We start from the raw sequence: 144179 nt of genomic DNA, 5'->3' as shown, positions 1-144179 counted from the left end.
ATCTTCAGAGTTGGTTTTTGGACACATATCTCCAGGCTGCCGGCCTCCTAAATAAAATAAACTTTTTGTTCCTACCAGAAAGAAACATGCATATTAGTTTGCAAAGTGGAGGGAAATTGATGAGAATTTAGTCACTAACTATCTTGAATTCCTGTATGAAAATGAAATTGACCTAATAGGCCCTAAAAAAAGTGCCATTTGAGAATTCAAGGAGGATCTGAATAAAGGAAGAGTATGCGTCTGTTTCCTACAGAAGCACACTTACTACTAAAATTACTATCTCATCACACACTCGCCATGTGCTCAGCACCATGCTGTGGGAACTCCTCAGTCAATTTCCCCTTTAAAGGGTATATTAAAGTTCTCCAGAGAAGCACCATCAATAGAATCTATACCTACAGATATATCTGAGGGGATTTGTTATAGGAACTGACTCATGAGTGTGGAGGCTAAATCCCATAGTCTTCCATCTGCAAGCTGGAGGCCCAGGAAAGCCAGTGGTATAATTCAGTCCACGTGTAAAGGCCTGAGAACTAGGGGAGCCAATGGTGTATCTACCAGTCTGAGCATAAGGCCTGAGAACCTGAATGGTAAGTGCACTGGAGTAAGCCCAGGAGTTCAAAGACCCAAGAATCAGGAGCTCTGATGTCTGATGATAGGAGAAAATGGGTATCCCAGCTGCAAGAGCAGGAGGGGAGGTTGAGAGAGATGTTTACTAGCTTTCTGGGCATCCCTGAGCCCAGTGATGTTAAAATAGAAAATTAACCATCTACCTCCTGGTAGCTACGATGGTAAAGAATCTGCCTGGGTTCGATCCCTGGGTCAGGAAGATCCCCAGGAGAAAGGAATTGCTACCTACTCCAATATTCTTGCCTGGAGAATTCCATGGACAGAGGAAGCTGGTGGGCTACGATCCATGCGGTCGCAAAGAATCAGACGTGACTGAGCGACTAACACATTCAGTGACACTTAGTGTATAATTCTTTTTTTCTCTTTTCATGAGAAATAGGATTAACAAACTATGCTAGTTGTTTATTCTTCTTAAACGAGTCACTGTAAAATATATTCTATATATTACACAAGTAGAGAAAACATGTGAATCGTGTAAACATTTCTGAGATTAAAATTGTCCAAAATTTTGCATGTTGTCTAATGATTCTATAACAGATTAGATAGAGACTTGCCTGTTTATGTCTCAAAACGTAAAGTAAAAGAGTTGTGATTCAATAGCACAGTTGAGATGCAGGTGGTATTAGAAGGATGTAACACTGCCTCACTTTTTGTAGCGGTCAATTGGTCAAGGCCATGAGGTTTGGCTGTGGGTTGTACACATGCCTTAAGAATCCTGGATCGCTCAAGTTGAGGAGACATACACCAGGCTCGGAGCAGGGGCAGAGCTGGTGTTTTCTGGGTAAACAGATAGAAAGGGATGGTAGAACCTGCCTGGCTGGTCTAATTGTCCTAAGTTTCCATCTCACTGTAATTAAAACAATGCCAAATCAAGTCCTACCTGGAATGGGGAGACGTCTCTAGTCTTGTAAAGCTCCCAGTGTCTTTGGCAAAAATTTGCCAGGTACTGAAACAGTGCTGGAGGGACACACTCGGCAAATGCCTTGTTTCTGCGACAGCCCAGTGTCCGCCTTTCTGTTGAGCTGCTATAATACCATGAAGGCAGAAACCATGTTTTACTCACCTGCGAAGCCTCAGTTACTGACACGTCAGAAAATACACAACTAAGAGATAAATGGGTGCAAGTTAGGGTTCTGTGGGGAAAGAATCTAGAAGGTTAGAGTGATGATGGGCAGCTCATGAAGGATCTTGAATGAAACCTAGCGACTGTGTGGTTGATTTTAAAAATTAAAAAAATATTTTTTAGTTGAATATTTGAATCTGAAGCTATAATACTTTGAAATCCAGGTGGTGGTTTAGTTGCCAAGTCATGTCCGACTCTTGAGACCCCATGGACTGTATAGCCTGCCAGGCTTCTCTGTCCATGAGATTCTCCAGGCAAGAATACTGGGGTGGGTTGCCATTTTCTTCTCCATGAAATCCAGGAGAGGCACGTAATTGGAGAACTATGGTCGTGCGGCCTCTGATGAGATTTAGGAGCTCATCTAACTGAGACACAATAGTGTCTCAAACAGTGAAGAGTTAAGAATGGATTTTTTACCAAGTCTAATGTCAGGTGTTCATGGGAGCTTTCAGCTGGAGTCGGATCATCGAGAATTACTGTCTGCATTCTTGGAGTGCCCAAAGTGCCAACTGTCTGTGGTTTTGATTAAAGATAGATCTATATGCCTCACATGCCAGACTTGCAGGCTGTGGAGTTGACTTTCTGCCATGAAATGTTAGCAGCCCGGCTTTTGTGCTGATGCACAAGGGTCATCCCACAGCTGGGAGGAGGCTTTGGGGCTGCCTGAAAGCAGGGGAAATATGTTTGTTCAAATAGCCGAGGCCTTCAGGCCACTACTTGTCGAGGGAGGCGTTCATATCCCTGTGTGAAAAGCATCCTAAGAGACCTATTAAAACCTTGTTAGGGATGGCCACCAGTCTGGCTACTTCCGGCTTATTAGAGTTTGAGAAGACTGGAAAAATTATATACCAGGAAAGGCCTTTTGTGCCCTGGCTTCCGGGGAAAGAGAGGTAGACAACTGAATCAAGTTCATTAATGAAGCTGTCAATAAAAGAGAATGTCTGATAGATGTTTAGGTGTCTTATCAGGCCTCCATGTAAAAGAGTGTCACAGTAGCTTTAGAACTTCTTCAGATCAATTAACCATGTTGCTTAAAAGTCTTCAATGGTTCTTTATTGATTCTAAAGTAACGTTCAAACTCTTCAATGTGATGTTCAAAGCTCTTCAAAATTTGTTTTCAAAGTTCCTTTTCATTGTCTTCATGTGACTCCTCCCATCTGATCCCCAACCTGCAGACACTCGACAGAATTTCACACCTGTCTAGCTACTTCTACTATGTTCTCTAAAATAATCTGCATTGTTTTAATTGTGGTAAAGTATATATAACAGAAAGCTTACTGTTTTAACCAACTTACAGTGTAAAATTCAGTGCATTAGGTATGTTCATAATATTGTGCAACTGTCATCACAATCTAGTTCTAGAACTTTCTTTATCACTGCAAAAAGAGACCATACCAGTTAAGTAGTCACTCTTCGTGTGCTTGCACCTTTCCCCTCCTAGCCCTTGGCATCCATTGACCTGCTTTCTATCTTTGTGGATTTACCTGTTATGGACGGATATTCTATACAAATGGAATCATAGAGTAAGTGGTCTTAGGGTGTCTAGCCTCTTTCACTTCACTTAAGTTTTTCAGGATTTATCCAAGTAGCAAGTGTTGGTAGTTCATTTCTTTGTAAAGCTAAATAATACTCCATGGTATGGATTTATCTCACTTTGTTTATCCATTCATCCGTTGTGGACATTTGGGTTATTTCCACCTTTTGGTACAGTGAGTAGATCTGCTATGAAAATTTACATACAAATTTTCTTTTGTGTATATATACACACACACATACACACACACCTAGGAGCGAAATTGCTGAGTCTTGTAATAGTTCTATGTTGAGCTTATTGAGGAGCTGCCAAACTGTTTCCCACGGTGGCTCTACCATTTTACATTTCCACTAGCAGTGCGTGAAGGTTCCAGTTTCTCTACATCCCCACCAACAGTTATTGTCTATTTTTATTATGGCCATCCTAGTGGGTATAAAGTGGTATCTTGTTTTGATTTGCATTTTCTTAGTGACTAGTGATGTTGAGCATCTTTTCGTATGGTTGGTGGCTATTTCTATGTCTTCTTTGGAGGAATGTCTATTCAAGTCCTTTGACCATTTATAATCGTCTTTTCGTTGTTTTTGTAAGAATTCTTTCTATATTCTAGATATTAGACCTTATCAGATATATGGTTTGTAAATATTTTCCCTCATTCTCTGCATTGACTTTTTCACTTCCTTAATGTGTCCTTTGATGTATAAGTTTTCAATTTTGTTGAAGTCCAATTTATGTATTTTTCCTTTTGTTGCTTATGCTTTGGGTATTTTATTTCAGCAATCATTGACAAATCCAATATCACGAAGATTTTCCCTTATGCTCTCCTCTAATAGTTTTCTTATTTGGATCTTTGGTCCATTTTGAGTTGATTTTGTATATGTTATACGGTAAGGGTCCAACTTATTCTTTTTAATGTGGATAATCAATTTTCTTAGCACCATTCATTGAGGAGCCAACCCTGCAGTTATGACATCTGCTTGGAATGCTTTCAGTTTTCTTTTTTTTTTTTAAAGTGAAACATATTTTTCCCTGACGATACTGCCTTTCTGCCCATACTCTCAAATAGAGGACCTTCCCCCTACTTTCCCTTCTCATTGATCCTGGGAAAGTTATTATATGTTAAGCTTCCATTTTATCTGCTTCTTTCTCAGTGCTCCCCATACACCCTTCTTAATGTCTTTCTTTGGACTCCCAATGTTATTCGCTTAATACCACTTTCTCACCATCTTCATTACTATTATCTACATATTCCATCTTATTCAAGGACTTCAACACTTGGGTATAGACAAAGACTTCTCTGCATCACTCTTTGCATCTTTGTAAGACTTCAAACATTGTATTGATGACTGGCCTCTTCATTCTTCAACTGTCACAATGCCAGGAACTTGATCTTCTGTTTCACAGCCATAATTAGTGAGGCCATGATTTAGACAGCATAGCTCTTTTATGGAAACAGCTTCTTTTATGTGGTAAAATTCTGAACTCCTTCTCAGCATAGCCTCACTTCTGTCTTGTGTTTTGTTATTGTTGCTATTGTTGAACTTGATCTCAGCTTCTGCATCATTTATGACCTTTCTGCTACTCCTAATTCTTCTAAAACAACAGATATAAATGTTACTTTTAATTTTTATACAACTTCAGTCTTTCAGAAAAATTGTGAAAATAATACACTCTGTACTTCATATTCAGATTTGCCACTTATTCACATGCCAGCTCTTTTGCTTTCTCATTCCTTTTCTCTTTGTGAATCATTTAAAAAATAAATATTTATCCTAAATATTTCAGAGTGCATTTCCTAGAACAAGGACATTCCCTTGCATAAGTACAGTAAAATGATCCAAATCAGTTTATTTACTATTGAGTATTATTTCTCATTTGATTCATATTCTATATTCAAAGTTAATTTTCTAATAATGTCTTCTTTTTCCCTTCCATCCCAGTATTATGCATTGCTTTCAGTTTCTCTGTTATCTTCAGTGTCTTTTAGCCTGAAAGTGAAAGGAGCTCAGTCATGTCCGACTCTTTGGGACCCCCTGGACTACAGTCCACGGCATTCTCCAGGCCAGAATACTGGAGTGCGTAGCCTTTTCCTTCTCCAGGGGATCTTCCCAACCCAGCGATCGAACCCAGGTCTCTCTCATTGCAGGTGGATTCTTTACCAGCTGAGCCACAAGGGAAGCCCAAGAAAACTGGTTTGGGTAGCCTGTCCCTTCTCCAGCAGATCTTCCCAACCCAGGAATCAAACTGGGGTCTCCTGCATTGCAGGCAGATTCTTTACCAACTGATCTATCAGGGAAGCCTCTAACCTGAAACAGGTTCTCAATCACTTTTGTCTTTCTAGACCTTGATATTTTTTAAGAAGGTGTGTGTGTGCTAAGTCACTTCAATTGTGTCCCACTCTGCGACGCCATGGACTGTAGCCCTTGAGGCTCCTCTGTCCATGGGATTCTCCAGGCAAGAATACTGGAGTGGGTTGCCATTCCCTTTTCCAGGGGATCTTCCCCACTAGGGAATCAAAACTGCATTTTTTTTTAATGTCTCCTGCATTGGCAGGCAGTTTCTTTACCACTAGCGCCACCTGGGAAGCCCCGTTAATAATTGTTTTGATGTCCAGACTTCCCAAGATGCAGTCAGTGAGGTTTCTTCATGCCCGTTCTCGCGTCCTCTGGGCATAACTCCATTGTTCTTTGAACAGTTCCTTACTTTCTGGCACAGGAAGAGGCTGTAGATTTACCTTCTACTTTTCTTATTCTGTGGTTTCCTAGAAACCCTGATTCCTTCTTTGCGAGAAATGCTACTTTAAAATCAAGATCTATATGTGTTCATTGTGCCTCGGGTGCCAGTGCTTCTGTGTTTACTCAGCAGAATGAGCTGTGTGTGTATGCTTGTGTGTGTTTCTGTATTTATTTACTCTGTCGTTTATTGATCTGTGTCAAATACCCCAAGTTTATACTAATACTGTTAACTCCAATTTAACAATTCTTCATTTCCATATTTGTAATTTATTCTCCAACCAGCCAGTGAGAAACCTGGCTTCTGTTATTCTCAATATATTGTCCTATTTGCTCAGTCCTGCAATATGTACAAAATAATTTGAGATTTGCTAACACATATCACTGAAAAATAAACTATGAACTTCAGTTCAATATTTGTTTGCTTTTTTGACTTAAGAGTAAGGGAGGATTTTAAGTTCTATTATGAACAATTAAATTTGAAGTGCTTATTCCCTATCTGAGTAGAGTGTAGAGAAGGCTTTCTGGATTTCAGAGTAAACGGCAGTACAAAAGATACAGATTGAGGAATTATCAGCTTCAAAATGATATTAAGATAATATTAATTCATATGCAATTGTGCAGTGGTTTGAGCATTCTTTGGCATTACCTTTCTTTGGGATTGGAATGAAAACTGACCTTTTCCAGTCCTGTGGCTACTGCTGAGTTTTCCAAATTTTCTGGCATATTGAGTGCAGCACTTTCACAGCATCATCTTTTTTGCTGTACATGGGAGCAAAGTAAAGAGTTGGGAGCTGGAGGGAGTTGTTATCTTTTTAAAGATATCAGATATTACAGCACATAAGTATGTTGATAAGAATGGGTCAGGGAGACAGTAGAAGAATGATGTAGGAGAGGGATGTAATTATGCAGGGGAAAAATCTTCGAAGAGCTGAGATTAGTGGTAGATTTAGGAGCAGGAAGTCCATCCAGGACAATAAATAAAGGGAACTAAGGGTTCAGAGCTGCACCTGGCTGACTGCTGAGTCACCCTGGGGTAAAACAGTATAGTCACTGCGCTAGTCAATACCGCTTTAGGTGATCTTTCAGAACCAGTTTCCAGTTATTCCCTCCCTTCCCTGGCACCTTATCCTCAAATCACTAGTCCGTGTATCTGAATAACATTCCTGCCTCCTCCTGAACATGCTTTAAAAACTAACAGTCCTAAAGAGAGCATTTTCATTGTTTATCTCTACTTCCTTCTTCCAGCCACAAGACATGTTCCCATCGGCTTTCAGCCTTGGGCTGTGGACTGCTTGTAACAAGAGACGGGACTCTCCTTATAATAAAGGAGATTTTGGCCTCCATTCCTGAGGTCATGTTTGCTTTGTGAATCACCTCATCACCTACCCTAGACAGCAAGGGGAAAATGACAGAGAAAGACCAATTTAAAAAGAGAGGACCTCAAAATTTTTATGTTTAAAACTCAGGGTCCTCCCTATCCCAGCACCAAGCTCAGGGTGGCTGAGCTTAGAGGCTGCAGAGGAAACATCATGTATCTCAGCATCAGAGGGACAGTCACTGCCCTGTCCCCCATCTCCCATCTGAGTTTCTCAGCACTCTAGACAATCCTAAGTGTCCTTGAGTTCCGTGGGTCCCTGAGTGAGTGAAGAATTGGAATTTTTCCCAGTCTGCCACCTGGTGACCGAGGCTAGAAGCAGGATGAAGTGTAATACAGGAAGCTTGGTCAGAATCTCAGTAGACCCCAAAAGCCAGGGAGAGGGAAATACATAGTCAGTTACACCGGATGCTAAGGTCATCATTGTTTATGCAGGGAACCCACAATCCCTCAAGCTCCAGGGAGAAATGGGGTAAAGACCCAACAGCTGGTTCTGGAGCCTCCCTGCTATTAGGAATGTAGAGGCAACTCAGGAACTGGGTAAAGGAGGAAACCCTAAAACATGAAGGAATTTGGAACTCTAACAAAATTGTACTTGTAAGCCTGAACTTAAGTGCTTGGGCTGGACTGGGAACTGATCTAGAATTGACCATCAGCAGAAATGAGGGTATATAGTTAGTTATAGAGAAGGGGCCTATATATTTTCATTCTCAAACATGTACTTAAAATTCCAATACAGTTATTAATAACTTACATATTTAATTTAAAGTGAAGTGAAGTCGCTCAGTCGTGTCTGACTGTTTGCGACCCCATGGACTGTAGCCTACCAGGCTCCTCTATCCATGGGATTTTCCAGGCAATAGTACTGGAGTGGATTGCCATTTCCTTCTCCAGCGGATCTTCCCGACCCAGGGATGGAACCCAGGTCTCCTGCATTGTAGACAGACACTTTACCATCTGAGCCACCAGGGAAGTCCACTTAATTTAATTTAAAACTAGTGTGTAAGTATCTAAAAAGATCTGATCTTCATCTATCCACTGTTGGATTTTGTAAAACACAAAAATGCTCTAGGAAAATACACTAAATCTGGTATAAATTAATAATTTGTACATAAAATCTAACAGAATATTTAACTGTCCAATAAATATTTGAGTAGTAGAGTATTTAAACGATCGAATAATCTTTGCTCATTTGGTTCAGTGTTATTTTTTGGTAAATTTCTGAGTGTAGATTAATTTGTGTTTTGGTGAAGTTTTTTTTATTTTGTCTTAGTGGTAGCAAACTATAGAAAATTGGGCATATTATCTATTTTTGAAAATAACATTTAATTGCAGTAAAACCACTCCCATTTTGTTTATAAATTGCCTACCATTGCTATGGCAACAGAACATTTGGCTTGCAAAGCCTAAGATATTTATTATCTTACTCTTTGTAGAAAAAGTTTGCCAAACTCTAGACTAAGATTTAATCAAAGCAAAGTGTATTTGTAATCTTGCTTTCACATTGTTAAGTAGAGACTGTTTTATCTCCCTTCGAGCATATTTAGGTCTTATTTCATTAAGGCATGATGCTTTCCAAACACAGTGCTTGGAACGTTGCAAAGAATGAATGTCCTCTAAGAAATGGAGCATCAAGGAGAATATTAATTCTAGAACTCAAGCTGACGTTTATAGCTATACAGCAATTTTCTTTAGCTTGTTATGAAAACTAAAATACTTGCTACAGTAGCTAGAAAAGAACATCTGCTGTGTGGTTGAGAAAAGTTCAGCGAAGTATTTCTTGTGTCACTGTGACTTTCATATGCTAACACCATCCCATGGCAGTACGGATTTCTGGTCTTCAGAGTTAGTTTGCGCAGAGTGTTGAATGGACATTATGATGCAGACAGGAAGGTGTGACGATGCCTTCCTATGAAATGACTCGATACCTTACGAGGATCAGGTCCATATGGAAAACCCTACATGTCAGGCCTGACATCCGACTGATTTCCCTTTATCTATCTAATCTTAAAATGTATTCTTAACAAGCATCTTCTATTCCAGCTGGGTTCATTTCTTCTTGTCTGCTCTATATGCTGCTCCCATTTTTTTATTTCAACATATAGGCTCTCCCTTACGGCCATGAAAATACTCTTGTAAGGAATTATTTGGGTGAGGACCAAAAGTCCATCTTTGGATAGAGGCTCTGTAAGTAATAGCGTCTCAGACTGGACAGGATTGAAATCTATATTCATTTTAGAAAAAAAGACAATGTTTGAAATAATAGAAAAGGAAAAAAAATGAAACATTCATACTGCCTCCCTACTTTCCCACTGTACTAATTTTACACCTTTTGCATAAATACCTTTTTATAAATTTTCTATGAACACGTTTTTTCAATTTCAATATAATTTTACTAGATTTTCTTTCATACTCTGTCTTCCTTGATTAGTCTCTTCATCAGGTAAGCCCATATAATTAAATTTGTTTTCTCTGTGCTTATAGAATCATCTGTTGACCTGTATACATGTGTATATATGTATGTGTATATATATATATATACATGCAGGTATATATGTATGTATGTATGTGTGTGTGTATATATATATACAGTTCAGTTCAGTCACTCAGTCATGTCCAACTGTTTGTGACCCCATGGACTGCAGCGCACTAGGCTTGTCTGTCCATTACCAACTCCTGGAGCTTACTCAAACTCATGTCCATTGAGTTGGTGATGCCATCCAACCATCTCATCCTTTGTTGTCCCCTTCTCCTCCCTTCAATCTTTGCCAGCATCGGGGTCTTTCCCAGTGAATTAGCCCTTTGCATCAGGTGGCCATAGTATTGGAGTTTCAGCTTTAGCATCAGTCTTTCTAATGAATATTCATGACTGATTTCCTTTAGGATTGACTGGTTGGATCTCCTTGTAGTCCAAGGGACTCTCAAGAATCTTCAACACCACAGTTCAGAAGCATCAATTCTTTGATGCTCAGCTTTCTTCATAGTCCAACTCTCATATCCATACATGACTACTGGAAAAACCATAGCTCTGACTAGATGGACCTTTGTTGGTAAAGTAATGTCTCTATTTTTTAATATGCTGTCTAGTTTGGTCATAACTTTTTTTCCAAGGAGCAAGTGTCTTTTAATTTCATCGCTGCAGTCACCATCTTCGGTGATTTTGGGACCCCCCCAAAATAAAGTCTGTCACTGTTTCTACTGTTTGCCCATCTATTTCCCATGAAGTGATGGGACCAGATTGCCATGGTCTTCATTTTCTGAATGTTGAGCTTTAAGCCAACTTTTTCACTCTCCTCTTTCACTTTCATCAAGAGGCTCTTTAGTTCTTCTTCGCTTTCTGCCATAAGGGTGGTGTCATCTGCGTATCTGAGGTTATTGATATTTCTCCTGGTGATACACATATGTACATACATATGAATGTATACATTCAACAAACTCCAGGAGATAGTGAAGGACAGGGAAGTCTGGCATGCTGCAGTCCATGGGGTCACAAAGAGTTGGGCATGAATGAGCAACTGAACAACAACAATATACGTTCATAGTAACTATTTACAGAACTGAGACCACATTACGCTCATTTTCTGCATCCTGCTTTTTTCCACTCTGGTTCTTGCAGTGAGCCTACCAACTCATTTGTTACACCTGTGCCTGTTAGGGGTGCTCACTTTATTTATACTAAAATACGTTGTGACTTTGGTTTCAACCCTGTAGTTCAGTGTGAGCTCTTCCCAGCCCTGGTGGCCACACCCAGGCCCTCCTACCTGGGGATGGGAAAGGGATGACATGAGAATGTCGCAGTGCCTTGCTCCAGGTTTGGCCCAAAGCTGGCCTACCTGAGGGTCCCCCATCCCTTCCTCTCCAGGTGGTGGAGCCCCATCTGTTTCAGGGGGCAAGAGTGGTTTTGGTTGTGAAAGGGAGACAAGGTGTCTGTCCCCACAGTGGCTGTGGGGACAGAGTCCAGTGGGGCAGGACTCCTCTGGGCCGTCAATGGCCAATGGTGGGCTTGTTTCATGAACACACAGTTTTTATTTTTTAAACATAAAATTTAGGTGGGTCCATTTGTATTGTAATCCAGTCATGAGTATATTTCCATATTGATAAACAACAACTAGTAACCTTTGACGTGTATTATATACCTGCCACAAAATTTGTGTAAAGCATCACTCTATCCTTTGATCTTTTGGTTGACTCCAGGTTTTATTACTATTCATGATGCTGTCAAAAATATATGTATCTAAGTACTTGATCAAATACTTCTATAAGATCAAAAGATGTGAACAATTCTGATGCTTTTGGTACCTATTACCAAATTGCCTTCTGAAATGGTTATATAATTTCACTTTCTCTGAAGCATAGGAATGTGCCTGTTTTCAATACCATCACCATGACCAAGTTATCTAATTTAGTGACTTTTAAATTTTTTCTTGACTATGACCCAAGAGTAGGAAAAAAACACTTTATATTGTGACTTAGGATGCATACATTCATATACACATAATAAATGCATATACATAAACACATATTTAATGAAAACAACATTCTCACAAAATAATTCTAACCGCAACTGTATAAAATGCATTTTATTCTTTTTATTCTATTTAATTTAAACAAATGCAGACTGAGATCGACCAAGTAGATATCATAAGTGATATTAAACTGGAAGAAATGGTGAAATTTTAGGGTAAAAGAAATATGACCTAAAAAGTATTCTATCAGCCAGAGGAAAGGTGTGTAACAAGATGAAATTTAACGCAGTTATTGTGAAGCTCCTCAATCCAGATAAACCCCACCATCAATACCACCAGCACCCGTGTCTAGGCTTTCCAGCCACATGACACTCATCCTGCCCTCACGTGCTAAAAATCTTTTGAACTTTCGAATGTTCTTAATGGTTTCAACTCCTGATTTATCATAAAGTTTGCCTTATTCTCCTCAACATGCTCCCTGAGTCTTAAAAAAAAATCCGTATTGGTGATGACCCTTCCAGCATCTAGCACCATTCCACAGCCTTCTCACTTTTAGGCGCCTTCAAATTTAATTCAGGTACCCCTCTCTGTCCTTAGAATTATCTTTTATCTCATTATTACTTTTGTCAAACTGTCACTTTGCCCCTGAGCATCCATCCTTTCACCTTCTCCCTTCTTTCCATGTGCTAATAACCTTCAAACAATCTTCTCTGCTTGACTGTTTCCTTAGAATGAGGTTTAAGATGCTCCTCAAACCCTAAGTCCAAGGGGCTTGTGTTTGGCCCACAAATGTGCTTGGGAATTTCCGAATTTTAGGAAAAGACATGGGTGTTCCCTTCTCCCATCCCTCCCATTCTCATGAAGACCTTCAGGGAAGTGGACTTTACTGGGTAACTTTGGCAGAGTCATCAAAACCTGGCTTTGTTCTTGATCCTCAGAGAATATCATGTATTGCCTGCAGAGCTCAGGGTTACTGCCCACTTGTTTCCCACTTGGTAATAGCCAGTGGCTTACAAACTGTAATCTGGAGGCCCAGGAGTTTCATAAAGACCTTTATGTGCCTGAGCAGGAGGGAGATATACTAGTCGGCGGGGGGGGGGGGGGAGGCTCCAGAACTCCAAGTCCCTTCAATGAAGCTGCCACACTTTTAAAAGTTTTCATATGCTGGGCTTCCTTCTGAAATATACTTTAACTCTCCACCAGTAACTTCCACAGCATTTCCAATTCTGAATGATAAGAAAATTTAAAAATTACCCCCAAATAATTAAATATGTTAACAATTATAATTCAGCAAGCAGTATGAAAAAGACATCAAGTCCCATTGGGACATTTGTGTTGTTCTATTAACTCTCACATAGGTGAGCAAGTGAATGGCTGGAGCAGTCTTTAAAGGATTAAGAGAGCTGACCCCGGTGGGACTTAGCCTAATAATAGTATTGAATTTCATGTGGGCAGAGAGCAAACCAGATGTTTCTTTTTAGGTACCTGTCATTTCCTACTACAGCATAAAATAAACTGAGTGGAATTGGCTTTAAACTTGTACGTGGTCCTGTATCCAATGCTATTTCTCTGCCAAGTAAACGGAAATCCACTGCATTTTCCCCAAACAGCCCATTCCAGGTTTGCACAGCATCTCCCACCAGAGTTGGGGCCCTGAAGGTTGTTCTTAGCTTTGTTATCTGTGAAAGTCTTACAGAGCCAGTACCAAGCCCCTGATTACAAACTGTTCTCCATGGTGGCCCCCCAAATCTGGATTACCGCTTAGTTACGAGTGCAGCTCTGAACGTAGAATAATGTGTGGAATGTGTTAGTTGCTAGGTTGTGTCTGACTCTTTGCGACCCCATGGACTGTATAGCCCACCAGGCTCCTCTGTCCATGGAATTCTCCAGGCAAGAATACTGGAGTGGGTTGCCATTTTCCTCCCCAGGAGATCTTCCTGACGCAGGGATAGAACCCGGGTCTTCTGCATTGCAGGCAGATTCTTTACCATCTGAATCATCAAGGAAGCCCTTGAATGCAGAATGTCTGGATTCAAATACCAGTCCTGCAGCTTCCTAGATGTGGGTCCTTGGGCGAATTAGATCTCTCTGTGCTTCACTTCGCTCATCAAGAAGAGTTTTGATAAGCATAGTACTTGGCACAGTAGTATTTGGGAAATAGGGGTATCATGGGAATTATATATGCATAGGGCACTTAGAAAAATGTGTGGTGCATAGTAACTTATATTTATTTATCCATCTATCCATTTATTTATTTGGCTGCACTGGGTCTTAGTTGCAGCATGCTGCTCAAGGATTGAATCCAGGCCCCCTGCATTGGGAGCGTGAGTCCAGGGAAGTCCCCTGGTGGTAACTTCTTAAGAAAAGTTTATTATTTCCATGTAACTCTAATTTGCTCTGATCAAAGTAAGATTGAGATTTTACTGTAAGAGAAGGCTATAGATTTTATATTGCTGTATCAAAGTAGAAAAAGTGTGAAGATAATAACTATTCACACATTATGTGGGAAAATATTTTTATTCATTTCTTGATACACATGAATGTATGATGAGAATAAACTGAGTCAGTTTGGCATGTTGTCTAGCTTTGTAAATGACAATATCTACTCTGCAGAGATGTTTTAGAGTCTGACATGTTCTAGACATATCAAACATTTTAACAAGAAAAATCCTTCTTTTGATGAGATAAATGGCTTTTTATACTTGCTGATTTCCTCTTCCTTGTCACCACTTTTCTTCTTCCTTCACTGTCTTTGCTAATAGGTTTTTAACAGAGTTTGCCACAAAGTGCTTTCACATTTAGGAATATGAAAAGCTCAGAAGCACACTGAAATGCAAGAAGTTGAGATCACTGAGTCCAAGTGGCCACATTTGCTGGTTCCTCTGCCTGCCCTGGAAATGAGAGATGTCAGCACAAACTAATACTGTTCTTAAGGACCCAGGATATTGGTGACATCCTGTGACAGAGACCTGAAAATGCTGGTCCTGATTCAAACTTGGCAGGTGTTCAGTCATGCTGTTGAGTAGATTTCGTTGTTCAGTCACACAGTTGTGTCAGACTCTTTGAGACCCCATGAACTGCAGCTTGCCACGCTTCTCTGTCCTTCACAATCTCCTGGAGTTTGCTCAAACTCATGTCCATTAAGTCAATGATGCCATCCAAACATCTCATCCTCTGTCGCCCTATTCTCCTCCTGCTTTCAGTCTTTCCCAGCATCAGGGTCTTTTCCAATGAGTCTTGTCTTCACATCAGGTAGCTAAAATATTGGAGCTTCAGCATCTGTTCTTCCAGTGAAGAGTCAGGGTTGATTTCCTTTAGGATGGACTGGTTGGGTCTCCTTGCTGTCCAAGGGACTCTCAAGAGTCTTCTCCAACACCACAGTTCAAAAGCATCAATTCTTTGGTGCTCAGGCTTCTTTATGGTCCATCTCTCACATCAATACATGACTACTGAAAAAACCATAGCTTTGACTGTATGAACCTTTGTTGTCAAATTGATGTCTCTGCTTTTTAATATGCTGTCTAGGTTTGTCATAGCTTTTCTTCCAAGGAGCAAGCATCTTTTAATTTCATGGCTGCAGTTACCATCTGCAGTGATTTTGGAGCCCAGGAAAATAGTCTGTCACTGTTTCCATTTTTTCCCCCATATATTTGCCATGAAGTGATGAGACTGGATGCATGATCTTAGTTTTTTTGAGTGTTGACTTTTAAGCCAGCTTTTTCACTTTTTCACTCTCCTCTTTCACCTTCATTAAGAGGCTCTTTAGTTCCTCTTTGCTTTCTGCCATTAGGGTGGTGTCATCTGCTTTCTGCCATTAGGGTGGTGTCATCTGCATATCTAAGGTTATTGATATTTCTCCCAACAATCTTGATTCCAGATTGAGCTTCATCCTGCTCAACATTTCTCATGATGTACTCTGCATATAAGTTAAATAAGCAGGGTGACAATATACAGCCTTGACATACTCCTTTCCCAATTTGGAACCAGTCTGTTGTTTCATGTTTGATTCTAACTGTTGCTTCTTGACCTACATATAGGTTTCTAAGGAGGCAGGTCAGGTGGTCTGGTATTCCCATCTCTTTCAGAATTTTCCACAGCTTGTTGTGATCCACACAGTGAAAGGCTTTAGTGTAGTCAATGAAGCAGAAGTAGATGTTTTTCTGGAATTCCCTTGCTTTTTCTATAATCCAATGAGTGTTGGCAATTTGATCTCTGGTTCCTCTGCCTTTTCTAAATCCAGCTTGTACAACTAGAAGTTCTCAGTTCATGTACTGTTGGAGTTTAGCTTGAAGGATTTTGAGCACTATATTGCTAGCATGTGGAATGAGTGCAATTGTGCAGTAGTTTGAACATTCTTTGGCATTGCCCTTTTTTTGAGATTGGAATGAAAACTGACTTTTCCAGTCTGGTGGTCCTTGCTGATTTTTTCAAATTTGCTGTAATATTGAGTGCAGCATTTTAACAGCATCATCTTTCAGGGTTTGAAATAGCTCAACTGGAATTCCATCACCTCCACTAGCTTTGTTTGTAGTGATGCTTTCTAAGGCCCACTTGACTTCACATTCCAGGGTGTTTGGCTCTAGCTGAGTGATCACACCATCGTGGCTACCTGGATCATTAAAGATCTTTTTTGTATAGTTCTTCTGTGCATTCTTGCCACCTCTTCTTAATGTCTTCTTCTTCTGTTAGGTCCATGCCATTTCTGTCCTTTATTTGTCCCCATCCTTGCATGAAATATTCCCTTGGTATCTCTAATTTTCTTGAAGAGTTCTCTGCTGCTGCTGCTGCTGCTGCTAAGTCGCTTCAGTCGTGTCCGACTCTGTGCGACCCCATAGATGGCAGCCCACCAGGCTCCACCATCCCTGGGATTCTCCAGGCAAGAACATTGGAGTGGGTTGCCATTTCCTTCTTCACTGCATGAAAGTGGAAAGTGAAAGTGAAGTCGCTCAGTTGTGTCCGACCCTCAGCGACCCCATGGACTGCAGCCCACCAGGCTCCCCTGTCCATGGGACTCTCCAGGCAAGAGTACTGGAGTGGGGTGCCATTGCCTTCTCCGTGAAGAGTTCTCTAGTCTTTCCCATTCTGTTGTTTTCCTCTATATCTTTGCATTGATCGCTGAGGAAGGCTTTCTTATCTCTCCTTGCTATTCTTTGGAACTCTGCATCCAAATGGGCATATCTTTCCTTTTCTCTTTTGCCTTTAGCTTCTCTTCTTTTCTCAGCTATTTTAAGGCCTCCTCAGACAACCATTTTGCCTTGTTTTTTTTTTTTTAAATATAAATTTACTTATTTTAATTGGAGGTTAATTACTTTACAATATTGTATTGGTTTTGCCATACATCAACATGAATCCACCACAGGTATACACGTGTTCCCCATCCTGAACCCCCCTCCCTCCTCCCTCGCCATTTTGCCTCGTTGCATTTCTTTTTCTTTGGGATGGTTTTGGTTACTGCCTCCTGCACAATGTTATAAACCTCCATCCATAGTTCTTCAGTCACTGTGTCTATCAGATCTAATTCCTTGAATCTATTTGTCACCCTTACTGTATTATCATAAAGGGTTTGATTTAGGTCATACCTGAATGATCTAGTGTTTTTCCCTACTTTCTTCCATTTGTCTGAATTTTGCAATAAGGAGCTCATGATTCATGACTTGGGTCACAGTCAGCTCTTGTTTTTGCTGACTGTCTAGAGCTTCTCCATCTTTGGCTGCAAAGATGATAATCAGTCCGATTTCAATATTGACCTTCTGGCAATGTCCATGTGTAGAGTAGTCCCTTGTGTTGTTGGATGAGGGTGTTTGCTATGACCAGTGTGTTCTTTTGGCAGAACTCTGTTATCCTTTACCCTGCTTCATTTTGTACTCCAAGGCCAAACTTAGGTACCAATAAGACCATGTCCTCCAAGGCCAAACTTAGGTACCAATAAGACCACTTCTGTATCATCAGCAGATCACAGGCTGTTCCATGTCCTCAAGCAATCATGCCACTCTCTTACTTTCTAGAGTCAGAGGTGACCTACTAACTTCTATATTTACCTTTATTGTTTTCAACAACTCTCTTTATATGACTGGATATCTCCCTTCCTATTTATCATGATAAAGTGTGTACAGATATCGAATCCTGAGATCTGACTCTTTTAAATGCATGCTCGGCATGTTGCCACCTCTCTGGATAGCTCTGTACCATTGGAAGAGGTCTTAGAGATCGCCACTGTGTTGGGTCGACCAAAACATTCATTTGGGTTTTTCCTTTCCCTCTTATGGAAAACCCCAAATGCATGCTTTGGCCAGCCCAATTTTGGCAAGCAAAGTAAACCTTTTAGGTGGAGTGCTAGTTCAGACTTGGACTCTAAAAATCATTATTTTTGTTATTTTTTGTTTGCATCATCAGATAACACTATCCCCTTTGCTCCTGCTTGAAATCCGACTAGCTGTAGCTGTAATGAAAGCTCTCCCCTTACTGATCAGCAGGGTGATGATGGTTTTTCATTGTTTCTCTGATATATATATTGGTTCCACACAAAAACTGAAGCTATAAGGGAAAAGACCAGAGAGGGAGCAAAAAGAGAATAGTTTATAGTGTTTGTGTTAAGTGGGTTTATTTTGGTTGAAAAGAACAGAAACCATCTAAAATGAGTTTCAGGTAGAGGTTTCTTCATAAGGGCATTTGGTGAAGCATCCCAAGGACAGGAATACTTATGTGCTTCAGGAAAGGCAGGATTCAGGAATCCGATTTTTCTTTTTGTTCCTCACTCTGTACAGATTTATTGTTAGCTCTTCCTTACAGGATGGAATACGGTCACACACTAATAGCTCCCAGGCTTTGTAGACATACAAGGAAAGGCTGTCTCTTAGTCTCTTAATTCAGGTCTAAATTTCTAAGAAAGGAAACTCACTAGCTAGTGGGCAGGCGACCTGTTGTAACTCGACAGCTCCTGCAACAACCACCCAGCTCATGAAGGAATCAGTTCCTAGGAAAGGAATGCTGGACACACTCTCACAGAGGTGATGATTTTGGATATTTTACCCCAACTTTTTTATTTTCTCAAGCCAGTTTTGAATTAATCTCTACAAATTTCCATTGCTGTCCCCTCCCAAGTAACCCATCTGAAAGAAGCAATACTCCCCCATGTCCTAACTCCAGCTCACTGGGATGTGAAGATGTTAGCATCAGGGAATTAGGGGAATGAGTCTGCTGTTCCATGTTGATGTCTCTTGTGTTCCTTTTTCTGTTCCCGTTCCAGCCTCACCCTTACAGACCTATGTGTTCCAGAACTTCTAGCTTCCTCCTCTCATTGTTGCGGTTGCTTTCTGCACACGTTTTCCACTTCTTGGACCTTGAGTTTTTGACATGAGAAATGATTTCCAGCAAAATGGTTGTGTTATTTATTAATGAAGTTCGACATGGCTTGTCAGCTTAAATGTTAAGATTGTAAATTTCATCTGTATCGTATCCCATATCCTCTGGGGCTAAATACCGCACATGACCTTCTGCCTGAAATTCACTGATAGACCGTGGTATATTAAGAAACTGCTTGTTTTGTTCAGGTTTTGAAAAATGTTCGGAGGAAGCCAGGTTACTCTTGACTAGTAAAAAAAAAAGATGAAAATGTAAGTTTCTTGAAATTTGAGAGTCCACCTTCTCAGAAAGCTATTAAATCCTCTCTGTGAGAAGTTCATCCCGTGGGCGATCTATTGGTTATTAATAGTGACAGAGGAAGCGTGGAGAGGGTGGGTTCAGCTTGTATAGGGTTCTAACTTGGTTGCCTGGGAAGTGAGGGATGAGGCAGGAGGATTTTGCTTTTTCTGTTTTTCTACCTTATATTTTTCTTCTATTTTCTCCATCCCTTCCACAACTTTTTTTTTTTTGCTTCTGTTTCTTCCCCCCACCTGTCCACTATCTATAAAGCATGCTGTTAGGAGGGTGAGGCTCAGATGGTGAAGAATCCAGCTGCCAATACATGAGATCCAGCTTTGATCCCTGGATAAGGAAGATCCCCTGGAGAAGGAAGTGGCTACCCACTCTGGTATTCTTGTCTAGAGAATCTCATGGGCAAAGGAGCCTGGTGGGTTACAGTCCCTAGGGTCACAAAGAGTCAGACATGACTGAGCAACTAACACTTCCACTTTCTTAGGAGGATGGGGTAAAACATGCCTCACACAAGGCAAAATCAGTTCAGTTCAGTAGTTCAGTCGTGTCTGACTCCTTGCAACCCCATGGACGGCAGCGTGCCAGGCCTCCCTGTCCATCACCAGCTCCCGGAGTTCCCACCCTCCTGTCCCACCCTTCTAGGTCATCACGGAGCACTGAGCTGAGGCCCCTGTGCCATACAGCAGTTTCCCCCCACCTGTTTAGCTGTTACTGTCCCAGACTATAGTTAACGGTATTATATACTTGAAATTTCTTTGGGGGTGGATCTAAGTGTTCCCACCACAAAAGAAAGGTAGCTATGTGAGATGATCATTGCTAGCTATTTTGAAAATGCAAATTTTAATCAGGAACCAGTCTGAAAGGAGACAATGCTGGAGAAGGTTTCCACCACCACACCTGTGTACTTCATCCACCCAAGTGTTCCTTGCTTCTGCCAGTATCCTTCTGGGTTCTCTATTTGACGTGAGGGCATGGTGACCCACTCCAGTATACTTGCCTGGAGAATCCCCATGGACAGAGGCACCTGGCGGGCTACAGTTCATGGGGTTGCAAAGAGTCGGACACGAGTGAGCAGCTAAGCACAGCACCATTTCTCTTTCTTCTTTCACCCATGTTAATTTCTTGTGATTTTTAATCCTTCCAAGTAAAAGCAAGAATGTACGTGCTGGTAAACTACATTGGTAAGATATTTTGTGGTTATAATTTAACGTGAGTACTAATGTCGCTTCTAGACTGTGAACAGCTCAGACAGGGTTTATGTAACCAGCCTCCCGATTATCACCTGGTCTACGGTGGGTGACCAGTAGTGCTGGTTACCTAGACTATTTTTTTTTTTCACTTTTTTGAGGGGCATGATTTTAGATTTATAGAAAAGGTGCAAATATGGAGCATTTCTGTGTTCATCACCCAGCTCCTCTGCTTATATAACAAGCTTGGTTCATTTGTCAAAACCAAGAAATTAACATTGATACTATGCTACTAAATAAACTACAGACTTTATTCAATATCACCAGTATTTTCCATTAGCACCCTTTTATTCTGTTCCAGGACTAAATCTATGAAACCATCTGGGATTTTGTCTTCATGTAATTTTCATATCCTCTAATATTGAATACTAATTTTTAAATTTACCTTTTACAATTTTACTTTTAATAATTGATTTATGATAAGTGGTATGGAACATAAGGGGAAAATAAACTGTGTGTCATTTCCCAGTGATTCTAATTTTGTTTAAATTAAGATTGCCTAGTATCAGTATGGTACAAAGAAAATTTAACAGATTTAAATTTCAAGATCTGGAAAGGGACCATTTTTGCTTGACTACTGAAATTCCCTTTATTTTAAAATATAGGTCTATTTATTGGACTTTCATAATACAGTGAAAGTTTCTTTTTAGCATTGATAATTCAAACTCTACTCGGTTGGCAAGGTTAATACTGATCTCTGGAGAAAAATATTTTACAATTTTATTTTTGTAAGGAAATTAAATTCCAAAAGAAATACCTTTAGAAACAAAAAGGGTTGGAATTTTGGAGTCAATCTTCAGATTTTTTTGTGGTAATCCCAATAGGATTTTTAAAAATTGCCAGACAGACCTAGTCTTCTACGTTGATTATTGTTTTATGTATTACTTTTCTTGCATACTTTTTAGTTGCAGCTTCCTGTGCACCATACAATTATATTAATATACTGTCCAAAAGTTCTTGCCTTTTCTCCAGGAAACAAAATACCCAGTGTTTTTCCTAAATCGTATGGTAAATAAAAGTAATCTTTTAAAACTGAGTGATATTACTGCCTCAAATCTAGTAGCATTCTTGGCATATAATATGCATGCAAAAAAGAGGTATTGAGAAGTTGATCTCATAGAAGCAGAGAGTGGAATGGTGGTTGCCAACTGGAGGAGGGGGAAATTGGGATGTTGTCGACAGAACAGAGACTTCCAGTTATAAAATGAATAAATCCTGCGGCAGCACCCAGACTATAGTTAACAATAGCATATACTTGAAATTTCTAAGGCAGTGGATCTAAGTGCTCTCACCATTAAAAAAAAAAAAAAGTTTAAGCGTGAGGTGATGAGTGTGTTAATTACCTTGATGGTGGTAACTGTTTCACTTTACGTACATGTATCAAATCATCATGCTGTAAACCTAAAATATGTGTGACTTTTAATGTTTCAACTATACCTCAATAAATTTGGGGGAAAAAATAAAAAAAAGTTTTGTTGGACTGAATAATAGGAGATCTGAGTCAGAAAAAACCTATGAAGTCCTGTACTAGAACTCTTAAACTCCGTCTAAATCTCCGCCTGCCATCTAGTGGACACAGTGAGAACTGCAACAGATTCTGTCTAAACCTTGCCTACTAGTAAGCAAGGCTGTTTATTGAATCGAGGCGGAGAGACTGCAGTTTTTCAAAAGGATGTGAATTGAGACAATTATTCAGATGAATAAGATGGAAAGGAGTTTTCACCAGAAATATTCCAATTATGGAAGCAATTTACAACAAAATTACTGGGAAAACTAGTTGTCCTTTAGTTGATCTGGTTAGATTGAACAAACAAAAAAAAAACCTATATTTTCTTAAATTCTTCAGTATCTGTGGGTCAAATCCTATTGCATTTAAATTGCTTAGTTTTCTTAAAGTCTATAATGTTTAGGTTGGAAACAAAAACAAGACGACTATTGATAATAAAGGAACAGAGAGGGAAGAAGTTCAGGAGAAAAAACAAAATGCTGCTTTGCATAGCCTCAATGGATGCATTGTAAAATCACAAAACGTGAGCACAATGGAGCCGTGGAGTGGGAGGCCGGCTAAATCTAGGCATAGTCCTTTTTCTCCCTTCTTTCTTTGTCCTTCTGCCTCATCACAAATCTGTACCACTCTCTTATTTTTATTCCCCTTTTTATATGTACAGGGCACAGTCCCTTTCTCTACATTCACCCTTGATTATATCTGGTGGCCCTTTGAACCCCCAGTGTCTGGCGCACAAAAGGTGCTCTTTGTGTGAGCAGGAAGGCAGGGCCCACGCCCTGTCCTTCAGTGTCCTTTGTGGGGTGACAGCTTCCTTAGCATTTTTAGTTTTCTCTTTCTTGTGTGTGTTTTTTTTTTTTTTTTTTGGAAACATCATGGGTATTGTTTGTAAAACTCATTGCACTGCAAGTCTGTCCTGTTGTTCAGCCCACGGCCCTTCACCTCTCGATCTCCTGTCTCACCCACCTCTTGAGTGCACGGCTGGATCCTTCCAGATGTCTCATTCCAAAAGCACAGCTGTCTGTCCCCTTCTTCACTGTGGTGCATTGCCAGCCAAGCGAGGAGAATACTTACATCATTATGGGCACGTTTTCCACATGACGATTTTTAATGGGCATGGATATACATCCTGGGATTGACAAAATTGTTAGAACATGGTATTGGGGGAGCACACCCAAAGAGGAAGCGGTTCTGGGCAGTCATTTTCCCCAGTACAGTGAAAGGTCAGCGGGTACAGATTTTCTGCCCACTGTGGGCTGTCTTTATACTTCTCTTGCTCTGGTTGCTTCAGGTCCTATTTGATACTGCACAGATCTGTGTAAATGCAGAGCCTGAAAAGTGCTCCATGAGCCCTTTGAAAGTTAATGTTTCTGAGAAACAGCACCTTGCTATATGATAGGAACTCATGCCAGGCACTGTTTGAAGTGCATTACACAGAATAACTCATTTTATCCTTCCAACAACCCTATGAGGGAAAAACTTATCTCTGTTTCAGAGATGAGGAAATAGAAGCTGATGAAATACTTCTCCTACCAGAGCCTCAGGGGGTGTTCTCCACAGCAGGTACTTAGTAATGAAATTCCTAAGTTGTAGAGCCAGGATTTGGACATAAGCAGCTGGGCTCCAGAATCTGTACTCAGATTATCTAGATGCCTGTTGCTGGTGAATACTTGCTGGGGCGAGTGTGAGAGGGGTATTTTATGGGCTTCGTTGGATTTCAAATGATCTGAATCCAGCAGCCTATAGTTAATTGAACATGTTAACTCTGAAAGGATGAGCATCAGACATTAGGAATTTGATTAGAGTCTGTGTGCATCCACCAGAGCCCCAAGTCTAGGCTCTCAAGGAGAATGCTCTTGTGCTGCTTTTGTGGGAAACCCTTCACCTCAATAGAGCTCTTCTCACTGAATGATAAGGGATCAGGTGAAAAGAAACACTGGGCTTAGGAAAGATTCTATGATCGAAAGAATGACACCATTTTTCTCAAGTTGTAGAGAAATGTCAGACTTCTAAAAAGTAAAACACATAAATTTAAACTATATAAACCATATAAACCATTTGCTTTGGGGCTTCCTTGGTGCCTCAGATGGTAAAGACTCTGTCTGCAACACAGGGGACCAGGGTTTGATCCCTGGGTTGGGAAGATCCCCTGAGAAGGAAATGGAAATCCACTCCAATATTCTTGCCTGGAAAATCCCAAGGACAGAGGAGCCTGGAGGGCTACAGTCCTTGAGGTCTCAAAGAGTCTGGTTTGCTACAATATAGGAAAATTGTTTTATAAAATTATGTAACCAACACATACATGTGTGTTTATATATGTTTATATATATACACACACACTAGCATAGTCATATACATTTGACAAGAAATATGAAAAAGGAGTAACTCTTATGCAGATAAAAATAGGAAAAACCTGTACAAAACCTAAAAGTGATGAAGCTTGATTTGTAGCTTGAATAGAAGCAGTGAAGAGCATAATCAATATTCAAGAGATTCTATTAGAGAAAAAATGGTCCTGGTCAGAAAAAATGAAAAGTAATAAGGATCAAATACAGAAGCGCGTAAAGCTTTACTGACATAAGAAAGACCGGTTGTAAATAAAGTAAGCGCACCAATTATCAGGCAGAATTGATGAAAAGACAGATTCTGATGAATTATTTTAAAATTTTAGAGCTAGAGAACAATCTATTTAAGTATCCAGTTGGAAAAATAAAAACAAAAAAACAGACCAGGGTAATTACAAATAAATTGAAATGAATTTTTTTTTTTTTTCCTGACAGTTCTTTACATCAGTTATAGACTCTAAAGGCACAACATTTATACTCACTTCTGGAAAGGAATTGTGATCCAATTTTTCTCTCTTTTTTTTCTCTTTTAAAATTTAAAATATTTTAATTGAAATTTATTTGACATATAACATTGTTTAAATTAAAGGTATGAAAAATGAAAGTTTCTCAGTCATGTCTGACCCTTTGCAACCTCATAAACTGTGTACTGTATGCCAACTGAATACTTTTACAGGTTGTATAATATGATTGGCACTGTAGCAATAATTAACATCGCTATCATGTTATATAGTTATTTCTTTTTAATGATTGGAATAATTCTTATCTCTTGGGAAATTTGATTTTAATACAGCATTGCCTATATCCATCGCATTGTGCTTCAGATCTCTAGAATTTATTTACCACTTGTTTCAAGTTCGTCCCCTGAAACATCTCTCTTATCCCTCTCATGCCCATCCCCTGCTTACCACCTTTCTGCTCTCTGTTTTTATGAGTTTGGCTTGTGTAGATTCCACATATAAGTAATATCAAATGGTATCTGTCTTTCTCTGACTTTGCACGCTTAGTATATTGTGCTCAAGGTCCATCCTGTTGCCAATGACATGATGTCCTTCTTTATCATAGCTGGATAATATTCTGTTGTATAAATACATCACAGCTTCTTTATCCATTTGTCTGTTTGGGGAGCTTAGGTTGTTGCCATACCTTGGCTATAGTAAACAATGGTGCAGGAAGCGTGGGAGTGCATATATCTCTTTCATATCCTGTTTTCATTTCCTTTGGGTGTATACCCAGGAGTGGAATTGCTGGACCATACACTATCTATTTTTAATTTTTTGAGGAATCTCCACCTTGTTTTTCATAGAGGCTGAAGAACCAATTTACATTCCCATCATCAGTACACAAGATTTCTGTTTTCTCAACATCCCTACCAACACCTGTTGTCTTTTTCTCTTCTTGATGATATCCCTTCAGACATGTATGAGGTGATATTTCATTGTGATTTTGACTTACATTTTCCTGATGTTGAACATCTTTTCATGTACCTGCTGGTCCTTGGCCCATTTTTATAAAACATATTTTTGGTCATGTTCTATGAATTGTTTGTATATTTGAACGCTAACCTCTTATCCAGTATATGGGCTGCAAAATTTTTCCCCCATTCTGTAGGCTATATTTATTTTCTTAATTGCTTCTTTTGCTGTGCAGAAGCTTTTAAGTTTGATATAGTCCCTTTTGTTGTTTGTGCTTTTGGTGTTATATTCAAAATCGCTGCTGAGACCAGTATTGAGGAAATCCTTCTGTCTGCTTCCTTCTAGAACTTTCATGGTATCCTATCTTGTGTTTGAGTCTTTGATCCATTCCTGGGTAATTTTTGTGAGTGATATAAGATAGGGGTCCAATTTCACTGTATATGTTTATCTAATTTTCCTAAGACCGTTTATCAAAGAGACTGTCCTTTCCCCGCAGGTATTGTGGCTCCCTTGTTGAACATTATGTGACTGGGTGCTTCTGGGCTTCCTGTTCTATTTTTTTGATTGATATAGCTGTTCTTATACCAGTGTTACACTGTGATTATTACTGTAGCTCTGTTGTATAGTTTATTTATTTGTTTTTTAATTTTTATTTTTACTTTATTTTACTTTACAATACTGTATTGGTTTTGCCATACATTGACATGAATCCACCACGGTGTTGTATAGTTTAAAATCAGGAAGGGTGATGCCTCTGGCTTTGTTTTTCTTTCTCAGGATTGCTTGGGCAGTTTGAGGATTTCACGTTTTCCTTTTCTATATCTTTAAAGAGTGCTACTATTATTCTGATGAAGGTTGCATTGAATCCATAGATGCCTTTGGGTAGTATGGATGTTTTAATAATACTTGTCCTTCTAATCCATGAACATGAGATGTTTTTCCATTTGCCTGTGCCTTCTTCAGTTTCTTTCAACAAATTCTTATGGTTTTTACTGTACAGTAAATCTGTACTGTACCTCCCTTGGTTACATTTTTTGCTAAGTATTTTATTGTTTTTGATGCTGTTGTTAATGGGATTGTTTTATTTCTTGTTTATCTTTTATAATTGGTGTATAGAAATGCAGCTGATTTCTGCATATTGATTTTATATCTTTAAAATTTACTGAATTTTAAAAAATAGTTCCAACAATTTTTGGTTGAGTCTTTGGGATTTTCTATATACAAAATCATATCATCTGCAAATAATGACAAGTTTACTTCTTCCTTTCCAGTTTGAATGCCTGTTATTTCTTTGTCTTGCTTGATTTCTCTAGGTCGGACTTCTAGTACTTCTTGCTAGTGGTGGGAGTGAGCTTTGGAACCCTTGTTTTGTTCTTGGAAAAGCTTTCAGTTTTTCACTGTTGAGTATATTGTTGGCCACGTTTTTGCTGTATATGGCCTTTATTATTTTGAGGTATGTTCCTTCTTTACATGAAGATCTTTTCATTTCAGCTTTTGGGCATTCTTGCAGGGCAGGTACACTGGTGGTGAACTCCCTCAGCTTTTGTTTGCCTGGGAAAGCCTTTATTTCTCATTCATATCTTAAGGATAACTTTGCTAGATAAGTACAGCTGGCAACTTTTACCTTTCAGCACTTTGAATATGTCATATCACCCTCTCCTGACCTGTAAGTGCTTCTGCTGAGAAATCTGCTGATAGTCTAATTGGGAATTGGGGATGTCTCTGTACTTACTTCCTTTCCTCCTCTTGATGCTTTTAAGATTCTTTCTTTGTCCCTGATTTTTAACAATTTCATTATAATGTGTCTTGGTGAAGGTCTTTTTGCATTGAGACAACAAAGGGGATTGATACATTGAAGTTCTTCCTCAGGTTTGAGATATTATCAGCTATTATTTCTTTAAATAAACTCTCTGCCCCCTTCCACTCTGCTTTTTCTAGTACTCTAATTATTCTGATATTTGCCTTTCTAATCAGATCCAATAGCTTTCGTAGGGTTTCTTCAATTAGAAAAAGATCTTAGTTCTCTCTTCTCATTAAATTATTTCTATTTTCCAATCCTCTGGACCATTTATTCTCTCTCCCAACTCTTCTTCCCTGTTATTGCTGGTTTCTATTGCATTTGGAAGAGGGAATGGCAACCCACTCCAGTATTCTTGCCTGGGAAATGCTATGGACAGAGGAGCCTAGTGGGCTACAGTCCATATGGGGTCACAAAGAGTCGGACATAAGGGAAGTGACTGAGGGTGAGCACTGCGTTCTTTATTTCATTTACTGAATTCTTCAGCTTCAGAATTTGGTTCTTTTTAAAAAATAATTTCAGTTTTTGGGTAAAGAACTCCTTCTCTTCAAATATCTTATTCCTGAGTTCTTTGAATTGTCTTTTCACGTTTTCTTGGAGCTCACTGAATTTCTTCGTAACAGTTCTTTTCAATTCTTTATAATTTAGACGGCACTATTCCATGCCTCTGAGGTTGGTTGCTGGAGAATTATCAGTTTTTTCTTAGGGAACCACATTTCCTTTGTGTTTCACGCTGTTTGAAGGTATGCATGTCTGCTTTTGTATTTGAAGTAGCAGATCCACCCTTAATTGAACTTTGATTTTGTAGTTCTTAAAATTCAACAAGCTATTAGAAACCTTTCTTTTATACTCCAGAAGGTGGCGCTACAGCTCAAGCCTGTGGTTTCTCCTACAGGAGCTGGCTGATGCACTTGGGAATGTGGAGCTGACGGCAGAATAGGGGTGGTGGGAGCGTAGCCCCTGCAGCTTTGGGGATTCCCATGAGCCCAGGTGCGGACCCCTCAAGTGGGTCACTCCCAGAGGTCCAGAGGCCGACCGCCTGCTGAAGTTGTGAAGCAGACAGCAGGAAACACATTCCTTCAAAGCCCTTTTATGTTATTTGCCTCCTTCTTTTTCCCTTCCACAGTCACAGAGTTCCCTCCTCAGAAACCTGGATGTTGCTGGGGAGAAAGGTTTCTCCAGCTGCAACCCACACAGTGGCACAGCCCGGAAGCCACTCACCACTTTGGCTTTTTAACCTCCTCGGGAGAGTTTAACTTTTTACCTCCTCTGTGGGAGAGGTCACCGCTTTCCACCACCTCTGCCAGAGAGGTCGTCACTGAAAGTGAAAAGTGAAAGTGTTAGTGACTCAGTTGTATCCAACTCTCTGTGACCCCATGAACTGTAGCCCAGCGGGCTCCTCCGTCCATGCGATTCCCCAGGCAAGAATACTGGAGTGGGTTGCCATTTCTTTCTCCAGGGGATTTTCCCAACCCAAGAATAGAACCTGGGTCTCCTGTCTTATAGGCAAATTCTTTACTGTTTGAGCCACCAGGGAAGACCTCTGCTGCCAAAAGCCCAGCCGTTTGCAGTGTTGCCCTGGGGAGAGGGTCCCATCTTTGCACATTCCTTCCTCTCTTATCATCCAAACTCATCTATCTCCATCTTGCTTCCGTGGTGTGCCAGACTCTCCCCTCAGAAAGGCTGGACTCCCACGAAGTCTTCCGCACAGGTGGCCATGGGTATCCACCCAGTTTTGTACTTTCCACATTTCTCTTCTGTGATCAGGTTGAGTAAAGTTGGGGCAGGCTTGTCAAGTCAGCCTCGTAGCCACTACCGAGTTCCTATCTGCCCATTTTCAGAAGCATGCATGAGTTTACCTTCTGCGAATTCTGGTGTAATGTGCACAGGTCCCGTTGTTCCATTGTGTGGTGGTGTGTGCGTGCTGTGCTAAGTCACTTCAGTCGTGTCTGGCTCCTCGTGCGCCCGCGGACTGCAGCCCTCCAGGCTCCTCTGCCCATGGGATTCTCCAGGCAACAGTACTGGGCTGTCTCGCCACGTCCTCCTCCAGGGCATCTTCCTGACCCAGGGATTGAACCTGCGTCTCTTGCGTTGCAGATTCTTTGCCAAGCCATGTGCAGATGTCTGATTAGGTGTTAATCAAAGAAGAGAGAAAAGAGGAATGACTCTGCCATGGTGCTGATGTCACTCTCAGCTTTCCTTTCTTTTCTCGAGGTATATAGGAAATGTGAAGATAGGTGTATATATATGATGGCATATGAAATAAAGGACAGAAATTCTCATAAAAAAATAAACAATTATATCACTCATCCATTAGAAAATTAAAGATATAGTACATTGGAATAAGACATAAATTAATAACAAACTCAGAAGAAGGACAGATTAAGCCATAGAAGGCTGACTTTTAAACTCTGATACCAGTGACACACAAGTTTAAATTCTTACTGTAAATATAAATAAAAATAGTACAAATATAAATAAATGCCTAAAGAGAATATACAAGATAACAATAATTCATGCCTAAAGAAGTCATATTTAGGAAAAACCTGAGTAGGTGAGAGAGAATTAAGAAAAGCCAAAGCATGTTAATTTTCTTGTTTGCAGGGGGAAGTCAAGAGATCTTCTTGAGTTCTTAATCAATAGAAAAATAAGGCCAAGCACATTTTGAATTTTGAAAACACAGAGTGTCTTTGAGTTGATGAAAGTAGAGAAATGGAGCACTAGTTCATAAAGCAAAACACGAAGAAACAAGTTACAGGTCATACTGAGAACAAGGGCGTGGGTCGCATGTACACCCGTGGTGGAGTCACGTCAGTGTATGGCAGAACCAATACAGTATGGTAAAGTAAAATAAAGTAAAAATAAAGATTAAAAAAATAAACATATACAAGTAAATAACCGATTTTTCTGTAATTTAAAATTGATCATAGCTTTATATTTTTAAAAAAGAGAGAAAAAAGCAAAATAAATATGTTTCCAAGGGACAACACCAAAGCAACAAAAATTTTTAAGAGTGAGAGGATTGGCCAGGCTAGGTCAGACACACAGAAATTCAAAACAGTTGTGGCACAGTGTGAACTCCTATGGTGTGGGCTCTCCTGTGGTTCCAGATTAGTCTCCCCTAGTTAAAAATAAAGTGGTTTATTTGCTTGATTAAAAAAAAAAACACACAGTTGTGGCAGCATCAACATTCTGCAGAGAAGGGCCACTTTCTCTGACTATGAAACTAAGTAACATGCACACTCCAAAACCAATAAACACAACACAAAATCCCACCCAGTCACACATATACACCCTGGAAATTAATATTTGGAGAGCAGTACCTGTTTACTGACTTCTTCACTTTGTGCACTTTGAAAGCAAAATGGTCTCTTAAATGGCTCCACTCTTGCCATCCAGCTTGCGTGCTTCATAGTCTTTTCTTGGCTCCTCTCATTACTTATGTCTGTGCTGTGTTTACTCCTTGATTAGTCCCCACTTCCCTTCTAAACTCTGTTAAGTTTTTATGCTATAATCCTAGGTTTTATTTTCCTACTTTGACCAACTGCCCCCCAGAATCTTTCATAAATATGTGTTCTCCTTAAGACTTAGCAGATTTTCCACCTTTCAGCATCCCACCCCAATTCCCATGTATCAGGTGTCATGTCTATTTAGAGAAGTCACTTTAGACCTGCCATCCTGATTTCCTTTCTAAACTGCAAGATGAAAATTTCAACTCTGATATGCCTACTTGGAAAGATTTCCCGAGCATCTCCTATGTGACTGGTACTGTTTTAAGTGTGTTCCTAGGTTTGCTCACTCAATCTTTGGAAAATCCTGTAAGGTAGATAGTATCACCACATTTACAGGCATGAGGGTTTTAGCTCCCCGACCAGGATCCAGCCTGTAACCCTTGCATTAGAAGGAGAAGTCTTAACTGCTGGATCGCCAGAGAACTCCTTCAGTTTCTTTATTTTTAAAATGAGGAAGTTAAATATCTGATGACCAAAGCTCTCTTTGGTTCTGTCATTATAAAATTCAACAGCTCTGAAGAGTAGAGTTGATCTCTGAGAAAATTGCATACTGTAGTAACCAGAGCTGCAATTCCATATTTTGCCTCAAAATTCATCCTCTGCATTCTCATTTGATCCAACCTGCTTCTCCTCCTGTGATCTCCACCTCAGTCAATGGCACCATCCTTCACTGAGCTGACAGACATCCGTGTGTGTGCCACCGCTTTAATTTAGACAGTTACCTACTTCTATGTCCATTATCACTTTCAAAACTGGCCACTTCTCCCCACCCTCACTGGCGCAACTTTAGTCTCAGCTACCCTTAACTGGGCTTCCCAGGTGGCTCAGTGGTTAAAAAAAAAATCCACCTCCCAATGCAGGAGATGCAAGAGACACTGGTTCGATCCCTGGGTCAGGAAGACCCCCTGGAGAAGGAAATGGCACCCCGCTCCAGTGTTCTTGCCTGGGAAATCCCAAAGGAGCCTGATGGTCTACAGTCTATGGTCAGAAAGAGTTGGACACCGGTGAGCACGGTTGCACCCTTCCCTCCAGCCTGTAACAACGGAAGACCCTTGTTTCTGGTCTCTCTGTCCCCACTATGGCCCTTCTCTAATCTCTTCTCCACTAGGAGCCAGATTGGTCCTTCTGAAAACCAATTCTCATAACAAAGCCTTATTGTGGAATTCCTATAAAATCAGGGTAAAATCTAGTCTTCTCAGCATAGCAAATATCACCCTACTGTATACATGACTTTTACTAATACATCTAGCCTTATTACTCATCACTTCTGTCCTGTCCCTAGTAGCACTGAGTTAGTAGTAGTGCCCTGACTCCATCACTTTCTCTTGACTTTGAGTCTTTCTATATATAACTACTCTTAACGATCGGCTGCCCTTTCTTCTTCTCCTCACCTTGCTGTTCAGCTCTTCAAGTTTTCCTCCTCAAGCTTGGGTCAGGTGTCATCTCTGTCAGCTTCCGCATTTTCCAGACCATCTTGGACTTCCCCGTGGTACCTTCAAACTGCCTGTTAGTTCTCTGTTTTCCCACTAGGTCCGTGAGAAGAGCATGTATCCAACCCAGTATATGGCATATCTAAGGTGCATAGTAATAGTTGTTGAATGAATGAAATAATTTCTAGAAGAGTCATAGTCCCTTTTTACATCCACTAATCTTTTGTTCCAAAAATATTTGTTCTTGGGGCTCATTTCAGTCCTACTCTGCAAGTCCTGTGGGAATACTTGCTAAGAAAAATAGAAGCGTGAAGAGGATGGGAAAGTCAGAGGAGGGAAGGTGATGAAGTTTGACAGAAAGGGAAGAGAAAGAGCAAATAAACTTCACCGAGCTGACTGGGCCCGTTCCAAGGCTGTTTTCCTGGACAAGGAGCCAGACCAGAGGCGCTACTCAGTTACGCTAGGTGGGATGTCTTACGCTGGGGAAAAGTGTCAAAGTAAAATGCCAAAGACCCCAGAAGACCTGTTCTTCAAGATTCATTTTAAGTTCAAAATCATTCTGCCTTGGATCACACATTCTATAGTAGATTTTTCCATCTTTATCCGGACTTGGCTTTTCTTTTCCTCTCGTACAGGTGGTGCTTTCTCTGCTCCAAGTGTGTAATCTACTCTCTTCGATAGCAATGGTACTCATTAGAGGCAGTCCTGTGCTTAGGGACGTTTTGGAAATCTGTGTGTGTGTGTGGGGGGGGGGGTGTTTTATGGTTGTCCCATGATTAAAAGGCTCTCCTGGCATTTAGTGAGTGGAGAATCAGGAGGCTGGATGTCTAATATTCAGGTTAGTCTGGAGTCACAAACCACTGTTTCTTGTACTGCTGACTTTTAGAAGATCTGCTGGACATTCATATAGGTCAAGAATGTATTTATAATTTTCTGAAGGAAGAACCAAATGATTGTTTTAACATATAAACAAATGATATTTTATGCAGTTTTAATAGCCATTGAATTTGCCAGAATACAACTATTGTATGCATAGAGAGAGGTCTTCCATTGTTTTATTTGGAACTTTTCCAAGAGTTATTCATCATTATTGGAACATCTCATCACTGTTGACAATGCCGCTTGAGGTACTTTAGTCCAAAATGCAGCACACCTGTGTCAGTCTGCAGTTTTGACTGTTGAGATCATTATTTCTTCTAATGTGAGTTTTTGTATATTGAATTATGTATGATTTTTTTACTGAAATTTGCTTTGTTTTCATTTCTCTTTTATAGAACAACCAGGGAGTTTTATGGGGGTTTTTGTTTGTTTAGTTTATATCTGTAGGAAGATTATACCTTCTGTAAATTTATTTTAGGGTTGTATTCAGTGTGATAGGGTTAAAAACCATTAATCTATGGAGGAGAGCGTAATGATTTAAAGGCAAGGACTATGGAGTTGGTCTTGGGTTTGAATTCCATCTCCACCTGCTTGCTGGGATCTTTGAAAAGCTATTCCTATTCTCTTTGATATAGTTTCCTCATCTATAAAACAGTTAACTTGTAGGGTGGTTGTGGTAATTATCTAAGTTTATACAGCTGAAGGTGCTTAGATCTGGACATGGTACAGAGAAAGTATTTGGTAAATGTTAGGTATAATTATTATAACCCTGGATGATTGAATGGCTTTTGAAAAAGAACAGCTTTATTGAGACATAATTGAGAAACCATGAATTCACACGTTGAAAGTGTAGTTCAGTAGTTTTTAGTATATTCACAGAGTAGTACTGTCTTCAACACTGTCTAATTTTAGACTATTTTCATTACTTCAAAGAGAAACCTGGTGCTCGTTAGCAGTCATTCCTCATTTCCCCCTCCCCCCAGCCTCTGGCAACCACCCATCCACTTTTTATTTCTATAGATGTACCTATTCTGGAAATTTCATGTAAATTACATTATACCATAGTGGCCTTTCACTTGACAGCCTTCCTCACTGGCATAATATTTTCAAAGATCATTCCTGATGTGGCATGTATCATAACTTCATTGTTTTTTACTGATGAATAATTTCTGTTCTATGCAGGCCTTGATCATTTAAAAACTTATTTGCTATCTATCTTTTAAATCATGTCTGAAGGCATCTGTTTTAATTTTTGGTTCCCTTCTGTTATGTATTATTAGACTATGAAACTTTCCAAAGCATTTTCATCTTTGAATATGAAATATAACTTGTCAAACTCTGTTAATATTCCAAAGTTTGAAGTATACAGTTATTCATTTAAAAATGCTTCGAGACACACATGAGTTGGAGAGAGTTTACAGTCATTACAGGGAACTGTTATAATAGTAATAAATACTTAGAGATTAAGGTTTGTAAATTTATTTGGATAATAAATGAATATAAGATTTGTGTTTGAGACTTTTTCTGGAATGGGGACAAATGTGAAGATTAATTGGTGGAGAAAAGATGAGACTGCAAGGTATGATAGTGAGGTGGCCTTGATTAATTGAGTAATCCATCTTAGTCCTTCTTTTTATGGAAGAAGACAGCCTGTAGATGTCCCCTGACACTGTTGTGCTAATAGTTAAAGCTTAGCTTTGCTTAAAACAGTTATCACTTTTGTAAATTAGCAGCAGCTCCAATTAAAGGGTGCAAGAGGGACAAAGACAAGCTTGAGATGGTTTGTCAGGGGAAGGGCGGAGGAGGCTCAGACAGACAGGGGAGTGTCACAGAAGACAGGCATGGCTGCCAAGCAATGGAGAAAGAAGAAAGGAAGTCTGTGTTTCCCAGAAAGATCATCAGTTATGGATAATAGAGCCAAGGAATAGATTTGTTTGGCTGAGGCAGTGCTAAAATAAAGGTTTTTTTTAATTTACTTGATAAGTTTGAGATGGAGCTTAAAAAAAAATTTCTGACAGATAATTAATTTTGATGATACATTGCAACATATGTTACTAATTATTATATTGCTTAACTTAGGAAGAAAAATCATCAGTTATTTAAATATATTTATAGTCAGAATATTTCTGAGATTGATGTTATTAAATTCTTATTTCCACAGGAAACGGCATAATATAAATATATTTTTGATGCCTTTTAGCATCTAACTAGTACATTGACCAGTTGGAAATTGGACATGTAACACAGCCTAAGAAACAAGAATTTAATCATTATAATTCAGTAGTTTATGAAGACTATTGGGTATAAAATATCATGTTTCACTAACAGGAAAATGAATGAGTAACATTTGTTTACTTCATTGGGAAGTTCAAGTGAATTAGGTTTTCCAGTGTTTGATTCCACAAGGCAGATGACATCTTGGACTTCCAGCAAAAGTCTAGCTGAAAGGACTTAACATGGAAGGAACTCTTACTCAACATGCTTGCCAAGACAGGTGAATAAGCATCAGCTATTATTTTTCTGGTGAGAGCATTGCTGTATACAAATGCTCTAGATGCAGACGGATAAATGAATGGAAGTGTTAGTAGAATTTTAGAGCTCAAAAATACAGCCTAAGAGGTAAGAGTGCAAAAAGTGAGTGTTAGTCGCTCAGTCATGTCCGACTCTTGGCAACCCCATGGACTGTAGACCTCCTCTGTCCATGGAATTCTCCAGGCAAGAATACTGGAATGGGTTGCCATTCCCTTCTCTAGGGATTGAATCCTAAACCACGGATGGAACCCTGGTCTCCCGTATTATAGGCAGATTCTTTATTGCATGAGCCACCAGGGAAGCTACCAATACTGCATTATTTAAGCAAACCAGGGCACGTTTCAGTGTGAGAGGAGATGCTGTATGAGCTCCAGGACAGCAGGTGCAGACTGGGTCTGTTCTGGAATGTATGGTCATTTACTAAAAGTTCAACCCTTCTCATGGTACATGTTAGGAAATGAAGCCACAGAGATTTGCAATTTAGTGAAGTCACAGTCCATCAGGGACCAGAGTAGGGCTACAACCCAGCTCTCCGTAATGTGGTGTGTATCTGTTTTCCCACTCCCATGACTTCTTTTCTAGTTACCTTTTACATGTTGCAACAATCACCTTGTAATAGAGGCTACATTTTGATCTTTGCAAATATAGAAGAAAGTAGAGCAAAGGTATATTCTTATCCTCAGTTTTTTAGAAGTTGATCTTTCTGCCTTCCGCCTGCATATAATGGAGAGATACTTGGGAGAGAATGAAGCAAAGGACTTAAGAAATATGGTGATTAGGGAGCTCTTCACTAGCTCAATGTTACTGTTGCAAAGATTGTGTTACTTCTACTACTTTATTTTTTAGTTTTTATTGGCGTAGAGTTGCTTTACAACATTGTGTTAGTTTCTACTGTACAACAAAATGAATCAGCCATATATATACATCTATCCCCTCGCTTTTGAACTTCCTTTCCATTCAAGCCACCACAGTGCATTAAGTTCCCTATGCTGCATTCAGCTCAGTGCAGTCACTCAGTTGTGTCTGACTCTTTGCTACCCCATGGACTGCAGCATGCCAGGCCTCCCTGTCCATTGCCAACTCCCGGAGTTTACTCAAACTCATGTCCATTGAGTCAGTGATGCCATCCAACCGTCTCATTCTCTGTTGTCCCCTTCTCCTCCTTCCCTCAGTCTTTCCTGTGCTATATTGGTGGGGGTATAAATTGATACCACCACTATAGAAAAACTATGGAGATTCCTTAGGGAAACTAAAATTAGAACTACCACATGGCCCACTAGCAATGGTCCAGTAGCAATCCCACTACTGGGCATATATATACCCAGAGAAAACCATAGTTCAAAAATGCATGCCCTCCAATGATCATAGCAGCACTATTTACAATAGCCAGAACATGGAAGCAACCTAAATGTCCATCAGCAGAGGAGTGGATAAAGAAGGTGTGGTACATATATACAATGGAATATTACTCATCCATGAAAAGGGATGCAATTGGGTCATTTGTAGAGATGTGGATGGACCTAGAGACTGTCATACAGAATGAAGTAGGTCAGAAAGAGAAAAACAAATGTCATCTATTAGCACATACATGTGGAAGCTAGAAAAATGGTATAGATGATCTTATTTGCAAAGTAGAAATAGACAAATGTAGAGAACAAATATATGGATACCAAGGAGGAAAGAGGTGGGGTAGGAGAAATTGGGAGGTTGGAATTTACACACATACACTATAGATACCATGTATAAAATGTGTATAGAATAGATATCTAATGAGAACATTCTGTAGCACAGAGGACTCTGCTTAATGCACTATTACTTCACCCTTATTGTTTTCTGAAGCTTGATTTCAGAGTGTGAGTTTCTTTTATTGTTCTTTTCTTCTTTCTTTCCTAAAATCGGCAACCTGATAACTCTGCATAGGTTATGATGCAGTGTTTTTCAACCTGATGGATGTGTCTTTGTGTTTACTCGGCTTTGTTTTATGTAGCTACTGTTTAGGCAGTCTTGCCCAGGCACTGCTTACTTTTGTATTTCTTTCTTTGTAACCTGTTCTACCACAGGAACCCTGGTAGGGATCAGATTTCCTGGAGACCGTGTAGCACATAGTAGTGTCAGTTGCTCAGTCATGTCTGACTCTTTGCGACCCCACAGACTGTAGCCCACCAAGCTCCTCTGTCTATGGGATTCTCTGGGCAAGAATACTGGAGTGGATTGCCATTCTCTTCTTGAGAGAATCTTTCCAACCCAGGGATCGAACCCAGGTCTCCTGCATTGCAGGCGGATTCTTTACTGTCCAAGCTACAGGGAAGAGAGCATACTGTGAAGAGGCCTTCACTTAATGCCTCCAGTGCACCCAGCATTGAATTCCGGGGTCTACCATAGGGGATCACTGGGGGACACAGCCAAGCCTGAGGGCTATAATTTTTTGAGGACCTTTTTGAGCCTCCAAACACAGTGAGTTCTGAATCTACACATTAGTTTCTGAAAGCCCTTTAGCCTGTGGCTATGGTTGTGGGTATCACTGCCCCAGATGCCAGGACATCTGTAGTTCTTGGCAGATGGGAAAACATGTGGCAAACATTTGATTTTACTCGTCAGAACTTCATGAAAAAAGATCTGACTGAATAGCATTCATGTTTTTTTTAATAACAAAATTTGTTCATTAAAATGAACTTTGTATAAATTCTTCAGCTTACAATGATTCTTTTGAGCATTTGAAATAACTGAAGTTATTTTGAATTTGTAATATTAAATTTTAAAAATTTGAAATTTTATCCAGAAAGTACAACTGAGCACAGAGAACTGAAAAATGAGGTCATAGGAGCTCCTGTTAATTGAGTTCTCACCACATGGCAAACACAGTATTATGTGATTTATAGGTCTTAAAAAATTAATCCTTAAGACAACATAATAACATACTCATTATTATGATCATCCTCTAGATGAGTAAGCTGAGGCTCACAATGTTTGAGTTTATTGCCCAAGATCACACAGCTGGTGGTGTTGGAATCTGGGGTTAACCGGGCTTCTGTTTAAACCAAAGCATATGTCTTGTTTCTTCACCTAAACAGTAGCAAAAGCAGCATAGTTCAAATAACGTCTACAGAGTTCATGTCAGCTAGAGTTTGGACTTTTCCTATCAAAAGTAGTTTTTACAGTTACTAAGGAGAATCATATCATCATTAAAAATCAATTCCTTGGGGCTTCCCGTGGCTCGGGGGTAAAGAATCCGCCTGCCAGTGCAGAAGACGTGGGTTCAATCCCTGATCCCGGAGGATCCCACGTTGCTCTTTAGCCGCAGAGCAACTAAGCCCCATGTGCCAGAACTATTGAGCCTGCACTTTAGAGCCCGGGAATCACAACTTTGTGCTGCAGCTACTGAAGCCTGCACAGCCTGGAGCCTGTGCTCCGCACCGAGAGAAGTCCCCACAATGAGAAGCCTGCAATACCGCTACTAGAGTAGCCCCAGCTCGCCGCAGCTAGAGAAAAGGGCCTGGTGGCAGCGAAGATGGCACACAGACAAAAATTAAATAAATTTTAAAAATGATTAAAAAGCATGAATCCCTGTCCTGCTCCCTTTGAGGAACACACACACACACTCAGCACAGGCAGAAGCAACTTGAGGCCGTCCCAGCAATCTGAAGGATCTGCACTCGGGGCTTTCTTTCGGAGGTCAGAGTTGAAACCAAAGCTTTCTCTGTCAATGGTGTCTTAACATATCTGGCAAATTTTCTTCAAGTTAGCAGCCATGCTGGGCTTTTTATACCCCTCAGTTTCAACTATTCAGGCACTTGAGGCAGTTGCTGTTCAGTTGCTCAGTCGTGGCCACCTCTTTGTGACCCCATGGATTGCAGCATGCCGGGCTTCCCTGTCCTTCCGCATATCCCTGAGTTTGCTCAAATTCACGTCCATGGAGTCGGTGATGCCATCCAACCATCTCATCCTCTGTCGTCCCCTTCTCCTCCTGCCTTCAGTTTTTTCCAGCACCAGGGTCATTTCCAATGAGTCAGTTCTTCTTACGTAACGAACAGATCTGATGACAGTGTATATATATCCTATTCATACACGATAGCAGTAGATGAATATATGCATAGAGAAGAACTTTAATGATCATTTTTTGAAAACTTTTGTTTCTGTGTCTTTTCTACTGAAAGGAGAATGAATGTGGATACTTGAGATATAATATGTAGTCTGTATAATAATCATTCTCCCTCTGTGGTAGACATTGCTAGTGAGCACTGACTCCTTCCTCTCCCTTCCTGGGCATGCAGGAACCCCACTCTACCATCCATGCAGCTGAGTGGGGTCATGTTTCTAGTTCCTGACAGTGAAATATGAGCAGGAAAGAAATAGGTACCATTGGCTTTCCCTGTTTATATAGCTTGACACCTTGTTGCCCTCTGGGTAAGGACCAAAGTCTGAGTATGGTTTAAAAGGCTTCCAACTCCCTGATTGCTTTAACGTCTCCATCCCTTCTCTATTTCATGCTTTGCTCTCTGTCTCAGCCATTCTGAAGCTCCTGGAAAGCACCTAGCTCTTTCCTGCCACTGGTTCCTCCTTCAAACGACAGTCATTTCCTCCAGGCAGTCCTCTCTGACCTTCAAAGCATGGTTCAGGTGCCATACCCATATCCTGCTCCAGCTTCTGCATATTCCTAATCATAGCACTTAGCACATTTGATAGAAAGTTCCTTCTTGCTTGTCTGTTTCCCCACAGTTTGAGGACAAAGATTGATGTGTCTTCATTCATTCATTCATTTAATACATATTTCTAATGCTAAATACCCTCCCCTTAAAAACATTTCTCCTATTCTTTCTTACAACTCTCCATTTCCCTCCTTTTTTTGAAAAATTACTGCAAGACATCTTTGAATCCTTCCCCTCTCCTTTTCCCCTCTCATATCCAACAGCAGCCTTGTTGGCTGTACCTCCTAGATGATGACGCATCCATTGATTTCATTCCTTCTCCACTGCCACCACCACCTTAGTCTAATTTCTTGTCTAGATTATAAAAATACCATTCAAATCGGATTCCTTACTTCAACTCTTACTCCTTATTTGTGAAGTCAGGTATATATTCCCTGCTTAAAACTGGCCAGTAGTTTCCTATTTTATTTAGAATTCAATGCCAGCTCCTTGTCACGGCCTGTGGTCCTCTGTGAATTGGCCACTACCTCCTCCCCCGACCTCACCTCACTACGCTCAATGCTTTCAGGCACGCTGGCTGTGCTGTCCCTTGAGCTGGTATGGTCCAGGTGTGTTTCTGTGTCCATTGTGCTGCATGAATATCCCATTGTGACACGACAGAGTGTTTTGGGGCAGAGATAACGGAGCAAATACAGTGACATGCCGTCTCTACCACTTCTTTTACTTCTTTTGCTGTGTCCGTAAACTGCTGCTATGGTAATTAGTCTTGCAGTCATAAATTATTTTGTTAGCTAAAGAGAAGTAGCTAAACCACTGCATAATGGCTTATAGGATAAAGTAGGTCATTGCAGTAGGCAGGAAAAATTTCTGTTCTCCTGGAGTGGACACTTGTTTATCTGGCAGAGAGCAGAGGGGAAAGTAGGTGGACAGAGACAAGATGAAACTGAAGCTACTTACCGACTAAAGGCACACCTCGTGTTATTGTGCTTCACTTTGTTACACTTCACACACTGCAGTTTTTTAAAACGAATTGAAGGCTTATGCAGGCTTGCGTTGAGCACACCTGTTAACACCATTTTTCAGCAGCATTTGTTCGCTTCATGTCTCCGGGTCTTTTTTTGGTAAAATTCTTGTAATATTTCCAGGTTTGTTACGGTGTCTTGCAGTCAGTGATCTTTCGTGTTACCATGACTTGCTGAAGTCTCAGATAATGGTTAGCATTTTTGGAAATAAAGTATTATTTAATTAAAATTTTCTTTTTAGACATAATGCAATTGTGCACTTAATAGACTACAACATAATACAAATGTAACTTTTATATGCAGTAGGAAACCAAAAAATTCATATGACTCACTTTATTGTGGTATTTGCTTTATTGTGATGTCTGGAACTAAACCTATAATATCTCCAAGGCATGTCTATATTTCATTCTTCAAGGCTCTTCCTATATTTTCAACAACCTAGCTGGCACTAAAAATCTAGTAATAACTAGGAAGAAACTAGATTGAGCCCTCTCAATAGAAGAAAATATATTAATAGGAATATGACAAAACTGAAAATTGATTCAAATGAGAAATATTTTACCATGAAGCAGGTGAAAAATTAGGGTAGAGACTTTATAAAATTAAATAGTGGCTACCAAAATAAATGCTCAAAGTAGAAATAATAGAATGTAAGAAAAATATTAAGCTGGCAGCACTCCTTAAAGAAGCATAAGAAATTAAGTCACACCAGAAATGAAAAATATAGATGGATTAGCAAAAAGGAAATTGAAGATTAGATGCTGCTGAAAATGCAACTGGGGACATGCAAAAATTGAGCAAACAAATTTTGAGGAATGAGGAAATTGAACAAACAAATTTTAAAAAATAGAGTTAAAAAAAAGGAATAGAGAGAACTTGCCAGGTCAAAGAAAATACACATACGTTGATATTTTGCAAGAAAAGAATAGGAAAAAATGGAACAAAAATATATAGTTAATCCTTTGAACAACACAAGTTTGAACTTCACAGGCCCATTTATATGCAGATTTTTTCCCACAGGTATGACCCAATCTGCAGTTGGTTGAATCCGCAGTTGCAAAACTGCTGATGTGGAGGGCTGGCATAAAGTTACATGCAATTCTTCACTGTGCAGAGGGTCAGCACCTTTCCACCTTAGGTTGTTCAAGGGTCAACTGTATTAAAATATATGAGGCTAGAATTTCCTGTAGCACTGTGAATTAGATACTGTAAATATTTCTTCTACTGTAGACAACTGAAAATACTAGATAAAGCATATCTTTTCAAATGCATCACTGAGCTGACAAGAAAACAAATCCATGCAAACCAAAACCGAAGTGGAAGTAGGAATGCTGGGAAGTGAAGGTTTGCCCTAAGGATATCTGCTACACCGTGAAAGTGAAAAATTGGACATCGCTCAGTTGTGTCCGACCCTTTGTGAACCCATGGACTATAGCCCACCAGGCTTCTCTGTCCATGGAATTCTCCAGGCCAGAATACTGGAGTGGGTAGCTGTTCCCTTCTCCAGGGGATCTTCCCAACCCAGGGATCAAACCCAGGTCTCCCACATTGCAGGCAGATTCTTTACTGTCTGAGCCAGCAGGGAAGCCCAAGAATGCAAGAGTGGGCAGCCTATCGCTTCTCCAGCAGATCTTCCTGACCCAGGAATTGAGCAAGGGTCTCCTGCATTGCAGGTGGATTCTTATCAGCTGAGCTACCAGGGAAGCCCTGCTATACCATAAGTGACCCTAAACTTCTGGTTATTTGATTTTCAATATTTTATTTCGACATTGTTTAAAACTACAAAAAAGATGCAAGAGTAGCACAGAGAACTCCTATTTAGCAATCTCTCAGAATCCCCCATTCAAATTTTGCTAATTGTCCCAGTGAAGTTTTTGAATAGTAAGGGATCTAATGCTGGATTACATTGCACCTATTGTCTTGCCTTTCAACCTGGAACATTACCTCAGTCCTTGATTTTCAAGCCATTGATGGTTTGCGAATGCTAGGCCAATCATTTTGCCAAATTCCCCTCAATTTGAGTCATTCTAGTGTTTCTTACCATCAGTCCTAGATTACACATTTTCCCCCCAAATATCACTGAATCGTATTGGGGGGCACATGATGACCATTCATCCCATTATTAATTGTGTTAAATCTAACCTCTTTATTTATTAAGATTATGCCTGCCAGATGTCTCCACTCTGAAGTTACCCAGAAACAGTCCTCCCTTTTCAATAATTACTTTGTGGGGAGGTACCTAGAATCTATACAAAATCATGATTCTTAACTAACTTTCTGAAACCAGGATCTAAATAGGACTTGTGGATGATGCTAATGAAGTGTCACTCTTCCCAAGCTCTATCAGTGGAAAGATTAAGAAATATACATATATATATATCCCACAAATACATATTCATAGAAAACACACATTTGCATTTAACGCTATATGTTTACAGCCACGAGTTTACATGGTTGTCTCTAGTTCCAATCCAACCACATAAGGCTTATTCTAGCTTTTCCCTATTTGCTCTTTGTACTTCTTCTGATGAGAAAGTTAGTTCCCACTGTCTCCATCTCCCTATATATATATCCAGTGTTCTCCTCCTGCTGATGTTAATCCTCTCCTGTAGAAGAGTGCTTCTGTAAGACACCGTATCATTTAGAACTATCTCATGGCTTTTTGATGAAGAAAAGAAGGAAGTCAGTTTTTTAAATGAAGAAGATGAAAGCAAAGGAAGGAAATTGAACCCCAACTTTCAAAGTTCATAAACCTTGATGTATGGGAAATAAAATCTAGGACCTTCTCAATGTGAAAACTCTGACAGAAGAAGCTGCTAAAGCTGGAAACTCAAAGACCCACACTTTAACGTGATGGAAAAGGAATGATAGCCCTGCCCCACAGAAGAGGACATGACTTTGGCATTAGTTGAAAGAAGAGCATTTCTCCCATGATGATTTGTACTGCAAGTTAATCCATACACAGTTTTGCTACCCAAATTCATCTAATTCGCTTGTTTCAAAATTAAGTCATGGATAAACCACTTTAAATTTAGTGATAAATCTGTAAGAAAAGAGCATAATTGAACTTTTTGAGACCACATATTTAAAAAAAACATAGAAAATACATAAAGCAGGATAAGATACACATGATAGTAAAAATACATCTAACACACACCTCATTAGAATCTCAGAAGAAGTAATAGGGACTAGAAAAGAAACACTATTTTAAGGGGTAAATGATAAGACTTTTCCAGAATTTTGGAAAGACCCCTCAGTTGAAGAGAGACAAAGATAAGACACAAAATTAAATAAGAAGAAATTCTAACTTATATGAGACAGTGAACTGTAGAATGCCAAAAAGCAAAAGTAAGATGTTGAAAGCAAGCAGAGAAAGAAAAATGATTAGTACAAAGAAATGGCAATTTGATGGATGACTATTTAATAGCAACAGCCAAAAGACAAGTAAACACCTTCCAAGTGCTGAAGAAAATAACTGTCAACCTAAAACTATACATCTGGTGGAAAGATCTTTTAAGAATATTGATAATATGAACTCATTTTCAGACAACAGTAACTGAGAACATTTATCACCAATATATCCACACTACAAGACATTCTAAAGAATATTCTTTAAGAAGAGAAGAAACATCTTACGATAGGGAAGTTACCAGAAGTGAAAATAAATGGTGAACCAAGATATGATAATTGTGTCAGAAAGCTCTAAACATTTGTTTTGATATAATATCTGTAAGAGTATAATTTAAGTTTTTAAAACTGAATAGACAGAGGAAAATGTAAAACTGAGAGGTTAAGAGAAAAGGGTAATGAGATATAGTCTAACATATATCATATAATCTGAGTGAAATACAGTCTAACATACATCATGCAATGTGTAATCATGGAATTAATAATACAAGATAGAACTGAGACACTAGAATATAATTGTATATGCGTTAGTAGGGGATATCTGGAGAAGGAAATGACAACCCACTCCAGTGTTCTTGCCTGGAGAATCCCAGGGACGGCAGAGCCTGGTGGGCTGCCGTCTATGGGGTTGCACAGAGTCAGACACAACTGAAGCGACTTAGCAGCAGTAGTAGGGGATATCAGAATTACTGTGCCCTAAGACTCTTATAGTTGAAGAGGAGGAGAGTAAAGATTTGATGTGGATTTAGAATTGGTCTGGATTTAGTCATACATGGAACTTATTAAAAGAATAAGCATAAAAGTATATGATATAAATTAATAGAAGGGAATAATGAATTGAGAGAAAAAACTTCTTCCAATTGATCAAATAAGGACAGACAGGAGGAAAGAAAAAGAAACAGGAAAACCAGGACAATGAAAAAGTACAAATAAGATGGTAGAAATGGATCAAAATTTATCAGTAATCAAAATAAATACAAATAAAGTATACTTTCTCCAGATAAAATACAGTAATTGTAAGACTAGATTTTAAAAATCCAACTGTGTGATATTTATAGGTGAATTTGGCTAAAACAAGATACTAAACATTTAAAAGAAAAAGAAAAGGGAAAATATGCTTATATACCAACCAGAAGAAAGTGAAATTCCAAAGTGTCTGAATTATTAGGAAAAATAGACTTCAATGTAAAAAAAAATAGACTTTAGAGGTGATTTAAAGAAACATTTTATGGATTCTCCCTGTAATGAAATAATGTTTGATTCACTTGGGAGAAATAATAATTATGACTGGAAAATATGGCTACAGAATATTATAAAACAAAAATGTAAGTGAAAAGAGAAATGGGGAAATCCATCATCATCTAGGAAGGATTTATCATGCCTTTTCAGTACCTGATATATGAAATAGTCAAAAAAATTAGTTAAGTACATAATAAATTTGATCACTAATCTTGAAACTAGACTTGATGACAAAAATAGAGCACTGTATTGAATAATCAGAGAATATGTCTAGTGTCAACCTAGGAGCAAAACACTTAGGTGCTAGCCTGAAAAGATATTCCTATGAGTTACTGATGAGAAAGGGTTAAAATCTTTAAATTCTTAGGGATAAAAATCCAAAACCCTAGACAGAAGCTTATTCCTCGGTCTTTACCTTTGTGTTTTTCTACTTCCCTCCTAAACTTCAAATGTTTATACATAATGAAGTTGGCTGTATTTGAATTAAAAACCTGCTGAGAATGAGTTTCTGTTTTCCTCCATCTGTGTCTAATTGGATTTCCTTCTTTCATGGGCTGGTCAAATCAAGGAAAGCTTGTCTACAAGCCAAGCCGATTGTAAATTCCCATCCAGATTTGTGATCAGTCAGGCTTTAACAAGAGTGTTTATCATTTTATGTGGGACAGGCCAAATGTTCAAGCATAAAGGTGATCTTGAGCATGTTCACAGAATATTTAGTTTCCACTAATATGCTACTAACCTACTATATGTATTTCTTTTAACTTTTCTTTCCTGGCCTGTCCTCTTTTCGTGTAGCATCTTGTGAATGAGTGGCCACGTGGCCATTCTATATACCTTTTTTAGTAAAAAATATAGCTTGTTTATGTTGAAATACATATTGCATTGGTATCTGGTTCATGAAAAGAGGGGTGTGTGTGTGTGTGTGTGTGTGTGTGTGTGTGTGTGTGTGTATCTCTTCCTATTCAGAAAAATAATGGATGGTCACATAACATATGCAGTAATTTCATCTTTCATGTCAAATCTCAAAAAATAAAGCAACTTCCATTAGTCTGGGGAAAATGATGTTCTAATCTAAACAGATACTCTGCCTACTAAAATATAGGGTTACAACTATAGTTCATATAATTGGCTGAAAAATAAGTCTTAGAGAAGAATCTTGTATAAGAAAGAAATGCAATATGGATGATGGTTAAAGCTTCTGATTTCTTTTTTGCTGTGGAGCTTCAAAATCCCTTATCTGTTCTTTGCCTGATCAAGTTCTTGTTTTTAAACTTGATGCTTACAATCCAGCTCCATTTCCTGTCTTTTTTAAAATCTAAAACAGATGGTCTATCTTTTAAATTATTTTTTTCAGTCTTATTAAAGTATAATTGGCCAATATAAATTATATGTATTTAAGGTATTCAACTTGATGCTTTGATGTACATATACATTGTGAAATGATTACCATCACCAAGCTCATTAATGTAGTCATCCTCTCACATATTTATTTCCTTCTTTCCTTTCTTTCTGTTTTTTTTTTTTCCTGTGTGTGTGTGACAGTAACTCTCAAACTTACTCTCTTAGCAAATTTTAAGTATATAGTTTAGTTTTGTTAAATAAGTTCCCTGTGCAGTACGTTAGCTTTCCAGTACTAATTTATCTTGCATAACTGAAAATTTGTACTCTTTGACCAATGCCTGATTTGCCCTTCCAGCCCCTGGAAATCATATCCTGCTCTTTGCTTCTATGAGTCTGACTTTTTTAGATTCTACATTTAAGCAGATCATGCAGTATTGGTCTCTCTGCGTCTAGCTTATTTCACTCAGTCTTCTAGGTTCATCCACACTGTTGCAAATGACAGGATTTCCTTCTCTCAGTCTATTCTAAAGGAGATCAGTCCTGGGTGTTCTTTGGAAGGAATGACGCTGAAGCTGAAACTCCAGGACTTTGGCCACCTCATGCGAAGAGTTGACTCAATGGAAAAGACTCTGATGCTGGGAGCGATTGGGGGCAGGAGGAGAAGGGGATGACAGAGGATGAGATGGCTGGACGGCATCACTGACTTGATGGACATGTGTATGACTGAACTCCAGGAGTTGGTGGACAGGGAGGCCTGGCATGCTGTGATTCATGGGGTTGCAAAGAGTTGGACACGACTGAGCAACTGAACTGAACTGAAAGGCTGACTAATATTCCATTGTGTTTATTTATATACTATATTTTTTCATATATTTGTCTGGAATGTGGATTTCAACTTTTCCTTGGACAGCTGAATACAAGACAGTTGAATATAAGCTACCCTTTCCATTATGATCATTGCCGGGTGTGCAGGAATCTCAAAGCTGGTTCAAAATAAGAAATCCTTCCAATAAATTGACTTTCTGGGAACTAAATCCCCACTATCAAGTTGCAAGCTTGTAGCATGTGTTTGCTTCACAGGTGCTTACTGCTTCAAAAAAAATCTATGCCATGGAAAAATTCAGGGTATATTTATTTTGAGTTTGTGAATCTGGTTAAAAGACTTGATGTTAAAGTCACCCTACAATGACTACTTTGGTAATAACCACAGTGCTTGTATACAGAGAAGAGTTTCCAAAACTTGGATGTGTCTGCTTACCCCCTGAGGATCTTGCTAAATGCAGAATATGATTCAGTTATGTTTGCAGTGGGCCTGAGATTCTGCCTTTTTAATGAGTTCCCAGGTAATGCTGATGTTGCTAGGATCACACTTTGGGTAGCAAGGGTGTAAAGCTTTGCACATTTACACAGAGTTCTCCCATAGCTGCTTGGGGTAGGTATTAATCCCTTGTGCAGAAGAGAAAATAGAGTTTAATAGAACTCATCTGATATTGTCATGTATCTATAAGTCTTCTGATTAAGCTTTTTTTCCTGCTTCTATTCTTCAACTTCATTCCTCCAAATAATCTTATCTCCTGAATTATTTTAATATATTTTATTTTCACGTAATAGCAATTCCTGCTCTTCCCTTAGGGATTTTGTATCTTCTTCATAAGTTCTTTCAAAAATAGTCATATTCAAGTAAATCATAACACTTGTTAGTACTAGATTTTAAAAATCTTAGCTTTTAATTTGTCCTGCCCCTTAGACATGGCAGCCCCACTGTATTCTGTATAGCTGACCACAGCACAGACCTGTGTAACAGAGCATGTTCTGCACATATAAGGGCAGGGAGCTAATCTATTAAATAGGACATTCTGCTAAATGTGATTTTGAGATCTCTCATTTTTGTAGAAGAAATTGTCTCAGAAGTTAAGAAAATTCTGGCCTACTAGTAAGAAGTAAGAAGTACTATTAAGAAGTAAGAAAATTCTGGCCTACTATTAAGAAGTACTTGTGAGCTTTTAAACACTACTGTCATTGATTGCCAATCACAGAGTCTGACCAATTGTTATGGGGATGGAATAACATTCCAAGGACATTGGACTTCCCTGGCACTGGATGTCCCTGGTGGCTCAGATAGAAAAGAATCTGCCTACAATGCAGAAGAACCCAGTTAGATCCCTGGGTCGGGAAGAGCCCCTGGAAAAGGGAATACTGGAATCTGTTCCAGTATTCTTGCCTGGAAAATTCTATGGACAGAGGAGCCTGGTGGGTTACAGTCCATGAGGTCACAAAGAGTCGGACACAACTGAGCGACTAACACTTTCACTACTTTCAACTAGGCTTGACATTACGGGTGATCAGAAGTAATCATATTCTAATGTTAGGACTGAAAGCTATTGTTTTTAGAAGAACTGATATTTAAGTACCTATATACTTAGGAATATTATATCACAATTTGGGGTAGAACCCAAACCTAGGTATTTTTTAAAAGCTTCTAGGTTATTTTAATGTGAAGTATGTTTGAAAATTGCTGCCACAACTCATTTTTCTAGTGAATTTGTTATCTTTGAGATGTATGGCTTTTATTAGTGATGTGGTCTTTTAAAAAAGGAGTTACTTTCATTCTCCCAAGATTAATAAGAATTATCACAAGAGGCTAGGGGGTTAGCTTTGGTTAAAATGATAACAGTTCTGAAAACTGAAGCAACAAGGAAAGGGCATCAGTACGATGAAGTCAGACTGTACATGTTTTAAATCAGTTTGTAAATAAGAATGTAGTGATTACTTGTCAAATAACTGTTAATCGCATTTAAGAATAATTCCAGGATGCAAAGGTAAAAACACTTTGAGGTCTCATATTAGGTAAATTGTTACAATTCATCAAATGTTAACTTTTATCTTCATTTTCCCCTATAGTTATTTTTTCCCTTATACAAGGTCATGCTGATTGTCATGTAAGCTATTTTAGCTTCATAGATCTTGGTTTCTTATCAGGTTCAATGCCATGTCCGTTAGTATAAAAACAGCAGTTACAACAAATTCACAATGTACTCTTGGATAAAAATGGAGTATGACTAGAATTCATTGCTCTAATTTATCTGTATTGTGTTGCAGAAAAATTACAAAGCTATTTTCTACAGTGCAATGAACTATGTCCACATTTCCATATGGAAAGCAAATTCTAATTTAAAAGCCTGTCTACCACTTCTTTCTAGAGAGACATTGAGATCTGAGTCAATCTTTTCACAATTTATTTAGAGATTTTTTCCCAAGTTGAAGGCAAAATCAAAATGTTGAGGTGAGACCTTAGGTAGTCAATTGCTTAGCTTCTAATATTCTAGGTAGTTAAAATCATCATTTTGCATGTTTGTGTTCATGTAACATACTCTCCTGAGGTTAGCTAGTTAATAGTCAATAGGCAGTAAATATTTCTGCCTTATCCATCTCTTGCCCTTAACAAAGACCCTCTATTTGGAAAAGATTCTTAAATTTTGTGTGCTTTCAAAGATTGAGGCGGGGCGTGGGGAATGGACTTCTTCCAAATGATTACGGTGATAGTGATGTGACTGAAATGCAGGCCTACACTGACATTGCTTCATAACTAATGGGTGCTGAACTGTTAACAAATGTGATAGGTCTTCATGGTGAACCGTGAGATACTAAGATCCCTGAAAAGTTTGTGACAGATTGATAGGTGTTTTTCTTTACTTCTTGCCAGTGTTTCTTACTTTCTCTTATAGAACTTCTCTCCTGTTCTGTGCTGGGCTCAGTTGTGTCTGACTCTCTGCGGCCCCAGGGACTATAGCCCACCAGGCTCCTCTGTCCATGGAATTTTCCAGGCAAGAACACTGCAGTGGGTTGCCATTTCTTCCTCTAGGGGATCTTCCCAACCCAGGGAATCAAACCTTCATCTCTTGCAACTCCTACGCTACCACACAGATTCTTTACCAATGCACGACCTTGATGGTTTAACTAAGCTGAATTTCTTTCAGTTCTTGCAATGACGTTACAGCCCTTTGGGCCTCTAATATTTTGCACACTTTTCCACCTTTGCTTGGATGAGCCATTCTCAAACTGTTTGCTCACAGGATCCCTTAACACACTTTAAGATGCCTGAGAACTCCAGAGAGCTTTTGTTGAGACACAGGTTAAATGATCATGTCTACCACAATAGAAATGGAAACAGAAAAATTTTAATTATTAATTTTTCTGATATAATGACAGAACCCATTATATTATCACAGATAACATTTTTATGGAAGGTAAACTGTATCTTTCAAAACAAAAAATAAGTGAAAGGAGGGGCATTGTTTTATGTTTTTTCAAATCTTTAATAGAATATAGGCAGATTCTTATATTGTTCTGTATTCAGTCTTTTATAATATGCTGTTTTGATTGAATCATTTGAGCAAAATCCAGCTTCAGACAGATTTGAAGCTGGAAAGGGAAATGTATTTTTATGATCCTTTTCAGATGATTGTGAATATTCTTCCTTGCTACTAAACCACAATTCAACAACAGCTGCTTTCAGCTTATTTGTGCTGTTGTTGCAAGATTAGTTCACTATAGAAATTGTTAAGATGCCCAAACACAGGTTTGCTCCCACTTTTTGGTGAGAACAAAGAAAGCTCCACTTTTATGAACCTTTCAAATCACCTAACACAAGCCAAATCCTGTTACAGATCATTTCTAAAACCCTCCTTGTGGAGCTCTCCCCATGGTTCTTCATGGTATGTATTCTCCTTTGTTGCAATAAGTCAATCAATAATGCCAACTTTGCTTGACTACAGGGATATTCCTGGTGGTGGTCTTGGACTGGAAAGAACCAACAATTTCTTTTACGGTTCCTTATGAGTGAGGATTTGTAGTGTTTATTTCTGCAGGAGGATAAAATAGCTTGTTATTCTCGAGATTGCTATAAAGATAGAGCAGCAACAGGCCTACTTCAGGATTGGTGCTATTCTGACAGTACAATTGCTGTAAGTCTTTTGGCTTTCTATTTAGAAGACTCTAAACCCAGTAATAAACGCTACAAGTGTTGCTGAATTTTAATATTTATATCTGGACTTTGTAAATCTGAATCCTAGAGTCAGACTCCCTGCTTACTGATTGAATGATCAGGTGCAGTTCATTTATGCTGTCTTGTGTTTTAGCTTTCTCATCTGAAAAGGAGGGGTCATAATCTCACCCACTACATAAGACTGTTATTTGGATTTAAAGAGTTAATACTTGTGTTCACTCTGCATAGCACCATCGGATACATTACTTATATGTATGTGCATGTGTGTGTGTTTTTAAAACAACTCAGTTTCTTAACAACAGAATCTGAACTCTTCATATCCCCTTAGACCTAGATCTCAGTTTAATTATCACATCTCTAATATCCATTTAAAAATTTTAAGTAAAGCATCATGTCTAATAAATTAACAGAGGGTCTACATTCATGGGATCGCAAAGAATCAGACACATCTGAGCTACTAAACAACAACAACCACAACTCATAGTGGATGATACACAGTATGGACTCTGGAACTTGGCTGTTTTAGGTTCGAATCCCAGCTTTGCCACTTACTGCCTGGATAACTTTGAGTAAATTATTCCTTTGTGCTGCATGTTCTTTACCTATAAAAAATGCACTTGTAATAGTACTGCTTATAGACTGGCTGTGAGTTTTAAATAGGTTAATATTTCTAAAATACTCATGAGTGCTTGTTACATAAAATACACTGTTTATCAAAATAAATACATACAAAACTTCTTTAAAATATGAAATTAAGCATTTAAAAACTTAAAAAATTGATGACTGCAGAACTTATTTATAAATTTTATACCAAATTAATAATAATAATTTGATTTACTTATTATTTCTTTCTTTGCTTTCACAAATTCTTGTAGTTTCAAACTTGCCTAACTATATAGGGCAGAAATATCTTATACAAGCGGACATTACCTGCTCAATTTTGGTGATTGTGATGCAATCAGATTTGAGTTACTGGCCAAAAATTTGAGGGATAGGACCTAGGATATGTTTTGAGTTTATACCTTCCAGAAGGATTTTTTCCCTAAAATATTTAATGTCAGTAATCTGATCTTACTCTTAATGGTGGGACTCTGCTTGCTTTGTCATAGACTACTGAAGTTTCATAATTATAGCGTATGTGTGTGTACATGCTTAGTCACGTCCAACTCTTTGTGACCCCATGGACTGTATCCTGCCAAGCTCCTCTGTCCATGGGGTTTTCCAGGCAAGAACGCTGGACTGGGTTGCATTTCCTACTCCATCCTAATTACCGTAGCTGTGGTTTAATTTATCAACCTGGTAAATTTAGCTCTTGGGGATTCCCAGGTGGCTCAGTGGTAAAGAATCTGCCTGCCAGTGTAAGAGACATGGGTTTGATCTCTGGGTGGAGAAGATCCCCTGGAGAAGGAAATGACGACCCACTCTAGTATTCTTGCCTGGAAAATCCCATGGACAGAGAAGCCTGGCAGGCTACAGTCCCCAGGGTCACAAAGAGTTGGACGTGACTGAGCACACACAAATTTAGCTCTAACCCAATTTTCAACTTCAATCTTCCTTCTAATCTTGTCCTAAAATTTAATTGTCTGAATGGAAAGGATAGGATTTTTCAGACTTTACACAGACTTTAAGTAATTTATTCACTAGTTGGACTATACTAATCCCTCTATTATTTGATAGAATTCTTAATTCTTCTCATTTTTCTTATCTTTTTATACTGTGTAAAATTCTATGGTTATTTTATTGACAACTTCCTCAATTCCTCTGCTCTCTTTTTATTTATTCCTAGACAAAGCACAAAGGAAACCAATTATACTATTACACTGTCTGACATTGACAATCAGATTACCAGCCCTCTCTTGGCAAAGCTTTATAGCCTGGCTGCTGGCCCCCTTCAGATGGAATACCTTGGACTTTGTGCTCCCTCTCCAGAAACAGTTTATCAGAATCTGAAAGAAGTAGCTAAAACACTGCACCATCTTGCCATTTGCTTTCCAGCAGTCTTGAATTCTTTGGGCACATGATCTGGGTCTTAAAATACAACAGTTGGTTGCTTGCTCAAACAACTTTTAGATTTAAAGCAGCAAGAATCGAAACTTTCCTAGCCCTTCATGTAAGAAAATCTCACCGTTTGTTGTTCAATCTCTGTGCTAATATTCACATTTTAGCATTTGGCATTTCCAAGGACTAATTTCTTTATTAGTTAGGACTTTCAGTTGCAAGCAACAGAGGAGTACTCTAACATAAATTTGAAAGCAGAAACTAGGGTTATTGAAGAAACAGTGTGATAACCCATAGACTCAAAGGAAAGTGGAACAGCCTTGGGGAAGTAAGAGGAACAGGGGGACTTTGGAGCCCCTCTCCAGTGTTCTGACATTTTGATGACATAGCTCGAAAATATTTTCATTAATTACCTAAGTCCATCTTCCTGCAAAATTCTACTTAGACTCTAACAAGCTTTATCAAAATTCAGTGGTTCTACTTGGTCTTAAAACCCCCTTTACTTTACAGATGAGAAAACTGATCTAGAGAAGTTAAATAATTGGATTATTGTAAATAAAATAAAGTTTCTTTGACACGTAAATAAATCCCTCTGAATGGTCCTAAGAGTTAATTAACTTCTACAGCATTCCTAAGAGTAAATATGATTAAAGTGACATTTTACCAAGATGCATTTTGTAATTTCCTTTGTTGTATCACTGAATGTGACACCATGATCTTTATATTTATTGTCTTTTCCTCAGCCCTTCTCTTTTATCTTCAAAAATACCAAGATTATGTGTCAGTTGTTGCCCAAAGTCAATCAGTAACAATGGGAGCACATTTGAGACAGACTGCCTAGGCCTAGATGTGATAATATAGAAAAATGTTTTCCCGAAAGGCATCTCACTACTTTTTAATCTAGTGGCTTATTAAGATTAGATTACTCTGAAGAAATTTTTTCTTTGGAATTTCATTCACTTCTCCAATATTTATTGACCATGTACTATATAAGGCACATAATTTGGGATGTATTCATGAACAAAAACAAAAACTAAAAATATCTGAGGCTTCATGGAACTTACGTTCTCATTGGAGCTTACTTTATTGTAAAAATACAGCATATGACACATAAAATAAGTTTTAAATATGTGTTTATCGACTGTTTGCATTGTTGGTAGGGCTTCTGGTCAACAGTAGACTGTTAGCAATAGTTATACTTAGATTTTTCACTGTTCAGGGAGTTGTTGCCCTTAACCCTCATGTTGCTTAAGGGTCAACTGTATTTTGAATTACTAGGTACTTGATGTGAATAAGTACCTACCTGTATTAAGGGCAGTTGCTCATTGATGCTGTTACTACAATTTTATAAAATGCATTTTAGAGCTACATCATTTAATATTTTTAAATGGCTTGAAATATTCAGATGCCAGTTTGTTACCCCTGAAACTGAGGGAAGTTATATTCCTCATGCTGTCACTGGGTTCTTAACATTTCCTAAGTTTTACAGAGTGTAAAGAACAGACGTTTGGAGAAATAAGGAAATCAGATATTTCAAGTTTTCATGAGGTGCCATACTGTGGTCAGACCAACTCACGAATGAGAGCTTTAGCTGCAGATATATAAAAATGCTGTCTTCTTTGTGAAAAACTGAGATGAAACAGGAATCTAGGTTGTATCAGAAGCACTCCTTGCTTAAAATGATAAGCTAAGGCCAGCTCAGTGGTGGGAAGGATACTCAAGTGAGGCTCCTTCTCTAAACCCACCACACTTGTCAGAGACATTGGCCCATGTTAACATAGCAGGAAGCAGGGTTGCCCAGTGTGATGGAAGCATATGGAAGGAACATGAGCTGGCAAATTCATAAATGGCATCTGTCAGTAGCACTGCCTACAGTTTTGTTGCTAGAATAACATGTCTTTTGGAATAGCTTCAGATGGCCAAACAAGGAATGGTTGGGCATAAATGAGGAAGGGAAGTCCAGGCAGGATATGGTTTCATCCTATTAAATTTCCAGGTTTTTGGCGCAAACTCCACTGCTGTGGGGAGGAGCCCACATGGCCCATCACATCACAGCTTTCTTTTTAACTTGACAGAGCTTCTATTGTACCAGGCAGATAAAGCCCAAGAGAGCGTCATTGGGATTTAGGCTTTGGGTGGGAATGAGGTTAAATTGTGTTCCCAGCTCATGTTCTACATATCACATTCTTAAGCCAAATAAAAAAACACCCATCCCTTCAAGGTTGACATACAACTGGGTTTTACTTCACATAGTGAGATTGAATTTTTGAACAGGGAGCATGTCCCTAGGGACCATTTATGGCTGAACTTTCACTCACTTCAAGCTGAGGGAAAGTCTCAGCAGCATATGAATATTCAGTGAGAACATCAGTGTTTTGTTAGAATCCAGGTCCTGTTTGATTTTTTTGTAGGATAGGTGCTTGTTCATTAGGATTTTTCTCCTTGGAGATGATTAAATTGAATGGTTTTCTTCCTTTAATAAAATACTTTAAAAAGAGGATTTTTATTCCTTAAGCCAGGTAGATTCCAGTGATATTTACCTAACCTTCACTGACATCAGATGTTCACATTTGTTCAACTGGCTTTTAGCTATTTCGACAGCTCTAGCTATTTCCTAAAAGAAAATAATTTTCTGAGATTTTCACACAATAGAGAATCTTCCCACTTAGCATATAATATTTTCTAAAATTTTAGGTTTGGATATAAGATTTTGTGTCTGTTTTCTTCTTCTTCATATTTACCACCACTTTACTACTTTGTGAATTGTTTTTATAGACAATGCATTAGAAACTTGAAGTGTCCTTTTGGTTTTGAAATGTTTGCCATCACAAAGCATTCCACACCACTAAGGTAGAAATTAGCTCATTTTTGTGGCCTCATTTAAAAGAGTTTTCATGACAAGGGTTTTCGTTGTATTCGGCTCTCACCTGATCCTGTCTTACAGCGTAACCTTTCGGACCATCATGTCAAACACCCATCATGGCTCCATTCTCATATTCATACATTCTTAGTGTCGGGAAAGATGTTGTAGCATGAAAAAGTATAGTAGACTTTTTTTTTTTTCCCATTTAAAGTGCACAACTAAGGCGGACTACTGGTATTACTTAAGGAATTTTCACAGCGTGTTTTCTTTCTGGGAATTATGAAGTTAGTTTTGGTATCTGGACAAGTTACAAAGAATTCTGAGAATCTGAGTTCTAAAAGTAGCTATATCAGTTCAGAGGTCAGGTAGTTTGGCCAGTGAAAGGGCAGTGCTGGGGCAAGTGACCCTTCATCTTACTGTCATAGAACTGCTGTTTGCTTCTACAATCTGCAACGTAGAGAATGACTTCTCTCCAACCACCTAGCCCTATTCTGCTTCCTCACTTAACATATGATGTGGGGGCCTGATTTACTCTTTGGGGTAATGATTTACTGAAGATGGTGAACTTCATTGCTGCTCATCCCTCTTGACTGCTGGCAAGACTAGGTACATTTGTTTGGAAGATGATTTTTTTTTTTTTAAGAGATGAAAGTGCCCCGATAAAGGCCCAGTTTTGTCCAGAGGCCCCACTTTTTTCACGGAAAGGCATTTTATCTCAAATACAGCAGTGTGTACTTGTCAATCTGAAACTCCCAATCTATCCCTCCCTTCCACCCTTCCCCTCTGGTAACTGTAAGTTCATTCTCTAAGTCTGTGAGTCTGATTCTGTAAATAAGTTTATTTGCCATTCTTGAGTTATGTTAATGGTGATCATATCCTTCAAACTGAGACATTTTTGAGAGTGAAAGACATGCCATGAATAATTACACTAGGAGACAGATATTGAGTAAGCCTGCTCCAGACAAACAAGGATGAAATTTCACTGTACCTGTAACAGTATAGCGCTGGTTTCACAGTGTATCGCTGTAGTGAGAGAGACTGACGAGACGAGGAGAAATGTACAGCCATAAAGTGAACTAGATGGTGGATCGATGTCGTGCCCATGCCATGACCCTTTAAATTATAGTCCGCCCGGACCAACACAGAAGGGAAACACCAAATCATTGCTTATTTTTCATCCAAGCTTGGTTTCTGTAAACTAGGATATGCTCCACTTTTTATAACAGACACATTTTGAAATATGATAAAAGTTAACAAAATGTTCTCCAAAAGAATACACATAGAGGTTCCATTTTGCATGCAAGTCCAGGGAAGTCTCACTTTTCTTGAAGCCATCTATGAAAATATGGGGACTTCCCGGTGGCACTAGTGGTAAAGAACCCATTTGCCAAAGCAGGAGACACGGGTTCAATCCCTGGGTCGGGAAGATCCCCTGGAGAGGGCATGGCAACCTACTCTGGTATTCTCGCCTGGAGAAGCTCATGGACAGAGAAACCTAGAGGACCACAGTCCATAAGGTTGCAAAGAGTCAGACATGACTGAAACGACTTAGCACAGCACATGAAACTGTGGACCCTAGATTTATCAGCCCTCTAAGATTACACTGTACAATAGACTTTCACTACTTTTTTTCAAAGGTGCTACAATAAATTTAGGACTATGTAACATGTGGAATCTATTGAAATCTCAAAAACCATCATGTATCAGGTAATATACAAAATGTGTATGGATCTAATTCATAAGTGGTTACCTTAAGTTTGCTTTTGTGACCATTTATCACTGACTGACTTTTAGACCAAGTGGGAGATGATAAAGAAATTCATATCATCAGAATTCAGCATACCTAGATCCCCAGAAGATTACTTCACTAGAGGTTTTGTTTATGGCAGTGATCACAACTTGGCAGTATCCTGTGGCTGTAGTTGATGTGAAATCTTATAAGTAACATAGGCCAAATTTTTAAAAAAACTAGCATCTATTGAGTACTTGCTGTGGACCAGGCTTGCATTACATCCAAGAACTTTGCATGCATATCTCAATTGTCTTACATGTAACACTCAAAGTATTTGATTTCAAATTGTATTTCTATTTCATAGATGAGGAAACTGAACCTTAGAGAGGTAAAGGAACTCCCTCACACATTGTCATTTCATCCCAGATTATCTGACTACAAAATAGGCACTCTCCCTTGATAACATATAGGCTATGACTTATGAGCGTCCTCTTTTCTTCTGCTAATGTTACAGGATTACAGTCCCAGGCACAAACAGGAGAAACTATGTCAATGTAGGGGAAGGAAAAAAGGAAATTGTCCATGATAGGTTACAGTTTGCCTCACATGTCATTTTAGAACTGCCTCAGGAGAAAAGAGATGAGGATTTTTGAAAAAGGTCTTAGGTTAGTTGTGATCAAGAGAATGTAAAGTTGAAGTTTTGATAGAAATATTGGTAAGAAAATGGTAATAATGGTAAGAAAGAGATGAGGATTTTTGAAAAAGGTCTTAGGTTAGTTGTGATCAAGAGAATGTAAAGTTGAAGTTTTGATAGAAATATTGGTAAGAAATTGGTAAGTAGAATCCCTGTGCTTCAGAAGACAGGGATTCTACTTAGCTTTTATGTCAATCCCTTCTTGTGCTTTTCTCATTCTTTTTATAGGGACATATTCAAAGGCTTTCTACCTCACTTGGAAATTCTATCCCATTTTTGATATATTTAAAGAAACTATAAATTGTTTAGGGCATGGCCAAATCCTCTAACGACCTCTTTAAGAAAAAATGGAATTACCTAAATACAAGAATCAGAAAAAAGGAAAAATTATAGTGTATGGATACAGCAGAAACCTGTGCAGCTTTAAAGATAAATGAATTAGACTGCAAAATAAAGCAAGAAGAACATATTCAGTATGATATGACTGATATGATGTATCAGTAGGGAAACAGATTTATGTGACAAAAGGATAAACAAATGTAATACAAAACACTCCAAGTTAATGTTTATCTTTGGAGCAAAGGATAGAGAAAAGTGACTGTGAAGTGGTATTCAGGGGGCTTCAGTCCTGCTGTCTTCAGCTAGAGGACTTGAGGGAAAGTTCCAGAGAGGAGTCATCTGAGAACTTTCAGTTGCCATTACTGCCAGTAGCTGGGGGAATGGGTATTTGCATCCTATAATGGGGGTCCATGTGGGTCCTTGGATAGTATGGTCACTTTAATAATATTAATTTTTCTAATCCACAAGCGCAGTATATCTTTCCATCTGTTTATGTCCTCTTCAGTTTTTTTGCATCAGTGTTCTATAATTTTCTGAGTACAGTTCTTTTCTCTCTTTAGATTTATTCCTAGACATTTTATTCTTGATGTGTTTGTAATTTTTTTATGCTTCTGATAGTTTGTTTTTAATGTATAGAAATGCAACAGATATCTGTGCATTAATTTTATATCCTACAACTTTAATAAATTCATTGAGTTTTAGTAGTTTTTGGTGGCATCTTTAGGATTTCCTATGTATGGTATCATGTCATCTGCAAGTAGTGATAGTTTTACTTCTTTTCAATTTGGATTTCTTTTATTTCTTTTTTATTGTCTGGTTGAATCAAACTGGATTACTCTCTCACACCATGTGAAAAACTAAATTCAAAATGGATTAAAGACCTAAATTTAAGACCTGAAACCATAAAAGTTCTAGAAGAAGGCATAGGGAGTATGCTCTTTGGCATCAGTCTTAGTAATATGGTTTTGGATATATCTCCTCAGGAAAGGGAAACGAAGGCAAAAATAGCAAATAGGACTCCATCACTCTAAAAGGAAAGAAAGAAAGAAAGAAAGAACACGGGTATACCTGTGGCAGATTCATGTTGATGTATGGCAAAACCAATACAATATAGTAAAATAATTAACCTCCAATTAAAATAAATAAATTTATATTAAAAAAACCTTATATAAACAATAAAAAAAAATCTTTGTAAATGGAAGGAAATTATCAACAAAGCAGGGAGGTCATCTACTGAATGGGGGAAAGTATTTCAAAGACTATATCGGATAAGGTGTTAATATGCAAAGTACATAATGAAATCATGCAACTCAGTATCAAAAAACAAACAACTGGATTAAAATATGGGCAGAGGATCTGGATAAACATTTTTCTGAAGAAGATATGCAGATGGCCAACAGACACTGGAAAAGATGTTCAGTGTCGCTAATCATCAAGGAAGTGCAAATCCTACACTGTTGGTGGGAATGTAAATTGGCATAGCCACTGTGAAGAACAGTATGGAGGCGCCTCAAAAAACTAAAAATAGAGCTACCATATGACCCAGCAATCCCACTCCTGGGCATATACCCGGAGGAAACCATGATTGGTATTTTTATATTTTCCGATTCTTTGTTGAAATTCTCAGTGTGTTCCTTTATTCTTTTCCTGAGCTTGCTGAGTATTTTTATGACCATTTCTTTGAACTCTTTATCAGGTAAGCTATTGGGCTGTTATTATCAATAAGTTATTATGCCAAAAAGTTCAAGTTTTTCCACAAGATGGCACAGAAAAACCCAAGTGAAATTTTTGGCCAACCCAAAATTTCTCTCCATTTCATTGGTGTCATCTTGTTTTTTCATTTGGAATATATTCCTCTGTGTTCTCATTTTGTTTTAATTTCTCTGCTTGTCTCTATGGAGTTAGACTATCCCAGCCTTGAAGCATGTCCTTGTGTAGAAATGTCCCTACATGGTCTACATGTAGCCAGTGGTTTTGGTGGGAGTGTTGGAGCTGAAACAAGCGTGGGTTGGGGCTTTTTCTGGGGTGCACAGGGACTGCTGTCGTGGCAGGTGCAGACTAGAGCTGGGGGGCTAATGCCAGAGCCTGGTGCAGACCGGTGTTTCTTATGGGACATGACTGAAGCTTTTTCCTTATGTTTATTTTTATCTATTGGGTTTTTAAAAAATTATCCAAAATGCCATTATTAAAATTTCATTTTCTCTTGTTGCTAGTCTACAGAAATAAAAGTTATTTTAAAAAGTCTACCTGTGTCCATCAATCTTGACATATTTTCTTAGTAGTTCCACATCAGTTCAGTTCAGTCACTCAGTCGTGTCCGACTCTTTGCGACCCCATGAATCACAGCACGCCAGGCCTTCCCGTCCGTCACCAACTCCTGGAGTTCACTCAAACTCATGTCCATCGAGTTGGTGATGCCATCCAGCCATCTCATCCTCTGTCGTCCCCTTCTCCTCCTGCCTTCAACCCCTCCCAGTATCAGAGTCTTTTCCAATGAGTCAACTCCTTGCATGAGGTGGCCAAAGTCCTGGAGTTTCAGCTTTAGCATCAGTCCTTCCAAAGAACACTCAGGACTGATCTCCTTCAGAATGGACTGGTTGGATCTCCTTGCAGTCCAAGGGTCTTTTCCAACACCACAGTTCAAAAGCATCAATTCTTCAGCGCTGAGCTTTCTTCACAGTCCAACTCTCATATCCATACATGACCACTGGATAAAGTTCTCACATATTGTCTCTGTTTTTTCTTGTAATATCTCTGAATAATTATAAAGTATTGAATAATAATTGTTAATTTCTCTCTTATCAATGTTATCCTCTTAAAGTTTATTTCCCCATCTTGGTGTGATGGCTTGGATCTCCAGGGCTAAGTGGATAACAAGTGATGATGACAGAAATCATCCATTCTTGATTTTAAGGGGATGCTTTAAATGATTCATTATTAACTATGGTATTTTCATAGTTTTCTGTAGATCTTCTTTATTAGGTAATAAAATTATCTTCCTGATTTTATAAAAGTTTTATATTTACTGATATAGATTTACTGAATTCTTTATTTGCCTGTGTGTTTTTCTGAATGTTGTTTGATCTGTTAATGTGGTGAATAGCTTTTTCTGTTGTTCAAATTTTGTTTCATTCATGGAACAAATCCAACATGCATTACCCTTTTTTCAGTTTTGTTCATAAGTGAGTTTTGTCTAAAGTTTCCTTTTTATACTAAAATATTAGTGTTAAGGTTATGTTATTCTAAAAAAGTGACAATGTGTTACTTCTTTTTTCTTTGGAGAATTTGTAAAGTTTGTAAACATCTTTTCCTTTACTATTCAGTAGAATTTATCCATAATACAGTCTGAGATACTTTGGATTAGATCATCTACTAATGAGATAATTTCTATAATGATTTGAGGACTATTTATGTTTTCTTTTTATTCTTGAGGGAGTTACACTAAGTATAAATTTGTAGGAAATTGTCCATTTTATTTAGGTTATTAAACACATTGGCTTAATAATAATATATAATTGTTATAATGTCTTATTTTGATTTTATGGCTCCATAATTGGCCCTTATATAATTTATTTGTCCATTTTCTACTTTTTATTGGTATTTTCTGGGGAAATGTATTCATTGCTCTCTTCTCATACTAATAGTGATGAGTAGATTCATATTCACATACTTGGTCCAAAGAAAACATTGGATTTGACTAATGCTCTTCTGCAACAAACCCAAAGTTTTTCTAATGACAAACATATTAAGCATATCTTGGGAGAGGTGGGTGTTAAACTCAAGAATTTTGAGAATTTTCCCATTCTGATTATTGAATAGTACTGCTTTGTTCTCATATATCGTCCAAGTTTTTGTGTTTAACAATCAAGTAAAAAATTAAAAGTCATATTCAAAAATAAGGAATTCAAAGTGTACAGTCAAGCAATGAACTGATTTATTAGTCCATTCATTTATTCAATAAGTATTTGTTAGACACATGTGCCAAGCCAAATCGTAGGCACACCACATTATTAGACATTACCATTTTTCCCGGCCTAGAATGCACATTGCTCTGTAATTTGAGATGTGATATTTCTAAAGATCCAAGAAAAACACAGAATATTCATAAGGGCCAAAATCAGCAATAGGATGAAAACACTGCATCAAGCAGTTGATAGAAACTAAAACATTGGGCTTTCATTCTATGTCTCTTCAACCTAAGTCTTTGTGACAGAAATATATTTAGGTATGTTTCTCTCCTAGTGCTCCTGTTTATGTCAGATTGATGTCACCCAGTGAGAGGATTATTCACTTCATACCATTTATATTGCTGGTGAAATATGAATAGTATATATATTTCTTTAACTGAGTTATTTTTTTATTTCATCACTGTCATTTCTAATATATTCTGAAAGAAATTTGGTTAAGTAGTTATGTCCACTCACATAAGGAAAACCATTTTGGTTTTGATGATATTAGTACATAGTTTACAATGTTATTACCAAAATCTAAGAGTCAATAGCCATTTATATGAGAACCGTTTTATAATTTTCAATTGTGACCTGTTGCAAGTTGCTTTTTTAGGGTACAGTGTTTGGCATTCTTCCTGTCCTTTGGAGGAATATAGATACTCATTCCCATTCTCTGCTACTAATATAAATAAAATCACTTGAACATGCTTTGAAGACAATTCTCAGCTCTGTGTCCATCTAAATTTGCCTTTAATACTCTTTATTACAGAACTTCAGAAGATAACTTCAGACATTTCAGAATTGAGTAGTTGTCCATCCCAGTGCAACTGAGTAACTCAGATGCTTTCATTGGTAAGTAAGATACCTTATCAGTGATTTATTTGGAGGTGGAGAATGGTATGAAGTTTATAAAAATCAACAAAGAAGTTTATTCACAAAGAATATCATAAATATTTGTTGAGTGTTGGCTATATGTTAAACACAAGCTGAGCTTCTGAAGATATAGGACTGAGAACCTTGAGCAGGACAGTTACTGTTCTCTTAGGATTATATTGATGAGCTTTTATCAGGTAATGGGATAGGATTTAATGCAGGATTTAGGATTTAATGTGGATTTAATATAGGTGCTCATAGAGCATGCAAGAGATGAAAAGAACACAAATTTGGAGACTACAGAAGTCTTCCTGGAATAATTCTCTCTCCACCAAGACCTGAGTAACAACACTTAGCTAGGTGAACAGATGTCAAGGTTGTGGACTTGGAGGTTGAGCATTTTAGCAGAAAACAGGCAAACAAAAATTCATGTGAAATGGATTGGGGTTATATGAAGCAGACCTAGTTTATGAATTTAATATTCATCAGCTGCACTAGAATGTGTACTGAGTGACTTGAAGCAGTTTTAGGACATGAGTCTGTCCCTCTTTGTCTTGTCGTTTCAATCTTATATACTGTATATACATTTCCTTCTTATATACTTAGTGTGTGAATTTATATACCACCCACTACAGGGTTTACTTCCTTAGGCCCCAAAATCAAATGCATAAAAGTGACAAAAGGAGGTATTGGGAGAAGACTGGTGGCTATTAGTAATCTGTCTGGTGAAAGGAGCACCAAATTTAGTTAAAAAGAAAAAAAAAGAAAGAAAAAAAGCCTTGCTTTCTCTGGCTCAGAATAACATTCCCCATTCTACAGAAATATCAACAACCTCAGATACACAGATGATACCATTCTAATGGCAAAAAAACAAAGAGGAACTAAAGAACTTCTTGATAAAGGTGGAAGAGGGGAGTGAAAAAACTGGCTTAAAACACAACATTAGGCATCCAGCCCTATCACTTCATGGCAAATAGATGGGGAAACAATGGAAACGGTGGCAGATTTTATTTTCTTGGGTTCCAAAATCACTGTGGATGGTGGCTGCAGCCATGAAATTTAGAAGATGCGTGCTCCGTGAAAGAAAAGCTATGACAAACCTAGCCAGCTTATTAAAAAGCAGAGACATCACTTAGCCAACACAGGTCCATACAGTCAAAGCTACGTTTTTTCCAGTAATCATTTAGAGATGTGAGAGTTGGACCATAAAGAAGACTGAGGGCCAAAGAACTGATGTTTTTGAACTATGATGCTGGAGAAGACTCTTAAGCACAGTAAGGAGAGCAAACCAGTCAATCCTAAAGGAAATCAACCCTGAATATTCACTGGGAGGTCTGATACTAAAGCTGCAATACTTTGGCCACCTGATGCCAAGAGCTGACTCAATGGAAAAGACCCTGATGTTGGGAAAGATTGAGGGCAAGAGGAGAAGGGGACGACAGAGGATGAGATGTTTGGATGACATCACTGACTCAATGGACATGAGTTTGAGAAAATTCAAGGAGACAGTGAAGGACAGGGAAGCCTGGCATGCTAAGGTCCATGGGGTCACAAAGAGTAGGACATGACTTAGCGACTAAACACCAACAACAGGAGTCACTGATGCCAACAGCTCCAGAGTTAAACATATCAAAGCCCTGGGAAGAGACCCTTTGGCTCAGATTGAGCCAGAGGTCCTCCTTGGACCAATCAGTTGTGGCCTCTGTGAATGTGGCCTGCTTTTATTGACTGCATTTGAGTCTTGTTCCCACTCTTGGACCTGTTGCCTGTATGAATTTACAGAAGACTTGAAAGTTCTCATAGGAGTCTTATGAATGAAGTGGAGAGCAAGGCATTTTCCAGGATAAAGAAAAATCCTTGGCAACCAAAATATATCTACTACACTAAAAGTTACTATTAAAAAAATCACTTAATTTTTCTGAATCACAATTGTCATATCTCAAAAGAGTATGAATTTGTATCAAGTGAGATATTTACAAAGTGTTATAAATGATTAAGTTCTATGCAATTATAAAATGCTTCTTTGATTATTAGTATGATTTTGCTGAAGTGGACACTAGAATCTAGCTCTCAAGACCTTTAATTTGTGAAAGTAGAATGATTTTCTTTAATTTCCTATGGTTATGAACCAAGAAAACAAGTAAAAATCTTCCTTTTAAAGATGCTTTATTATGTATCAAGAATTATGTTAGGAGCTTTGTATTTAATTTTCACCACAGTCACATTAAGTAGATATTCTAACCAAGTGCAATGTAAATTGAAGATAGTAAGTAGGCTGCTGCTAAGTCCCTTCAGTCGTGTCCGACTCTGTGCGACCCCATAGACAGCAGCCTACCAGGCTCCGCCGTCCCTGGGATTCTCCAGGCAAGAACAGTGGAGTGGGTTGCCATTTCCTTCAATGCATGAAAGTGAAAAGTGAAAGTGAAGTTGCTCAGTCGTGTCCGACTCTTCGCAACCCCATGGACTGCAGCCTTCCAGGCTCCTCCGTCCATGGGATTCTCCAGGCAAGAGTACTGGAGTGGGGTGCCATTGCCTTCTCCGAGTAAGTAGGTTTAGCTTCTATAATTAATAAGTATCAAAGAGAAGTATTAAATCCAGGTCTGAGAAATTCCAAAGACAAGGAATGGATGGCAGGAATTTTTAAGGAGTCATTTCAACTTGTATGAATGAATGTATTATAATTACTTTAAAATTAGTTATTTACTTGGCTGCACTGGCTCTTTGTTGCTGCACACTGGATTTTTGGCATGTGGGCGCTAGTTCCCTGACCAGGGATCAAACCCAGGTCCCCTGCATTGGGAGCAAGGCCTCGTAGCCTCTGGGCCCCAGGGAAGTCCCATATTATAATAATTTATTTTTATTGTTCATCTTTATAATTCAATTATTATGGTTGTGCTATTTCTTAACTAGTATCCTTTTAGAAATTAAAATAATATTTTACTTTTCTGTGCGTGTGCATTTTGGTGATCTAGTGATTGTATTCAAAATCCTATATTTTACAAAGACATGACTTCCCTGATAGCTCAGGTGGTAAAGAATCTGTCTACAGGAGCAGGAGCCATGACTTCAGTTCCTGGGTTGGTAACACCCCCTGGAGGAGGGCATGGCAATCCACTCCAGTGTTCTTGCCTGGAGAGTCCCATGGACAGAGGAGTCTGGTGGCCCACAGCCCATGGGGTCGCAAAGAGTCGGACACGATTGAGCAACTAACACAGCAACAGAGAGTTTCATACAGTGGATCTGTCAAGAGCTGCACTACTAGCTGATAAATTAAAAACCTTAATTCTGAATGGAGAGCTTGACTTTTGTAAATAACTGCAAGGAGAGAGGGATAAGTAATCACAATTTGTCCACCAGTATAATAGCCTCCAGAATGTTTTTGGTCTCCATAGTAGAAAGTACAAGTAATAAGGAACTATGAGAATTTCTGGATTCTGAGCAGCTGAACAAAATACACCCTCTATTCTTTTAAAATCTGTATCTAAAAGGAGGAAGTATCTGGCCTATCTGAGCATGTATGGTTAATTTTGTGAAATAGTGTTCTAAATATGAATACTAGTTTTCTAATTATCATTGTAAGGCAAAACTTTTCAGCTAGATATCAAATATCTTAAAAGGTCTTCTGCTTTATGTTTCTTAGTATAATGAAATGTTATTATATCCAAATTATATCCAAAGCAGTGAGTGAGCCAGCCATGTGACAGTTCTCATCACTGGGATATTTTATGACCCTTTCAAGTATTTCTGCAGACACATGGTGGGCAGAGTCTACTCTTCATGAAGCCTCTTCAGGCTGGTTACTGTTTAACTCTTGACTTCCAGAAAGTTTCTGTGCTATGCCTTTCTTTGTTGACCAGACTTTAGGTCTCTCCTTTATTGGTCCGGGTGGCCCAGAACATAAAGCGTCTGCCTACAATGCAGGAGACCCAGGTTCAATCCCTGGGTCAGGAAGATCCCCTGGAGAAGGAAATGGCACCCTACTGCAGTACTCTTGCCTGGAAAATCCCATGGACAGAGGAGCCTGGTAGGCTACAGCTTATGGGGTCACAAAGAGTCAGACACAACTGAGCGACTTCACTTTTTTTTTTTTTTTCTGTTGGTCTGATGTGTATACTTAATGGTTCTCTTTCAAAGAGTATTTTAATTTCTTTTAATGTTTAAGCTCCTTTGTGATTAATCCAAACTTGAGGCTTCACATCTTCATCTGGGAACCATAAAATTATTTATATACCTGAGAGAACAATCTCACCTGCAATGTATTGTCACATTACTCAGAAAATATATTTCCCTGGACATGGTTTCTTATCAGTGGGTTATCTCTTCCATGTACCAAAAATGTCCCGGGTACATATAGCTTTCTTACTTGAAAATACTTTCAAATATGGTGTCCTGTGATGTTGGAAGAAAATGTTATATTATTTCTATTTTGCAGGTGGTAGAACTAAAGTTTTATGGGATGATATTTATACAATGTCACATGGCACGTTGGGAAGTAACATGGCGTTTGTCCTTCTCCATCTGACTTACTGTACTACCCTCAAGTTCTTCCACGTACACACACACTACATCTTCTTTATCCATCCATCCATTGATGTATACTTAGGTTGTTTCCATATCTTGTAAATAATGTAATGGATATAGAGGCACATATATCTTTTCAAATTAGTGTTTGGATATGGAGAAGGCAATGGTACCTCACTCCTGTACTCTTGCCTGGAAAATCCCATGGACAGAGAAGCCTGGTAGGCTGTGGTCCATGGGGTCGTGAAGAGTCAGATAGGACTGAATGACTTCACTTGCACTTTTCACTTTCATGTACTGGAGAAGGAAATGGCAACCCACTCCAATGTTCTTGCCTGGAGAATCCCAGGGATGGGGGAGTCTGGTGGGCTGCTGTCTATGGGGTTGTACAGAGTCGGACACGACTGAAGCGACTTAGCAGCAGCAGCATTTTGGATAAATAGCCCTGAGTAGCTGGATCTGTTCTTAACTTTTTGAGGAATCTCTATAGTGTCTTCCACAGTGGCTACACCAATTTACATTCTCATCAACACTGTATGAGTGTTCCCTTTTCTCCATGTCCTCTCCAACACTTGTTATTTCTAGCCTATTTAAAAATAACCATTTTAATTGGTGTGATACCTCATTGTAGTTTTGGTTTTTTTCAGATTTTTTTTTTGTTTACTTTTCAATATTGTATTGGTTTTGCCATACATCAACATGAACCTGCCACAGGTGTACACATGTTCCCAGTCCTGAACCTGCCTCCCATCTCCCTCCCCATACCATCTCTCTGGGTCATCCCAGTGCACCAGCCCCAAGTATCCTGTATCCTGCATCGAACCTAGACTGGTGATTTGTTTCTTACATGATATTATACATGTTTCAATGCCATTCTCCCAAATCATCCCACCCTCTCCCTCTCCCACAGAGTCCAAAAGACTGTTCTATACATCTGTGTCTCTTTTGCTGTCTTGCATACAGGGTTATCATTACCATCTTTCTAAATTCCATATATATGCATTAGTATACTGTATTGGTGTTTTTCTTTCTGGCTTACTTCCAGTTTCATCCACCTCATTAGAACTGATTCAAATGTATTCTTTTTAATGGCTGAGTAATACTCCATTGTGTATATGTACCATAGCTTTCTTATCCATTCATCTGCTGATGGACATCTAGGTTGCTTCCATGTCCTGGCTATTATAAACAGTGCTGCAATGAACATTGGGGTAAACGTGTCTCTTTCAGTTCTGGTTTCCTTGGTGTGTATGCCCAGCAGTGGGATTGCTGGGTCATAAGGCAGTTCTATTTCCAGTTTTTTAAGGAATCTCCACACTGTTCTCCATAGTGGCTATACTAGTTTGCATTCCCACCAACAGTGTAAGAGGTTTCCCTTTTCTCTACCCCCTCTCCAGCACTTATTGCTCTACCCCCTCTCCAGCATTTATTGCTTGTAGACTTTTGGATCGCAGCCATTCTGACTGGCATGAAATGGTACCTCATTGTGGTCTTGATATTGCATTTCTCTGATAATAAGTGATGTTGAACATCTTTTCATGTGTTTGTTAGCTATCTGTAGTTTTGATTTGCATTTTTTTTAATGTCTAGTGACGTTAAGCATATTTTCATGTGCCCATTGGCCCTCATATGTCTCCTTTGTTAAAAAGTCTATTTGTGTCTTCTCATTTTTTAATTGGGTGGTTTGGGTTTTCTTCCGTTGTTGTTGAGTTTTATAAGTTCTTTATATATTTTGGGTGTTAACCCCTTATTGGATATACAATTTGAAAATCTCTTCTCCCATTTGATAGGTTGTCTTTATTTCGTTGGTGGTTTTCCTTGCTGTTCAGAAGCTTTATAAAGCTTCGATGTCATCCAATTTGTTTGTTTTTGTTTCCTTTGCCTGAGGAGACATATTCAGAAAGATATTGCTAAGGCTATTGTCAATGATGCCCAGCTTCTTTTAGGAGTTTTATGGTTTCAGGCCTTACAGTCAAATCTTTATTACATTTTGCTTTGTTTTTTTTTGTATGGTGTGAGACGGTGGTCTAGTTTCATCCTTTTGCATGTGACGACGGTCCAGGCTTCCCAGCACCATGTATTAAAGAGATTATCCTGTCTTCAGTATATGTTCTTTGTTTGTTATTTTAAATTGATTATCCTTACATGTATGGGTTTATTTCTGGGCTTTCAATTCTGTTCTGTTGATCTGTATGTCTGTTCTACCAGTACTATGCTATTTTGTTATTATAGTTTTGTAATTTTTAGTATTACTTTGGCTATTTGGGATCTTTTATGTTTCCATATAAATTTTGGTATTTTTTTGAAACGTATCATTGGGATTTTGATAGGAATTGCTTTGAATATGTAGATTTTTGCAGGTAATATGGACAGTTTAACAGTTTGCACAAAATATTTTTTCTTTGTGCCATCTTCAGTTTCTTTCAACAGTGTCTTATAGTTTTTAGTGTAAAGGTCTTTCACCTTCTTGGTTAAATTTATTCCTAGGTATTTTATTCTTTTTGTTGCAAAGAAAATAACCTTCTTGATTGAGACCTACATCTGTTCTGTTGCCAATAAAATAAACATTTCTTAAGTGATAAGTGATTTAAAACGTTAAGAAATATGGAAATTCTTTTCATCTAAGTAAAAAAAAATGTTCTTACAACTCTTTCCTTTGAAACCTAATTGACAAATTTAAAACCATCATTACCTGCATCTTTCAGAACATCTGTTAATTTGCTAAATGTCTACTAGGAAGCAGTTTAATATTTATTACTAGGAAAATAAAGGTATGTATTTCAATTTTTAAAATATTAAATAAATAAAAGTGGAATCAGACAATGTCCTAGCCCCAGTGTTATCCCTAAAAGTTGTATGACTTTGAGAAAGTCACTTCTCTTTTTGCTGTGGGCCTATATTAGTTCTTTATTGCTGCCTTTATATACTACCATATACTTAGTGGTTTAAATGCACAAATTTAATATCTTTTATTTCTGTAGGTCATAAATCTGATCCAGGAATCATTGAGCTAAAATCAAATTGTTGACAAGGCTGCACACTTTTATGGATGCTCAAGGCAAGAATCTTGTTTCCTTGCTCATTCAGCGTAATGTCAGAATTTATTTCCTGGCAGTGGTAGGACAAAGGCCCCTGTTTTCTTTGCTGAATGTTGGCTACTGGTCATTCTGAGTTTCTAGATGCTACCTGCATTCTTTGACATGTAGGCCCTTTTGTCTTCAAAGCTAGCAATGGCAAGTGCCTGCCTTTTTGTGCCTTCTTTCTCTGCCTCTTTATCTGTCATCACATCTCTCTGACTATAGTTGGGAAAGATTTTCTGCTTTTACGAGTTTAAGTGATTAGATTAGGGCCACACTGATAATCCAGTGTAGTGTACTCACCTCGAAATCCCTACTTGCATCATATCTGCAAGATATGCAACAAATCCCTTTCGAATGTAAAGTGCCATTCTGTGAATGTGAGGATGGACATTTTGAGGTCCATGTTTCTTGCTACCACACGTTCCTTATGAGATTCGTTGGCTCTTTCTTTCGAGTTTCTCTCTGCAGAATAACTCTTCTTGACTTCAGAGAGATAAGAAATATTGGGAATACTGTCTGCTTCTCTGGGGCTAAAAATCTTTCAGTTTAATTGCATTAGAAATAACTTTCAGGATGGATAAAATGGGTTAATGTCATCAGTACGTATAAGCTTAAAGTTACAAGTTCTACGGATATCATATACAGCATGATGACTATGGTTAACAATATCGCCTTGTATATTCAAAAGTTGCTGAAAGACTAGGTCATGAAAGTTTGCATCACACACACATAGTCAAAATTTGTAACTACATGTGGTGATGGATGTTAACTAAACACAGTGGCAATCATTTTGCAATACACACATATCTCAAATCATTATGTTGTACACCCAAAATGAATGCAGTGTTATATGTCAATTATTGCAATTAAAAACTTAAAAATTTTTTGTTAAAACATTAAAACTCCTACTATAGATTATAAATAAATAGAAAAATTTTTAATAGTAAAAGCTATATTTAAACATTTTATCTAAACTATTCGAAACATTGAGAATTAAAGTGCTTTATCTGCTTGTAGAAAAACTTAAGAGTACTTTGAACAATGCTTGTCTTTTTTTCATCATATAAATAAAGAACAATATATCTTAAAGGAATCTTTCTGGGAAAACAAACCCTCTGTTCTAATTTATGCTAAGTATACTGTTGCAAGTGCGAAACCTAAAACAATTTAATAATGAGCTTGCTGTCCTTTATTCTAGGGAAAACAGTCCATGGGTTGGGAGAGTACAGTGCCTCTTAAGCAATGGAGATTTCCTCCTAAGGGATTTTGGACAAGAGCAAGCTAGGTAGACTGTTAGAGCAAGTGATGTGGATACAGGGCGTGATTAGCAATGAGGCTGGTGATTTCCTTAAAGGCTAGATGGTCCTGCTTTCTAGGGTGAGGTAAGCTAGCTAAAGCTGGGTTGGAGGATTGTGATTGGTGCTCACTTTCCTTGAAAGGGAGGCATTTCTGTTAGTGCAAGCTGGCTTAAGTAGAGATTTGTGATGTGGGCTGGGCCGCTGGGTCTGCCTCCATTTTGCAGGTCCTGTTATACAAGTTAACATTGTGAGTGCAAGTTGCTCAGTTGTGTCCAACTCTTTGTGACCCCATGGACTATACAGTCCATGGAATTCTCCAGGCCAGAATACTAGAGTAGGTAGCCTTTCCCTTCTCCAGGGGATCTTCCCAACCTAGGGATTGAACCCAGGTCTCCTACATTGCAGGCAGATTCTTTACCAGCTGAGCCACAAGGGAAGCCCACATTAACATTATCGATAGCAAATAAAAGGTTGATTTTTGTTAACACAGTTAGTCACCGCCATGAAAAAATTGTACTCTTGGTTGTTTAGTGTCAAAATAGCTGAAGGTCCTACTTTCAAGATGTGAAGCATAATCATATAAATCCACTAAAAGAGAACAGTAGCTTAAAAGAAAACCTAACATAATAAAACATGAGCATTGAGCAATGACGAATAAATTTATCGGAAACAAAGTGAAGCAAAACCCAGTTTTATTAGTCATTGGAAAAGTACAAATTAACTCCATAATGGTAACCCATTGCCAACAGAATGACTAAAATTTCACAGATAAATGAGTGAATAATGAATAATGTGGTGTTGGAGAAGACTCTTGAGAGTCCCTTGGACTGCAAGGAGATCCAACCAGTCCATTCTGAAGGAGATCAGCCCTGGGATTTCTTTGGAAGGAATGATGCTAAAGCTGAAGCTCCAGTACTTTGGCCACCTCATGCGAAGTGTTGACTCATTGGCAAAGACTCTGATGCTGGGAGGGATTGGGGGCAGGAGGAGAAGGGGACGACAGAGGATGAGATGGCTGGATGGCATCACCGACTCGATGGACGTGAGTCTGAGTGAACTCTGGGAGTTGGTGATGGACAGGGAGGCCTGGCGTGCTGCGATTCATGGGGTCGCAAAGAGTCGGACACGACTGAGCAACTGAAGTGAACTGAATGAATAATGAATTAATTAATCAGTCATTAATTAATGACTGACAGTACCAATTATTATCCCTGACGATGTGGAGCAACTAGAACTCTCAATATCTATTACATCTGAATGTATTCATCATTAAAATAAATAAACAAATATTTGGTCTTTGTCCCTAGCTCCTGGCACAAAACTTCTAAAGCCTTTAGAATTTCCAGAGTAATGAGTGTCTTTAGTATGTTAAAGAGATATCTAGTGGCTGGGTCACCTAGATAGCTTCAGAATGGGTGCTAGTCACCAGAAAGACCGAAGTATGATGAGAGGGTGGAAGCTGCACCCCCCATCCCTTGACGTCTATCTTTCCTTTAACCTATTATTCTTTTCCTCATCTATCTATGGACATTGACTGAGCTTTTCATTTTTAACACGCACAGTTTCAATTACATATATTTTTTGTTCCTGTTAAATACAACCTCTTCATTTCTATCTGCTTACTTCTCATTTGTTGTTTCAGCTGCTAAATAGTGTCTGACTCTTTTGCAACCCCATGGACTCTAGCCCACGAGGCTCTTCTGTCCATGGGATTCTCCAGGTAAGAATATTGGAATGGGTTGCCATTTCCTTCTCCAGGGTATCTTCCTGACCCAGGGATCAAACTCATATCTCCTGCACTGGCAGGTGAATTCTTCACCGCTGCTCTATCATGAGTGTTAGTCACTCAGTCCTGTCTGATTCTTTGTGACCCCATGGACTGTAACCCACCAGACTTCTGTCCATGGGATTCTCCAGGCAAGAACACTGGAGTGGGTTGCCATTTCTTCTCCAGGGGACCTTTGCTACCCAGGGATTGAACCCAGGTCTCCCACGTTGCAGGCAGACTCTTTACTGACTGAGCTACCAGGGAAGGCTATCAGGGGAGCCCTTATTTCTCCTAGGTTTACTATATACATATCTTTGTAATTATTTTTCTTTTATAAATTTTATATATTTCATACATAGCTGTTTTCTATTATGTCAAAGCCATTCCAGTACCTGAAGTTCTTTCTGTTTAAACCTTTATTCCTTGTCTGCCAATTCGTACACACTGTGGCTGGTTTTTCTGTGTTTGGTGATCTTTATTGGTAAGTTCATCCTTGCTTTCAGTCTGTGCTGTCCTCCTGGGTCTGTTTTAGGGCAGCTTTCTCCAAAGAGTTTACATTTACCTCTATCGTTGCCTGGGTAGGTGGGAGGGTGGGACATTCCTGATACTTGAGACCTCTAATCCCTGTTATGGGCTTCCCTGGTGGCTCAGATGGTAAAGAATCCACCTGCAATGTGGGAGACCTGGGTTTGATCCCTGGGTTGGGAAGATCCCCTGGAGGAGGGCATGGCAACCCATTCCAGTATTCTTGCCTGGAGAATAACCATGGATGGAGGAGCCTGGTGGGCTACAGTCTGTGGGGTCGCAAAGAATTGGACACCACTGAGTGACTAAGAACATAATCCCTGTTATGGTTCAGAAGAGAAGTCTCAGTCTCCACTTTCCCTCTCAGTGCCATGACATTGTTGCCTTGGGCCTATGCCTCTCAGTGGTGCCTATTGATTAAGCCTCTTTCCCTCTGACTACTCAACTCTCTGCTTCTTTACCCTAGACTCTTCCTGTGTGGCCTGGCTCTAGGACATTTCATCAAATCCTTCAGGGTTTCTGCTTTGTCTTCTGCCTCACCTAGTCACTGCCAGTGGAAGTCCTGTGGTCATATCTCCTTAGCTGACTTGTCTGTTTCCTTTCTAGGGGAGGGGAATTTGACTCCAGAAACCGTCTCCTACCTTTCATGATACCATGGGTATCTCTAAGAGTGTGCAGTATATGGTCTGGTTGAATGATTGCTCATACCTCTTAGATACTAGGGCTCTTGGAAGTAAAATCAAGTCAATGGCTTCTTGGCACTTGGTAGTACAAGTGAGAATTCCAGAAGATAGCTATATGTTTGTATACAAGAGAGTGAAAAAGCTGTCTTTGGGGAGTTTTATTTTGAGAAGCAAATGCTGGCAATGACTGTGTCACTTGTATATGTGACCAGCTAACAAGAAGCAGCAACCAGAACCTGGACAGCATTGCAAAGATTAAAAACACAAGCAAACAAAGAACAGTCAAATCTATGTGTATTCTCTGTGGAAAGAAAGAGATGAGAGTTTCAATGCTGTTAAGGATATTCTAGTTACTTAAATATCAAATAGCTTTAAATATGAACTATTTTCTGTTCTTCTTAGGAAGCATAAAATTCTGGGTAATATATGAATCATCTAGATGAGGAGAATTCATTTTCTATACAAGTTTGTATATAGATGGATAACTTCAGGGGAGTTAATGTCACATTATCCAACAGATGTAGATAACATGAAAAGCTTCTAAGAATTACAGAATTTTATAGAAAATCTGCCTGCAATGCAGGAGATACAGGAGCTGGGGTTTGATTCCTGAAGATCCTCTGGAGGAGGAAATGGCAACCTACTCCAGTATTCTTGCTGGGAGAATCCCATGAACAGAGGAGTCTGGCGGGCTATAGTCCACAAGGTCACAGAGAGTAGGACACGACCGAGCGCATGGCACTTCGTGAAAATAAAGGACCATCTCCATTCAACTCCTGCAGGAGACTCAGTTCAAATTAGGCAAAATGCTTTGTTTAAATATAAAGAACCAGCAAGTGACACAGACAGTTCAGGATAAGTTTTTGATTTCCAGACCAGTGCTCTCTTCATTGTAACCTGCTGCCAACCTAAGGATGGGTGGACAGGGCCTGTAGACAAGCTGAATAGACAGTGAGAGTCTTTGAATCAAAGCACGTCTAAAACTGGAGTTGGCTTTATTTAAGCCTTTAACAAAAAACACTAATTTGTGAAGAGATGTTAGCAAAAACAAATCTTTCTTGAATTATCACTGATTGAAATGTCATGGTGTCTGCTGATTAAAACTGTGTGTGCAAGGGAAGGAAAACTTGTAGTTTCATTTCTTCCTAATGAGGTAGAATTTGGCATTCATCTAAAAAATTAAAAATATGTTTCCATTTTCATGGTGCTCATTTCTATCATTTTATGTCATTGAATATTTAATGAGGAAAAATTTAGGGAACAATAACATTTTGAAAACATTAGAAGTTATTTTTCAAAAGAATAATAATTATAGCAGGCACTTTATGGTGCTCTATGTGCCAAGCATGGCTCTAATTGGTTTAGGAATTTTAACCCATGTAACTCTCAGCCCCATAAGACAGGACTTATTATAATCTATATTTTAAAGATGAAGAAATGGAAGCACAAGGAGATGAACTTTGTCTGGGTCAAACAAGCATAGGAACAGCATGTCTCAATATTAAATTTTGAGATATTAATATTAAATATTAATATTAATGTAAAATGAAATATTTTAAAAATCCTTGAAGTGAAGTGAAGTCGCTCAGTCGTGTCCGACTCTTTGCAACCCCATGGACTGTAGCCCACCAGGCTCCTCCATCCATGGGATTCTCCAGGCAAAATCCTTATGTATTTAGAAACGAATAGCAGAACCAATTATAAATCTAAATGAAGATCTTTTTCGTATCAGGTCATTCGATGGCTTCTGAAAACCACTTTTCCAAGTTTGAGTCTGAGATCTGAGCGGTACTCAAATCCGTTCGTTTTGTTAATTGTCCTTTCCCCATTTTTCTAGGCTGCTTTTGTTGATGCTCTTCCCCAAGGCCCAACTTTACTCTGAAAATAATTGATGTCAGAAGACAAGCAAGGTCAGAAAATTCTATAGAGAGCAAGGCACTCCATAGAGAAGTGTATTATATAGTTTCTATATGAATACAAATAGAGGGTATCTGTAATGAGTCACAACCATTGGATAGTTTTAAGTCATTGTCACCTTAAGTGAGGTACCCAGCCAGTGACGTCAGTTATAGAAAGAAGAAGACAGGTTTCAGAAAGTCAAAATGAAAAATAACTGTGGAATTGGAGGTGACAACGGAAAAAAAAATGATGGCAAGGGATGTAAAGATTGTTGGATTGACTAGGAGAATACAATCTTGAATTGAAAAGATCTGGATCTTGTTTGTTCAAGATTCTTTTGCAGATAAACCAGAATGTTTCCCAACATTTTGGTCTAAGTAAATTGTAGCACACACACCACAGAGTATCTAAAACAATGACCAATGTTTCCATCATTAACTTTGTTTTTGGTTCAGAAATGCCACATGGAATATTATATATAAAGAACTTGACATAGTCTAAATGGCTATATACATTTAGTGTAAATAAAAACTTGGAAGAACATCTTGAATTGGGTATTTCTGTAAGTCATAAGAATGAAATTCAAGTCTTAGTGGAATACAGAGTAGGAAATTCCTTACATTTTTGCTGTTTGCTTGTAGGGATATTGATAAGGACATTGTTAAGGATGCTATCTCACATTTTCTTTTTGATGTTGACCCACAAAGGAAATGCTTGACAGATTTCCATGTTGTGAAAAGTTGTACTTCTCTTGAGTCACTGCTTTTTAAGGTTTTTGGATCATTATGTATCTGATAAGGGATTATGCTTCTCTCTTTGCTTTGGACACCAGGAATCTCAGAAACTGAATTTGCGGAGCTTTTAAATAAGCATGTAAGCTCCTGTTGGATTCCATTTTATGTACCAAATCCATCTAATAGGCCTGCCTTTATTCTCCTTTGCATTCATTTTTCATTTTTTTGGCTCTGTTGCAGTATCTAGATTTTTGTAAGCAACTCCAAATCATTTTCAAAGCATGTAAGGTGTAATTACCTGAACAAATCCTCTATTTTTTTCCTTATAAAAACTTGTAAGTATGGTAAACAGCGATAAGAAATGAATGATCAACTATGCCAAAATGACATATCAGACAACCTTGTACCATTAGTTTGAGCATGGAACTCTAAAGTATAGAGATTAGAAATAGAGAAATCTTAATGTTTTATATTTTCAATAATGGAAAGGGAGAAAGATAAGTATACAATTTAAATATTGAACATATGTATTGGAAAAACTTAAAAAAATTTTTAAGAGGTATGAACTTTGTAATGTGTTTTGCTTAATGTAAGCCAATTGTAATTTATCCTACTTGTTTTTCCATATGAGTCAGTGAGAGTATTCAAGGGACCAAATTTAATTTGTTATACATTTGCTTTGGCTTATTCAAAGGTTAGATTGTTGAAACTGAATTTCAATAGCGTAAATAATAGTGATGGGATTGTGATTGGAGGCTAGGTGGTTTGCTGATCTCATCCCCTTAATCACTGTGTTACATTGTTTGTATCTGTAGGGGTAACAATGCTAATGTGTAGTAACAAAAGACCTCCCAAATGGAGGGGATTTAAACCATGAAAATAGATTTCCCGCTCACATGTATATGTGTTCACCATGGCTGGCTAGGGCTTTGCCATCTGTTGTCTTCAATCTTGAACTGAGGCTGATGAAGAAGTTCCTATCAGGGACATTGCTGGGCTCATAACAGAGGGGAAAATAGAAATAGAAACAAGATTCATGGGCTGGATCTGAAAGCTTCTGCTGAGAAGTGGTATGTGTCACCTTCTGTTCACATTTCATTGTGCAAAGAAAGTCACATTTTCTAAACCTATTGTCAATAGGATGGGGATGTGTAATCCTCCCACAGAAGAGCAGCTGTGAATGGTAATACAATATATAACATTGCTGCGAACAAGAGTCTTATCTCTTGTATGTTTTGTTTAGCTAGACTGAGCTTGGTATAGTGTATGGAACCTAAATTGTATGGCTGTCAAGTACACACACTACCAGACTATCTGATCTTGACCCTGGCTCACCAGATAGATAGCATTTCCTTCTTCCTGTATTGTCTAGGATGACTATTCTTTGAGGTGGTGAAATGTGAAGCAATAGCCTCTTAAAAAAGTCTACTCTCTTACATTCTTTTCTGAAAGGCTTTACAATGGATAAATAGGAGGTATATATGTGATCTTGGCAAAGGTATGAGGTATGGCTTATATTTACCTCATAGAGTTGTTTTGAGGATCAAATGGATGGTTTTGGAATGATCTTTAGCAGGGTGTTTGGCATATGGAAAGAGTTCAATATATTTTATTAGTAGTAGAATTAATTCTACTACTAAAATAATATCATTTGCTCTCCTCATGGATCACCTAGGCTTCCCTCATAGCTCAGTTGGTATAGAATCTGCCTGCAATGAAGGAGACTCCAGTTTGATTCCTGGGTCAGGAAGATCCACTGGAGAAGGGATAGGCTACTCACTCCAGTATTCTTGGGCTTTCCTTGTGGCTCAGTGGGTAAAGAATCCACCTGCAATGTGAGAGACCTGGGTTTGATCCCTGGGTTGGGAAGATCCCCTGGAGAAGGGAAAGGCTACCCATCCCAGTATTCTGGCCTGGAGAACTCCATGGACTGTATAGACCATGGGGTCGCAAAGAGTCGGACTGAGCGATTTTTACTTCACTGGATCACCTAATGCCTAGTTGTGTTTAAAAGTGATTTACTTAAAAGAACTTGAAAAAACTACCCTATTCAATAAATTTGTATTATATTAATATAATGGTGTGTACACACACACACAACTAGAAAAGATATATGTGAAAGACATTATTTAGCCACTAAAAAAGCAAGATGGCTGTCTGAATTATTTGAAGACTCTGCAATAAACCTGTACCCTCTCATCTACTCTGATCCTTCAAAGTTTCATGATTAGCTTCTTGATACATGTAGACAACTGCTCCCACTCCCGCAACAAAACACTAATTTTAACACTGGCCTCTCATTAATTGCCAGTCATCAAACTCAACATTATAGTGTAGGTTTAACTGACTTTCCTGGTCAACATCAAGAAATTCACTTAAATCTTAATGATTTCAAAAGGAATCAAACTCTTCTGAATTAAAATTTTCCATAAAATACACATGGTTTTAAAATTGGATGGCCAAAATACTCCATAAAATATGTTCTGAATTTAATGAACCCAAGGCTGTTAGCAATAATTTCAGCCTCAATGAAATCAACATGTATGGCAAAGATTTGCCTACTCTGGTGACCAACATGGCATTTGCGCACCAATTTCTACTTTAAATTTTACAGGACTGTATCAAAAGAGAATGTGGTTGTTTACTTCAGCTCAGTTGTTTAAATCATTTTCTGAATAAAATGGAGAAACATTTGCGAGAAGATAAATGAATGACATCATTCAATACCATACATACATTTGCATTGACTTTTCCCCAGAGAAATTATATATTATCATGTTAGTACCATGGCTTGCATTTTCTTTGTTTCTTTCTCTAGAGAAATATTTTCCTTATGGTGGAAATTCAATGATTTCTTTCCTTATAATTGAAATTCCCTGTTTGCATGAGGCTAAAGCAGAGTAAACAAAGATATAAGTGAAGGAAGCTGACAAAGAAATGTTATATGGGTGCTCTTTCCTTGTGTGTAGAGGGCACAGACATAAATGCATGTGATATAGTTTTACATCACTAGAAACAAGCCTTATCACTGAAGCCCTATATGAATAAATATTTTGGAAAGTGAGATAATTTATTCTAATTTTGTAACTCTAGAGATACTTGGTTTTTATTTCTAATTGATTTTAAGCCATGTAACCCCTTCTCTCACTTTGAAAGTATCCTCTATGTGTATATATGAATTGGAAGGTAGAAAAATACTTACTACACAACTTACAGAACCTTGGAATGAGTGAGTGCTTTTGTAAAGTGAAATATACTATTTTAATGGTAGTGATACCTTCAGGTATCACTTTTGCAAGTCTTTTAATCTTTTGTCATATGCCGTGGCTTTTGAATGTAAATGTACAATGAAGAATCTGTAATCTGAATGATGATCCAGTAATTTGTCTCCTTTGAAGGTATGGACTAATTGCATGTTAAATTTCAAGGGAGGAAAGATGGATCCACACATCTCTGGGATTGGGAATGGGCTGGGTCTGAGGAATTTTGCCGAAATGACATGGCCCCTGCTGTCGGTTGGGCACAGGTCTCCACAGAAGTCCCACCCATCTTGTGTCAGGGAGGGCTTTTACCTTTTCATGCCCTGGTTCCCATGGTAACTTGGTATATTGTTTGCCTTTGGCATTAATCGTGGCATATCATGTTAAATTAGAGCCAGGGACTCAGCTACAAATGTGTTGGCTTCCTGATGTATGAGAGATAGCATGATTGGGAGAAAAGAATTTGTAAGTAGCAATTAGAAGAGCAGAGGTAAAGAACTGCACTGAGATTTATTTTTCCGGTGAAGTGCAGTTAATGGAGCATGTAAATGGAAAGGACTTGCCATTCTTTGGCGAGTTGGTACATTCCCTGATTTAATCAAATGAGACTGAAGTGTGCCTTTTACTTTCTATACAGTCTGACAAAGGTAATTTAGGATGGAGCTTTCAGATGAGTGTCGGCTGCTGCCGCCAGGGCTTATGTCTTATGAAAGAACCCCAATTGCAGATGTCTTCTTCAGCTGATTGATAGGCAATAAGAAAGTGAAACAAGAGCTCCATCTTCAAGAAATGAGAAAAAAAGTTGTTTGTCAAATGGGGCAGAAAGATATCTGCTCTCCTCTTGTGATTTTTGTGTTAGTCCTTATGCAGATCTGAACTCCAGCATGTGAAACCAGATATACATTTCCAATGTAACATGCTTCATTTGGGTCATAACATTTTCACTGAACTGCATATCCCATAATGCTCCAAAGTCTGCCTAAAAGTTTTTGGCTGATTAGAATCATCCACATTTGCAAATTATTGATGTTGGACCTGGAGAGAAAAGTTCTTATTATGAAAGACTCTAGTTCTTATTGTAATTAGTAGAAGAATGTAGATTGAGATCCTTATTTCCATCCTCAAATGATTTCCTTCTGCTCATATAAAATCTATCTACTAAAAAGTGAAAACAATTCTCTAAGTCCACTATATAGATGATTGTTTATTACCCTAGCACATTCCCACTTCCCTCTCTCTTTCCATACTTACACACATTTTTCACATCTTTACATACCTAGCAAAGGCATGGCTATCTGCTGTGGAGATAGATATAAAGCTGAATAATTATGATACAGTATGTCTTGACAATAGTAGACTGTCTATACTGGACGATTAAGTCTGTGTAAGGGATTTGGAAAGAAAGAGCCAGTAACTCTGTCAGAGGTTTTGGGGTGAGCTCGGTTATATGTCATGCAGGAGCCCAAGGAAAAAAGAAAACTCCAACCAAGGGGAACAGGCAGTGCTACAGAGTCATGAAAAAACAAGGTATTTTCAGTTACTTAGTTCTGGTCAAGATTCCAAGGAAAGTCTAAGAACAAAAGGTAATAACATGAACCTTCCCATGTTACTAAGCTGGATTACTGCACTTCCCTGGTGGTTCAGCGTTAAAGAATCTGCCTGCCAATGCAGGAGAGGTGGGTTTGAACCTTGGGTCAGGCAGATCCCCTGGAGAAGGAAATGGCAACCCTCTCCAGTATTCTTGCCTGGGAAATCCCATGGACAAGGAGCCTGGCAGGTTACAGCCCATGGGGTTGCAAGAGAGTTGGGCACAACTAAGTGACTAAACAAGCTGGTTTTCCACATTGACTTGATGTTGTAAAAGTGTACAGAGCTTTATGAAAAAGCATGTAGTCAGCAGCAAAGTTTAAATGTTAAACTTCTCCTCGACAAAACTCTCAGGTGTGTTAAATGACAGTAATATTCACCTAAACAAGGTGCACGGTGGTAAAGAAGGTCCAGATATTTGGTGCAAGAAGCCCCCTGATATTGGAGAAAATATTAACAAGCAAAAGTGATGACTGTCAAAGATTATTTTCAGATTTCTCTTTTGGATTACTAGTGATGTCTGTGCAAGCACTGGACAGGTTAAGTTTGAAATACTAATGAGCCAAGACAGTTATCTTGTAGCTGGAAATACAAATGAGATTCCAGGAAAGAAGTTGAGATTTCAGACATAAATTTGAGAGTGCCTATCATAGAGTTGGTAGTTAAAGTCATGAAGAAGTAGATGAAACTACCCCAAATTGCTATAGATGAAATTCTAGAAAGCCACAAAGTTTAATTGACGGTCCAGGGGGAAACTGATTGGCATTTGTCTATGGTCAACTGAGCAATAGTTCCCCCGCTTTTCCCTTCCTCACAGTACCCAGGTTTTTGTTTGGGTATCCACACATCTTTCCATTATGCTGCTGATGTGTGTCCTCAAAAGCTGACTCAAACTCAGCCCTAGGGGTGAGCCCTGGTTTATACAGCTATTCAGAGTAATCCTATACCACTGCCACAATGATGGGTTCAAATAACCCAATCCTAAGACAATCAGAACATTTTTAGGGTGAGAAGAAAATTAGTTTAGGAAAGGGGCAGAGACCCAATTAAATTTAATTAGACATGATGGGATGTTTGCTGGAGGTTTTTGGGGGGGAAATAAAAAAGGTCCTGAAAGGCAATCTCCTCCTTCTGATGAATAGGTATGGCCTATTAATGTAAAAACTAGAACTGTTATGACCTAGAATGAAACTGACATTGGAGAACCAGAATCCAAGGAAAGAAACCAAGTTCTTGGTGAGCTGCCTAATCAAATCAGCCCTGACACCTGCCATAACTGAAAATTCCAATAATGATACCTTATAAATTACTGTTTAGGCCAATTTTAGTTGAGTTCTTTATTTGCAATGACCCTTATTCTAACAGATACTATCGCATTATCACAGTCAAGAAGACGTTGAGAAAAGTGTCAAATGTTGTAGATCACTGAGGTTTGGGAGTTCATTCCTGATCTTTGCTAGAGCAGCATTGGACAGGGCAGGGACAGAGGGGATACGAGGGGTTGATTTCACTGGGTAGAAGAAAGAATGAAATGAAAACAAGTTCAGTAACAGTAAGCATTTTGTCTTTTTAAAATGTATTATTGCATCCCCAACATCTAACAATGCCCATGACACAGAATGCACCAAACATGTACTGGAGAGTGAATGAATGTGTAAAAATTCATTGCCTCCCTGCCTGTGTGTGTACTCAGTTGTGTCTGACTCTTTATGACCCCATGGACTCTAGTCTGCCAGGCTCCTCTGTTCATGAGATTTTCCAGGCAAGAATACTGGAGTGAGTTGCCATTTCCTTCTCCAGGGGATCTTCCCAACCCAGAGATCTACCCCTGGTCAGTTGCATCTCCTTCATTGGCAGGCAGATTCTTTATCACTGAGCCACCTGGTCTCATTTAAAAAGTGTAGGAAAAAGAAAACAGAATGTGGTAACATGCTGAAAGAGGGTGGGGTTAAGTAAAACATAATTTTAAATGGAAACATTTTTAATTTAGCAAGGCCTTAAAAGAAATTCAGGAAAATGTAAACGACAATAGAAAAAGGCTGAAAATATGAAGAATAGACTTAGAAAGTTTTTGACAGCCTACTCCATGCCTTCCTCCAGGGGATCTTCCCAACCCAGGGATTGAACTCAGATCTCCCACATTGTGGGCAGATTCTTTACCATCCGAACCACTAGGGAAGCCCAAGAATACTGGAGCAGGTAGCCTATCCTTTCTCCAGGGGATACTCCTGACTCAGGAATCGAACCGGGGTCTCCTGCATTGCAGGTGGATTCTTTACTAGCTGAGCTACCAGGGAAAGGCTTTGATAAGGTGGAAGATGCAAAGAGAAAATCTTGCAGGTTTCTAGATTGAAAAACACAGAGTTTTTACAAAGGAAGAAATATAATATGGGAATTCTAGAGGCAAGATGGTGGACTAATTGCTACCGGGAGGAAGTATTGGGTCACAAAGAGCTGGACACAGTTGAGTGAAATGAACTGAACTGAACTGGGAGGAAAGGTCTGTAAGCTGAGGCTGTTGATATAATTCGTTTGCTAAGGTATAGGAAATACTTGTAGATTTGTGAGGGTTCTGAGAAACTATCAGGCACACACTCTAAATGGGGCAGTTACTGTAAAAAAGAAAGAAAGAAATCTTAATATAGGTGAAGAAAAAGAACGGCAAGCATGCATATATAAACAGATGTAAATATATGCAAATAGTAGGAAACATGTGCGAGAGCATATGTAAATTTATGCAAATCACATTAACTACATGCAAATTACTAACGATACTGTAACAAGAAATGTACAATTTAAGTGCTGAATATAAATTGTCAAAGCCAAAGGGACATACGGAAAGGGAAGCGGCAGGTTACTAAATGTTTACCTAAAAAAGGATTTAGGTGTTGAAGTTGGGGGAATAAAGAATGGTGAAGCATTCTACAGAACTCAGCACCAAGCAGTGGAGAAAGAAAAGACTTTTAGTGGTCTCGTCAAAAAAGGATTTAGGTGTTGAAGTTGGGGGAATAAAGAATGGTGAAGCATTCTACAGAACTCAGCACCAAGCAGTGGAGAAAGAAAAGACTTTTAGTGGTCTCGTCGGGGAAGGGAAAGAAAACAATGGGAAATAGCTCATCTCAGTTGGGAGAAATAGTTGTTATTTTGGTTTCGTATAAAAAGAGATAAATAAGAGCTTGATTATGAGTGCTGGAAAAAAGAAGGTAAACACTGACAGAGTGGAAAAGTACCGAATTTCAAATTAAATACAGGGAGGAAAAGGGAGTAACTAGCAAAACAGCCAAAGCAAGTAGAAAGAATGAGTAAGCAAAAACAAAGTAAAAATGAACAAACCAAGTGAGATGTAAGCAGTAAAATGAAGTATGTAAATTGTCGCATTCAGTATGACTTGGCAAATTCTCTTATTGAAAGATAGATGTTGAGAGATTGGATTCTTCAAATAGGAAAGCAGATGCATTCAGTTTGATGAAACACACTTGAAATGATAAAAAGTGAAAGTGAAGTTGCTCAGTTGTGTCCAACTCTTTTCAACCCCATGGATTATAGCCTACCACGCTCCTCCGACCATGGGATTTTCCAGGCAAGAGTACTGGAGTGGGTTGCCATTTCCTTCTCCAGGGGATCTTCCCAACTCAGGGATAAAACTTGGGTCTCCTGCATTGTAGGCAGATGCTTTACCTTCTGAGCCACCAGGGAAGTCCCTTGAAATGACAGTTTGGAAATAGGAGGATGGATAAGAGAGACCCAAGGCCAACAAGAATGAGGGAGTGGTGACAGTGGATGAGGTTGAACTTAGCATTAAAGTATCAAATACGTATGTATGACTAAAGAGTGAGAAATCTACGTCAACTTTCTTGGTGAGATTTACATGTGTAAGTGTGAAACAGTAGATGTAGAGACTATAAGGTGAAAATCAGTTGCGTAAGATAGTCCTGCAAACCTAGGTTACTTGTGTTTGGGAGTGTGTGTGTAATTCTATGATTACGGGGAAAGATGTGGAAGGATGCATACTAGTGTTTGACATTGACTACCTAGAAAGGGTCAGGGCAGGTTGCACAGGATCAGGTCAAGGTGAGGTTAGAGGAAGAAAAATAAGGATTCAATAACATCTGACTTTGAGCAAATGTATTGCTAGTGGCGCTAGTGGTAAAAGAACCTGCCTGCCAATGTAGCAGACGTAAGATGCGGGTTGGATCCCTGGGTCAGGAAGATCCCTTGGAGGGCATGACCACCCACTCTAGTATTCTTGCCTGGAGAATCCCATGGACAGAGGAGCCTGGTGACTTAGCAGACGCACATTGATAAACAACACCACCACCAGATCTCTTCTAAAATCTGTGGAGTACAGAGCTTGGATTGAAAGGAAGACCTTGGAAAATGAGATCAATAAGCACAGAGTGGGATCTGACAGAAAAGGTTCTAGAACTGACCCATAACTACTTGCTGAGCCATACTATGTAGGTGGAGAATAAATTCTTTTTAAAAAATATTTGGTGGATATATAAATTTACAAAGAAAACTGCATAGAATTTGCATTTTAAAACAAGAAGCATAAAAATGATGTTTGATTCCAACAAAATTTGCTTGCTTTGTTGTGCCTGTGTCAGAGGCAAATGTGCTTTAATGTATTCCTGTGTTATTGTCTTAGGTGAGCACATATGAATGAGTGCTGCCAAGTCAATTTTCCATAGTCCTGTCATCACAGAACTTACATGTGTCAGCAGAGTTAAGCATAAGGAAAACAGGGGACACTGAACACTTCAGGTCTGTACCCCATCCTATAGGCAGATTGGTTTTGAAGAGACAGATACATACATACATATTTTCTTATTTCCCTAATTCTAGGTAATTGCTTTGAGTATCCTGCAGAGGTCCAGGGTCACTTTTGGGGGGGTGATTTTAAGTAAAAGACAATTTACTATATAAAATCCTGATAATTCAGAATTTCTCTATATGTTTCAAGGTCTAAGAAGTTTAACCATGACTTAAGTAAATATCAAAGAACAGAGAAGTTCTCCAAACAGGAGGTAACAGAATTATGTTATTAAAAAAAAAAGCAAAGTAAGTTTGTGATATATTTAGATGAATGTGTAAGAAATGAGACTGCTTTTCTTTCTACAGCTATAAAAGGAAGGTAGCCAAAATGCTCTCTGCTTAAAAGAAAATCCATATGATTCATTTCATGAACACAAGAAGGATGAGTTCATTTACAGGCGGCTGGATGGATTAGAAGGTCGATGTTGGTGAACACATCCATAACTTAAGTGTGTGAATTTATTTTCTGATGACAAACATTTTTTATTTAAGTGAATGAATATGATTTCCTGTAACAAATGTTGCATAAAGTTTGTGGTCACCGAAAGCTTTACTGTTAAGAGTTACATTCCTTTGTGATTAAACCAAAAGGTTAGTTAAGCAGCTGGATATTAAAGAGAAGAGCTTTAATCATGCTAATAAGAAACAGAGTTTGTGTAGATTTAAACTTAGCTAAGACAATTGCTCCTTCTGGCTAATTTCTGCATCATAGGCTACCCTTGTTCTGTCTCCCTTTTAGAGTTCTACCAGAAAGAGACAGAGGCAGGCTACGGGAGGAGGGGAGAGGAGGAGTTTGGGATAGTTATTCCCCTCTCTGCCTCCCTGTCCTGTTGCGACAGGTTGATGGTGTTTGTCTCTGAAAGTCAAGCCTCTTTATACGCAACTCTTTGGATTCCAATATCCCTGTTTCCCATTGTCCCTTCTGATCTGTATGTGATCGTGACTTCCTCTATTGCTCTAGGTTGCAGTCCTCTGCTCAGAGCTTTGCATAGGGTCCATTTCTGAATCCTCCTGTATAATTAGTATGACTGTGCTGAATGTTTGCTGTTAGAAACCCACCAGTGCTGTGCAGTCTAACCTTCTCTTCTGCATCTTATTAACCAAGAACTAACCCCTTTTCACTTCTGTTATTCAGAAATGCAGTTCGCAGCACAAGTTGTTTTTTTTTAAAATACTTATATCAACAAGTTCTCAAAATCGTAGTCCTCAAATACAAGTATACCTTACATTTTCTTCAAAGTCACCCAAAGAATTTCAAATTTACTAATCTCAACACTCATAGTTAGATCCTGTTTTATAAGTTGCTAATCAAGGGCCAACCAATTATGTTGTGGATATGAAGATCTGCGTGTTTCATTATTATGTATGTCCCAAGTTTACTTCTGTATTTCTTTGGCCTGTGGGGATTGACATGTTGATATTTTCTGGCAAGGATGTGTCCTTAAGAGAATCCTGAGCAGGTACGAGTGGCAGTGATTTGTCGTTTTGTCCTTGATTGTGAGACCCACAGTCTCAGTGGGGCCTGTCCAGGTCCATAAGAGGATGTGTGTGTATCTGAATCTCTCTAGGAGAGGGATGGGTGCCATGGATGGCAGTGGAAAGTGACCCTGTCTGTCCCTTCACTCATTCAGAATTCTTTTTTTTTTTTAATTTTTTTGTGGGTTGCCCATCACTGGATGAGCCGGCCCTGCCCAAGGTTATGGGCGATGAGCCACCTGACCATGGCTTCCCTTGTTGTAACTGGGAACTAGACCCCTTTCACTTCTGGTTTTCGTTTATTTATCCAGTCATTCATTTATGGCTGTGCTGCATCTCCATTGCTGCACGTGGGCTTTCTCTAGCGGAGGTGAGGGGCTACTCTCCAGCTGCATGGGCAGGCTTCTCACTGCAGTGCCTTCTCTGGTTGCAGAGCACGGGCTTTCGGGTGTGCAAGCTCAGCTGCTGTAGCACTTGAGCTTAGTTGCCCTGGGGGATGTGAGATCTTCCCGGACCATGGATTGAACCCGTGTCCCCTGCATTGGCAGGCGGATTCTTAATCACTGGACCACCAGGGCAGTCCAGTTAAGAATTCTTGAACATGTGGATGTTTGAATCTCTAGAGATTTTTGTCCTGCTCCAGACCCACCAGCCTAACTGATGACGAAGTATTTCTCAACCTGAGAAAATCCTAGAGCTGGATGGAAAATGACCAACTACTAAGGGTGAGCAACCTGACAGCCCAACATGCAAACTGTTGAAAAACTTTTGTGATTTGTAATCCTTAAGTTTGGCTTTCGTTTGGGGAAAAACTGCTGCCAATAAAATTACACTGACTAAACTGTGATTGGGGTGCAGTCTTCTCCTGACAGGAAACAGATGTGAGAAGGATTCTGGATAGGGTCTTTAAAAAAAATATTTATTTTTGGCTGTGTCGGGTCTTCCTTGTGGTGCACAGGCTCAGTAGTTGCAATATGCGGGCTTAGGTGCCCTGAGGCACGTGGGAACTAAGTTCCCTGACCAGGGATCAATCTGTACCCGCAGCACTGGCAGGTGGATTCTCAACTGCTGGACCACCAAGGATGTCCATGGATAGAACTTTTGACACCTGATAAGTGTATACTGCTCAGTGCCAGAATCTTTTTCCAGGAGCCCTGCCCAGAGATCCAAGAAGTAAGAAAGGAGACCCAGTTTTCCCAGCCCCAAGGCTGCCTCTATTCAGAGGCATCTTATGAAGATGATGGTGCCATGAACATGAGAAATTTGGAGCCCCAAGACAATTTCTTCTGGGTTAAAAAGAAAAAAAATAAGGGCCACATTGGAAGACAGTTTGGCGGTTTCTTATAAAACATACTCTTACCAGATCTAGCAATTGTATTCTTTTGTATTTATCCAAATGAGTTGAAAACTTATGTTCACAGGGAAACCTGCACACAAATGTTTATAGCAGAATTCTACATAATTTCCAAAACTTGGAAGCAACCACGATTCCCTGAGTAAGTGAATGGATAAATAAACTGTGGTACATCCAGATAATGAAATGTTACTCCACACTAAAGAGATTTGCTATCAAGTCATGGAAAGATTTAGAAGAACCTCAAATGCAGATTACCAAGCAAGAAAAGCCAATCTGGAAAAAGCTTCCATATAGAATGATTCCAACTATATGATGCATTTCAAAAGGCAACACTGTGCTGACAGTAAAAAGATCAATGATCATCAGGGTTGAGGGTAGGGGTGGGGTTGAGGAGGGATGGCTAGATGGAACGTAGAAGATTTTTAGGGCAGTGAAAGCATTCTGTGTGATGCTATCAATGGGAGATGTATGTGATTATGCCTCTGTCAAAACCCATAGACAAAACAATAGCAATATGGAACTGTAATAAATCTATAGGCCTCAGATGGTAATGATGTGTCAGTGCAGCTTTATTGCTTGTAACACATGTACCACTTTGTTGCTGAATGTAGACAGTTAGGGGGGCTAGGCATGTGTAAGGGCAAGAGGTATATGAGGAATCCCTGTACCTTCTGCTCAATTTTCCTATAAACGTAAAACTACTTTTAAAATAGCCTGTCTTAAAGAAACAAGGTCCAAATTTAAACATGAGTTGAGTGAGGACGTGTGTCTCACAGAGTCTCCAGCTCCGGGGTCACATGTAGAGAGTGTTCAAACAGCCTTTGTTTAAATGCCAGGATCCTTCCACATTGTGTGTCTTGTCAACAGAGCAGAGCATCGGAACCGTAAAGCAGGGGAGGTCATCCAGTGGTCATGGGACATACCCCTGTCTTCAACTTATTCTTCAGAGGCATTTTATGCCCATGGGAATCTAATGAGAGGTTTAATAAACACCCTCAATCTATTAAAAAGTTTCTTTGCCATTGGTGGCTTTGGCCTTTTTGTGTGTTTCTAAAAACACTTCCTAAATTACTGCTTGTGGCTTAGGAGTATTTGGGGGTGTCCTATTTTTAAAGACAAAGGATTCACCCTGCATAGGATTTTTCTAAGAGGATAAAGGGAGAGAATTTATATTCACACCAAAGACCAAATGAAATATTCTGTGCCATGATTGCACAGTTTTGGAATAGTGAGGCTTTGGAGCAGTGTTTTCTGATGCCCTTAGTCTTTCAGTCGTTGCCAATTGGCCAAAAAAAGAAAACGGCAGGAGGGCACATTTCTGTCCACCACTATTCATAAAGGTTCTGGATATTTTCCCTAGAGAAACTGATGATCCTTTGGCAGGTAGTAGATTATGAATCCCTCATCCTGTCTTTATAGAGAAGAGTGTTCTGATTTACCAGATGAAGAAAATGGGATCACTCATGGAAGAGAGACTGACAGAGGTCAGGTGTTTCACGGTCAAGCTGAACAGCTTGGGCTACTGTGCACTTTACGGTGCTCTGGCAGCTGATGCAGTTTCCAAGAAAGATTGGCTTGTTTGTCTTGACATACTCATTTCAGAAGCAGATGAACAGACAGTTAGGGGCAGCATACATTTGGGGCAGGAGTGTTCAGACGTTTCTCCTGCTGTGGTTTCTTTCGTCTCTCCTGGAAATTCAGCACATGCATTTATCCCATTAGTGGTAGGAGAAAAAAGTCCTGATCACCTTCCAATTCATATGATGTCTGTCAGCAGGTTGGAGTGGTGCTGGGCACGCATTCTCCTCTGCTGAGGCTGTTCCATGTATTTAAGCGTCCTTGAAATCTGAAAATGGCCACCCTAAAAGCAGCTGAGCCCCTTTTCTTGGTGACTGCTTAGATACAGACTACTAATTTAAGCAAACAAATATCCTAATCCAAGCTGCAGAACTCAGAAGGAGATCCTACAAAATTCTACCTTCAATTTCATTTCTTTGTGGTGGTTTGTCATGATTTTACAAATGTAAGTTTAGGCTGAGAAAGAAAAGACACATATCTTTATCACGCCTAACATAGATATACAGGCGTAGTAACAACAACATCCACAAACCTTCGTTAGAGCTTTAGAACCTTTTGTCCCAGTGTTTTGTGTGAACTCTGTTAGAATGGCATGAGTGTGGAGAAATGTTAGCAACCTACCAGGAGGGGCGCTCTGGGGTAATTTTTCATGTAGGACCCGCTTCCTGACTGCAGAATGACATAGGGGATGAGTTGCAGAGATAATGCCCTTTGTCTCCTGTCTTGGTAGGTCTCTGCCAACTATGTTTGGAGTTGACCTGAGCCCTATGCTGAATGGTTCGACCTTAATGCCCTGCCTAGAGATTGAGTTTTGTGTCTTCTCCCACTCCCAGAACATTTTGAAATCTAATTCCTCATAAGACTGCATTTGGAAGTAGAACCTTTGGAAAGTGGTTAGGTCAGGGGTCCTCAACCTCCTGGGCCATCAACCAGTACCAGAACCTGTTAGGACCTGGACTGCACCAGCAGGAGGTTGAGCTCAGGACTCCCACTGATTCTGCATTATGATAAGTTATTTCATTATATATATATAATTATTTCATTATATATCACAGTGTAATAATAATAGAGATAAAGTGCACAGTAAATATAATATTCTTGAATCATCCTGAAGCCATGCCCCCATCCCAGTCCATGGAAAAATTGTCTTCCAGGAAACTGGTCCCTGGTGCCAAGAGGTTGGTCATGAAGGTGGAGCCCTCATGATGGGATTAGTGCTCCTATAAAAGAGACCTGACAGAGCTCCCACATCCTTCCCCTATCTGAGGACACAGTAAAAAGACTGCTGTCTGTGAACCAGAGGGTGTGCTCTCACCAGACAGTGAACCTGCCATCACCTTGAAGTCTAGGCTTCCCAGACTCCAGAACTGTGGGAAATAAATTTGTGGTTTTTTTAAATAAGTCCCCCAGTTTATGGTACTCTGTTATAATAGCCTGAACCAAGAAAAGTCAGGAAAAGTAGATTGTATTTATGGCAACAGCAGCAAGAGGCAGGCACACTGAAAAGTAATATGGAATTTGGAATTTGGAGACCCAAGACTTGAATCCCACCTTTAACCTTTATTTGTTGCACAGTCTTGGGCAGGCTTTTATTTTTTGTGTATATAAAATGGTTTCAGTAAGCATAAATGCAGGTAAAACATGTATTTATTTAACATAGTTCCTGGTCTTATTGAGCATACAATGTACAGTACAATGGTAATTATAATACTGAGAATAGATTAACTCTGTTTTTGAATCAGAATCCAGTAACCTTTTTTAGCGTCTTTTGCAGAGTTACAGAATCTGAAAAGTTGACATGAGGGCCTAGACATTTGTATTCTAGACTGTAGAGACTGGACAGAAAATGACCCTTTTGGGGTTGGGACTTTCTCTGACCTCTCTCAGCTTGCTCTCTGGTTATACGGCTCAGGTAGCTTTAGTCAATACTGTGTGCAACTAAATTCCTGGTCCTGGACTCAGCCTTTCCCTGTTACTATACCATTCCCACTTAATACCAGAACTGTTGTAGGAAAGGGGACCCCTTCCAGGGCCCGAAACTGGGCTCTTGTCTAACACTTAGAAATGAATTGTCTGAGGAGGCACATCTGCTGACAAAGCAAGAGATTTTATTTCGAAAGGGCACCCGGGTGGAGAATAGTAGGGTAAGGGAACCCAGGAGAACAGCTCTGCCACATGGCTTGCAGCCTCGGGTTTCATGGTGATGGGATTAGTTTCCTGGTTGTCCTTAGCCAATCATTCTGACTCAGAGTCCTTCCTGGTGGTGCACGCCTTGTTCAGCCAAGATGGATGCCAGAGAGAAGGATTCTGGGAGGTGGTTGGACTTGTGGTGTCTCCTTTTGACCTTTCCCGAATTCTTCCAGTTGGTGGTGGCTTATTAGTTCCGGTTGATAGTGGCTTATTTATTCTGGTTGGTGGTGCCTTATTAATTCCGTGTTCCTTAGCAGGACCTCCTGTAATAAAACAACTCATGCAAATGGTTACTATGGTGCCTGGCCAGGGTGGGCGGTTTCAATCAGTATGCTTCCCCCTAACAGAACCATTTCTCTGCTCTCCCACCCTGTCCCAGAGCACCACACTTCAGGGAGTAGCCAGAGGGCTCAGAGGAAGATGGGATAATAAAGAGAATGATAGTTATACCAAAGTAGGACAAGTTTTTTGTGTAGAAGATGCAGCCTATGAACAGGTGTTAAATTTAGGAGTAGTATAATCATTTATAACATTACCTGGTTTTTTCAAGCTTTGCAGACACTGTATTTTTGTTTTTTAACCAACTGAAAGTTTGTTGTAACCCTGCATTGTCAGATGAAAGTTAGCATTTTTAACAATAAAGTATTTTTAATTAATGTATGCACATTTAATCAATGTATGTTTTTCTGAGTCATAATGCTACTGCATCAATAGGCCACAATATAGTGTAAACATAACTTGTATTGCACCTGGAAGCCAGAAAACTCAAATAGAATGTCTTACTGTGGTATTTGTTTTATTGTGGTGGTCTGGAACTGAACTTGCCATATCTCTGAGATATGCTGATAATTCATGACAAACTTGCATTGAAAAAACTGAAAAATGACTTCTGATTCATCTGCATTTTACTGGAACAATTTTATCTAAACTCCCAACTTACATCAGATGGTGGGTAAGACAGTAAAAATGAAAATTCAGCCTGGCATTTGCTATGTTAACTGTGAGCTGTTTAGGCAATGGTGGGTATTTAAACATCCTGTTCACCTGTGAGATCAGGGAACAATGGACATTCCTATTCACTTGTGGGCAGTTCCAGTGTCATGGAGAGAGCAGGGCTAGGACTGAGCACAGGTGAGTGAAATACGACTTTTCACAGAGCACTCAAGAAGAAAAGCAAAACTTCAGAGTCAGTGAATGTTGTGAAGACAATCTCAGAGATTGGGAGTGTGGCCAAGAAGTTGGAATCCTCGGTGAGATTTTTTTCAGATGTGGAGCTTGAGAACAGAAGGCCGATTATACGAACCTGGGAAGATTTTTGGGATGTTGGCTCAGGAACTGGGAATTAAAAAGACACCAAAGAATAGTGAGGAAGCCCTGGTGGTTCAGTGGTGAAGGATCTGCCTGCCAGTGCAGGAGATGCAGGAGATGTGGGCTTAGTCCTCGGGTCAGGAAGATCCCCTGGGGAAGGAAATGGGAAGCACTCCAGTATCCCTGCCTGGGAAATCCCATGGACAGCAGAGCCTGGCAGACTATAGGCCATGGGATCAGAGTCAGACACAATTTAGTGAATTAATTACAACAAAGAATAGTGAGCAGGAATCAGCCTGGGCTTGCCACTTCTTCAAATTAGAGAATAACTTAATGCTATCAGCCCCATATGAAAAGATTCCATGCTTCAGGGAATCTTCAGTCAAAGGATATTTATAGTTATAACTGTGAGGAAGGCAGGAAAAAAATGAGGCCAAAGGCAATGAAGAGAGGCCTTACCAGAGTGTTTCCAACTTTGAATTTCCCTAAATGCAACTTGCAAAGTATTATAGGTGAGAATCACCACCACCTAGGACTTTATTAAGCACTACTATGTGCCAGGAACTGTGCTAAATATTTTACAGGTATCAACTCTTTTTCTCGTCCTAGCAACCTTATAGGTAGATTTCTTTTATTGTTGATAAAATTTTCAGAGAAATAATATGCCAAGTGGAAGGGCGAGAATTCAAATCTCTGTTAACTACTCTATACTTTCTGAACTTGGCTAAAATATGTTCATCTGTGCTAAATCAAAGTAGTCCTTCTTGAAGGAGTTAAAAAAAAAAAATTTATTTGGCTGCACAGACTCTCACCAGTGGCATGTGGGAACCTCAGCTGCAGCACGCAGGATTTAGTTCCCTGACTGGGAACTGAACTCCGGCCCCTTGCACTGGAAGTACAGAGTCTTAGCCAATGGCTCTCCAGAGAAGTTCCTCTGAAGTGGTTTTCTTTATTCTCTCCCACCTGTAACTCTAACTTACTCAGAGGGAAGAGGAGGAGGCATATAAAGACACAAGAATATATTCACACTCTCTTTCTCTGCCTTCATCTCCCATTATTTATAAATTTATGTCTTGTGTTGCTGTTGTTGTTCATTTGCTAAGTCTGTATAGAGCTAATGCAGCATCAATTGTTAAATATTATAAATACTGAGCTCCTATTCTGTCTTAAACATTTAGTAAGACAGGTGTGAAAGATTCGAGCATTTAGGGAACATTTTCCCTGGGCTCCAAGAAATCTATAATTCAGCTGGGGCCCATAAGACGAATGCCGTAATAATGTTGCAAAGGTCAAATGCTATGCAGTCACATGCTATGCAGTCAGGCAAACAAAATGATGTAGGAGCCCAAAAGAGGGAAATTATCTCCTTTGATAACAGAGGAAGGCTTTGTGGGCAAGGGAGCTATTCAGATGGGCCTTCATAGAATCCTGTAAAAATAAACTGACTTGAGTTTCAGGCTTTATCTCTATACCAGGAGTATCTAGCCCATTGGCTAAGACACAGTAGGAGTGAATAAATGTTTTTTGTTAAGAGGATGAGCCAATGAATAATGTTTGTTGACCACTTAGCTCTTTTACTTTTGTGACAGATTTATGGCTACACATAAATCACTCCCTTTATACGACTGTTATATATTATTTAGAAGATAATTACATTTACTACCAAGCTTTTAAATCCAATCATCTTCTTATATTTGTGGTTAATGTAAGAGGCTCTCAAAAAAAAAAAAAAAAAAAAAGCTGGAAATGGAAAATAAAAAGCCACTTTGACCTGGAAAAGAAATTCAAAGTGTTTTGAATTAGACTCATTCGATTGTGCTTATCTATATTTTTCCACAGGCAGAAGCTTGTAAAATCTTGTACACAAGCAGTTCTTATCCAACTGAGAGAGACTCAAAAACATTTCTCATTGTTGGGAGACTAACGTTTTTCTCTATTAATTACAAATAGCTTCAGTCTTCTAGTCTTTCCCTCCCAATGCAGTTGCAATACTTATCGATTTCTGTATAACAGAACACCCCAGAACTTACCAGCTTTAAACAACAGACATTTATTATCTGAGTTTCTGTGGGTCAGGAAATTTGAGAACAGCTCAGCAGGGCGGTTCTCAATTAGCATCTCTCATAACATTGCAGTCAAGATGGTGTCCTGGGCTGTAGTCCTCTGAGAGCTAGTCTGAAGCTGGAGGATTTACTTGCAAGCTCTATCATGTGTTGATAGGAATCTTCAGTTTATCACCAGTTGTTAGTTGGAGACCTTGGTTTCTTGCCACATGAACCTCTCTGTAGGGCAGCTCAAGACAAGGCAGCTGGCTTCCTTCAGAATGAGTAATACAAGAAGAAGGAAAGAATGAGATAAAAGTCTGCCTTTCTATGACCTAGTCCCTGACATCACACCCCATTTACAGATGAGGGAGCAATTAAAAATAGCTATTAACTGGCAGGTGAATGCATGTGTGTGCTCACACACACGTGTGTGTAGCCCACCAGGCTCCTCTGTCCATGGGATTCTCCAGGCCAAGAATGCTGGAGTAGGTTGCCATTTCCTCCTCTAGGGGGATCTTCCCAGCCCAGGATCGAATACATGTCTCCTGTGTCTCTTTCACTGACAGGTGGATTCTTTACCATTGTGCCTGAGAAGCCCATAATTGGTAGGACTAGGGTTCAAACCCATGTCTGTCTGACTCCACAGTCTCCCTATAACCTAGTTCAGTTCAGTTGCTTAGTCGTGTCTGACTCTTTGCAACCCCATGAATCACAGCACGCCAGACCTCCCTGTCCATCACCAACTCCCGGGGTTCACTCAGACTCACATCCATCGAGTCAGTGATGCCATCCAGCCATCTCATCCTCGGTCGTCCCCTTCTCCTCTTGCCCCCAATCCCTCCCAGCATCAGAGTCTTTTCCAATGAGTCAACTCTTTGCATGAGGTGGCCAAAGCACTGGAGCTTCAGCTTTAGCATCATTACTTCCAAAGAAATCCTAGGGCTGATCTCCTTCAGAATGGACTGGTTGGATCTCCTTGCAGTCCAAGGGACTCTCAGGGGTCTTCTCCAACACCACAGTTCAAAAGCATCAATTCTTCAGCACTCAGCTTTCTTCACAGTCCAACTCACATCCATACATGACCACTGGAAAAACCATAGCCTTGACTAGATGGACCTTTGTTGGCAAAGTAATGTCTCTGCTTAACTTTTCTTCGAAGGAGTAAGTGTCTTTTAATTTCATGGCTGCAGTCACCATCTGCAGTGATTTTGGAGCCCCAGAAAATTAAGTCTGACACTGTTTCCACTGTTTCTCCATCTATTTCCCATGAAGTGATGGGACTGGATGCCATGATCTTCGTTTTCTGAATGTTGAGCTTTAAGCCAACTTTTTCACTCTCCTGTTTTACTTTCATCAAGAGGCTTTTAGTTCCTCTTCACTTTCTGCCATAAGGGTGGTGTCATCTGCATATCTGAGGTTATTGATATTTCTACCGGCAATCTTTTTTTTTTTTTTTTTACTGTACAATACTGTATTGGTTTTGCCATACAATGGCATGAATCCACCACGGGTGTACATGAGTTCCCAATCCTGAACCCCCCTCCCACCACCCTCCCCATATCATCTCCCCGCAATCTTGATTCCAGCTTGTGCTTCATCCAGCCCAGCGTTTCTCATGATGTACTCTGCATAGACGTTAAATAAGCAGGGTGACAATATACAGCCTTGACGTACTCCTTTTCCTATTTGGAACTAGTCTGTTGTTCCATGTCCAGTTCTAACTGTTGCTTCCTGACCTGCATATAGGTTTCTCAAGAGGCAGGTCAGGAGGTCTGATATTCCCATCTCTTTCAGAATTTTCCACAGTGTATAGTGATCCATACAGTCAAAGGCTTTGGCATAGTCAATAAAGCAGAAATAGATGAGATGTTTTTCTGGAACTCTCTTGCTTTTGTGATGATCTAGCGGTTGTTGGCAATTTGATCTCTGGTTCCTCTGCCTTTTCTAAAACCAGCTTGAACATCTGGAAGTTCATGGTTCATGTATTGCTGAAGCCTCGCTTGGAGAATTTTCAGCATTACTTTACTAGTGTGTGAGATGAGTGCAATTGTATGGTAGTTTGAGCATTCTTTGGCATTGCCTTTCTTTGGGATTGGAATGAAAACTGACCTTTTCCAGTTCTGTGGCCACTGCTGCATTTTCCAAATTTGCTGTTATATTGTGTGCAGCACTTTCACAGCATCATCTTTCAGGATTTGAAATAGCTCAACTGGAATTCCATCACCTCCACTAGCTTTGTTCGTAGTGATGCTTTCTAAGGCCCACTGACTTCACATTACAGGATGTCTGGCTCTAGGTGAGTGATCACACCATTGTGATTATCTTGGTCATGAAGCTCTTTTTTGTACAGTTCTTCTGTGTATTCTCGCCACTTCTTCTTAATATCCATTTCTGTCCTTTATTGAGCCCATCTTTGCATGAAATGTTCCCTTGGTATCTCTAATTTTCTTGAAGAGATCTCTAGTCTTTCCCATTCTGTTCTTTTCCTCTATTTCTTTGCATTGATCACTGAAGAACGCTTTCTTATCTCTTCTTGCTATTCTTTGGAACTCTGCATTCAGATGCTTCTATCTTTCCTTTTCTCCTTTGCTTTTTCCTTCTCTTCTTTTCACAGCTATTTGTAAGGCCTCCCCAGACAGCCATTTTGCTTTTTTGCATTTCTTTTCCATGGGGATGGTCTTGATCCCTGTCTCCTGTACAGTGTCACGAACCTCATTCCATAGTTCATCAGGGACTCTATCTATGAGATCTAGTCCCTTAAATCTATTTCTCACTTCCACTGTATAATCATAAGGGATTTGATTTAGGTCATGTCTGAATGGTATAGTGGTTTCCCCTACTTTCTTCAATTTAAGTCTGATTTGGCAATAAGGAGTTCATGATCTGAGCCACAGTCAGCTCCTGGTCTTGTTTTTGTTGACTGTATAGAGCTTCTCCATCTTGGGCTGCAAAGAATATGATCAATCTGATTTTGGTGTTGACCATCTGGTGATGTCCGTGTGTAGAGTCTTCTCTTGTGTTGTTGGAAGAGGGTGTTTGCTATGACCAGTGCATTTTCTTGGCAAAACTCTATTAGTCTTTGCCCTGCTTCATTCCGTATTCCGAGGCCAAATTTGCCTGTTATTCCAGGTGTTTCTTGACTTCCTACTTTTGCATTCCAGTCCTCTATAATGAAAAGGACATCTCTTTTGGGTGTTAGTTGTAAAGGGTCTTGTAGGTCTTCATAGACCCATTCAACTTCAGCTTCTTCAGCATTACTTGTTGGGGCATAGACTTGGATTACTGTGATATTGAATGGTTTGCCTTGGAGACAAACAGAGATCATTCTGTCGTTTTTGAGACTGCATCCAAGTACTGCATTTCAGACTCTTTTGTTGACCATGATGGCTACTCCATTTCTTCTGAGGGATTCCTGCCCGCAGTAGTAGATACAATGGTCATCTGAGTTAAATTCACCCATTCCAGTCCATTTTAGTTCACTGATTCCTAGAATGTCGATGTTCACCCTTGCCATCTCTTGTTTGACCACTTCTAATTTGCCTTGATTCATGGACCTGACATTCCAGGTTCCTATGCAATATTGCTCTTTACAGCATCGGACATTGCTTCTATCACTGGCCACATCCACAACTGGGTATTGTTTTTTCTTTGGCTCCATCCCTTCATTCTTTCTGGAGTTATTTCTCCACTGATCTCCAGTAGCACATTGGGCACCTATTGACCTGGAGAGTTTTCTTTCAGTATCCTATCATTTTGCCTTTTCATACTGTTCATGGGGTTCTCAAGGCAAGAATACTGAAGTGGTTTGCCATTCCCTTCTCCTTGGACCACATTGTGTCAGACCTCTCCACCACGCCCACCCGTCTTGGGTGGCCCCACAGGGCATGCCTTAGTTTCATTGAGTTAGACAAGGCCTATAACCTAGAGCATGTAAATAAATGGCCAAGATGCCTGGTCCTTCAGCTGGACTCTCCCAATGAAGCTTTCTTCACAGTCACCACTGATCAGTCCTGCTTCCAGGAAATAGTTGCATCTTTGGGTCATGGTCTTGAACTAAAATCTTCCTTTTTGTGGTATGAGGAGTTAGCTTCCCAACTACTTTCTGTTTTGTGCATTCCTCTCCCTGACCAACCCCCATAATATACAGTAAAAGAATGAGATAGCACTAGTGGAATACAGACTAGAATTTATATTTTGGGAAGGCACAGACAGCTTTGTGGACTTAGAATACTTGATGAAAATCTTTGAGGACTCAGTTTGATTCTATAAAATTCCTTCCACATTTATGTGTTTGGACTTTGGGATTGAGATTAGTGTTTCACTTGATATTCAGTCCTACTGCCAAGATGAAATGATGACCTTGTTTTAAAAAAAAATCTGTAGAAATTACTGAGCCATGTAGAATTTCTACCTGTGTTAATAAATCAATGACCTAAAATCAGAGAAAGGACCATGGTGTATACTTCATTTGATCTGCTGGCTGGTGAAGGCAGAGAATTAAATTTATGAGATTCAAATTCACAATTTGCTTTCAATCAACTTTTTTTTTTTTTGAGTCTAGAGAAAATGTTTTCTCCCTCTCAAATTTTCCACATGAGTAGATTTTAGAGTCGTCTATTCAATCCATTCTATGACAAGCTGAGAGGGAGGCAAGCCTTGACAGATATCAGCTCTTCTTGCCCTCTTCAGTCCCTACAGACTTAAAAAGAAAATGCTATAAAATAAAAACTATTTGTGTAATAGTTTCAAATGTATACTTACATTCCTAGTTCTAAAGTATTAGTAGAATACCACCTAAATGAGCAAATGAAGCAGGAGCTACAATCAACTAATGCTCATCCAGTGATCTTGAATAAATTGAGTTTTTCCTGGGCTAAATCAATAGATGAACATTACAGATGACATGCAGTTCAGAGAGCTAATAAGAAATTAGCCTCAGGGATTGAAATAGTATAATTATTAGACTTTCTATAAAATAAAATAATCACTCCATTTAAGAAAATTGGAGATACCAAGGGAACATTTCGTAAAAAGATATGCACAATAAAGGACAATCAATCCTGAATATTCGTTGGAAGGACTGCTGCTGATAGCTCCAATGCTTTGGCCATGTGATGCAAAGGACTCACTGGAAAAGATCCTGATGCTGGGAAAGATTGAGGGCAAGAGGAGAAGAGGGCGACAGAGGATGAGATGGTTGGATGGCATCATTGACTCAATAGACATTAGTTTGAGCAAACTCAGGGAGACAGTGAAGGACAGGGAAGCCTGGTATGCTGCAGTTCATGAGGTCACAAAGAGTTGGACATGACTTAATGACTGACCAACAACAACTCTATTTTCAGATCTATGAAGATATAAAAGAAATTGTCTTCTCAGGAAATGACTAGAAAACTCTAAAATTTTCTTTGGGAAGATTTAGAAAAGGCATTGATTAAGTATTGTTTTTGCTACAAATTTTCTGGCTCTGGTCCTCTGTTTAAATTTGTAATTTCTGAAGAAATGAACCAAACGAGATTTTATCTGATGTAACTGACAAATTGAAGCCAAATGAGGATCCTTAATCAAATTATTTAAGTAGTTCCTTAAATTTCTCATCACTGAAACTAACATTGAAAAAAAACCAGAACACTTGACTATACATTGGGAATAGCATAGAGTCTCTGGGATACAAAAAAATACAGTGTCAAAGATTTTGGACATTCAATCATTCATTCATTATTCAATTATTTTCAGACTACTATATACCATGGAGAAGGCAATGGCATCCCACTCCAGTACTCTTGCCTGGAAAATCCCATGGATGGAGGAGCCTGGTGGGCTGCAGTCCACGGGGTCGCTATGAGTTGGACACGACTGAGCGATGTCACTTTCACTTTTCACTTTCATGCACTGGAGAAAGAAATGGCAACCCACTCCAGTGTTCTTGCCTGGAGAATCCCAGGGACGGGGGAGAGCCTGGTAGACTGCCATCTATGGGGTCGCACAGAGTTGGACACGACTGAAGCGACTTAGCAGCAGCAGCAAGTATATACCAGGCAGCATTGTAGGTACTGGGAATTCAGCACTGAAAAGAAAGCAAAAACAAAAACAAAGTGAACACAGCAAGGACAAAAGTCTCTGTTTTTTGAACCTGAATGTCTGGAATGCCAAAGGGAATAGGGGACATCTTGGTGAGCCCTTATATTATAACTTCAGTTTGTGTAGAGACATATGTGACCTTGATTTGTATTTTGGGTGTCCGTGAGGCAAGAAATTCCCTGAGTTTTTAATCCCAGTGGGAGCAATCGTGAATGAAGAATTGCTGTTGCTATTGATTAGAACTGATAGATCATCGTCAATGGCTGAGAGCGTGTAAAATTGTGCAGAGAGGACTGATTATTGTCGTAGTCATCCTCCAGTATTAAGACAGTTGCTCAGGTTGGTCAGTTATGCTGACCTTTGGTGCCATCTTTTTTTTTCCCCCTTTAAAAAAGTATTTATTTATTTTCGGTTGCACTGAGTCCTCATTGCTGAGTGTGGGCTTTCTCTAGGTGAGGCAAGCGGGGCTCCTCTCTAGTTGCAGTGCTGGCTTCTCGTTGCAGCGGCTTCTCTTGTTGTGGAGCACAGTCTCCAGGGTGCATGGACTTCTGTAGTGGCCGCCTGTGGGCTCAGTATTTGCAGCTCCCCAGCTCTAGAGCACAGGCTCAATGGTTGTGGTGCATGGTCTTAGTTGTCCCGAGGCATGTGGGATCTCCACAGACCAGGGATTATACTGGCAGATGGATTCTTAACTACTGGGCCACCAGGGAAGTCCCATATTTACTTCTTGAATTACCAGTTTTGTGTATTTCATTTTTATGTAACAGCAACTCCTCACTCTTCCCTTAGGGATTTGGTATCTTCTTTCCAAAATGGAAATACTCAAATAAAGCATAACACTTATCAGCACCAGATTTTTAAAATCCTATGGGCTTGTAATTTGTCCTGCTCCTTAGACATGGCAGCCCCACTGTATTCTGTATAGTTGACCATAACACGGCTTCATGTTGACTTGCAGAACACAGCATATTCTGTAAACATAAGGCTAGGAAACTGATCTGTCTATAGGACCTTTGATCAAGGATGTTCAAGTTAGAGGATAGATAGTAGTGGCTCTCTGGGGAGGTCCATCACCCATGCCCTCTGTAAGGTGGATGAACCTACCTTCTGGATCTCTCTCAGTTGATTCCTGCGGACTTCCCAAGTGGTTAGTGGCTCTGAAGAGGAGTGACCGCCTCTGGTGCCATTGCACCTGAAAACGGAATGAGGATTGGAGAGCCACTTCCTCTCATAGGTGGAATGTAGCAGAGGGTCCAGGTTTGGCTTTATCTGTAAATATGGTTTCCATTTTAATAAGGAAGCCTCTGTGGGCCTACAGAGTCTTCGGCCTTCTGCCCCCATGACCCAAGGCATAACAATCAGCTGGGCGTGGGGAGTCACAGGCTCAGTACTTGTGAGAACCTCCATCTCCAGAAGGGTTCAGTATGTGGACAGGATTTGCTGCTTTAATGGAGTGTAGCATGGGACCAAGGAGGGCCATTTCTTGCAACAGAAGCCAATGGGCAACTGTGGCATCCTGGATAATACAGCAGCTGTAGGCAGCAAGAGAGGAGTTTGCTGAAGCATCAGTGGTGACAGTCTCTGGGAGCACCAATAAGAGCACCTGTAGAATAGCCATTTGAATAGATTCTAGAGTCAATTTTTGTTGGAAGACACAATTCAGATTGAGCCAATTCATAAGTAACAACATGAACAAGCCTATCAGTTACAGATTATGCTAGAACTGAGATTCAATTCTGATTCAATCTGTCTTGGCTAAGACACGTAACCCAGGTCCATGTGAAGGCGAGCCCTGTTCCCATACCATTGCCCCTAAAGTCAGGTTTTGTCACTCTGTAGGTAATGTCTATAGCAGAGGCTTGGTGAAGTGAAGTGAAGAAGTGAAGTTTGGTGGGACTCTGCAAGTGCAGCAGAGTGTAGGACAGCTCAAAATGCAAGCTTGCCAGAGGGCGGCAACACAACTCAAAGTTCAGACTCGTTGATACACAGCAGCTCAGAGCACATGGTTGCCAGGGGCAGATGATCTGGTAAGCAAACTAAATGCAAGAGAACGAAGAATCCCCACATGCAGTGGTAATTGCTAGATGGTCCGGTTTACAGCACCGATTGTATTGTGGTGGTCCTGTGGCAGGTGGGTCAACCTCTCACTCAGATTTGGTTCAGATGTTGAGAAGGATGATGTCACATGTGCACCAAGAAGATAAGATAGGCTTTATTACTCAGAGTGTGGGATCGTCCAGAATGGTTTAAACCCAATGGGGCGAGTGGCTTTGGTTTTACTGTGGTTGGGGGTTGGGGCTGGGATTTGTGTGGTTTGAACTTCCTCTTGTGCCAGAGGATTTTGTATGGGCTTATCTAGGTGTGGGGCCAGAGGGAGAGGAGGAAAGATGGGACTTGAAAGAGGAAAGGGGGTCTACCAGTGAAAATGAAGTCAGACTCTTTATTACGGTAGGTTCTACACAATTCTGTTTCTGTTGAAAGGATTAGAACTGACCTGAAAACTCAAGGAGAGCATTGAGTAATAATTCTGTAGATCCATGCATTGGACTATTGTGAGGCTAGAAATATTGTTAGGTGAGGAAATTAATTTATGCTGTATGAGTCTATTTTAGTGTATATCCAAACATATATCTAAACATACAAACACACATATACATGCTGGGCTGTGCTTAGTTGCTCGACCCCATGGACTGTAGCCCAACAGGCTCCTCTGTCCATGGGGATTCTCCAGGCAAGAATACTGGAGTGGGTTGCCATGCACTCCTCCAGGGGATCTCCCCAACCTAGGGGTTGAACCTTCTCCAGTGTATCTTCCTGACCCAGGAATTGAACAGGTCTCTTGCATTGCAGGCAGATTCTTTACCAGCTATCAGGGAAGCCCATGCACATAAACACACACATACATTTAGAGGGAAATACAGCAATATGTTCATAGTGTTAACTTCTGTAAGATTACAATGGTTTTTATTCTGATTTTGTTTCTTTGGATTTTCCTTTAATGTATATTACATTTTTTTAAAAAATAAGATTTTGTGTGTGAAAGCAGTTCTTTGCTGAAAACTTTGGTTTAATGTCATTTCTAGCGATGGAGCCACAGATAGAGCTGAGGTGGGAGTGGCTGCATGTGAGCTTGGCCCTCCTGCCCGTGTGTTTCCTCATTCTGTTTGTCTAGTTTAAAAATGATCCAGATGGCCCCAAACGCTATGTTGTGTAAACAGCTTTGCTACATGGTCTGCTTAATTCTGATTTACCATGGTTCAGAACATCTTGAATTAGTTTTGTATTTATTTTGTAGCTTTGTAAACCCCCCCAAATTCAGAGGTAGATAAGATTATTCAGAATTACTATGGTAAATTACCTTCTCCTCCACTTTTTCAGTGCCTTGGCTAGAAATGATAAGATCTTCATAATAAAATTATTGAATTCTGATGATAGAGTGAGAATTTGGTCCATGATAATGATTACTTCACTGGTACAGAGGACATGAACATTTCATAACACAAATCAAGGATAATAAATAAGGAGAATTAAAAACTATCCTAAAGACTGTGTAGCCTTTGCATGTTTGAAAACAGCATTGCTGGGCCTTCCTGGCGGTCCAGTGGTTAAGACTTCATGCTCCCAATGCAGGGGGCACGGGTATGATCCTTGATCAGGAAACTAAGATTCCATATGCCATAGGGTGTGACCTAAATGTTTTTTTTAATAAAAAAAATAAAAAGGAAAATAGCATTATTTCCTATTGAAAATGAATTATTATGTTCAAATATAAAAAGGTCAATAAACATTTGTTAATGCTTCCTCACAATTACTGAAAAAAGTATATGTTTAAAGTTGTTTTAGTAGGTCATGTAAAATTATGAAGTCTTTATTGTTTGACATTTAGTTTCATTATCAGAATATTAAAGATATAACAGACAATGTCCATTGGGTAATACTGTAGAACCTTCTAAATCTAGAAAGAAGATGGTTCATTGAATTCAAAAAAAGAATTTTGGCCATAACTGCATGTATTACATTTTAATTATTTTCAAATTGATAACTTATATAATGCATATGTACCATTTAAGCACTCTAATTCAGAAATCAGAAAACCTATTCTCCAGTTGCCAAATATGAAGAGTTTGTATGATTTAGTTTCCAGAGAGGTGAATACATTCAGTGCTTGGCTATTGCTTCGCTGTTGCACACAGCCAGAGTCTGTTCCCCATAATGTTCATTTATTCCTTGCTTTTAAAAATTCATCACAATAACAACTCATATTGAGCATCTCTTTTGTGCCAGCCTTGAATTAGAGTCAAGTTCTCTTCCCTGAGGAAATGTATACCGTTTATATAATTTCAGCCTTATTACAAGTCTTCAGAAGAAGTTTCTGTAGTTGACTCAAGGGCAGAGGCCACCCTCCACTTCATTTTCTGTCTCTCATAACTGAGATCTGGGTAACTTGGCCCTTTGAATGGGAAGAGTATGGCCTGATGAAGCAAAGACCATAAGAAAAAAAATCTATGCTTGTAACTGATGGAAGCAGTGGGGATAGAAGCAGAAGTCTGTTTTCCAGAGGGAGCATGGCATCCCCGAGGCAAGCCAAAACTTCTGCTGGTGGTGTGGAGGCCAGCTTCTAGTCTTCCCTGAGATCCTGTGAAAGTGAGAAGTGAGCGTGTTAGTTGCTAAGTCATGTCCAACTCTTTACAGTCATGGACTGTAGCTTGCTAGGCACCACTGTCCATGGAATTCTCCAGGCAAGAATACTGGAATGAGCTGCCATTCCCTTCTCTAAGGGATCTTTGTGACCCAGTGATCGAACCCAGGTCTTCTACATTGCAGGCAGTTTCTTTACCATCTGAGCCACCAGGGAAGCCTTGAGATCCTGTGCACCACCTTTTATAACAGCCTATAAATAAGTCTTGTGGTTTTTGTTTTTGGCTAAAATCAGCTAGATGCAAGTGTCTGTTGCTTGCATCTAAGAATCTAAGTCATTTAATATTATTAATCTTTACCAAGGAGAAAACAAAATCAGAAAAATTTAAGATCTGCTTGTTGAAAGCCCATGCTTTCTTTTTTCTTTTAATATGTCCTGCTGCAGAGATGTCTTCTCTTGCCAGCAAAGCTGCTTCTGGGTCCAATTTTCCAAACTGCTGGAAGATCACTCAAGGCTTATAGCCTACATGTCCTTCTGCAGTGGCGCCTCTAATGAGGGTGGGAATAGACTTTATCATCTTAACTTGGGTTTTGTCTATGGTGCTGAAACATAGACTTCAGTTCATTCAGTGTAGTGGGAAAAACAGTCCAAAAAAATGGCTGGACAAATAAAGCACAGCATCGCGGAAGAGGCTAAGTTGACTTATTGCATACTTTAGTTTTCAAGTCATTGTTTAGCTATTAAGTATAAAATAGCAGTTTTTTTTTTTTTTTTTAAAGCAAAACCTGGTCATCTTCTGTTAGAGAGAGCAAGGCGCTTGAAGTGGGCTGGGGTAACACGGCTCATTCCACACACTCCTGCTGTTATGTAGAACATGCTCTTAAGATTTATGTTTGTCTTGAAGTTAATTAGCCCAATGTAAACCTTATGTGCTTTTGATTAATGGGTTTCACACTGGCAGGCCCTGATAAACACGCATGATCTAATGCTGACAAAGAAATGGGACGACCTGGGCTGGTGGAGCTGGGGAGGGCTGATGGGTCTGAAGAAGGAGTGGATGGGAGGTCTTGCCGTAAGATGGCACTCCATTCTCTTTGTTTTCAGTTGTATCCAAACAAAACCCTGAGTACATATTACAGTCTCAGAGGAAAAATTTGTGTTTCACAATCCAAGTTGTGATTTGATGATATATCATGTTTCACATCTGAACTCATTTCTGATAGTTACAATATACTTTTTTTTTTTTTTAAAAAAAAAAAGCTTCTCAGGGTGTGTTTTGTGAAACTCCAATGGTTGTTATGTCTTGTTTTGTGTACCAGTGCCCTTCCTGAGTAAAAGCTCAGTTTTTTCAGATTCCATTCTTAACCCTACTCCTTCCCAAATTAACTACTTGGTCCTTGGGCTGGTCTGAGATGGTGGGGGTGGTAGGGAAGTCTTCAGATTGCTATCCAAGTCCCAGAGTTCTTTTCTGGGTCCTTGTTGAGCTCAGCTTCATGGTGACCATTGTCTATGATGGCAATGCTTAGCCTGCTGGCTCTACTGCTAAAGGCTGTGCTGGTTTTTCTCTCACCCCTGAGCTTCCTCTCCTTTCTCGGCTCTGCCCTCTTTCCCTGTCCTAAGTCCTGCTAAGGAACCAGTCAAGGCCTGTCTTTCCTCCACAGTGCACAGAAAAACCTTTGCATACCCATGCCCTCTGCATCATATGAGGGCAGCTGGTAGAAGCTTAAGAAAGCTGAACGCAGGCTCTGCTGCTCCTCCATTGAGCCATTACATGGTGTCCACGGTTGGGTGGCCGCTCCATGCAGGTCTCCTGCCTCAGGGCAAGACGGGAAACCACGCAAACCGCGCCCCCTCCCCCGCACACACACTCTCAGCCTATCAACTATGCCTCCAGCTAAGATTTCAACTTCAAGTGGGGAGGAAGTTATGACCTAAGATTTTGGCTGCTCGCCCCTGAATCTTTTCCTCCGTCCACAATCTTCTAGGCTTGGAAGAGACTTCTTTCTCTTCCTCAGTGACACCTGTCCTGTCACCTTCTCTGGGCCATAACAGTTGGTCAAACGGCAACAACAGAAGTTGGCTTATTTTAACAACAGTTCCAGAAATTTTACAGAGCTTAAAATTCCATGTGTATGTGTACATTTAGTTCTATTGCAATCATATGTATATGTATGCACAATAGTGTCCTCCACCTTGTGGTTATAACTTAATAACACATTCCATACTCTTCTTTGGGGGAAGTATGTGTATTTACACACTTTAAAGAATGTGTTTTAAAAGGAGACTACTAAAGCCACAGTTCCTTGCCTTTCTCTTTCCTATCCCAGTCCCGTTCCCCAGAGGGAATCGCTGTTTACCTTTCTCTAACCATTATCTCTGTATCACTAGACAGTATATCATTGTGAGGAGGGAAGCTGCCAGCCTACAGGGCACTCCTCCACCCCACCTGAAGATGAGTCCAGAAGTTACTAGCTGAGGCATCACTTGCATTTGCTACACACTGTCTCTATGTGGAGTTAGAACCATATACTTCTTTTTGAGAATCCATTACATGCTAAATGCATGGATGTGACTAAATTTACTATAACATTTGAATTAAGCATGCCCAATTATTTGCAGATGTCTTAAAATGTCCAGACCACAATATTTATAATAAAGATGACATATCTGTAATCGGTATGTGTTACTGATAAATTGAATGCATCTCTCTTGGGGTGGGATCAAAGCTTTGTCTCCCAATGCCCCTTTTGACTTTATTCAGTAGAGGGAAGACTTTCCTCAGTTATGCAATAGAGCTATTGAAGACCATCCTGGAGTCAATTTATGTCACAAAACAGTCACAATTGAAAAAATGAAAAGCATCTTATCCAAGCTATTAACACTTCAGTCTTTATTCAAAGACATGTCTTCTCACCTTCTCCCAGCTAAGACCCAGTGGGTATAATGATCACTTACAATCTTTCTTCCTATCCTATCCTTCTATCCTCAATGGGATGTTTTCTACCCTAATAGTGATAAGGCATGAGAAGAGAGGAAGCAGGATACAGATGTTGGCTGGATGGCTTTGTGCCCTATGAACTTGGCATGGTTAAAGCCTACTTTTTCTCTTGTGGTTCCTTTTTGAGAATCCCAAATGGGGAACCTCTTACTTTCTGTTCTCTTTAACCCAGAAAACTGATTATCTTTCTACCCTGACTAGAGACTTGAGCCTCCTTCTCCAACCTCTTGGAACTTGCTTCCATCTCTAGCTTCTTGCATCTTCTAGTTTTCTCTCTGAATAGAACATTTTCCAGCTCACTAACAAACATTCCTCTCTCTTCTGTCCCCACCAGCACCTTGGTTAACTATGCTTCCAACCTCAGGGGTCACAGATTAAGCTCTCTGTGGAGTCTAATTAGAGTCCCTCCCCATCAGAGCTTCAGGTAAGAGGTCAGGTTCCACAGTCTCCCAGTGCTTTGAGGCACTCTCCAAAACCCCTCTTCACACAATGATCTCCTTATATCATATTTTCTTTCCATTCTGGCCTCCTTGATGTTCCTCATCTGTCTAAGGTGTTCAAAGGGTCATGGGCAAGGTTTTGACTCTTGTAAGTTCTGTATTCTTGTCTGGCATTTCCTTGTGTAAGTTTTTGAAATCTTTGTCATCTATTTAAAGATGTAAAGATAACACCTTGTCATACTTTTCCCATTCATGTTATCCTGTCTTCAACAGTGGGTTAATTATAGTTCACTAGCTTGTAGTTTTAGGCTCATGTCTCTATTTATCTTGTCCTTGTACAGATAATCCTTTATCTGTATTATTTAGGACTCTGCTTTCTAACTAAGAGAAACCATGTAAAGTTGGCTTATGCAGCTGTTCATGATGACCGCTCTTTCAAGGAAGTGAAAAGCATGAATACTGTCTGGCCTTAGGGTGGGCTTGAGTCAGGGAGAAGGTGATAGAGAGCCTACGGAATAGTCTCTTTCTATTCTATTTACATACACACACACTCAATTTTTTCTCTCTTTCTGTAGACAGGCTGGATAGCTCTGTTATCAGCAACTGTGGCGGGAATAAATGATGATGCTCAAGTTCCTATGCTATCATGCTAGTTACAAAGAGAGACTACATCTCTTATTTCTAGGAAAATGATCCTGATTGGCCCATCATGGGTCAAGTGTTCATTTCTTGTTCCGATAAAGACAGATGGTAGTAAAATAAGAGAAACATTATAATCACTGGAAGCCTAACACTCTGGATTGGGTTTGGTGAACAGCAAATACAAAAAAGTTGGCCCCTATAACACCTATAGTTTTCAAGACCTTCTAGTTCAGTTCAGTTTCTCAGTCGTGTCCGACTCTTTGTGACCCCATGAATCGCAGCACGCCAGGCCTCCCTGTCCATCACCATCTCCCGGAGTTCACTCAGACTCACGTCCATTGAGTCAGCGATGCCATCCAGCCATCTCATCCTTGGTCGTCCCCTTCTCCTCCTGCCCCCAATCCCTCCCAGCATCAGAGTCTTTTCCAATGAGTCAACTCTTCACATGAGGTGGCCAAAGTACTGGATTGGGTTTCAATGCAGTTCAGTCGCTCAGTCGTGTCCGACTCTTTGCGACCCCATGAATCGCAGCACGCCAGGCCTCCCTGTCCATCACCATCTCCCGGAGTTCACTCAGACTCACGTCCATTGAGTCAGCGATGCCATCCAGCCATCTCATCCTTGGTCGTCCCCTTCTCCTCCTGCCCCCAATCCCTCCCAGCATCAGAGTCTTTTCCAATGAGTCAACTCTTCGCATGAGGTGGCCAAAGTACTGGAGTTTCAGCTTCAGCATCATTCCTTCCAAAGAAATCCCAGGGCTGATCTCCTTCAGAATGGACTGGTTGGATCTCCTTGCAGTCCAAGGGACTCTCAAGAGTCTTCCCCAACACCACAGTTCAAAAGCATCAATTCTTTGGCACTCAGCTTTCTTTATAGTCCAACTGTCACATCCATACTTGACCGCTGGAAAAATGATAGCCTTGACTAGACAGACCTTTGCTGACAAAGTAATGTCTCTGCTTTTGAATATGCTGTCTAGGGTGGTCATAACTTTCCTTCCAAGGAGTAAGTGTCCTTTAATTTCATGGCTGCAATCACCATTTGCAGTGATTTTGGAGCCCCCCAAAATAAAGTTGACACTGTTTCACCATCTATTTGCCATGAAGTGATGGGACCGGATGACATGATCTTAGTTTTCTGAATGTTGAGCTTTAAGCCAACTTTTTCACTTTCCTCTTTCACTTTCATCAAGAGGCTCTTTAGTTCTTCACTTTTTGCCATAAGGATGGTGTCATCTGCATATCTAAGGTTATTGATATTTCTTCCGGCAATCTTAATTCCAGCTTGTGCTTCATCCAGTCCAGCATTTCTCTTATGTATTATGCATATAAGTTAAATAAGCAGGGTGACAATATACAGCCTTGACATACTCCTTTTCCTATTTGGAAGCAGTCTGTTCTTCCATGTCCAGTTCTAACTGTTTCTTCCTGACCTTCATACAGGTTTCTCAAGAGGCAGGTCAGGTGGTCTGGTATTCCCATCTCTTTCAGAATTTTCCACAGTTTGTTGTGATCCACACAGTCAAAGACCTTTTAGAACTGTCAACAAAAAAAAATTTCCTTTTCATCCTAGAGGACTGGAATACCAAAGTAGGAAGTCAAGAGATACCTGGAATAACAGGCAAGTTTGGCCGTGGAATACAAAATGAAGCAGGGCAAAGGCTGATAGAGTTTTGCCGAGAGAACACAGTGGTCATAGCAAACACCCTCTTTCAGCAACACAAGAGATGACTCTACACATGGTCATCACTAGATGGTCGATACTGAAATCAGATTGATTATGTTCTTTGCAGTAGAAAATGGAGAAGCTCTATACAGTCAGCAAAAACAAGACTAGGAGCTGACTTTGGCTCAGATCATGAACTCCTTACTGTAGAATTCAGACTTAAACTGGAAAAAGTAGGGAAAATTATTAGACCATTCAGGTATATCCTAAATCAAATCTCTTACAATTATACAGAGAAGTGACAAATAAATTCAAGGAATTAGATCTGATAGAGTGCCTGCAGAAGTATGGATGGAACTTTGTAAAGTTGTACAGGAGGCAGTGATCAAAATGATCTCCAAGAAAAAGAAATGCAAAAAAGCAAAATGCTTGTCTGAGAAGGCATTATAAATAGCTGAGAAAAGAAGAGAAGCAAAAGGCAAAGGAGAAAAATACGATATACCCATCTGAATGCAGAGTGCCAAAGAAGAGCAAGGAGAGATAAGAAAGCCTTCCTCAGTGATCAGTGCAAAGAAATAGAGGAAAACAATAGAATGGGAAAGACTAGAGATCTCTTCAAGAAAATTAGAGATACCTAAGGAGCATTTCATGCAAAGATGGGCTCAATAAAGGACAGAAATGGTATGGACCTAACAGACATAGATAGATATTAAGAAGAAATGGAAAGAATACACAGAAGAGCTATACAAAAAAGATTTGAATGACCTGGATAACCATGATGGTGTGATCACTCACCTAGAGCCAGACACCTAGGGAGTGTGAAGTCAAGAGGACCTTAGGAGGCATCACTACAAACAAAGGGAGTGGAGGTGATGGAATTCCAGCTGAGCGGTTTCAAATCCTGAAAGACTGTGCTGTTAAGTGCTGCACTCAATATGCCAGCAAATTTGGAAAACTCAGCAGTGGCTGAGTTTGAGCAAGCTCCGGGAGATGGGGAAGGACAGGGAAGCCTGGCGTGCTGCAGTCCATGGGGTTGAAATGGGTCAGACGTGACTGAGTGACTGAACAGCACCAACAGTAACATCTCTGCTGATCTTTAATTGTCGAATTAGCTGCCTTACCTGTCACTGTAACTATTGAATACCTTTTTCATATTAGTTCTATGGCTGATATAACAAATTATTTGGTTGCTTAAAACAATGCAAATTTATTGCCTTGGGTTCTGTAGGTCAGAAGTTCGAAATGGGACTTGTGGGCCTAAAATCAGATTATTTGCATGGCTGCATTCCTTCTGGGAGGCTCTAGGGGAGCATCAGTTTCCCTGCCATTTCCTATGTTTAGAGGCTGTGCACATTCCTTAGGTATGGCTCCCTTTCATCTTCAAAGACAGAAGAGGCTTGTCAAGTCCCTTCTAGGCTGCATCACGCTGAAACTCACTCTCTCGCTTATAAGAACCTTTAAGATTACATTGGGTCCACCTGCATCACACAGGAGAATTGCCCCATTCCAAGATCCGGAACTTAATCACACGTGCACAGCTTCTTTGAGTTGTTATATGAGGTAACAGGATCGCGGGTTCAGAGAATTGGAATGCAGATATCTTTGTGGGATTGTTATTTGGCCTACCACAACTTTCATTGTTTACCTACCCCACCCCACCCCCCCACCCCCCCCCCCCCCCCCGACTTCTCTGTATATGTTGTACTTGATCTTACGTTTAATGTTTCTTCTTTTCCCCTCCTCTCCTTGTGGCTAAATTTTCTTTAGCTGGTCACCTGAAGCTTACACAGACAAAAATGACATTCTAGTCCTTTATTTAGTCTACTCTACCATTCACTTTATTGATGCTACTGGAGCTTACTATTTATTAGATGGACTCATAGGTGAAAATTGTGTATCAATTATATCTTGAAAATATATACTCTTGCAAGTTGATGAGATTTCTAAAGGCAGAGAAAGCTAATGACATAAATGGATAATCTGTTATTGTTCAGTCACTAAGTCATGTCTGACTCTTTAAAACCCCATGGACTACAACACGCCAGGCTCCCCTGTCCTTCACCGTCTCCCAGTTTGCTCAGATTCTTGTCCATTGAGTTGGTAATGCTAACTATTCATCTCATTCTCTGACACCCCCGTCTCCTTTCGCTTTCAATCTTCCTCAGCATCAGGGTCTCTTCCAGTGAGTTGGCTCAGTGCATCAACTAGCCAAAATATTGTAGCTTCAGCTTCAGGATCAGTCCTTCCAATGAATATTTAGGGTTGATTTCCTTTAGGATAGACTGGTTTCATCTCCTTGCAGTCACAGGGACTCTCAAGAGTCTTCTCCAGCACCACATTTTGAAAGCATCAATTCTTCAGCCCTGAGCCTTCTTTATGGTCCAACTCTCACATCCATACATAACTAGTGGAAAAACCATAGCTTTGACTAGGTAGGCCTTTGTTAGATGTCTCTGCTTTTTAATATGCTGTCTAGGTTTGTCATAGCTTTTCTTCCAAGGAACAAGTGTCTGTTAATTTCGTGGCTGCACCACTGTCCATGGTGATTTTGGAGCCCAGAAAAAGAAAATCTGTCACTGCTTCCACTTTTTCCCCTTCTATTTGACATGAAGTGATGGGACCAGATGCCATGATCTTAGTTTTTTAAATTTCAAGCCAGGTTTTTCACTATCCTATTTCACCCTCATCGAGAGGCTTCTTAGTTCTTTACTTTCTACCATTAGTGTGGTATCATGTGCACATTTGATGTTGTTGATATTTCTCCCAGCAATCTGGATTCCAGCTTGTGACTGATCCGACCCAGTATTTCACATAATGTACTCCGCATAGAAGTTAAATAAGCAGGGTGACAATATACAGCCTAGTCATACTCCTTTCTGAATTTTGAACCAGTCAACTGTTCCATGTCTGGTTCTAACTGTTGCTTCTTGACCCATATACAGGTTTCTCAGGAGACAGGTAAGGTGGTCTGGTATTCCCATCTCTAAGAATTTTCCACAGTTTGCTGTGATCCACACAGTCAAAAGCTTTTAGCATAGTGAATGAACCAAAAGTAGATGTTTTGTCTGGAATTCCCTTGCTTTTTCCATGAACCAGTGAATGCTGGCAATTTAATCTCTGGTGCCTCTGCCTTTTCTAAACCCAGCTTGTACATCTAGAAGTTCTCAATTCACATACTATTGGTGTCTAGTTTGAAGGATTTTGAGCATAACCTTGCCAGCTTGTGCAATGAGTGTAATTGTGCAGTAGTTTGAACATTCCTTGACATTGGCCTTATTTGGAATTGGAATGAAACCTGTCCTTTTCCAGTCCTGTGATCACTGCTGAGTTTTCCAAATTTGCTGGCATGTTGAGTGTAACACTTTTAACAATATCTTTTAGAATTTGAAATAGCTCAGCTGGAATTCCATCACCTCCACTAGTTTTGTTTGTTGTAAATACTTCCTAAGGCCCATTTAACCTCACTCTCCAGGATGCCCATCTCTAGGTGAGTGACTGTACCATCATGGTTATTCCAGGTCATTAAGACTTTTTTTGTACAATTCTTCTGTGTATTCTTGCCACCTTTTCTTAATCTCTTATTCTTCTGTTAGGTTCCTGCCTTTTCTGTCTTCTATTGTGCCCATCTTTGCATGAAATGGTGCCTTGATATCCCCAATTTTCTTGAAGAGCTTTCTAGTCTTTCCTATTGTATTGTTTTCCTCTATTTCTTTGCACTGTTCATTTAGGAAGATCTTCTTATCTCTCCTTGCTATTCTCTGGAACTCTGCATTCAGTTGGATATATGTTCCCTTTCTTCCTTGCCTTTCACTTAGACACAGTGCCTGAAGAACTATGGACAGAGCTTCGTAACATTGTACAGAGGCGGTAGCAAAACCATTCCAAAGAAAAAGAAATGCAAGGAGGCAAAGTCATTTCTGAGGGGTCTTTCCAAATAGCTGAGAAATGAAAACGGATAGTAAGAGAAAGCTTATTTTATTTTTAAATTTTTAATAATTTATTTTTGGCTGTGCTGGGTCTACATTGCTGCACAGGATTTTCTTTAGTTGCAGAGAGCAGGGGTTATTCTCTAGTTGTGGTATGTGGGCTACTCATGTAGTAGCTTCTTTTGTTTCAGAACATGAGCTCTATGGAGCTTCAGTTCAGTTCAGCCACTTAGTCATGTCTGACTCTTTGCGACCACATGGCCTGCAGCATGCCAGGCCTCCCTGTCCCTCACCAACTCCCAGAGCTTACACAAACTCATATCCATTGAGTCGGTGATGCTATCCAACCATCTCATCCTCTGTCATTCCCTTCTGCTCCAACCTTCAATCTTTCCCAGCCTCAGGGTCTTTTCCAATGAGTCAGTTCTTCGCATCAGGTGGCCAAAGTATTGGAGTTTCAGCGTCAACATCAGTCCTTCCAATGAATATTCAGGACTGATTTCCTTTAGGATGGATTGGTTGGATCTCCTTGCAGTCCAAGGGACTCTCTAGAGTCTTCTCCAACACCACAGTTCAAAAGCATCAATTCTTCGGTGCTCTTTATAGTCCAACTCTCACATCCATAAATGACTACTGGAAAAATGATAGCTTTGACTAGACGGACCTTTGTTGGTAAAGTAATGTCTCTGCTTTTTAATATGCTGTCTAGGTTGATCATAACTTTTCTTCCAAGGAGCAAGCGTCTTTTAATTTCATGGCTGCAGTCACCATCTGCAATGATTTTGGAGCCCAAGAAAATAAAGTTTCTCACTGTTTCCATTGTTTCCCCATCTATTTGCCACGAAATGATGGGACCAGATGCCATGATCTTAGTTTTCTGAGTGTTGGGTTTTAAGCTAACTTTTTCACTCTGCTCATCAAGAGGCTCTTTAGTTCTTTTTCTCTTTCTGCCATAACGGTGGTGCCATCTATGTATCTGAGGTTATTGATATTTCTCCTGGCAATCTTTTTAGTAGTAGCACGTGGCCTTTGATCACAGGCTCAATCATTGTAGTAAACAGGCTCAGTTGCTCTGTGGCATGTGGGATCATCCTGGATCAGGGCTTGAACCTGTGTCTCCTGCACTGGCAGTAGGATTCCTTACCACTGAGCCACCAGGGATGCCCCAGAAAAATCTAGTTTTAAAAGGCTCATTCCTATTGGGAAAGGAAGGAGACATGGGTTGTATGGTGACAAGGAAAAGTAGTCTCTTAGAAGTGAATGAAAAATGATACTTTGGTTTGCTGTGATTTTTCACAGAATGTCAATTAAGGAAGCAACAACATAATAATTTTAACTGAATACAATCAGGATGGTCAGGCAATAATAAAGTAGATAGTAAGAACTTCCCAGGTGGCTCCATGGTAAAGAATACACCTGCCATTGTTGGACATACAGGTTCAATTCCTGGGTCAAGAAGATCCCCTGGAGAAGGAAATGGCAACCCACTCCACTATTCTTGCCTGGAAAATACCATGGACAGAGCCTGGTAGGCTACAGTCCACGGCATCACAAAAGAGTCAGACAGGATTTAGCGACTAAACAACAGTAGTAAGTAAAAATAAAAATAATACCTATCACATTTTGGAAGCTTAATGTATGACAGGTATTGCATTAAGTGCCATATGTATACAATAATAATAATAAGCCTGCCAGCTCAGGTGTTACCATTATTCCCCCTTGTAACTGGGAGACTGAGAGCCAGATTATGTAATTTGGAAAGTCACACCAGTTGTAGTAGAAGAACCCCACTAATTGCCTTCCTCCTTACTTTGCTGCTGCTGCTGCTAAGTCGCTTCAGTCGTGTCTGACTCTGTGTGACCCCAGAGATGGCAGCCCACCAGGCTCCCCTGTCCCTGGGATTCTCTAGGCAAGAACACTGGAGTGGGTTGCCATTTCCTTTTCCAATGCATGAAAGTGAAAAGTGAAAGTGAAGTCACTCAGTCATGTCCAACTCTTAGCGACCCCATGGACTGCAGCCTACCAGCCTCCTCCATCCATGGGTTTTCCAGGCAAGAGTACTGGAGTGGGGTGCCATTGCCTTCTCTGATGACTTGCTATTTACCTAGAATACTTGCATCCTATTCAGCTGAACAACATATTACTGAGCTCCCACTATTTCTTGTTCTTTCCCAAAGCTAAGCTGTGGTGTTTTTACCTCCTCATGAGCCACTGATGATGAACAAGTTGTATGGTCAGGCAGGGAATCACTTAAGATCCGATTATTGAGGATTGTTCCCTATGGAAACAAACCTTTTCCATATGTGGGCCTTGATTGTTGGCAATTAGAGAAACATAAATTTGGATGCTCTTTTCCACTTATAGTCATTGACTGCAAGAGCAGCTCTAACCTCATCTTTGCTTTGAAGCTATGCTTCTTGGCATCGGGGGTCAACTTTGGTGTGAAAAGATGACTCCTCAATTCCTGGGGAGTTAAAGGGTGTGCAACCATTTCTCCCGTTTCAGTTTATACCTAGATAGATAGTCCCAAACTGCTTCTTAGAAGTATGTTAGGATATAGCCTGGAGTGAAAACTTGTCCAAATAGTTGACAAAAATATTGTACATCCCTCTGATAAGAGAATCTAAATTTAATAAGCTCTGTATGCAAGGTGTCAGCTGAGAGACAAACCTGCGTGCCTTCCAGATAATCTTTCTCACAAGCTAGCAGTGATTCCTCAACAGGTCTCTCGTAGGCAACCTCTGCAGGCACTTGGCATTAGAGAATAGAATGTTTCTCTTGTCAGCAAGATCAGATAAAACAGTGAGGTGGTGAGAATGGGATAATACAGGCTTAGTCCTATGACTTTTAGATTTTGTAGAGTTTGCCCTCATCCCTTGTGTGGTGATGATGGTCTTGTGATCTTTCAAACTCTCTATCTAGAATGTGAGAAATAAGTCATTTTTAGTTTCTGATCCCACAAGTTTATCTGGGGTTCATTTGAAATTCTCTACATTTATCTCATCTTTATCTAGATCTATCTCCATAAAATCCAGAGAGTCTTTATATGGCCTGGCTAGGTGGAGGGCAAGGCAGTGTGAGTCAAGGAAAAGGTGTTTTCACTCAAGACACATCTTCTTAAAGTCCAGACTAGGGATTCTCAAGTGGAAACATGAGAGCTATATTACCAACATATGATGAGTAATTTTTAAGTTAAATTTGCCTTTATTCAAAAAAGGGTATGTGTCATATGTAAACTGGAGTGCCTGTTTGTGTGGTTTTTTCCTTTCAAAAATCCCAAGTGTTTTCCAGCACTTGAAACTTGCCCATTCCAGCTCTTTATAGTCCCCACTGTTTATTCTTGTCTCTTCAACATGATCCTGTGTGTCAGTTGCTAAATACCATCACACACACACCCTGAAAATCTTTTCATAGTCTAAAAGTATGAGAATCTAAAATTTTGGCTGTAATTTCAATAAAGCTGAATTCTTTATGATTGTGGCCCATGTTATGTTGAATTTCCATAAGGAATGAAATGATTGGTAAAGAACTGATCAAGAATGGGCAGAGAATGAACAAGTGATGTTAAGCCTTATTGTATATATTTTAACAGGGCTATGAGATACTCATTGATAAAAAACAGTGACTAAGTGGTTTTAACTCTAAACTGCAACAATGGAAATCAATAATTGCTAAAATGTCTTTCGATTTTTTTCTTTGATGGGACAGGGACTAAGAAAGTGTGAGAAATCTCTGAAACTCTTATTTCCTAGACATTGGTGCAGCTCCTTTCTTCATCTCCTGCAGCTCTGCTCTGGTATCATCAGCGAGGCCTTTTCTAACCAGCCTATTTAAAGTTACAAAGCTATTTACTCCTCAGCAATCTCTTTTCCCCTTCTCTGCTTTATTTTTTCTTCAAAACCTATCACCTTTTAAAATAGTAACATAATAAAAAGGTTTTTCTTTTTTGTGTGTGTATGTTTATTATTCCCCCGTCTTAACTAGAATGTAATTTCTATAAAGGCACAAATTTATGTTTGTTTGGTTCACTCTCATGACCTAAAAGAGTGCCTTAATCTGTATATTTTGAATGGATAGTTGCTGAATGAAGAATCATTATTTTGAATGGATAAAGAATGTGTGCCTCCATTTCAACTGATAATCTAAACTAATTTTTTTTCAAAGCAGATGCTTCTAAGATTTGAGAGTTGTGAACTATTTAAAAACAAATTAAATTCATTTTTTGCTGTTTTTTTTTTTTTAACCATAGTACCTTTCATTGTTTATGATGAAATAAAGGTTACTTAAGGGAGATTGCTCAAGATTTTACTTCTCTTGTCACATTTTTTAATGTGACATTTTTCCAGAGGGCATGTATATAGCCTTTTTAATCAGAAAAAAATCCGTGAATTATGTATTTAGGTGATTATTATTATTGTTTGAAATTTGTAATATCTGGACTAAGGAGAGTTCTTGAAAGCTGTTAACAAAGAAGACATCTCCTGTTACTAATTCAGAGTCCTCTGGAATCTCAGTGTTTCCCATAATGGCATGCTTTCCTGCTGTGTAAATATCAGGGCCAAAGAGTGAAATGTCTAAATTCAGAAAGCATCTAGGAAAATATATCCTAAAATATTATTATAAGCAGAAGTAAGCTAGTTGGAATGAAAAGGAAATGGCACATTTAAACTTTTATTCCTTCTTACTTAATGCAGAACTTTTGTTATTTTTCTATCTCAGTTAATTTTGGCATGCATTTATTTTATTTTTATGTATGTAATGTTACTGAGAACATTGGTTAAGATTTGTTCTGATTTTCAGGACTTTCTTTTACTATATTTTATTAAACCAAGAGAATATTTAAGATAACATGTGATAATTAATACGAAATTCCTTTAGAGGGAACACTAAAGTGATTTAAAAATTGTCTTAACAGTTTTATGAGATATATGTGGAGCAAATGGCTCACTTCAACTTAATGCATTGAAGTTGAATTTTTATCTCCATTCACCATATGCTGTATTTTAGCTTTTTTTGTACGTATTTTCTGTGACCCACATCCCATTTAAGTAGCTGGGCAAATTTGAGAATGTGATAATTTAGGCATAGAATCTTTACAAAGAGATGGCAGGAGGCAGAAAAGAAACGATCTTGGATCTCTCAGCAGTGTTTGTCTTTTTCTGTCCTACTTCACTTAGCATAAAGCCCTGAAGGTCCATCTATGGTGTCACAAATGTCGATTTCCTTCTTTCTTATTCTTGAGTAATATTCCGTGTGTTTGTGTGTGTGTGCGCGCACACACCTGCACACACACACACACACACACACACACACACACACAACTTCTTTATCCATCTGTCCATTGATGGATACTTGGGTTGCTTCCATGTCTTGGCGATTATAAAGAATGCTGTGATGGGAGTATAGATATCTTTTCAAGTTAGTATTTTCATTTCTTTGAGATAAATACACAGAAATATAATTGCTGGATTAAGGGTAGTTCTAGTCTTAATTTTTAAAGGAATTTCCGTATTGTTTTCCATAATGACTGCACCAATTTGCATTCCCACCAACAGTGAAGAAGGGCTCTATATTCTCCATATCCTTGTCAACACTTGTTATTTCATATCATTTTGATAATAGCTATTCTAAAAATCATGAGGTGATATTATTGTGGTTTTGATTGCCATTTCCCTGATAATTAGTGATACTGAATACCTTTTCATATACCTGTTAGTCATCTTTATGTCTTATATATCTACTCAGTTCTTCCTATTTTTAAATTGTATTGTTTTTGCTATTGAATGTATGAGTTCTTTATATATTTTGAATATAATAACTCTTATCAGATATATGGCTTGCAAATATTTGCTCCATTTTTATAGGCTATCTTTCCATTTTATTGATGGTTCCAATTTGCTGTGCAGAAGCTTTTTAGTTGATGTAGTCCCACTTGTTTATTTTTGCTTTTGCTTTATTGATTTGAGTAAAATCAGTAAATTCTAATCATGAAAGTGGAGCTGTCATATTCACATTATATTTATCCAAATTCAACTACATATATTAGTATGAAGAATCTATAATCACCTATAACAATATGAACTTTATGTATTAGCTAATTACTTTAGCTTTATTTGGTGCTGGACAGAAAACCAGAACCAATTAAATTCTGTATTGGAGAGAGAGAGTGCACAGTGTACTCACATAGTGTAGTTTATGGTGATTTAATGGGCTATTAAACATAATTTTTACAACATGCAATATTCTCTTTTGTACTTATTTTAAAACATAACCTATGTTAGAGATGATTTTACTGTGGTGTTAATATAAGTGTTTTTCTATGAAGTATATTAATTTTGCATAATAAACTCAAATACATTAGCTTTGTACCTACTCTTAACATTCTGCAAAAAGCTTTAACTAGTACAGAACTGGATTTTTTATGGTGATATGCTTATAAGTCTGTTATTTCCTAGATTGTTCATGTTTATATAGTTTAAAATATACTCATATTTTATTCATGTGCATACACATTGTTATAAATGATAGTTACTACTCCCCCAACTCCAGAAACTGCAAGGAACCTGAAATATGCATTCTACATTTATAATGAAAACAACAACACAATATCAACTTAAAAGTGACTTGCCCTGGATTACTCATAAAGCAGAAAAACTTGCCATAGAAATGCTTTGAAAGCCTTGGAAGAAATGTGCCATCAAAATGCAAATATGTTTTCACTTAAAAAGAAAAAAATTCTCTCTGGAAACTGGTTTACATAGGATTTGGAGTTAACATTCCAGTATTTCAACTGATTGAAACCATTGGCTATTTTATTTACCAATGTTCTTTGGACTTAGTACCATCTGCTGTTCATTGTTAGAGCATGCAAACTTCTTGGGATTATATATCCTCCAGCAGATTTCTTTGTTATGGTCCATTTTTGTAGGCTGTTGGTTCAACTTTTCTTGGTAGCTCCAGTATTTTTTGCTAAAATCTATGTTTTGGTGTAGTTCTTCTATGACCTGAATTACAAATTCCTAATTTCCAGAAGAAATAACAAAGCATAGGTAAGTTGTAATAGCTTATTCTGACCTTGTTAACCACATTTAACTTTTTTGCTTTTGATAACTACATTCATTTATCGTCCTCTCATTTTTACTTCTTCCTTGAACTAAAATCATTTCACTTACGTTATTACCTAAGGTATTGTTAGGCAGTACTTTACTCCATCAGTTACTTAGTTGCTAAGTCGTGTCCGACTCTTTTCAACCCATGGACTGTGGCCCACCAGGCTCTCTGTCCATGGAGTTCTGCAGGCAAGAATACTGGAGTGGGTTGCCCTTCCCTTCTCCAGGGGATCTTCCTCACCCAGGGTTCAAAACCTGGGTCTTCTTCATTATACTAAATATAGTCCTTCCTGATCTGTTGCTTATTGTCATGGATTGATGGTGTCTCTCCTGTTACTGCTCAAAAAAGACTCACTGGAGTCTTAACTCCCAGTATCTTAGAATGTGACCTTATTTGGAGATAGGTTCTTTACAGAGGTAATCAAATCTCCAGAGGCTAGGAGAAAGTCCTGGAACAGATTTTTCTTTAGTGCTTGGAGAGGGAGCATGGCCCTGTTGACACATTGATCCCCTATTTCTAGCCTCCAAAACATTGAGAATAAATTTAGAAGTCACTCAGTAAGTAGTACTTTGCTATGGCCGCCTTAACAAACTAACATTTACTCACTAATCTTATTGCCCATTGTATTTCTTCATGTCTTCTCCTGTGTGCCCAAACTTTCCTGATTATTTGCTTTTTTATTATTTATCATGGGCTGGTCCTTCTCACACATCAGTATATTCAAAATTTATTGTTGTTTAGTCACTAAGTTGTGTCTGACTCTTGCAAATCCATGGACTGTAGCCCACCAGGCTCCTCTGTCCATGGGATTCTCCAGGCAAAAATACTGGAAAATACTGGTTGCCATTTCATTCCCCAGGGGATCTTCCTGACCCAGGGATTGAACCCTCATCTCCTGCTTGACAGACAGATTCCTTACCACTAAGCCACCTGGGAAGCCATATTCAAAATTTACCTTTTATTTAAGGTCCTATATTTCAAATGCAAGATTGTTGATGAAAACCTCATAAACAATAAACTTCTGATAAAATTAGGTATGTTTTCTCCTTGATGTCCCATATTAGATTCTTGGCTTAGTCCCAAATGGCTAGCTAGAGATTGTTTTCATCACCATAGTAGATATCTTGGACCCATGTATTCTGGAAAGATTTGTTAAATGTGATACTGGAAGAAGACATGAGATATGCACGTGGAAACTGATACATACAGGGAGTAAGAAGTCTACATTTATGGTGCAATGAGTGGGAAAGTTCTCCCTATTTAAACCAAGCTCAGTTTTTGGAAATTTCCCCAGAGGCCCGAGGACAGTTTCTTCTTTATTTTACTTATCCTGGCTCTTCCCAGGTAGCAAAACCACTGCAAAACTGTTCTTTTATGTTTTGGGGGTGCAGTAATGACTTAGCGATTAAACCACCACCATGATCTAATTTATTTTCTCCACATCAGTTTTTCCATCTCCATTCAAATAGAATGATCTATATATGTTTGATTGTGCAGTGAGTCATCTGTTGATTGATTTGGGGGTTTTGTATTATTGTAACTCCTGATGACTGAGGGTACCAGTTTGATCCCTGATGAGGGGGGTAAGGGGCTTCCTGGTTGGCTCAAGTAGTAAAGAATCTGCCTGCTAACGCAGGAGACACAAGTTTGATCCCTGGGTCAGGAAGATCCCCTGGTGGAGGAAATGGCAACCCCCTCCAGTATTCTTGCCTGGAAAATTCTGTGGACAGAGAAGCCCGGTGGGCTGCATGTAGGGAGCAAAGATCCCACAAGTCTCATGGCTGAAACACCAAAACATAATAGAAGTGATATCAATATTGTAACAAATTCAATAAAGACTGTAAGCACACCTGCAAAAAAAAAGGACTTTAAAAATGGCTTTCTTATTTTTATATTTTCTTACATCTTTTTTGTTTTTTTTTTTTTTTAGTGTATGTACTACCGAAGTGGGCACATATCAATTTTTAAATAGCCAATTGATTATTGTGGTAACATTGGCTTATAACATGTATGTTTCACGTGTAGAATATTATATTTCTACTTCTGTATACACTAAAGTGTGCTACCTGATAAAAGTTTAGTTTTCATTCATTAACATGCAATCGACTCCTTTTACCCATTTCACCCTCTTCCCACATTCCTTGCACTGTGGTAACCACTACTTTATTCTCTGTACCTAAGTATTTGTTTCAGTCTTGTTTTACTTTTATGTTCCACATATGAGTGAAATTATATGGTATTTTTCTGCCTTCATCTAACGTATCTCACTTAGCATAATATGATCAAGGTCCACGCATGTCACAAATGGCAAAAGTTTATTTTTCTTAGCTGAGTTGTGTTGCTGTGTGTCTGTGTGTACAATATCTTATCCACTCATTGGATTGCTTTCCTATCTTGGCTGTTGTAAGTAATGTGCAATTCACATAAAGGTATATGTACCTATTTGAATTAATTTTTTGGTATTCTTCAGATAAATACCCAGAAGTGGAACAGCTGAATCATATAATAGTTCCATTCTTAATTTTTTGAGGAATCTCCATACTGTTCTAATCAATTACAATAAACAGCAAATCAGTACAGCTATGTTTTCTGACTTGTTTCTTATTGTAATTAGTAAGAACTTACAGAAAAAAGAAATAAAGATCAGAATAGGAATCCTTATTAATTCCTTTTTGAATGGAAATTTCTATTAACTGTTGCATTAAGCACCAGTAAGTGTGAAAATTTTATTGATTGTCTTTTTCACCATCTCATGTAATGATTATGAAGTAGATTTCTTTTTATCAATAGGTTCTTTTGGCTTCACATTTGAGTCAATTTTAGTAATAAATATTAGCAAATCAGTTTTTCTATCCTTTACTATAATTTCTAATTTTAATCATAGAAATTATTGTAATCAAAAAATTCTATTTTATAGAATTATTGTAATCTAATAATTTAATTAATCCTTAATTAAATAGAAATTTGTTTCTAGATATGTTTCTACACATCTAAAACTGTATAAATATATATTACTACTTCTGTTGCTTAATAGATTTATGGTTTTTAAAATTTTATTTTATGTTTTTGAAGTGTGGAAGTCGCTCAGTCATATTTGACTGTTTGCCACTCCGTGGCCTATACAGTCCGTGGAATTCTCCAGGTCAGAATACTGGAGTGGGTAGCTTATCACTTCTCCAGGGGATGTTCCTAACCCAGGTCTCCCACACTGCAGGCAGATTCTTTACCAGCTGAGCCACGAGGGAAGCTCACAAATACTGGAGTGGGTAGTCTATCCACAGTGGATCTTGCTAATGCAGGAACTGAACTGCGGTCTCCTGCATTGCAGGTAGATTCTTTACCAGCTGAGCTGCTAGGGAAGCCCTTTATGTTTTTATCCTTATATATATCCTTATATATTGCTATTTATGTTACTTAAGAGATATATGTTTTTATTTTTTTAGTGCTTTTATCCTTATACTTTTTTCTTCCTAAATTCTTTGCATTTTGTTATTAAAAACCTTTTTTCATTGAGATATAATTGACATATAACAATGTATTAATTTCAGATGTACAAAAAATGATTTGATATTTGTATATATTGCATAATGATAACACAGTAAGTCTAGATAACATGCATCATCTATTCTCTTAGCAACTTTCATATATACATTAACTATAGTCATACTGTACATTGCATACTCATGACATGTATTCTATAACTGTGAGTGTGTATCCTTTGACCACCTTTACTCATTTTGTCCATCCTCCCAACCTCTGGCACCACTGTTTCCTCTGTCCGTATGAACTCCAGTTTTCTTTTCTTGTTTTAAATTCCACATAGAAGTGAGATCATATGGTATTTGTATTTTTTTCCTCTTATTGCACTTAACATAAGTCCCTCAAAGTCCATCCATGTTGTCACAAATGGCAAAATTTCCTTCCTTTTATGGCTGAATAATATTCCATTGCTTATACATACATATAAAATGTCTTTATCCATCCATCTGTCTGCAGCCACTTAGGGTAATTCATGTCTTGGCTATTGTAAATAATGCTGCAGTGAACATGGAGGAGTAGATATTTTTTCCAGTAAGTAATTCTGTTCCCTTCAGATAAATACCCAGAAGTGGAATAGCTGTATCATATGGTAGTTCTATTTTTAATTTTTTTAAAAATTCTGTACTGTTTTCCATAGTAAATACACCAATTTACATTCCCAGGACACAAGCATTCCCCTTCTCTGCATCCTTGGCAACACTTGTTATTTCTTATCTTTTCAATAATATCCATTCTAACAGGTATAAGATGCAGTTTCATTGTGGTTTTGATTTGCATTTTTCTGATGATTAGCATGTGAGATGAGTGCAATTGTGTGGTAGTTTGAGCATTCTTTGGCATTGCCTTTCTTTGGGAGTATAATGAAAACTGACCTTTTCCAGTTCTGTGGCCACTGCTGAGTTTTCCAAATTTGCTGGCATCTTGAGTGCAGCACTTTCACAGCATCATCTTTCAGGATTTGAAACAGTTCAACTGGAATTCCATTACCTCCACTAGCTTTGTCCGTAGTGATGCTTTCTAAGGCCCACTTGACTTCAAATTCCAAGATGTCTGGCTCTAGACTAGTGATCACATCATCATGATTATCTGGGTCATGAAGATATTTTTTGTACAGTTCTTTCATGTATTCTTGCCACCTCTTCTTAATATCTTCTGCTTCTGTTAGGTCCATACCATTTCTGTCCTTTATTGAGCCCATCTTTGCATGAAATGTTCCCTTGGTATCTCTAATTTTCTTGAAGAGATCTCTAGTCATTCCCATTCTGTTGTTTTCCTCTATTTCTTTGCATTGATCGCTGAAGAAGGCTTTCTTATCTCTTCTTGCTATTCTTTGGAACTCTGCATTCAGATGCTTATATCTTTCCTTTTCTCCTTCCGTCTAGTCAAGGCTATGTTTTTTTCTGTGGTCATGTATGGATGTGAGAGTTGAACTGTGAAGAAGGCTGAGTGCTGAAGAATTGATGCTTTTGTACTGTGGTGTTGGAGAAGACTCTTGAGAGTCCCTTGGACTGCAAGGAGATCCAACCAGTCCTTTCTGTAGGAGATCAACCCTGGGATTTCTTTGGAAGGAATGATGCTAAAGCTGAAGCTCCAGTACTTTGGCCACCTCATGCGAAGGGTTGACTCATTGGAAAAGACTCTGATGCTGGGAGGGATTGGGGGCAGGAGGAGAAGGGGACGACAGAGGATGACATGGCTGGATGGCATCCCTGACTCGATGAACGTGAGTCTGAGTGAACTCTGGGAGATGGTGATGGACAGGGAGGCCTGGCATGCTGCGATTCATGACGTCGCAAAGAGTCGGACACGACTGAGTGACTGAACTGAACTGAACTGAACTGATGATTAGCAATGTTGAATACCTTTTCATGTATCTGTTGACCATAAGTACACTTTCTTTGGAAAAATGTCTTAATCTTATCCTCTATCCATTTTTACATCAATATTTTCTGTGGTTTTGTTTGTTCTACTATTGAATGAATTTTTTAAAACTCATTTTGGATATTAACCCACTATCAAATATATGATTTGCAAATATTTTTATCCCTTTCAATATGTTGCCTTTTCACTTTGTGGGTGGTTTCTTTTGTTGTGTAGAGCTTTTTAATTTGATATAGTCCCACATGTTGTTCATTTTTCTTGCCTTTACTTCTGTTGTCAAATAGAAAAAGTTGTTGCTAAAGCCAGTCAGATAGTTTATCACCTTAGTTTTCTTCTAATTTTATGATTTCAGGTCATTGTTCAAGTCTTTAAATCATTTTTAGCTAGTTTTTGTTTGTGGTATAAGATAATGGTCTGCTGCTGCTGCTGCTGCTAAGTCACATCTGTCATGTCTGACTCTGTGCAACCCCATAGACAGCAGCCCACCAGGCTCCTCTGTCCCTGGGATTCTCCAGGCAAGAACACTGGAGTGGATTGCTATTTCCTTCTCCAGTGCATGAAAGTGAAAAGTGAAGGTTAAGTTGCTTAGTCGTGTCTGACTCTTCGTGACCCCATGGGCTGTAGCCTACCCGGCTCCTCTGTCAATGGGATTTCCCAGGCAAGAGTATTGGAGTGGGGTGCCATTGCCTTCTCCAAAGATAATGGTCTAGTTTCTTTCTTTTGCATGCGACTGTCTGGTTCTCACCACCATTTATTGAGACTGTCCATTTAATGTTTTATATTTGAAGCTATGTTGTCATAAATTCATTGACTAATTTGTGGATTTATTTCCTGTTCTATTGCTTATTGTCTTTATTTTAACACCAAAACCATACTGTTTTGATTACTATAGCTTTGTAATATAGTTTGAAATCGGGAAGTGTGGTGACCCCAGCTTTATTCTTCTTTCTCAAGATTGTGTTCACTAATCAGGGTGTTTTGTGGTTCCATACAACTTTTAGGTTGTTTTGTTCTACTCTTTTGAAAAATGTCATTGAGGTTTTGATGGGAATTACATAAAATTGTAGGTTAGTTTGGGCAGTATGAATGTTTTAACTATTAATTCTTCTAATCCATGAACATGAAATATCTTTTTGGTTTTTTTTCTTCAGTTTCTTTCATCAGGGTCTTAAAGTTTTCTGTGTACATGTCTTTCACCCTCTTGGTTACATTTCTTCCTTGTTTTTTTTTTTTTTTGATGCAATTGTAAATAGGATTGTTTTCTTAATTTCTCTTTTTAATAGTTTGTTATTAGTGTGAAGAAGTGCAACAGAGTTTTGTATACTGATGTTGTATGCAGCAACTTTACTGAATTCTTTTATTATAATATAAATTTTTGGTAGAATTTCAGATTTTTTAATATATCATTGGCAAATAGTGACAATTTTACTTCTTTTCAATTTGGATATCTTTTATTTTGCATATTTATTTAGCCTAATTGCTCTGTCTAGGACTTCCAATAGTATGTTGAATAAGTGGCAAGAGTAGGCATCCTTGTCTTGTTCCTTATCTTAGAGAGAAACTTTCAGCTTTTCAGCATTGTGTGTGATGTTAGCTGTGGGTTTATTATATATGGCTTTAATATGTCAAAGTGCATTATCTCTGTACCCACCTTGTTAAGAGCTATTATTATAAATGGATGTTTAATTTTGTCAGATGCTTTTTATGCATCTGTTGGACAATCATATGATTCTTTCTTCAATTTGTTAATGTGGTGTATCATATTAACTGATTTGCTGATGTTGAACCATCCCTGAATCCCTTGAATAAATCCCATTTGATCATGGTGTAGGATGCTTTTAACATATTACTGAATTCAGTTTGTTAATATTTTTTTGAGGAGTTTTGCATCTACGTTCATCAGGGATATTTGTCTATAATTTTCTTGTGGCATCTTTAGCTGGTTTTGGTATCAGAGTAATGTTGGTTTTGTAAAGTGAATTCAAGAGTGTTCCCTCCTCTTCTGTTGAGAAAGGTTGGTAATAATTCTTCTTTACTTTTTATTTATTTTTTATATGAAAAAATAGGTACTTTTATTTTTAGCTGCTCTTTTTAAAGAGTCAGTTTATTGAGTCATGCATAGACAACCTAAGTATTTAATTTAGACAATTACCAGCTGATTCCCAGGTATTTTGTATATACACTATGAAAGGCAGAAAGACACCAATACAGAAGGCAGAGACTTCTGTTTCTGTAGGCAAAACTGTGATCTAGGCAGTTCTTGTGAGAACTGGGAGCTGGGAAAAACAGCTCCCTATAAGTGCCTGGTGGTGGACACTGGATACTGCTGCCAACTTATCCTTAAAGAAAAACAGGGAAAAAAAGATTCTTCAACTTAAGCAGACTCCAGAGGTTTGAGGGAAAGATTTTTATTTTTATTATTATTTTTAAAATTTTTATTTTTACTTTATTTTGCTTTACAATACTGTATTGGTTTTGCCATACATTGACATGAATCAGCCACGGGTGTACATGAGTTCCCAATCCTGAACCCCCCTCCCACTTCCCACCCCATATTATCTCTCTTGGTTTGGTAGAATTCATCAGTAAAATCTTCCACTTCTGGACTTTTGTTTGTTGTGTGCTTTTATGATTCGATTTCCTTAGCAGTAATAAATCTGTTCAGATATTAAATTTGTACATGCTTCATTCATAGTGGATTGTGTGTTTCTAGGAATTTTCCCATTTCTTCTAGCTGATCCAATTTATTGGTATATAATTGTTCACAGTAGTCTCTTATGATCCTTGGTTTCTTTGTATCGGTTGCAATGTCTTCTCTTTCAATTCTTATTTTGTTTGAGTCCTTTCTCTCTCTCATTTCTGCACCCTCCTTGAGATTAGCTGATGTTTTGTCAATGTTATTCATCTTATCAAAAAATCAGCTCTTTATAGCATTGATTATTTTTTTACTTTAGTCTCTATTTCATATATTTCCTTTCTTATCTTTGTTATTTCTTTTCTTCTACAAGCATATCTCAGGAGATTTTGTGAATTTGGTTTCAGACCACTGTGATAAAGAGAATATCACAATAAAGTGAGTCACATGAATTTTGGGGTTTCCCAGGGCATATGGAAGTTATGTTTGCACTATATCTTAGTCTATTAAGTGTTCAATAGCATTATGTTTAACAAAAACAAAGTGTATATCTTAAATAAAAATACTCTATTGTTAAAAATGTTTAACGTCATCTGAGCCTTCAGCAGGCTATCATCTTTTGCTGGTAGGGGTTTAAAATATTGCGAGAATTACTAAAATGTGACAAAGAGACATAAAGTGAACAAATACTTTTAGGAAAATGGCACCAAATATACCTGCTTAGTGCAAGATTGCCACAAATCTTTAAATAATAAAAAACACAATACCCATGAAATTCAATAAAGTGAAGCTAAATAAAATGAGCTGTGCCTATACTACCTTTGTGCTTAAATTGTTTTGTTTTTTTTAGTTCCTTGAAGTATAAATTTAAGTTGTTTATTTGAGATTTTTCTTGTTTCTTGATCTAGGCATTATCCCAGGAATTTTCATCTTAGAATGGCTTTGATGCATCTCATAAGTTCTGGTATGTTGCATTTGTATTTTCATTTGTTCCAAGGTTTTTTAAATTTCTCTTTTGACTTCTTCTTTGACCTTTTATTTAGTAGCACGTTTAATCTCCATGTATTTATAAATATTCTGCTTTTTTTCTTGTGATTGAATTTTTGTTTCATACTAATGTGGCCAAAAGGATGCTTGACTAGGATTTCAGTTTTCTTAAATTTATTAAAACTTCTGTTGTGGCCTAACTTATGATCTCTCCTGGAGAAAGTTCCATGTGGCCTTGAGAAGAATGTATATTCTCTTGCTTTTGTATGAAAGGTTCTGAATATGTCTATTAAGTTCTTCTGATCTAACATGTTGTTTAAAGCCAGTGTTTCCTCATTGATTTTCTGACTGGATCATCTACCCATTAGTTAAAGTGTGGTATTAAAGTCTCTTACTATTATTGTATTATCTATTTTCCCTTTAGATCTGTTTATTTGTGCTTTATATATTTAGATGCTCCTATGGTTGGGTGGGCTTCCCAGGTGGCACTTGTGGTAAAGAACCTATCTGCCAGTGCAGAAAACATAAGAGATACAGGTTCAATCCCCGGGTCAGAAATATACCCTGGAGGAGCACATGGCAACCACTCCAATATTCTTGCCTGGAGAATCCCACAGACAGAGGAGCCTGGCAGGCTGTAGGCCATAAGGCCGTGAAGAGTCAGCATAATTTATAAATGTTATATCCCCTTCTTGAACTGAGCCCTTTATCATCATGTAATGACCTTCTTTGTATCTTATTAAAGTCTTTATCTTAAAGTCTATTGTGTCTAATACAAGTATGCTGCCCCAGATTTCTACTGGTTTCCATTTGCATGGAATACCTCGTCCCATACCTTTACTTTTAGTCTGTGTGTGTCCCTATATCTAAGATCTTCTGTAGGCATCATATAGGTGGTTCCTGATTTTTATCCATTTAGCTACTCTAGGTCTTTTGATTTGAAATTTTAGTTCATTTACAGTTAGCAATTATTGATATGTATGTACTTACCGCCATTTGTTCATTCATTTCTGACTGTTTTGTAGTTTCTCTTTCTTCTCTAGCTCTATTCCTTTTGATGCTGCTGCTTTATAGTGGTGCTTAGCATGCTTTTTTTGTGTATATACTATAGAGCTTTGCCTTATGGTTATCATGAGGCTCACATAAAACAATTTATAACAGCCTATTTTAAGTTAATAGCAACTTAAGCTGGAATGCATCCCAAAGCTCTATATATTTACCCCTACACACATTTTGTTTTTAATGTCTTAATTTATGTATTTTTATATTGTGTATCATTAACTAATCACTATGGTCGTATATACTACTTTTGTCTGTTAACCTTCACACTAGCAATATAAGTGATTAATGTACTACTTTACAACATGAGATTATTCTAAATTATTCTGAATTTTACTATATATTTACCATTATCAGTGAGATTTATACTTTCATGTATTTTGCTTTAGTAAGCACGTTTCATTTCTGCTTAAAAAATTCCCCTTAACATTTCTTGTAAGGCTGGTCTAGTGCTTTAGCTTTTGCTTGTCTGGAAAATTCTCCCCTTCAATACTTTATGACAAATTTATTCTTTTTAGAGGCAGTTATGTGTAAGTCTCTTGTTTTATTTCGTTTTAGTAGTTAATGAAATTTGGGATACAAACTTACTTTTACTATACCTTGGTCAATCTATGCCATTTAATATGTAGTGTTTTTATTATTTTATAAATTGTTTTCAGCTGTTTCAGATTTTCTCTGTTTTTCTGGTCAGAACATTAATTTTTAGTTCCCATGGTTGGGATATGCTTTATTTTGTTGTGTTTTACTGTTTACCTTTTTTACATTATGGAGAATTATAAATTTTAAGGCTTTATTTAAGGTTGAAGAGATGATCAATTTTAGCAAATGTCCCTTGACAAAATATGAAAGTCTTTCTTTCCTTTGAAGAGTGGAAAGTTAGTTTTATCTTTTTATTTAATTTTATTTATCTGAGCAAAAACCTTATACTTTTTTCTCTTCTTGTCTGTGTACTTGCTCTGTTAAAGGCTGAAAATTGTCTGTTAAGATCTCTCACTGTAATATTTTCAGTAATTTGTGCTTTTTAGTTGTTTGTGTATGTCTATCTGAACCTCAGAGGCAAAGTGTTGAGTGAATCACACACCTCAGTACACAATGCAGAATCACTGATGGTTCTGTAAGGCCTTCTGCTCTTTTTTTGATTTATACATTTATTCATTTTAATCCTCATCTTCTATTCCACCTATCCCCCTCTTTCATCCCGAACTCAATTTTATCTAGTTTTGCAGACGTCCTTTGGATTGTATATATGCTTGTGAAACATGAATTGTTTTATGTACATTGTTGTTTTTAAATTTTTATGAATGGTAATGTAATTTACATCACTTGTTTCTCACTTTTGCATAAAATATTGTGCTTATATGACAGTTTTGCTGTATATGCGGCTTTTAAAGTAGGCTTTGTGCTCAGTAGTAGTATGTATGTATCTACCATGTTTATTTCACTTATTCTCTCAACAATGGGCACCCAGGTCACATTCAACTCCCTGAAACAAAGTTGGCATAAATTTCCTTATATATTTCCCCTTATGGACTTCTTTAGGTTATAGAGGCAAGAGAAGGATGGAAGGATATCAATATACTTAATTTAACAGATTTCTCAGAAGAGTTACACAGTCTGCACTTGCATCAGCAAAGTATGAAGATCCTCAGTTCTCTAATCCCAGCCATTTGACCTTGCTGCTAAGTCGCTTCAGTGTTGTCCAACTCTGTGCGACCCCATAGATGGCAGCCCACCAGGCTCCCTCGTCCCTGAGATTCTCCAGGCAAGAACACTGGAGTGGGTTGCCATTTCCTTCTCCAATGCATGAAAGTGAAAAGTGAAAGTGAAGTTGCTCAGTCGTGTCTGACTCTTAGCGACCCCATGGACTGCAGCCCACCAGGCTCCTCCATCCATGGGATTTTCCAGGCAAGAGTACTGGAGTGGGTTGCCATTGCCTTCTCCATTTGATCTTAGCCAGCTTTATAATTTTTGATAGTCTGAAAGGTATAAAAATGATATCTCATTTTAATTTGTTTCTGATTATTATGTGCTCTGAGCATATATTTAAAAGTTGAGACCTTTTAAATTTCACTTTATATATTTTGTTTGCTTTTACCTTTTGCCTATTTGGTATTGCTATTCTTCTTTTACCTCTTTCATTTGTAAAGCTTCTTTTATAGTCTAGACTAGGGGACAGCAAATTTTGGTCTCTAGCCCAAATATGACTTGCTGCCTATTTTCGTACAGCCAACATGCTAAGAATGAAATTTAGATTTTTAAATGATAGGGCAAAAATGAAGGGAATAATAATATTTTGTGACACATGAAAATTATATAAAATCAAAAATTTTAGTGTTGGTAAATAAAGTTGTATTGAGCATAGCCATGCTCATTTATTTATGTATTGTATATTGCTGATTTTATGCTACAATGACAGTGTTTAGAGTTTAGTTCCAACAGAGATTATATGACTCACAAAGCCTAGAATATTTACTAGCTTATCCCTTTATGGAAAAAGTTTGCTGACCTCTCATCTGAGGGAGCCTCTGATTGATTTCAGACATTTTCAATTTTGCCATCATGTTCTCTAGTCAAGAGCCATTATTTTGCTATAATCAACTTGATCAGTTAAAAGTTTTTTCTGATATTCCATGCTTTTAAGATGATGTTTAAAAAGTACATTTCCACTCCATTATCACAAATGTCTTTTCTCACATTAGCTATAATTAATTTTGTGATTTAACTTTTACGTGTAGATATTTTATAAACCATGACTCCATCTTTGCAAATTGTATTAACAAATGAGCTAATTTGAATTTTTCTCTGTATAGGGAACCAACTTTCCCCAAACCATCTAAAAATTACCTGTTCCTTCTTTTTTATACGTTAATGTATGGTGCCATCTTTATCATGTATTATGTTCCTGTGGGTTCATGGGTCTGTCTCCAAGCTTTCTCTTTTGATCCAGCTGTCCCTTTGTCTATTTACTGGTTATTATAATAATTGGAAAGGTAAGTGTTCACCTTTGTTTTTTTTTTATGTAGGTCAACTTAGTTATTTCCTCACTTCTATTTGTTCATGTAAATTTTAGAATATGTTTGACTTTTAAATATTCCAAATGGATTTTTTAATGCAGCTGATAGATTAAATTGGGGATATCTTTATAATGTTAAGTGGACTTGTCCACAGCACAAAATATATTCCATTTATCCAGGTAATTATTACATACTTTAGTGAAGCTTAACATTTAAAAACATGAAATTTTGTGTGATCTTGATAAAGGTAATTCCCAGTTACCTTAAATTGTTGTTGCTGTTGGAAAGATACACTTTCTTATATTTTTTTAGTTGGTTTTTACTGTTAGAGAAAATGCCATTGGTTTTTGTATATTGATTTTGTCTCTGGCAACACTGTTGTACTCTCTTATTTCTATTGTTTGCTAATTTAGTTGATTTGTCTAGGTAGATGATGATGTTATCTGCAAACAATAACATTTTTATATCTTTCCTTCCACCCTGGTTCCTCTCATTATCATTGTTTTCACTGCTGCTATTATTATAACACTTTATAGTATTGGCCAGGAGTTCTGATCCTATATTAAATTGACACTGTTGTTGGTGGACACCCACGTTGTTTAAAATGAAGTAACTTTTAACTTTCTTGTGGTTCAATTGGTAAAGAATCCTCCTGCAATGTGGAAGACCTGGGTTTGACACCTGAGTTGTGAAGCTCCCCTGGAGAAGGGAAAGGCTACACATTCCAGTATTCTGGCCTGGAGCATTCCATTGACTGTATGGTCCATGGGGTTGCAAAGAGTTAGACACGACTGAGCAACTTCACTCACTTCCAATAAGTGTACTGTTTATCATAGTTGGGTTTTGTGTGTGTGTGTGTGGGGGGGGGGGGTGTGAATATAAAATTTAGCAAGTTAAGGTGATTTCCTTCCATTCTAGTTTGTGATTTTGTTCTAATTTGGAAGCTTTTCCAAAATTTGTTGTCTTTTTGAGGCAATCAGATTATTTCACTCCTTTTTATGTGGCAAAATATATTTGTTATTTTTTAATGAGATATATTCACATATCATAAAATTTTAAAGTATATAGTTGGGTGATTTTTAGTATATCTATATATCTGTAAGGGATTCCCAGGTGGTAGTAGTGGTAAAGAATCTGCCTGCTAATGCAAGAGACCTGTGTTTGATCCCTGGGTTGGGAAGATCCCTGGGAGGAGGGCACGGGAACCCACTCCAGTATTCTTGCCTGGAGAATCCCATGGACAGAGGAACCTGGCAGTCTACAGTCCATAGTGTTGCACCAACTTGGACATGTCTGAAGCGACTTAGCGCACACTCATTTATCTGTGAAACTACTACATCAGTCTAATTCTAAAACATTTTAATCACTCCCAAAAGAAACTCTGTGACCTCATTTCCCTGTGCCTCTAGCCCCTGGCGACCATAAAGCTGCTTTCTCCACCTCTATGGATTTACCCATTCTAAGCATTTCATATAAATGAAATCATACAATATATTGTTTGGTATGTCTGGCTTCTTTCACGTAGCATAGTGTCTTCCAGCTTCTTTCATGTAGCGTGTATCAGTACTTCATTACTTTTAGAGCTGAATAATATTCCATTGTATAGATATACCATATTCTGTTTATTTATCAGCTGAACATTTGGGTTGTTGCTACTTTTTGGCTTTAATGAAGCATTTGACTAGTATAAAGATTTAGATACAAGTTTTTATAAAGTTATATGCTTTTATCTTTCTTAGATAAATACCTATGAGTGGAGCTGCAGAGTTATAAAGTAACGATATTGAACTTCTTAAAGAATGACCAAACTGTTTTTGAAAGCAGCTGCATTTTTTTTTCATTCCCATCAGCAGTATATGAGTTTTCATATCTTCACCTGTGCTTACTGTTTAGTCTTTTTTTTCTCTTTATTATAATCACCCTAGTTGATGGACAGTAGTGTCTCATTGTGGTTTGACTTGCTTTTCACTAATAGTTTTTTTCTTTATCTTCTTTCAAGAAATGTTTCTTTGCCCATATTTTTATTGGGTTATTTGTCTTGTTAGTGAATTTCAAATATTCCTGCCAATCTGGATGCCTTTTATTTTTTCTTCTTGTCTAATTTCTCTTACTAGAGCCTCCAGCACAACGTTGAATAAGTGTAGCAAGAGCAGACATTTTTGTCTTGCTCCTAATTTTAGGAGAAAGGCTTTCAGTATCTCTAAGAATGAAGGTAGCTGTGAATCTTTCACAGATATCCTTTACCTGGTTGAGGAAGCTCTCTTCTATTCCTAGTTTATCGGGTGTTTTTTATAATAAAGGGTGTTGGATTTTGTCAAGTCCCTTTTTGCATCTGTTGCGATGATGATGTTTTTAATCTTTTATTCTATTAGTGTGGTGTATTAATGTTCATATATTGAGCCAACTTTGTATTCTTGGAATGAATCGCAATTGCTTGCAGTGTATATTTTGTATGTTGCTAGATTTAGTGTGTATTTATGGAAGATTTTTATGCCTGCAGTCAGAAAATATATTCATCTATAGTTTTCTTTTCTTGTAATATCTGATTTTGGGTTCAGGCTAATATTGACCTCATAGAACGAGTTGGAACATGTTCCTTTTCTATTTTTTTAAAGAGTTTGAGAAAGTTTGGTGTTACATTTTCCTTCAACATTTGGTAAAATTAATGACTGAAGTTATCTCTTGTGGTATTTTCTTTGTGGGAATTTTTTTTATTATTAATTCAATTTCTTGTTGTAAGTGTACTCAAACTTACTATTTTTCTTTTAATCAGTTTGGGTAGTTTGTGTCTTTCTAGGAATTTTTCCATTTCATCCAAGATATATAATTTGCTGGCATAAATTGGTGATTCTATTACCTTGTAACCTTTTTTAATTCTTTAAGGTCAGTAGTTATTTATCTTCTTTCATTTCTTATTTTAGTAATTTGAGTCTTCTCTCATTTTTTGGTCAGTGCAGATAAATCAGGGGATGGGTGGGATGAACTGGGAGACTGAGATTGACATATATAGACTACTATATATTAAATATATACTAATGAGAACCTGCTGTACAGCACAGAGGGCTCCACTTCGTGCTCTGCAGAGACATAAATGGGAAGGATAAAAAGAGGAGATATATGTGCACATACGGCTGATTCAGTTTGCTGTATAGCAGAAACTGACGTAGCAGTATAAAGCAACTATACTTCAACTCCAATAAAAATATACACTTTCAATAAATAACCAAGTTAGACAATGATTTATATTGTATGATAACATATGTTTAAAGTTTATATGTCTGTAGCTGTCTGTATATGTAGACTTAGGTATGCAAATCTGGGATGAGAAAGATATAGAGCACCTTCATGATCGTAGTTTCACAGAGGAGAGAGGGGAGAGTTTACATATGTCTATAGCTGTCTGTATATGTAGACTTGGGTATGTAAATCTGGGATGGGAAGGATAGAGAACACCTTCATGATCGCGCTTTCACAGAGGAGAGAGGGAAGGAGAGGTGATTTCATGGCCATCAGTTGGTCTGTAACTATGTTTAATGTTTGGTTTTCTAAAAAAAAAAAAATAACCAAAAGGAAATATGCTATAATGTTAATATTTATTATTTCTGAATTTGGGCACATGGATTTTCATTGCATTAGTCTCTCTGATTTTTTCATGTGTTTGAAATATTTTATAAGAAAAATATTTTTAAGAATCTCATCAGAGTGGAACAACATGCTGACAATAACAAGATAAAAATTAGGAAAGATAAGTTACAAAAAAATTCTAACTTTAAATCAAATAGAAATCCCACCAATTGTATATATACCCAGTAGGGGGGCATTTGGGTTAAAAGAAGAATTTATTTCAATATCTATGATTTGATTTGATTACAGTTTCATGTATCAATACTACTAAAGCCTGCCAACAAGTCTAATTTGTCCTAAAGCTGAACAGTATGAGTGAAATGTCAGAAACAGAAAAATGATAGCACTATTCAACTTTTTTCAGTCAGAGCTTATGTTGCTCAGTTTTCTAGAAACTGGACGCTGTTTAGAGAGACAGTGACCAGAATGGTGAGAGGAACTCTGAGCTGTGTCATGTGCCTGGCTTAGAGAGGACAAAGCTCAGGATGGACATGATGGCCATCACTGCTGTCTTGTAGAAGTAGAATTT

Source organism: Budorcas taxicolor, chromosome 14, assembly GCF_023091745.1.
Source record: "Budorcas taxicolor isolate Tak-1 chromosome 14, Takin1.1, whole genome shotgun sequence".
NCBI lineage: Eukaryota > Metazoa > Chordata > Mammalia > Artiodactyla > Bovidae > Budorcas > Budorcas taxicolor.
Note: the sequence above shows the minus strand (reverse complement) of the source record.